Genomic DNA, 144,179 nt, shown 5'->3' with positions numbered 1-144,179 from the left:
TGATGGGGTGATGGAGCAGGCAATGATGGGGTGATGGAGCAGGCAATGATGGGGTGATGGAGCAGACAATGATGGGGCGATGGAGCAGGCAATGATGGGGTGATGGAGCAGGCAATGATGGGGTGATGGAGCAGGCAATGATGGGGTGATGGAGCAGACAATGATGGGGTGATGGAGCAGGCAATGATGGGGTGATGGAGCAGGCAATGAGGGGAGTGATGGGGGTGATGGAGCAGGCAGTGATGGGGTGATGGAGAAGGCAGTGATAGGGTGATGGAGCAGGCAATGATGGGGGTGATGGAGCAGGCAATGATGGGGTGATGGAGCAGGCAGTGATGGAGCAGGCAATGATGGGGGTGATGGAGCAGGCAATGATGGGGTGATGGAGCAGACAATGATGGGGTGATGGAGCAGGCAATGATGGGGTGATGGAGCAGGCAATGATGGGGTGATGGAGCAGACAATGATGGGGTGATGGAGCAGGCAATGATGGGGTGATGGAGCTGGCAATGATGGGGTGATGGAGCAGGCAGTGATGGAGCAGGCAATGATGGGGGTGATGGAGCAGGCAATGATGGGGTGATGGAGCAGGCAATGATGGGGTGATGGAGCAGGCAATGATGGGGTGATGGAGCTGGCAATGATGGGGTGATGGAGCAGGCAGTGATGGAGCAGGCAATGATGGGGGTGATGGAGCAGGCAATGATGGGGTGATGGAGCAGGCAATGAGGGGAGTGATGGGGGTGATGGAGCAGGCAGTGATGGGGTGATGGAGAAGGCAGTGATAGGGTGATGGAGCAGGCAATGATGGGGGTGATGGAGCAGGCAATGATGGGGTGATGGAGCAGGCAGTGATGGAGCAGGCAATGATGGGGGTGATGGAGCAGGCAATGATGGGGTGATGGAGCAGGCAATGATGGGGTGATGGAGCAGGCAATGATGGGGTGATGGAGCAGGCAATGAGGGGAGTGATGGAGCAGACAATGATGGGGTGATGGAGCAGGCAATTATGGGGTGATGGAGCAGACAATGATGGGGGTGATGGAGCAGGCAGTGATGGGGTGATGGAGCAGGCAATGAGGGGAGTGATGGGGGTGATGGAGCAGGCAGTGATGGGGTGATGGAGCAGGCAATGAGGGGAGTGATGGGGGTGATGGAGCAGGCAGTGATGGGGTGATGGAGCAGGCAATGATGGGGTGATGAAGCAGGCAATGAGGGGAGTGATGGGGGTGATGGAGCAGGCAATGATGGGGGTGATGGAGCAGGCAATGATGGGGTGATGGAGCAGGCAATGAGGGGAGTGATGGGGGTGATGGAGCAGGCAATGATGGGGGTGATGGAGCAGACAATTATGGGAGTGATGGAGCAGGCAGTGATGGGGTGATGGAGCAGACAATGATGGGAGTGATGGGGTGATGAAGCAGGCAGTGATGGGGTGATGGAGAAGGCAGTGATGGGGTGATGAAGCAGGCAATGATGGGGTGATGGAGCAGACAATGATGGGAGTGATGGGGTGATGGAGCAGGCAATGATGGGAGTGATGGGGAGAAGGCACAGTGATGGGGTGATGGAGAAGGCAGTGATGGGGAGAAGACAATGATGGGGTGATGGTCGAGAGGGCAATGATGGGGTGGTGGGTGAGAATGCAATGATGGTGGTGGTGGAAAGGGCAATAAATGGGGGTGGTGGAGGAGGAGGAAATGATGGAGGTGGTGGAATGGGCAATGATGGGAGTGGTGGGGGAGAAAGCAAAGATAGTGGTGGAGAAGAAAATGATGGAGGTGGGGGAGAGGACAATAATGGGATGCGAGGGGAGGAGGACAATGAGGGGTGTGGGGGATTGGGATGGGAGGAAGGGGGACTTATAATGGCCTTAGGAACAGGGGGAGGTGGAGGAAGACATTATCGTTTATTATGTCTAACACAGTCCCTTAGTATATAGTGTACTCACTAATTCTGTATAACACCATCCTTAGTTACATAGTTTCCTCTTTTATTATGTATAACACCGCCCCTTATTACCTACCATCCTCTCTAGTTATATATGGTGCCGTCCCTTATTATATAGCTTCCTCTGCTGTTATGTATAGTGCTGTCTCTTACATAGTGTATTTTTGTTATTTTTGTTATTCACAGCGCCCTCTTTTATTACATGGTCCCCTCTCTTGTTAGATATAAAATGACTGCTGATCGAGGAGCCGGTGACCAGACGACCAGTCCATCAGCTCCTCCATTAGAAAGGAAGCTTTCCCATGCTCCATCAGCCATCATTGCATTATACAGCTAACAAGACAGGACGGTATGTAATAAAAAACAGGGCTCTATATAATCCAATATGTAAGGGACAGAACTGTACATAACAAGAGAAGGCACTGTGTATGGGACAGCAATATACATAATAAAGGAGACTATGTAATATATACCTGTATGTGTGTGTGTGGCTATATAATATCAATAATCTATCTATCTATATATATATATACACACACACACGTAGCTTTGACGCCATAAAAGGAGGGGGGCCCGGACACATTTCTTGCACAGGGACCCCAAGCTGTCAGTGTCCGCCCCCTGTCCGCCAAAATAATTTGTACTTTCTGGGTTTTTTTCTGTCACATAATTAAAAATTATTATTAAAAAAAGCCATTAGGTCTTCATCCAGCATCATCAAGCTAATACATACATATATATAGAGAACTGCAAGAAGTTGAAAGTCTAGAAATTTAGAAATAATAGCAGAGTTAGTAGCAGACTAAAAATTAGATCTTTGAGTGTAGTGTGGGCTCTTCGGATGCTTCCGAATTATCAACGACCAAAGGGGCGGCAAATTTTTTGACCGCCCCGGGCGCCACAAACAGTTGCTACGCCACTGAGTGTCTGCAGAAATTCAAAATCTCACTTATCCTCTAGTCACTTTGGTCACAGCTGTGCCATCGAGCCTGTGACATAGCACTCAGATATTCAGTGGGCCTCACACAATCCAAAAGTGTCCAGTGTCCACAAGTGTCTGCAGAAATTCAAAATCTCCCTTATCCTCTAGTCACTTTGGTCACAGCTGTGCCATCGAGCCTGTGACATAGCGCTCAGATATTCAGTGGGCCTCACACAATCCAAAAGTGTCCAGTGTCTGCAGAAATTCAAAATCTCACTTATCCTCTAGTCACTTTGGTCACAGCTGTGCCATCGAGCCTGTGACATAGCGCTCAGATATTCAGTGGGCCTCACACAATCCAAAAGTGGTCCAGTGTCTGCAGAAATTCAAAATCTCACTTATCCTCTAGTCACTTTGGTCACAGCTGTGCCATCAAGCCTGTGACATAGCGCTCAGATATTCAGTGGGCCTCACACAATCCAAAAGTGTCCAGTGTCCACAAGTGTCTGCAGAAATTCAAAATCTCCCTTATCCTCTAGTCACTTTGGTCACAGCTGTGCCATCGAGCCTGTGACATAGCGCTCAGATATTCAGTGGGCCTCACACAATCCAAAAGTGTCCAGTGTCTGCAGAAATTCAAAATCTCACTTATCCTCTAGTCACTTTGGTCACAGCTATGCCATCGAGCCTGTGACATAGCGCTCAGATATTCAGTGGGCCTCACACAATCCAAAAGTGTCCAGTGTCTGCAGAAATTCAAAATCTCACTTATCCTCTAGTCACTTTGGTCACAGCTGTGCCATCGCGCCTGTGACATAGCGCTCAGATATTCAGTGGGCCTCACACAATCCAAAAGTGTCCAGTGTCTGCAGAAATTCAAAATCTCCCTTATCCTCTAGTCACTTTGGTCACAGCTGTGCCATCGAGCCTGTGACATAGCGCTCAGATATTCAGTGGGCCTCACACAATCCAAAAGTGTCCAGTGTCTGCAGAAATTCAAAATCTCCCTTATCCTCTAGTCACTTTGGTCACAGCTGTGCCATCGAGCCTGTGACATAGCGCTCAGATATTCAGTGGGCCTCACACAATCCAAAAGTGTCCAGTGTCTGCAGAAATTCAAAATCTCCCTTATCCTCTAGTCACTTTGGTCACAGCTGTGCCATCGAGCCTGTGACATAGCGCTCAGATATTCAGTGGGCCTCACACAATCCAAAAGTGTCCAGTGTCTGCAGAAATTCAAAATCTCCCTTATCCTCTAGTCACTTTGGTCACAGCTGTGCCATCGAGCCTGTGACATAGCGCTCAGATATTCAGTGGGCCTCACACAATCCAAAAGTGTCCAGTGTCTGCAGAAATTCAAAATCTCCCTTATCCTCTAGTCACTTTGGTCACAGCTGTGCCATCGAGCCTGTGACATAGCGCTCAGATATTCAGTGGGCCTCACACAATCCAAAAGTGTCCAGTGTCTGCAGAAATTCAAAATCTCCCTTATCCTCTAGTCACTTTGGTCACAGCTGTGCCATCGAGCCTGTGACATAGCGCTCAGATATTCAGTGGGCCTCACACAATCCAAAAGTGTCCAGTGTCCACTAGTGTGAGCAGAAATTCAAAATCTCCCCTGTCCTATAGACACCTTGTACCTTGTTTTACATTACTATATAGTTTGTTGGATTTTATCTACATTTCTACCAAAAATGAGGAAGGCTGGTGGAAGAGGCCTTGGAATTGGGCGGGGTTTGGCAGCTGGTAATGATGGTGTTGGTGGTGGATCTGATGGTAGTGGCAAGAGCAAAATAGGACCGAATGCAGGAGGTGTTGAGCCTGTGTCATCGTCTGGCTCCATAAGGCTTCGAAGGCTTAGTTTTCTAGGAGTTGGCAAACCGCTTTTAAAGCCAGAGCATCAGGAAAAAGTTTTGTCTTACATTGCTGACTCAGCCTCCAGCTCTATCGCCTCCTCTTCTTCAGTTGTAAAAAGTAAAAGCACTGAGTCGTCATTGGAGGCTCATGTTCATGAACCACACCTTTCCTTGTGTCCTTCACCCCAACCAAGATTGAAGGATGACGCAGGCCATACTACTGATTACTCCATGGAGCTGTTTTCACATACCATGCCTGGATTATCAAGTGAAATGGTGAATTACCCAGGCCAAGATGAATCTGACATGGAGTGCACTGATGCACAGCCGCTGATGGATGATTCTGCTGGTACATTCACTCAGAGCACTACATTGTCCTCGCAGTGTACAGAGCCAGATTCTGACCCTGATGAGACTCAGGTGCCCCTTCCCGCACACTATACCACCATACACGGTGACACAGAGGAAGGTGCACATGACATTGAAGAGGAGGTGATGGATGACCCAGTTGTTGACCCAGATTGGCATCCATTGGGGGAAGAGGGTGCTGCTTACAATAGCTCAGATGAGGAGCATCCACAGCAGACATCGACATCGCAACAGCTGTTATCTGGCAGGCCCGGAGCACTCCAAAGACAGGTTCCAAAAATCAAAAGAGTTGCTGGACAGCTTGTCCAGAGGGTCAACACATCACAGCGTGCTAGGCCGCAAAATGTCTGCCAAAGTAGGAAGAGTGCAGTGTGGCACATTTTTTGAACAAAATCCTCATGATCAGGCCAAGGTTATCTGTAAGAAGTGCGCAAAGACCTTTAGCCGAGGGAAAAATCTGAAAAATTTGAATACCAGTTGCATGCTTAGACATTTAAACACCATGCACTTGCAAGCGTGGACACAACACCAAACCTCAAGTGCCACATGTGCAACTGATCACAACGAAGGTAGTCAGCAACGCTACATTGTTTCCCCCACTGTAAGCCCACCGGTTAGCACAGCAGCAAATGTTGAGGTGTCGTTGCAAGGCCACAGCAGTCAGGGAATCCCACTGTTATATCAACGAAAGACTGATTCTAGGCCATCAGAAAGAACCCCAACTCCATCACCATCATCAACCCTCTCTCAGTCCGCCCTGTCCACCGCTACTTCCACCATATGCAGCTCTCAAGTCCAGCTCACCCTCCCAGACACTATGAGTAGGTCAAGAAAGTACTCAGTCTCTCATCCGCGTACACTGGGTTTGAACGCCCACATTGCCAAACTAATCTCGTTTGAGATGATGCCCTTTCGGTTGGTGGAAAGCGCAGCTTTCCGCGAACTCATGGCCTATTCAGTACCACGCTATGACCTACCCAGTCGCCACTTCTTCTCTCGCAAAGCCATCCCAGCCCTCCACCATCATGTGAAAGACCGCATTGTCCATGCACTCAAGCAGTCAGTGAGCGGAAAGGTGCACCTCACAACTGATGCATGGTCCAGTCGGCATGGCCAGGGCCGTTACGTGTCCATCACTGCGCACTGGGTTAATGTGGTGGATGCAGGGTCCACAGGGGACAGCGGTGGTGGGACAGTGCTGCCTAGCTCACGGTATAGGAAACAGTTGGCTGTAGGCGTTCGACCCTCCTCCTCCTCCTCCAGAAGCGAAAGCTCGTCCACAGAGCGCAGTCGTACGAGCACTCCATCTGCCACTGCCACTGTTGCACACGAGGTGTCCCCCTATCGAGCAGCTAGTGGAAAGCGTCAGCAGGCTGTGTTGCAGATGATGTGTTTGGGCGACAGACACACCGCCGAGGTGCTGGCCGAGTACTTGAAGCGACAAACTGAGTCATGGCTGGGCAGTGTACATCTTGAGGCAGGCAAGGTAGTTAGTGATAACGGCCATAATTTTGTGGCAGCCATAGCCCTTTCAAAACTCAGCCACATACCTTGCTTGGCTCACACCTTGAACCTGGTGGTGCAGTGCTTCCTCAAAAATTATCCGGAGTTAACAGCCCTGCTCCAGAAGGTGCGAAGACTGTGCGCGCACATCCGCCGGTCGCCTGTACACTCCGTTCGTATGCAGAAGCTGCAGCGATTGCTCCACCTTCCCAACCACCGCCTCATTATCGACATTGCAACAAGGTGGAACTCCACCCTGCACATGGCAGGCCATAATGCATTTGTGGGAGGATACATGGCCAGGCACTTTGAGAGCAGACATGGAGTTGACAGGTGTGCAGTGGTCGAAGCTGAAAGACCTCTGTAAAGTCCTTCAGTGTTTTGAGGAATGCACACGGCTGGTAAGCGCAGACGACGCCATCCTAAGCATGAGCATCCCACTTATGCGTCTGCTCATGCAAACTTTGACGCACCTTAAGGAGCAGGCTTCTGCAGCCAATGTTGATGAGGAGGAAGAGGAGGAGGGAATCCTTGATGACATTCAGCCATTGTCTGCTCAGTGACCTCTCCTGGACGAGGTGGAGGAAGAAGAGGAGGAGGAGGATGATGGGGATGATTACTTAGGGGAGGAGGATGCATCTCGTGGGGCAAGTGAAAATGTTGGCGTGGCAAGGTCTGGTACAGGGTTTGTGCGTGACTGGAGGGATGTGGATTTGCCAGAAAGTGCTCCTCCAACCAGCACTCACAGTGCATCATTGACACCGGGAACATTGGCCCACATGTCAGATTATGCCTTGCTGATCCTAAAAAGGGACCCCCGCATTGCCAAAATGATGAACGATGACGACTACTGGTTGGCCAGCATCCTGGATCCACGCTATAAAGGCAAATTACAAAACATCATTCCACAGGAGAACCTTGACCTAATATTGGCTAATAAACAAGCAACTCTGGTAAATCGGTTGCTTGAGGCATTCCCAGCACACAGCAGCGGTGATGGTTCTCACACGAGCCGTACGGGCCGGGGGCAGCTTGCCAGAGGTGTTCGTGGTGCACACAGCAGAAGTGGCGTTGGAGACAGGGGTTTCATGACAATGTTGTGGACTGATTTTTCAAGTACCGCTCACACAACTGGTAATACTGCATCGATGGAAAGTGACAGGAGACAGCAGTTGTCAACTATGGTTACAAACTACTTTTCCTCCCATATCGATGTTCTCCCACACAGGTCATTCCCCTTTGACTATTGGGCCGCTAAACTGGACACCTGGCCTGAATTGGCACAATATGCCTTACAGGAGCTCGCTTGCCCAGCTGCAAGTGTGCTATCGGAAAGAGTCTTCAGTGCAGCTGGATCAATCCTGACAGAAAAAAGAAACCGTCTGTCAACCCAAAATGTGGATGATCTAACCTTCATTAAAATGAACCACGCATGGGTTTCCAAGGATTTTGTCCCACCTTCCCCTGATGACACATAGGGTGACAGAAAAATGGCTTGCTTTGGTCCACCTCTTCCTGGGACTTGACCTATTTCACCTTTTGCATCAGCTGAATGTCCAACATCAACATATGCCACTTTCTAAAACTCCCTAACTGTGCTGCCTCCCCCCCCATGGCCGGGGTCACCACCTAGCGCACGACACCGTGCAAGTGCCGTTGCCCTGGACAGGTGGGTAGGCCGACTCTTGAGCGTGGGCACTGGCACAGGGTCCCTCATAGTGCAATCAAGTGTCTCTGACGGTGGTGGTGCACACCCGCCATCAGACACACCGCCGTACTATGAGGGGCCCAGTGCCAGTACCGACGCCCACGAGTGGGCCCCCCCAGCATTTGCAATCTTTACCTCTCCCTGCTCCTCCGCTGTGTAGTCTGGGCCGTTAAATCCATACTGTGCCTGACACCGTTTGAGCCTGCCTCCTGATGTATAGACATATATTTTGAATGTGTACGCTATCCATACATGTTATCCGGGGATACGGTACCCTTTCTAACCTTTGTGCAATCACGTGCAATCCATACTGGGCCTAAAACCGTCTGAGCCTGCCTCCTGATGTATAGACATATATTTTGAATGTGTACACTATGCTATCCATACATGTTATCCGGGGATACGGTACCCTTTCTAACCTTTGTGCAATCACGTGCAATCCATACTGGGCCTAACACCGTCTGAGCCTGCCTCCTGATGTATAGACATATATTTTGAATGTGTACGCTATCCATACATGTTATCCGGGGATACGGTACCCTTTCTAACCTTTGTGCAATCACGTGCAATCCATACTGGGCCTAACACCGTCTGAGCCTGCCTCCTGATGTATAGACATATATTTTGAATGTGTACACTATGCTATCCATACATGTTATCCGGGGATACGGTACCCTTTCTAACCTTTGTGCAATCACGTGCAATCCATACTGGGCCTAACACCGTCTTAGCCTGCCTCCTGATGTATAGACATATATTTTGAATGTGTACACTATGCTATCCATACATGTTATCCGGGGATACGGTACCCTTTCTAACCTTTGTGCAATCACGTGCAATCCATACTGGGCCTAACACCGTCTGAGCCTGCCTCCTGATGTATAGACATATATTTTGAATGTGTACGCTATCCATACATGTTATCTGGGGATACGGTACCCTTTCTCACCTTTGTGCAATCACGTGTAATCCATACTGGGCGTGAGAACGGCTGGCGAGCTGTTAAGCAAGCTACAGCACCTGTGGTTTGCACACGTAAGTTTTTCATTTTTTCCGGAATGACGGTTAGGCCTAATTCCGGAACTGCGGTTGACCTGCACTTACTGGGAAATCATTGTTCGCGGGTAATAATTGTAATCAGTGATCCCCATCACTAACGTTGTTCAGCGGGTTATCTGTACCTGTAAGCGACAAACGCTGGCCTTTTCAGTGTAGCGCACATGCAGCCACGGACATGTAAGGGCATGACACACCAGTTATTGGCCAATCTCATGTGCCAGAGCCTCACGTGTCCCTCTAGTAAGCCGGACTCGGACCGCGGGGCATGACGGAGTCTCGTTCGTTAACGGAATTAAGCTTGCAATGTGTGCATCTGTTCTGTAGCTGGCATGTTTGAGGTTTCCCAGGTGGAGTCGAATTTAACGGTAGGCTCCACTCCTGGTGGTGCCCTTCTGGACATTCCTTTAAGGTTCAGCTTTGCAACCATACTGCCCACGTAAAACATCACTTTGCCTTCATGAACGCTGTTTGGAGGGTCATGACTCGTGGGAATAACGCCGCCCAATCAGTTAACCTGCTAGAGAGATCGTTCGTTGCTCCCAAGCATGACATCACACTCCCTAGGAGGAAGGTAATGCCACTGTGGCGACCGTACTCCTGGGGGCGACACAAGTGCACTGATGCCCAGCCACTGCTCGATGAATCTGCTGGTACATTGACCCAGACCACTACATTCCCCTTGCATGCTACACGGCCTGAATCTGACCCTGATGAAACTCAGGTTACCCTTCCCATATACAGTTCCATCTTACACGGTGACAAAGAGGAAGCTGCAGATGAAAGTGCAGGTTCGGCCCACCCACCATCAGACACACCACCGTACTATCAGGGGCCCTGTGCCAGTGCCGTCGCCAACGAGTGGGCCCCCCCCTGCTTGCTCAGGATCACAGCACTTGCAAAGTTGAAATACTGTGCAGTGAGATGGAAGATGGGGACGACGAGGAGTCCAGACAAGTACAGGGATTCCCTAGCGAGGAGACTTATTTGATTGTTTTCAATGTTGGGACAGCAATTTTTGGGGAGCACTATACTCTGGAGAATGATAGATGGGGCCCACCATACACTGGAACATTCCAAAGGTGGACATCAGACACTGGAGCAGCATTTACAGGGCCCATTATACACTAGAGCATTAGAAATGGGGCCCATTATGTTTGGAGCATTATTTGGGCCCATAAGACAGTGGAGCTTCATCCATGGGGACCAACATATACTGTAGCATTATGTGGAGCTCATCATATACTGTTTCAAACATTATATGGGACCAATGATTCTGTATGGAGAAATAGATGGGCCTCGTCATGAGATGTAAAAAGTGAAGTATTTTTCATTGTACTATACCGCTATTTCTCTGCCGTATCGGAGCATGATGAGTTGTGGTATGTGTTAAAGGGGCGCTCTTTCGCCCAGGGCACATGAAAACCTGGAGCCAGCCCTCCCCCCCCACAACTGTAGCCAAATAACCCCCATTTTTCAGTGCGTAACTTGTATTATGAAGTTAATTAAGGTTGACAAGCTTAAGTAAGAAGAATTGATGCTTTTGGCATTCAAATGGGCACTGTAGGTGTGTTTCCTGTCCTCCTCTCACTGCCGACTTTTATTCCCCATTGACTTACATTGGGTTTCGTGTTTCGGGACGACCCCGACTTTTCCCTATAATCGGACGATCTTGCTCGACCCGACTTTTGGAAAAGTCGGGTTTCACGAAACGAAACGCGACCCTAAAAAAACAAAAGTCGCTCAACTCTAGTGGCTGGTCATCTGACCGCAAGAATATGTGATATGCATACATGTGGTCACTGCTGACTAGACGTGCATGGCATCACTCAATATGAGTGAATATAGCAAGGTTGAGTATGTTTAGTTGGATTGTGGCCGGAGATGTGGAAACAACACACATGACTGCCCACTTCCAATGTCGGCACAGAATCATGACAGTGTACGCCGTGATGATTCAGAAGTCTGAAGTCTCATAAGTTTAAACCTCAAGCCGGGACAATCTCTTTGGTGATCAGCATGGTGGTATTATCATAACTGTATACACTGGTAATATTTGGTTATGGTTAGTTGGTATATGCCTGTTATCTTGCTATATTAATATGGGGGCATAGTCTATGGAGCAGCATATGGGAGCAAAATCTATGGAGCAGCAAATGGGGCATAATCTATGGAGCAGCATATGGGGCATAATCCATGGAGCATCTTATAGGGAAGCATATGGGGGCACAATCTATGGAGCAGCATATGGGGCATAAACTATTGAGCATCTTATGGAGCAGCATATGGGTGCATAATCTATGGAGCATCTTATGGGGTCATAAACTATGGAGCATCTTATGGGGGCATAATCTATGGAGCATTTTTTGGGGCAGCATATGGGGGCATAATATATGGAGCAGCATATGGGGCATAAACTATGGAGCATCTTATGGGGCAGCATATGGGGACATAATCTATGGAGCAGCATATAGGGCATAAATTATGGAGCATCTTATGGAGCAGCATATGGGGGAAAAATCTATGTAGCATCTTATGGGAGCATAAACTATGGAGCATCTTATGGGGGCATAATCTATGGAGCATCTTATGGAGCAGCATATGGGGGCATATCCTATGGAGCATCTTATGGGGGTAAAATCTATGGAGCATCTTATGGGGGTAAAATCTATGGAGCATCTTATGGGGTATAATCTATGGAGCATTTTATGGGGCAGCATATGGGGTATAATCTATGCAGCATCTTATGAGGCAGCATATGGGGCATATTATTCTATGGAGCATCTTATGGGGCAATTATTAACCTTTGTGCAGCATTATATGGGGTGTATTTTGTATGGAGCATCTCATCTTATGGGGCCATCATGAACTGTATGGAGCATTATATGAGGCTCTTGATTCAATATGGATATTCAAAAACATTTAACCTACTGTTGTCTCAATTAATTTTACTTTTATTTGTATCTATTTTTATTTTTGAAATTTACCAGTAGCTGCTGCATTTTCCACCCTAGGCTTATATGCGAGTCAATAAGTTTTCCCAGTTTTTTGTGGCAAAATTAGGGGGGTAGGCTTATACACGGGTCAGCTTATACATGAGTATATACAGTATTCAATCTTATATAGCAGTATTATTAGAACTATTGGTCTTGTAGTAAATCTTGATTTCCTTCGGAAAGGGTAACAGTAGTAAGAGAGACCCCCCATCTTTGACTTGGGGGAGGGGACAGTATGGGCCTGTGTGCTTTTAAATGCCAGGGCTGAATTCCAGTTCCAGTCCATCCCTGACCATAAATATTGAGCCTTTGCATAAAGTTGATGGATTTTTTAATAAAAGTATAAAAACTTCTGAAATGCTGATAATTGTATTTCAGTCACCATAGAAACATCCGACTAAAAGATCTGAAAATACTGAATCAGTAAACTTTGCACCCAGCCATGGTCAATGTTTGTTACATTTCAGTTCACGAAAAACCTCTTGTACATTAGCATGAGTAGAGTGGTATATGTTCTATCACAGATTGTCAGGAGGATTTTCCAGCTTTGCAGCTTTGATTGCGACGTGTGTAATTCGTGATGAGTCAGTCATTACTTGTTGAGCAAATTTCACAGTTTGTTCTGGGAATGACAGTACAATGAATAATTTATAGTGACCTTTCAATGACGAAAATCTGGGCTGTCATTAATGCAATTACCACACTTGTGTCCATGTTTAACCCTTTACAAACATTTATTTGATTTTAAGTGGTATTCCCATCCCCAAGATCCTATCCCAATATGTAGTAGGTGTAATAATATTAGCACATATCTCCAATGAGGAATGTAGTATAGTTCTTCAGATTCACTATGTCACTTTCACCATGTGCAGGCATTGCAGGGCCTTAGGTATCCATAGTTGCGACCACTAACTGCTAACCAACTCTGTCACTATATGAGTGGTTCACAGCCATGAATGGCATCGGTTAAGATTTCGGCTCAATAACAATCCAAAATTTCAAACAGCGCATGCACCTCCATCTCCGCCATTTTACTGCAGATCATCAGAGGTCAATCTACACATACGTCAATAAAGGTGCCATTTGCGCAAGCGTAGTCTGTGGCTAGGGTGGTGCTGGTGTAAGGGAGGTCCAGGAAAGTAGTCGTAGCCGATGACATTGGAGCTCTGGTGTCCTGGCCTCTCCTCACAGAAAAATCATGCTCACTAGTCAGCATACCTGTGTCTCCGGATTCAGCTCCTTCAAGGTCCTCCCTATGCAGTCGGAGACCGTCTCCAGGAAAATTCACATCAACTGAGACACGGTCTATCATAACTTCAACAAAGACATCTTTACTTGGTTCATTACACAGCATTGTTGAAACGAATCTGAGGCTTTCCCAGTAACAAACGGCGTAAAACAAGGCTGTGTGCTTGCTCCAACCATGTTCAGTATGCTATTCTCTGCAATGTTAAGTGATGCCTTTAACAACTGTGAAGATGGAATCCAGGTTAGGTACAGGACTGATGGCAAGCTATTCAAACCCAAAACACCTGAAGGCGGTTACGAAGGTGCATGACAGGGCGGTAATAGGGTCAAGGCTTTAAAGACTCATGAGACGTTCTGGATCCACACCCTCCAGACTTTGACACCGTTGGGGCTAAATAGAGAATATGAGGTCCAGTATTAATGTATAATCCATTCTGTTTAAGGTCTATTTTGTGAGCACTATTATTACCACTATTATGTATAATTATGTACAGTTGGTTGATTTTCTATATTAATATGAACAAAGTCTATAAATGGTTCTATTATTATCCTCTCATCTTCCCTCTTATAGATATCGTAATAGACACTACAACAGGTATTTTACTCCAGTCTATACTGATAAACTATTCTCTCACTAACTAAGGGCAGATGTTATGATTGAGTCACCGAGGAGGAAAAAAAAACACAAGCTCAGCCCAGAAAATCAGAGAGGTTGGAAACTAGCGGATTGCAGACCCCTAATCCTATCACACAACTAACAGTAGCCGTGGAGTGTTCCTACGGTAATCCTAGACACCTCGTCACAGCCGGAGAGCTAAATAAGCCTAAAGAGAGAAAAGGGGAAAACTGACTGCCCCAGAGCAGACCCCAAAGCCATAGGCAGCCCCCAACATATAATGATGGTAAAACAAGATGAAAACACTAACACAGATAGAAAGATAGGTTGAGCAAACGATGGGGCCCAAGCTAACTAAAAAGGACAGGACAGAAAAGCTGCTGTCTGCAATCCGAGAAAACCCTGCTAAAAATATTACCAACACAACTGATAAGCAAAAAGGACCCTGAAGTCACTAGACTTCAAACCCTATATCAGCACTCAGAATATTCTGAAAGCAGAGCAAAAGAGAACACTGATCAAGGAATAAGAATCCAGCGCACCCCCAGCCGGGAATGGCTGAACTCAAAAAACAAGGTAAACAAAACCAAAACTACTAAGTTCAATAGCAGAGCAAAAACTTATCTTTGGGAAGCAGGAATCAGACTGGTCTCCAAGAATCCAGCAGAGAAATCACCAGCCAGAAGGGCGTCGGCTGCCTTATATCCAGTCTGAAGTTCCTGATATCCAATCACAATCCACCTGATCAGGTGGTTGGTTTCTTTCATCCAAATCAGCCTCACTACCTTCCTTCACCAGAAGAGGGAGATCCTCGGACACAAAAGGTGAATGAACAGATGAGCTCACAACAGGCAGAGTTCCTTGTTCCACTAACATGTATTCCTAATTACAAATATACAATTAGTTAACTGTCATTTTTTATTTTTTAGCATATTTTTTTTTACATATATGAATAAATCCACTTTATTGGGGCACATCTAACCTATTAACATATATCGGGTTTCATCCTATTAGTTTTTCCTCTATTAACATATTGAGTTTCGCCCCATTAGTTTCTCCTCTTTGGATCTTCTCACGGACTTTGGACAGTCCCGGGTGCAGCGCATGCGCATTATTAATCATGGCTCTTTAACAAGCTCCGATTTTCCTATTTTGGCTATCTCCGGTTATTTCCAGAATGACGCATGTGCAGTTCAATCATTAGGCCCCAAAAGCTCTCCAACAGGGACATGCAGGCACCTTAGCACCAGAAGCGCTCGGCCATCCTGATACAGGAAGCATGCCACAAAGCGCGGTAACAACAACATATAAAAAGGAGACCTAATGGCCCGTTGCTATCACTAGCGGATCCACACACACACACGCTACAGGTAATCTATTTAGAGGGCAGCCCCGGGTACTGGTGTTTGATAGGCATGTTCATTATATAATTGACAACAACTATAAAGTATACTTTGTCTTGTTCTATTACAGGCAGTGTGCCTTTAATGTTCTCATTTTGGACCTACATAAAACCGCTAACAATTCACACAGATGCTAGTGGATACTTGGGGTAAGTGCACACGTAGTTTTTAGGTTGTGGGGATTTTGTTGGAAAATCCGCAGGTCAAAAGTCCTGCGGTTTATCTGCGGATTAGCCTGCGGTTTTGCCCTGCGGTTTCACACCTCATAATGAGAAGGTGTGAAACCGCAGCGGAAACTGCACAAAGAATTGATATGCTGCTGATTGTAACCCGCAGCAAAACCGCGCAGAAAAATCCGCATGTGCACTGCGTTTTTTTTCCATAGGAAATAAAGGTACTGTATAACGCAGCAGAATCTGCTGCGGACCCGCAGAGCCAAAACTGCTGCGGATCCGCAGCAGAATCGGCAGCGTGTGCACATACCCTTGCAGTCTTTTACCTTTTTTCCTCAGGTAATTGCACTTTACATAACTGGACAAATTATGCCATATATACTCAAGTATCAGCCGAGATTTTTCAGCCCATTTTTTGGGGGCTGAAAGTCCCCCTCTCAGCTTATACGCGAGTCAAATACGCCAGGGGGTTGGCAGGGGATTGGAGGGCGGGGGTGTCAGATCATACTTACCCCCCCTGGTACGTCTCTGCAGCCCCCTCGCTTCTCCTGGTCTTAGGCTCCTTCCTTCAGCGGTCATGTAGTGCCGCTCATTAAAGTCATGAATATGCACATATTCATTACTTTAATGAGTGGTACCACGTGTCCGCTGAAGGAAGGAGCCTGAGACTGGGAGAAGAGTGGCTGCAGAGACCGTGCCAGAAGGGGGTAAGTATATGCAATATTCACCTGTCCTCAGTCCATCGCTGTACGCTACTCTGTCCTCCGCATCCTCTGGCTGTGATATTCATGTCATAGGGCATGGTGACATAGTTACTGTGTGCCGCGCCCTCTACCTGCACAGTCACTGACAGAAGACCCGGAAGAGACAGAGTGGCACGCAGCGATGGAGTGGGGACAGGTGAATATCGCAGGTGCGATGAGAGGTGAGCATGTCATTTTTTTTTTTGGAGCAGCAGCAGCGGCAGCATATGGGGCATATTCTAAGGAGCATCTTATGGGGCATAATCTATGGGGCAAAATTTATGGAGCATCTTATGGGGCAGCATATGGGGGCATAATCTATGGAGCATCTTATGGTGCATCATATGGGGGCATAACCTATGGAGCATTTTATGGGGCAGCATATGGGGGCATAATCTATGGAGCAGCATATGGGGCATTTTATGGGGGCATAATCTATGGAACAGCATATGGGACATTTTAAATGTGGGCATAGTCTATGGAGCATCTTATGAAGCATCTTATGGGGCAGCATATGTGGGCATAATCTATAGAGCATCTTATGGGGCATAATCTATGTTGCATCTTATGGGGCATAATCTATGGAGCATTTTATGGAGCATCTAATGGGGGCATAATCTATGGAGCATTTTATGGAGCATCTTATGGGGGCATAATCTATGGAGCATTTTATGGGGCAGCTTATGGGGCATAATCTATGGAACATCTTATGGGGCCATAACCTTTATGGAGCAGCATATGGGGCATATTCTATGGAGCATCTTATGAGGCCATTATTAACCTTTGTGCAGCATTATATGGGGTGTAATTTGTAAGGAGCATCTTATGGAGCCATTATTAACCTTTGTGTAGCATATATGGGGTGTGTTTTGTATGGAGCATCTTATGGGGCCCATCATGAATTTTGTGAAGCACTGGGGCTCCTGATTCAATATGGATATTCAAAAGCATTTAATCTACTGATGTCTCAATTAATTTTACTATTATTGTTATCTATTTTTGTTTTTGAAATTTACCAGTAGCTGCTCCATTTTCCACCCTAGGCTTATACGCGTGTCAATAATTTTTCCCAGTTTTTTTTTGGCAAAATTAGGGGGGTTGCCTTATATACGGGTCAGCTTATACACAATTATATATGGTACATATTTTTTCTCCTGATAATTGATTTTCTATATCTAGATTATAGCATATATCTCCACTCATTTCACATTGACCTAATATTATTTATAAGTAATTCTTTACACATTTTGCATACAATCTTGTTTAGTGGGTTTTCAATATCATAGTGCTATCTTCTCTTGTAGTTCTGCTACTCGAATTAATAATATTTCAAATACCTTTGACTATTAAATGACAACAGACTCCAGCATTATTATTCAATTTTTTATTTTATTTTTGTTATTATTTGTATTTTTATATGACGGCTAGGATTTATGCTTGAAAAAGGCTTTAACAAGCCGAAACGTCGCTTTGAAATTATTTATACTCACCAAGGGTCATATTATGCTTTTTTCTTCTTTTTTGATATATCCTAAAAGGGTTGTGTTTTTTTTGTCTGTTTTTTTATTTTTTGCCTCTGCTCATTATATGAAAATAAAACTTACCATTTGAGTGCCGAAGTTCTCTCTGATTTTTTATACTGTTGTCCGTGAATTATTTGCTGATGACTATGCACTTAACGCTAACACGGAACAGCAGATGCAGGATGAAATGGACTGTCTTTCTCAAGCTTGCGACAATTTTGGTCTCGAGATCAATACTAGAAAAACCGAAGTCATGTATAAGTCTGTTCCAGGAAAACTTTACATGGAGCCACGAATCACGGTGAAGGAGCAAAACCTCAAAGCAGTCGATAACTTCACCTACTTAGGCAGCACACTTTCCCGTGAAATAACCATAGATGCTGTGGTTAATAACAGAATTGCAAAAGACAGTGCTGCCTTCGGGAGACTGCATAAAAACATCTGGGAACGTAGGGGACTCAGCCTTGCCACCAAGCTGAAGGTCTACACATCAGGTGGCAAGACAATGTCCTGGACATGGCTATTATGGAACAAACTGGGCTCTGCAGCATTCTCCTGCTGAAAGTCCAAGCCAGGTGGGCTGGACATGTGATCAGAATGCCTGACAGCCGACTACCAAAACAACTGCTGTACAGAGAACTGTGCCAAGGAAAGCGAGCAGTTGGGGGGCAGAAGGAGCGTTATAAAGACTGCCTTAAGGCGTCTCTCAAAAACCTGGATGTCAATATCAATGAATGGGAAGAGCTTGCTCTAGATCGTCCAGGTTGGCGGGGCAGGATCACCTCAGGAGAACGTGCAGTTGAAGATAGCAAAATCTTGGACTCAAAAAGAAATCGTGCTGTCCGCATCCGCAAGGCACAAGCAGAATCTGGTGTACTGACCACATCTACTTCCTTATGTCAAGTATGTGGGCAAACCTTCAGGGTCCGAATTGGCCTCATCAGCCACCACCGAACCCATAACTATTAATTCTCTTCTAACCCTGAAGCCATGGTCATCTTCGACTATGAAGGACGAACATCACACAGCATTTCCAAAGACTTCACAGTGTTTACAACAGGCTTCACATAACAAGGTGATCTTCATTACATACACACATACCCGTATAACATATATACATACACAGATATAACACATATATATATACATGCACACACATGCACTGATATGTACAAACATACACACACTTTACATAAACTGACACCCACATACAGTATATTCATACATACTGTATATGTTGTTCATTGTTCAGCATGGTAGCTGGGGTACCTTTGTTGCGGGATTGTTGGGGACATTTTAAAGAAGAATTTTGATCTGCCCCACTATGACACCAGCTGCAAGAGTATAAGTAGTCCATGCAGTGTATATGTGTATATAACAGAAAGATTACACACATTACATATATCACCAAAATTACACACATTACATATATATTGCACACATTACATACATATTAAACACACACACATATTACACACATTACATATGATATATCACCAAAATTACACACATTACACATATATTACACACATTACAAACAGTATATTACACACAAGATCTAATCTGTGCAATTGTGCATGATGTCTGCGCTCCCCGAGTGTCGCGTCCTTCCTGTGTGGGCCCCCGCCAGCTCCAAGGGGAGTGGAGAGGTGAGAATACACCCTCCGGAGCTGCCTGTTTCTGGTCCTGGCTGCAGCCACAGTCTCTGTCAATATGGCGGATGCCATCACCTGTGCAGATGCTGCACTGCCTGGGCCCAGCACACAGCGGGTGCACTCCCACAGTGTCAGTGTCATCTGACGCTCTCTCCTCCATCATTGCTTTGAACTGTACCGGCTGACGCCGGTATAGTTCAATGCGGCGGGGGGAGTCGGCTATATACATCCTGAGCATAACTCTACCCCATCTAGAGGACCAACTAGGGTGCTACACTTTCCCTACATAAGGCAATATTACATTATACAGTTAGAGAATCATATATTAATATATGCACATCTCCTATTATATACACAGGGAGGTCTTGTTAACCCCTTACATTCTTCCTCCCTTTAGCAATGGTCGCCCCTGACCATTTACCCAAAAACTTTATTATGTACATACAATACGCCATGCAGGGAGAACAGCACAAGAGTCCTTTTTTTAAGAGGTACTTGGCTCACAGTCATCCAGGTTACACGTACAGCAGTTTGAAATCCAACATATTTACAAAGTATAACCTGTCCGTGAGTAGTTCTTTAGGGGAGGCATCCCCCTTCCTTTATGGCACCATCCTGTGTGCCATGTGCATGCTGCCTGGTCCTAGAATACAGTCTGTTTCTGCAGCCACACCGGTCCATTAGTCCAAGGACCGTTACTTCCATTCAGGAAAAGTTCTGCTATACAGATGAAAGGATGCAACAGGTGCAACAAAAACTCAATATCAACTTCTTCTTGTCACTTCGACCACATTACTCCCAGATCTGTGAGTGCTACCAGGGCTTCTTTGCCCCTTGGGACGTGGAACAGTCCCAAATTATTTTGGTACAACAAGCAGAATGTTCACAGGGACGCGGAACAGTCCCGTATTATTTTCAGTGCAACAAGCACAAGATTAGGTCAGTTGTAGCAGTTTAACGGCACCCGTCCCATGCCGGTCTGTCAACTCTCAGGCTCTGTGCCCGAGTTTGGGCTGACGACTCTTCAGCTGCAGGCGTAGGGGGCTGCAAGTGCATGGTAGGTACAGGGCTTGACCGAGCAGTAGCCAGTGTACAGGAAAGAGACTGGGCCTGTTCCGGCCCACATATAGTTCCACATCCTCCTCTGTCTGCAGACTGATGGCCACAGCATAGAAACCGTGAGGGCCATCCTCCCTGTAAAAGATGACCCAATCTCTCTCCTGTAAAGGTCTTCCAAACTTCACCGAGGCGGCGTTAACATATACCTTTGCATTGGTCTCTGTTTCACATATAAACCCGTAGCTGCGGTCCATGTCATTCTACACCAGCTGCCCGCTGGTGCAGCGGCCAGCCATAGCGCCCTCTCCAGATTGACGCAACTCTGCCCAGACCTCCTCCCGTTTTTTTTTTTGTTGGATCACCCCTTCAATCCAGGTTGCCTGCCTGGGGGTAGGGAAGGGGCCCTCCACTGCCTGGTGGAACCGTGATGCGCCAAGTGATGCGCTGTCACTGGGCGTGGGCCTGGACTCCTGGGTCTGATGAAGTAGGACCATGAAGCACGGGACCGCTATGCACGGGCCCCACTTTCCGGGATGGGAGGCCAAGTGACAGGATGGACCTCTGTAATGGGGGGTCTGGACCAGCCATCCGGGGTCAGAGGCTGAGGTGCACTCACCACCTCCTAACACAGCATCTCAGCCGCGCTTGCCTCATGACTGCCGAATCCCTACGCGGACCCCTCAACACACTCCGACTCTGGTGGATGAAGTTCTGGCTCGTCCTTTGCTTCCGACTTGGGCTCCTCCAGGGCAGGTGCTGTTTCCAGCCCTCTCAGAGACTGAAGCATGGGTTTTGGGTAAAGGGGTTCTGGCTCCCGATGATGGTACCGCTGCACCCGAGGATGACGTTCCAGCTCCGGCAGCTGCCGGCAGCTCTCCTCCACAGGTGCAGGTTGACGGTTCAGCCAAAACTCATCAGCGACTCCTCTCTTTCTCCCAGGTTGGCCCTTCTCCTCCTCCTGCTGCCATTTCCACTCTAGACGGCCCACTCCTCTGCAGTGACAGGTGCAAGAATGTTCCATCACAGATGGTCCCGAATTTCGGAATGCACCGTACAGCCGCACCCACAGCTTTCTTGTGGGCCCTACCCGTTCCAAGGTGGGGCCATCTCGAACCACTCCACCCATTTTGCCATATTCAATAGTGGAGTGCGGGGTCCTCGTTCTTTTAGCGACACCCACCATGGGCAGGCCAGAGATTTTTACAGGTAGATTTTTGCGGTCTTTCTAGGACGACAAGAGTCACAGTTGTCGTTCTCCTCTTTGGCTCAATTCACCGCCGTCTTCATGGCCGCCATTTTAGTCAATGAAGCATTATCAGTCCCACACAAAGTTTTACTTATGTCCATTAAAGTGGTCACAGAATTTCAGTCTCTTCTCTCTTCGCAGTATCTCCGCAATGCAAAGTGTCAATCCACATCAAATTTTTTCAGGGTTTCAATCACTTGTCACTTTTCTCAAATCTCCAGTCTCATCTTTTCTTGTCACATCAGTCTCATCACTCACAGCATTGCCACGCTGCATGATTTTGGCATCCTGACGACTATGCCAAGTGTGAGGGTCGGCCAGTGCGGTAGTCGTGGCTGAGGTATATAGCACAGGCGTGCCTTGGCCTCCCTTCACATACACATCATAATTCTCTGTCAGCATATCTGTTGCACCCTTTTTCTCATTGTCAGGGCTTTCCCTAGGTGGCTGTATACTTTTTTCAGAAATTTTGGTTCAAACGGAGTCACAGTCCAATTCCAACTTTAAACAAGAAACTTTACTCTTATACTTTCTCGGTCCGTTCAGAACGTTCCTGGGTTGTCCCATCCTGGTCAGCATCACAGCATCCTCCTTGTCCAGCTTTGCTACCTTTGGGAGTCCTCTTGTCTGTTTCGCCTCAGACAAAAGGGCATCTATGCCACATGATGCCTTAATAAAGCCTGCCCTGCTGCAAACTCTGTTATTTTGATATCTGCTACTGTATACTGAGCTGTTATTCTCTTTGGCCCTCCGGCCGGAACGGCTGGGCTACTATCTTCAAAATGATATGAGGCTGACTGCCCTGTCAGGGCTCCCCTTGCCTAACTGAATAAAATGCTGGATGCTTCATGGCTTAACCACAGTTAACGCCTCCTACATTTAACTATATACATCCTGAACATAACTCTACCCCATTTAGAAGGCCAACTAGGGTGCTATACTTTCCCTACCATAAGGCAATATAACATTATACATTTATAGAACCATACATCTTCAGATATAATCCTTAACCTCAGACCTCTCCTACTAAAACATAATACAAGCCGGTCACTCTCCTTCACCCACCTACTTTCCCTTTCTCTGCTTCTTCTCACTGCTGGTGACATATACCCCAATCCTGGCCCCCTGCCTCATACATCCCATTAATCCTCACCCCTATCTTTCTCACACTAAGAGAAACTACCACAATCCCTCACACTTAAAACTTGTGCCACTGTTCCTCCTCCTTCTTGACTTGTTCTCTGCCTTCGACACAGCCGACCATTGCCTACTGCTACAGATTCTTTCTTCCCTTGGCATCAAAGACCTTTCCCAGTCCTCGATTGCCTCATACCTTTATAATCGCACATTTAGCGTTTCCCACTTCCACACTACCTCCTCATCCTGCCCTATCTCTGTTGGAGACCCCAAGGCTCTGTCTGGGATATTGATTTAGCACCAATTGAATGACTAGCCCATAGAAATTATCTAGGGAGGATAAACAGTGCCTTACCCTATATAAATATTCCTTCCTAACAGTGGAGGATGGCAACCTGGGAAGCGAAACTGGACCCCAAAAGTTGTTGTACAATTTGCCCTGAGTATGCTGATATATATATATGCAGGTAAACCACTGTTTGGGCGCATGGCAGAGCTCAGAAGGGAAGGAGCGCTGTTTGACTTTTCAATGCAAAATTGACTGGAATTGAGATCGGACACCATGTTGCGTTTGGAGAGCCACAGATGTGCCTAAACAGTGGAAAACCCCCACAAGTGTCACCATTTTGGAATCTAGACCCCCTAAGGAACTTATCTTGATGTGTGGTGAGCACTTTGAACTCCCAAGTGCTTCACAGAAGTTTATAATGTAGAGCCGTAAAAATAAAAAAAATCACTAAAATTGTATTTTCGCCCCCAATTTTTTATTTTCCCAAGGGTAACAGGAGTAATTGGACCCCAAAACTTGTTGTGCAATTTGTCCTGAGTATGCTGATAGCCCATATGTGGGGGTAAACCACTGTTTGGGCAAATGGCAGAGCTCGGAAGGGAAGGAGCACCGTTTGACTTTTTCGACGCAGAATTCACTGGAATTGAGATCAAACGCATGTCGCATTTGGAGAGCCCCTGATGTGCCTAAATAGTGGAAACTCCCCAATTCTAACTCCAACCCTAACCCCAACACACCCCTAACCCTAATCCTAACCCGAAGCATAACCCTAACCACAAACCTAACCCTAACAAATCCCTAACCCTAATCCCAACCCTAACCCTAATCCCAACCCTTACCCTAACTTTAAACCCAACCATAACACTAACCCTAACCCCAACCCTAACCCTAATGGGAAAATGGAAATACATTTTTTTATTTCATTATTTTTCCCTAACTAAAGGGGTGATAAAAGGAGGTTTGATTTACTATTTATAGTGGGTTTTTATAGCGGGTTTTTATGTTTTGCAGCTGTCACACACTAAAAGACACTTTTTATTGCAAAAAATAGTTTTTACGTCACCAAATTTTGAGAGCTATAATTTTTCCTTATTTTGGCCCACAGAGTCATGTGGGGCCTTGTTTTTTGCAGGACGAGTTGACGTTTTTATTGGTACCATTTTTGGGCGCATGACATTTTTGGATCGCTTTTTATTTCCGATTTTGGGGAGGCAGATTGAACAAAAACCAGCAATTTATAAATTACTTTTGGGGGGGGCGTTTATACCATTCCGCGTGTGGTAAAATTGATAAAGCAGTTTTATTCTTCGGGTCAGTGCAATGACAGTGATACCTCATTTATATCCTTTTTTATGCTTTGGCACTTCTATACAATAAAACTATTTTACAGAAAAAATAATTATTTTTGCATAGTTTTATTCTGAGAGCTATAACTTTTTATTTTTCCCCTGATGGAGCTGTATGGTGGCTTGTTTTTTGCGGGACAAGATGATGTTTTCAGCGGTACCACGTTTATTTATATCCATCTTTTTGATCGCATGTTACTCCACTTTTTGTTCGGCGGTATGATGATAAAGCATTGTTAATGGTATTCACTAAAGGGGTTAACTAGTGGGACAGTTTTATAGGTTGGGTCATTACGGACACGGCGATACTAAATATGTGTACTTTTATTGTTTAGTTTTTTTATTCAAATATTGATTTAATGATAGTAATAATAATAAAAAAAATCAATATTTATTCTATTTTTTTAATATCTTTACAACTATTAAACAAAAAAATATTTCATTCTTACTTTTAAACTTTGTCCCACTATGGAACACTCATTTTGTGCAGGCTTATTGTTTATATGGCATGCAGATCTGCATGCCAAATAAGCTGTCAGCGCTGCACTCTGTGCACATGACAGGAAATCTCTGAGCTCTGGTTATGACGACATCGGGTTACCATGGGAGCGATCGGGACCTCGCATCATGCCGCGGAGTCTTCGATCCAAAGGCAGAGGGGCTATCACAGCAGACAGCCCCTCTGCCTGCTCCCGGAATGCTTCGATCATGTTTAATCGCAGTGTTCCGGGGGTTAAAGTGCCGGGAGCGGTCCGTGTCCGCTCCCAGGTGTCAGCTGTGAGAATCAACTGACACCCGGCCACGATCAGCCGTGCTCCTCCCGTGAGCATGGCGGATCGCATATGACGTACTATTCCATCCATGGTCATTAAGGCCCAGGGCACATGGACGGAATAGTACGTCCAATGTCAGGAAGGGGTTAAATTGGTGCTAAATCAATATCCCAGTTTTTTTACAGTGATGACCCAAGTCCACTGGCAACATTAGTATCATACCCTCCTTTACTCCTTTTTTATATATACATAACAATACTTGGTCTATTAATACTTTTAAAATTAATTAATAAAGGTTATTTTTAATGGTTTTTTGTTGCTATGGTGTTTCAAGGGTTACCAACTGTCCAGAAATTACAGGACAGTCGATAAAAATGGTGTGATTTTTTTTCTACCTGTCCATAAAAACTGAAGACGTCCGTGATTTTTTCTGAAGCTGAAGAAACTTATACACATTATTTCGAATGTAATTATCATTTTACAGTTTATAGTGAATGCAGTTGATGTCTTAATATCAGTATTATGGGCTCATAGTGATTTATTATGGTTTTCCAGTGTGTCCATAAAAAATATTGTCTGTCTGTTTCTTAGTAAGCTGTCCAGAAAAAAATAAAAAGTCAAATTGACCAGCCTGGATAGGTCTTTGTTATCTAAGTACTGGATAATCCCTTTAACCCATTAACCGTGGGCCATTTTCCGTTTTTATGTTTTCACGTTTTGCTTCCCTTCTGCCCAGAACCATATTTTTTTTTATTTTCCAGTCAAAATGGCCATGTGGGACAAGTTGTACTTTTCAATAACACGATTGGTTTTAACATATTGTGTACTGGAAAATGGGAAAAAAGTTCCAAGTGCGGTGAAATTGCAAAAAGAAAGTGCAATTCCACACTTGTTTTTCTGTTGGTTTTTTTTTTAACATGTTCACCAAATGCTAAAACTGACTAGCCATTATGTTTTTCCAGGTCATTACAAGTTCATAGACACCAAACATGTCTAGGTTCTTTTTTATTTAAGTGGTGAAAAAAATCCAATCATTGCTACGAAAGAAAAATTGGCGCCATTTTCCGAGACCTGTAGCGTCTCCATTTTTTGTGATTTGGGGCTGGGTGAGGGCTTATTTTTTGCTCACCGAGCTGTCATTTTCATTAATACCATTTTGGTGTATATACAATCTTTTGATTGTCCGTTATGGCATTTAATTGCAATGTAGTGGCGCCAAAAAAACGCAATTCTGGAGTTTTTAATTTTTTTCTTGTTATGTCGTTTAGCGATCGGGTTAATTCTTTTTTTATATTGATAGATCGGGTGATATGAACGCGTTGATAGGTTGTTTTATTTTGAATGGGGCAAAAGGGGAGTGATTTGAACTTTTATATACCGCATTTTTCGGACTATAAGACGCCCCGGACCATAAGACGCACCACAATTTTCAGAAGGAAAATAGGGAAAAAAATAATAATGTGTCAAATGGGGGTCCGTCTTACAGTCCGAATTCAGCTTACCTGGGAAGGGATCCGGCACAGGTGGAGGAGTAGTCACAGGGGTCATTCAGTGGTCCAGGCTCGTGCGGTGGTGGCTCTGTGCTGGGGCAGGTTGGTTGTGCTGGGGCAGCTGCGCTGGGGCTGGGGCAGGTGGGCTGTGTTGGGGCAGCTGTGCTGGGGCAGGGGCAGCTGTGATGGGGCTGGGGAAGCTGGGCTGGGGCAGCTGTACTGGGGCTGGGGCAGCTGTGCTGGGGCAGGGGCAGCTGTGCTGTGCTGGGGCAGCTGTGCTGGGGCAGGTGGCCTGTGCTGAGCTGGGGCAGGTGGGCTCTGCGGGGCGAGGGTGGCGGCGGGCTGTGCTCCGGTGCAGGGGCGGCGGCTCCGCCAGCATTTCCTAGCAGCCTGGAGGCCCCTGCACATCCCTTGCTGGCCGCTGCCATGTTGCGGTGGCCTCCGGGAACATGGACGCCGGAAAGATGGCCGCCGGTCCGGGGACGGCGCATGTGCGGGTTCAGATCTCGTCCCGAGATCTCGGGGGACGAAATCTCGTTGCCAAGATTTGAATCTCGTCCCCCGAGATCTGAACCCGTGCATGCGCCATCCCCGGACCGGCGGCCATCTTTCCGGCGTCCATGTTCCCGGAGGCCACCGCAACATGGCGGCGGTCAGCAAGGGATGTGCGGGGGCCTCTGGGCTGCGAGGAAATGCCGGCAGAGCCCCCACCCCCGCACCGGAGCACAGCCCGCCGCCACCCCCGCACCGCAGAGCCCCGCCCGCTGCCACTACCGCACCGCAGAGCCCCGCCCGCTGCCACCACCGCACCGCAGGTTAGTATATTGCGACCATAAGACGCACCCCCCACTTTCCCCAAAAAATTTTTGGGGAAAAAGTGCGTCTTATGGTCGGAAAAATACGGTAATTTTTAATATTTTTAGAAACTTTTTTTTTAACTTTTTGCATGCTTCAATAGTCTCCATGGGAAACTAGAAGCTGCAGTTCTCCGATTGACTCTGCTACATACAGACGATGATCAGATTGCCTTATGTACCAGAAATGCTCACTTGCAATAGCAATCTGGCTATGACAACCATAGAGGTCTGCTGGAGACCATGTGATGGGGTTACTGATGGGCGGAATTTCCAGCACACTTCCCGGAAGCACTTAAGCATTTAACTAGTTAACAGTCGCGTGTGGATTGCAATTCCACCCGCAGCTGTTAGAAGCACATGTCAGCTTGTGCCAGGAAATATGTGGGCTCAGCGCCGGAGCCCACATCAAAGGGATGGATTCCGACGTGGGGGTACTATTACTCCCAATGTCGAAAATGGGTTAATATTGCAAAATAATACAATTATAAACTTGATTATAAATGATTATAAGGTTGTAAATATTGTAGGTTAACGGTGATGGTCAAAGGCACGAAAGATTTATTACTTAACGTAATCTAGATTTAATCTTATATATGATTCTTATACAGGTCATATCACATAATGAACCACGTAAAGGATAACTTTGTCTGCCCACAGCTTCCACTAGAAGGAGTTAACTGTATAGGGATTTATACTATTAAAGAAAAATAAACTAGATTGCCCCTAGTTGAAGCAGAAGTATTTTCTTTTTCAATTACCTCAAGATTTTTATGCTCCAATAGGGTAAGGAATACTAGAATATCCCCTTGAAGGGGCTGTCTCACAATCAACATCACGCTTGGGGTTCGCGGTTACAATAATTTTATTGTAGTAGACACTTTAAGAGCTTATATGATTATACTTTATATATGCATATATACAATGGAATACAATGTTTAATGCTTTTTATCATTTGTATATAACATTAGCATAAAATATACAATTGAAACTATATATGTTCATCTAAAGCAAACGTTTTCACCCTCTTAATGATATTGGCCTGTAGATACACAACCATATTCTGTTGATACAGTGGAAGTTGATAGGAGGCTCCAATTATATTATATAATGTATATACCAACATTTGTGGTGCGGTCCAGATACCAGGATCATACGCCTATGTAAATATTTGGGAGTTATCATTACGTAAATTCTTCTTGCATGCATTTTTAAGCAATCTCCTCTTATCAGGTTCAGATCTGTAAGAAAAATAGACAAAATATTTCTTCAGGTTATAAATCTTTCAGTTCACTTATACAGTCCTTTTGGAAAAGAATATTTGTTATATGGAGTAGTTTATGATCTTTAACCCTGCTGTACTGTTCGGGTCTAATTTGACCATAAAAAAAGATTGTGAAGCTGCTGATTATTTATTATGAGGATATGCAAATCATGGTTAGATGAGTTTGTTTAGGGATAGGTGTTATTGTGAGTGTTGTTTTTTTTATTTTTTGTATGAAATAATGATTGTTACTTGTACATATGTACTGTTAGGGTATGTTTCCACGGTCAGGAAACGCTGCATGTTTGACGCTGCGGACAGCTGCAGCCAGTGTCGGACTGGGGTACCAAGGGCCCACCAGTAACATTGACTTTGGGGGCCCACTTTTCACCTGCATACAAATATTACACTACCCTGGTTCACAAATTTACCTATATCTCTATATAATAATAAACTGGGTAGTTTGGTTAACCCCTTCCTGACATCCGACGTACTATCCCGTCCATGGGACCCGGGCCCCTATGCCCATGGACGGGATAGTACGTCTACCGCAATCAGCGGCGCCCACGTGGTGAGCGCCGCTGATTGCGGCCGGGTGTCAGCTGATTATCACAGCTGACACCCGGCACAATGTGTCAGGGGCGGTCACAGACCGCCCCCGACACGTTAACCCCTTGCACACCACGATCAAACATGATCGCGGTGTACCGGGGGTTAAAGGGAAGCATCGGCAGGGAGGGGGCTCCCTCCGTGCTTACCTGAGCCAACCACGGCAGCGCAATGTGCAGCGCTGCTGCCGGGGGCTCCTTTCCTGCAGCCCCCGAATCCAAGATGGCGACGGGGGCCTTCGGGGGCCTGCAGGAAGCTGGCTTCCTCAGTGCCTGCAAAGCGCAGGCATGAGGAAGCCTTGTGCACTGCCTGTGACAGATCGCTGATCTTTCACAGTGATCTGTGATGTGACAGATCAGCGATCTGTCACAGAACAGTGATGTCCCACCTGGGACTATTTAATAAAGTAAAAAAAAAATAAAAATAAAGTGTTAAAATAATTTTAAAAAAATCGCCAAATAAATTACAAAAAAAAAAAAATATTCCCCCAAATAAATCCATTTTTTGAAAATAAAAAAAATAAATAAATAAAAGTACACATATTAGGTATCGCCGCATCCGTAACGACCCGCCCTATAAAACTGTCCCATTAGTTAACCCCTTTAGCGAACCCCTTAAAAAATAAAAATAAAAAACAAAGCAAAAAATAATGATTTATTATCATACCGCCAAACATAAAGTGTAATAACACGCGATCAAAAAGACGCATATAAATATCCATTGTACCGCTGAAAACGTCATCTTGTCCCGCAAAAAACGAGCCACCACACAGCATCATCAGCGAAAAAATAAAAAAGTTATAGCTCGCAGAATAAAGCGATGCAAAAATAAATATTTTTTATATAAAATAGTTTTCATTGCATAAAACCGACAAAACATATATTAAGACCTAAATGAGGTATCGCTGTAACCGTACTGACCCGAAGAATAAAACCGCTTTATCAATTTTACCGCACGCGGAACGGTGTAAACGCACCCCCCCGAAAAGAAATTCATGAAACGCTGGTTTTTGTTCATTCTGCGTCCCAAAAATCGGAATAAAAAGCGATTAAAAAATGTCACGTGCCCAAAAATGGTACCAATAAAAACGTCAACTCGTCCCGCAAAAAATAAGACCTCACATGACTCGGTGGGTCAAAATACGGAAAAATTATAGCTCTCAATATGTGGTGATGCAAAAACTATTTTTACAATAAAAAGCGTCTTTTAGCGTGCGACAGCCGCCAAACATAAAAACCGCCATAAATAGTAAATCAAACCCCCCGTTATCACCCCCTTAGTTAGGGAAAAATAATAAAACTAAAAGAAAATGTATTTATTTCCATTTTTCCATTACGGTTAGGGTTAGGGTTAGGGTAGGGTAGGGTAGGGTTAGGGTTAGGGCTAGGGCTAGGGTTAGGGCTAGGGTTAGGGTTAGGGCTAGGTTAGGGCTAGGGTTAGGGCTAGGGCTAGGGTTAGGGCTAGGGTTAGGGTTAGGGCTGAGATTAGGATTAGGGGTGTGTTGGGGTTCGGGTTGGAGTTAGAATTGGGGGTTTCCACTGTTTTGGCATATCAGGGGCTCTCCAAATGCAACATGGCATCTGATTTCAATTCCAGCCAATTCTGAGTTGAAAAAATCAAATGGTGCTCCTTCCCTTCCAAGCTCTGACATGCGCCCAAACAGTGTTTTACCCCCATATGTAGGGCATCAGCCTACTCAGGACAAATTGCAAAACAATTTTTGGGGTCCAATTTCTCCTGTTACCCTTAGGAAAATAAAAAAATTGGGGCAAAAATATCATTTTTGTGGAAAAAAATGATTTTTTCATTTTCATGTCCGAGCGTTATAAAATTCTGTGAAGCACTTGGGAGTTCAAAGTGCTCACCACACATCTAGATAAGTTCCGTGGGGGGTCTAGTGTCCAAAATGGGGTCACTTGTTGGGAGTTTCAATAGTTTAGGTACATCAGGGGCTCTTCAAACGCACATGACACCCGCAGACCATTCCATCAAAGTCTGCATTCCAAAACATCACTACTTCCCTTCCGAGCCCCGACGTGTGTCCATACAGTAGTTTTCTCCCACATATGGGGTGTCAGCGTACTCATGACAAATTGGACAACAACTTTTGGGGTTCAATTTCTCCTGTTACCCTTGGGAAAATAAAAAAATTGGGGACTAATTGATCATGTTTGTGGAAAAAATACGATTTTTTTATTTTCATGCCCGGGTATTATAAACTTCTGTGAAGCCCTTGGGGCTTCAAAGTGCTCACCTCACATCTAGATAAGTTCCTTAGGGGGTCTAGTTTTCAAAATGGGGTCATTTGTGGGGGGTTTCCACTGTTTAGGTACATTAGGGGCTCTCCAAAGGCAACATGACACCCGCAGACCATTCCATCAAAGTCTGCATTCCAAAACGTCACTACTTCCCTTCCGAGCCCCGACGTGTGTCCATACAGTAGTTTTCTCCCACATATGGGGCATCAGCGTACTCAGGACAAATTGGACAACAACTTTTGGGGTTCAATTTCTCCTGTTACCCTTGGGAAAATAAAAAAATTGGGGACTAATTGATCATGTTTGTGGAAAAAATACGATTTTTTTATTTTCATGCCCGGGCATTATAAACTTCTGTGAAGCCCTTGGGGGTTCAAAGTGCTCACCTCACATCTAGATAAGTTCCTTAGGGGGTCTAGTTTTCAAAATGGGGTCATTTGTGGGGGGTTTCCACTGTTTAGGTACATTAGGGGCTCTCCAAAGGCAACATGACACCCGCAGACCATTCCATCAAAGTCTGCATTCCAAAACGTCACTAATTCCCTTCCGAGCCCCGACGTGTGTCCATACAGTAGATTTCTCCCACATATGGGGCGTCAGCGTACTCAGGACAAATTGGACAACAACTTTTGGGGTTCAATTTCTCCTGTTACCCTTGGGAAAATAAAAAAATTGGGGATTAATTGATCATGTTTGTGGAAAAAATACGATTTTTTTATTTTCATGCCCGGGCATTATAAACTTCTGTGAAGCCCTTGGGGGTTCAAAGTGCTCACCACACATCTAGATAAGTTCCTTGGGGGGTCTAGTTTACAAAATGGTGTCATTTGTGGGGGGTTTCCACTGTTTAGGTACATCAGAGGTTTTCCAATCGCAACATGGTATCCGATCTCAATTCCAGCCAAAAACGTCAAATGGCGCTGCTTCCCTTCCGAGCTCTGCCATGCGCCCAAATAGTGGTTTACCCCCACATGTGGGGTATCAGCGTACTCAGGACTAATTGCACAATAACTTTTAGGGTCCTGTTACCCTTGGAAATATAAGAATTGAGGGTGAAACGATCATTTTTGTGGAAAAAATATGATTTTTTAATTGTACGGCTTTATGTTATAAACTTCTGTGAAGCCCTTGGGGGTTCAAAGTTCTCACCACACATCTAGATAAGTTCCTTAGGGGGTCTAGTTTCCAAAATGGTGTCATTTGTGGGGGGTTTCCACTGTTTTGGTACATCAGGGGTTTTCCAATCGCGACATGATGTCCGATCTCAATTCCAGCCAAAAACGTCAAATGGCGCTGCTTCTCTTCCGAGCTCTGCCATGCGCCCAAATAGTGGTTTACCCACACATGTGGGGTATCAGCGTACTCAGGACAAATTGCACAATAAATTTTAGGGTCCTGTTACCCTTGGGAAAATAAAACTTGGGGTGAAAAGATCATTTTTGTGGAAAAAATATGATTTTTTAATTGTACTGCTGTACGTTATAAACTTCTGTAAAGCCCTTGTGGGTTCAAAGTTCTCACCACATATCTAGATAAGTTCCTTGGGGGGTCTAGTTTCCAAAATGGGGTCACTTGTAGGGGGTTTCCACTGTTTAGGTACATCAGGGACTCTCCAAACGTGACATGGCGTCCGATCTGAATTCCAGACAATTTTGCATTGAAAAAGTCAAACAGCGCTCCTTCCATTCTGAGCTCTGCCATGCGCCGAAACAGTCGTTCCCCCCCACATATCAGGTATCAGCGCACCCAGGACAAATTGCACAAAAACTTTTGCAGTCCAATTTCTCCTGTTACCCTTGGTAAAATAAAAAAAATTGAACCTGAAGTATTTTTTTTGTGAAAAAAAGTTAGATGTTCATTTTTTTTTAAATATTCAAAAAAATTCCTGTGACGCACCTAAAGGGTTAATAAACTTCTTGAATGTGGTTTTGAGCACCTTAAGGGGTGCAGTTTTTAGAATGGTGTCACTTTTGGGTATTTTCTATCATATAGACCCCTCAAAGTGGCTTCAAATGTGATGTGGTCCGTAAAAATAAAATGGTGTTGTAAAAATGAGAAATCGCTGGTCAACTTTTAACCCTTATAACTTCCTAACAAAAAAAAATTTTGGTTCCAAAATTGTGCTGATGTAAAGTAAACATGTGGGAAATGTTAGTTTTCAAGTTTTTTGGGTGCCATATCTCTGTGATTTAAGGGCATAAAAATTCAAAGTTGGAAAATTGCGAAATTTTCAAAATTTTCGCCAAATTTCCGTTTTTCTCACAAACGCAAGTTATTTGAATGAAATTTTACCACTAACATGAAGTACAATATGTCACGAGAAAACAATGTCAGAATCACCGGGATCCATGGAAGCGTTCCAGAGTTATGACCTCATAAAGGTACAGTGGTCAGAATTGTAAAAATTGGCCCGGTCATGAACGTGCAAACCACCCTTGGGGGTGAAGGGGTTAATGAATGATGAGATGCAGTTTTTTTCTGATCAGAGTGAATCAAGTGAATTATGAAAAGTACTACCCATACAGTAAGGTTGGGGGCCCTGATTTGCACAGGGGCCCACCAGAGGATTCCCCTGTCCCCCTATGGGCCAGTCCTAGCCTGGCTGCAGTGTCAAACACGCAGCTTCCAGATGTTACAGCATAGTGGATGGGATTTCATGAAATCCTGTCAGATTTGATGTATGTACTAAGCGGACAAAATGTGACATGTGACAACTTTTTTACGTCGCACCAACTGGAGCAGCTGTTGCTTAAAGAAAAACATAAAATGCTGGGCCATGTAAGAAAAAGAAGGTATCATTGGTAAAAGATGTTCAAAGTTTTACTTTACTAATTTGTTATATTCCCCCCAAAAATAAATAAATAAATAAACAGGTCATTCTGATGAGCACAATGCACCATGACAACTATATGATCATGTTGGTCATAGGAAGCTGAGAAAAATGATAACTTGATATCTGTGGTCCAATGTTTTATTTCTGAAAAATTCACCTGTTTTGTTAGAAGTAAATGAGCTGTTACGATCTATGGGCCGAACATAGCTCTCCCTGAGAATGTTTGACTCCAGAGCTTACTTTAAATGAAAGGTGTAGCGCCCGAATCTCTGCCTGCAGTACCTCTCCCCCTGCAGAGAAACCAGCATGCTCACCGCCGAGGCTCCCGTCCTGCTCCTTCTGGGTCTGCTGCTGCCCGGAGTGCGTGTACTCCTAGTAGTTCTACAGGCACTGTGCTTAGAACGCATGCACACTTTCTCTTCCTTAAAGGAGTCATGCGCGTTTCTTTAAAGTGTATCTTTGAGGGACGAAATACAAGTCTCTCACCTCCTGAAATGTGCCCCCTCCCATGGCATTCCTCAAGGTCAGAAAAAAACATGCAGTGTTTATTATTAATTAAAAAGCTAGAAACAAACCCTTTGAAGATCTTGACACAATGGTGTGAAATCTTCTGCAGTTGCAGCCAGCTCTCTTTTGTCTGACTGAAACACATGGAAACCCCATGGTACAACAAGTCACAGCAAGCTCTGAGGTATTGAATGTGGAAAATGACCGCTAAAAACAGAATGCAATATCTCTGAGACAAGCTGAGCACGTAATCCAAGTCAGCGTACCTTTTCCTACGCACCCATATTATTTAGCCACCTGTAGCACTCTGGATAATGGAGTTATAAAGCATAGCTATTAGGAATTACATACGGTAGACATAGTTGGTGTCTATGCGCAGATAAAATCCAGCAGAATCCAGTGGCGGTACAACCAATCCATTCAGAGCTTTGGGCGCAAAGTTATGGGCCAGTCACGTTTCTGAACAGAAAATCTTATTCTCAGACATGGGAGGAGGGAGGCAGCTCAGCCCAGGGGAGGCAGCAGAGCGTGGGAGGGGACAGCCTAGGAGATAAGAGACAGCTGCTCATTTAGAGCTGCGTTTTTCTAATGGCCGGAGGATACGTTAGCTGACGCAGCTAGGAAAGCCTGTAACTAAGATTTGGGCCTGTGATCCATCAGTACCTGCTACACATGGTAATTGCAACCTATCTATACCCTACCTTTGTCCTGCACTCCAGACTGTATACCTGTATATTGTTCTTGTAAATATATACCTGTATATTTCTAGTGCGCCTTTTAGACAATTAAATATAAAATTAATCTTGGGCTACTCTTTTATCCCGATTCACGAATCCCCACGTCCGCACGCTCGGTTGATCAATTGTACGCTACCCGGGTTGGTTTATGACCTGATATAAGCCTGTTGTCAGACGGGGCTTATGTCGAACGAGGAACTGGTGGCAGAATACCGTATTATTTTAGTAAGGAATTATGGCAGTGATGGCCGGGAGGTTTTAATATACAGTATACAGTGCCTTGCGAAAGTATTCGGCCCCCTGGAACTTTTTAACCTTTTCCCACATATCATGCTTCAAACATAAAGATACCAAATGTAATTTTTTTTGAAGGATCAACAAGTGGAACACAATTGTGAAGTTGAACAAAATTTATTGGTTATTTTAAATTTTTGCTGAAATTCAAAAACTGAAAAGTGGGGTGTGCAATATTATTGCGCCACCTTTTGCTGCGATTACAGCTGCAAGTCGCTTGGGGTATGTCTCTATCAGTTTTGTACATCGAGAGACTGAAATTCTTGCCCATTCTTCCTTGGCAAACAGCTCGAGTTCAGTGAGGTTTGATGGAGATCGTTTGTGAACAGCAGTTTTCAGCTCTTTCCACAGATTCTTGATTGGATTCAGGTCTGGACTTTAACTTGGCCATTTTAACACCTGGATATGCTTATTTGTGAATCATTCCATTGTAGATTTTGCTTTATGTTTGGGATTATTGTCTTGTTGGAAGACAAATGCCCGTCCCAGTCTCAAGTCTTTTGCAGACTCCAACAGGTTTTCTTCAAGAATGGTCCTGTATTTGGCTCCATTCATCTTCCCATCAATTTTAACCATCTTCCCTGTCCCTGCTGAAGAAAAGCAGGCCCAAACCATGATGCTGCCACCACCATGTTTGACAGTGGGGATGGTGTGTTCAGAGTGATGAGCTGTGTTGCCTTTACACCAAACATATCGTTTGGCATTGTTGCCAAAAAGTTCAATTTTGGTTTCCCCTTCTTCCACATGTTTGGTGTGTCTCCCAGGTGACTTGTTGCAAACTTTAAACAACAATTTTTATGGCTATCTTTGAGAAATGGCTTTCTTCTTGCCACTCTTTCATAAAGGCCAGATTTGTGCAGTGTACGACTTATTGTTGTCCTATGGACAGACTGTCCCATCTCAGCTGTAGATCTCTGCAGTTCATCCAGAGTGATCATGGGCCTCTTGGCTGCATCTCTGATCAGTTTTTTCCTTGATTGAGATGAAAGTTTAGATGGGCGGCCAGGTCTTGGTAGATTTGCAGTAGTAATTCACAACAATACTCCTTTTATTTCAATATGATCGTTTGCACAGTGCTCCTTGGGATGTTTAAAGTTTTGGAAATAATTTTGTATCCAAATCTGGCTTTAAACGTCTCCACAACAGTATCATGGACCTGCCTGTTGTGTTCCTTGGTCTTCATGATGCTCTCTGTGCTTCAAACAGAACCCTGAGACTATCACAGAGCAGGTGCATTTATACGGAGACTTGATTACACACAGGTGGATTATATTTATCATCATTAGTCATTTAGGACAACATTGGATCATTCAGAGATCCACAATGAACTTCTGGAGTGAGTTTGCTGCACTGAAAGTAAAGGGGCCGAATAATATTGCACGTCCCACTTTTCGGTTTTTGACTTTCCACAAAAATTTAAAATAACAAATAAATTTCGTTCAACTTCACAATTGTGTTCCACTTGTTGTTGATTCTTCACCAAAAATTTACATTTGGTATATTTTTGTTTGAAGCATATGTGGGAAAAGGTTGAAAAGTTCCAGGGGGCCGAATACTTTCGCAAGGCACTGTATCCTCAGCCTGGCTGGTGATATATATCCCTCCTCATTGGGAGCCCCTCACTAACTCGAAAGGGAAGGCTTTTCGGCGACTATTTGCCCTCGGTGCAGTTCCCTGACTGACCTGGAACTGACCTGGAGCACGTGGTGGCGCCAGAGAGCCGATCCATGAGGGCCCTTCTCTCCCCTCCCCCAAGGTGAGTGAAGTCGAGGCCCCCCTTCCCCTGTGAGATCCCTCACAGTACCCCAGCCAAAAGCTGGAGGTAACTTACTATTTAAAGTGCCTCCTCCAACATGGAGGTGACTGTGCATTGCTGTGACTTTGTTCCTAACATGCTTGTCAGTTCTCAGGTCCCATTATGTGTATCCTAGCCTGCTGCACCCACTAGTGCTTTCTCCAATGGCAGCGGAGTCTGCTGCACCCACCAGTGCTCACCTCAATGGCAGCTGAGCCAGCTGCACTCGCCAGTGCTCACCTCAGTGGCAACCGAGCCAGCTGCACCCGCCAGTGTTCATCACAATGGCAGCCGAGCCAGCTGCACCCATCACTGCTCACCTCAACAGCAGCTGAGCCAGCTGCACCCACCAGTGCCTATCTGTATGTCAGACTATCCTGTCTGCACCTGTGGTTCCTGTCATCTTCTCTGCCTGCCTGCATCTGTTGGTCATTCCCCGGGCCATCCAAGCTACCCATTCCTAGGGGTCAGCTGTCATCTACCCAAGGTCAGTCCTGGAGTAGCACCAGGATCACCTCCCTTGTCTCTCCATGGTGTCAATAGCTGCTGGATATCTGTGGTCAGATTGGTTGAGGCTCCTAGTCACGCCCCTCCACATCTTCCTTGGGCTATGGCACAGTGGTTCCACCATCCAGCCAATTATAGTTTGCTCAGGCCATGGAATCCCCTGGCTCCCAGGCATCTTCCATACCAGGATCTATACCAGGAGGTCTCCCACCAGAACGATCTGCAGGACAAGATTCTATCCCATCTACGGTCTGTGAATACCCGTCTTGATACGCTGGCAGTACCAGTCGCTTCCACATCCTCTCATGCGGCAGTTACCACCACGGTGACCCACCAGGCAGCCAGCTATGCACCAGGTTCCTCACGCAGCGCCCCAAGTTAATGATTACTATTGCAGGTTCTGAACCTCGTCTGTTGGCTCCTCCATGCTTTTAGCAGAGATCCCACCGTGTGACGGGGATTCATTAACCAGTGCATGCTGCACTTTGAACTACTGGCTCAGCAATTTGTCTGGGACCCAGCCAAAGTGGCATTCATCATGTCACATCTATCTGGTGAGGCCCTAGCATGGCTCAATTCTCTGTGGGAGGGGATCCGATAGCGTCAAACCTACAGTCCTTCTTGGAAGCCTTTCAAAAGGTCTTCGATGAGCCCAGTCGTATTTCTTCTGCAGCCTCTTCTCTGCTCCTGCTACACCAAGGTAACCTCCCTGTGGGTCAATATGCGGTCCGTTTCCATACCTTGTCTTCAGAACCCGCTTGGAACAAAGAGGCTCTGGTGGCAACCTTCTGGGAAGGTCTCTACAGGTGAATTAAGGATGAACTGGCTGGTGGAGAGATCTGGCTCTGGATGACCTGGTGTCTCTCACAAACTGAATTGACATTAAGTTCCAGGAACAGACCAAAGAGGTGAACCGCAAAAGAACATCGGTATTCCAGGCTTCCACCTTTCAATGATCGATCATTAAGCAAGTTCCTGCTGCGACTTCCTCGCTTGAACCTATGCAGATTGACCAGATGAAGCTAACCAAGCGCCGCCAAGAGGCTCGTCGGGCTGAAGGGACATGCTTCTACTGCGGCAGCTCCAAGCACCTTATTCATTCCTGCCCCGAGAGACCGGGAAACGCCAGTGCCTAGGGTTTGTGGTAGAAGCCCATGGAGCTTCAGGTGGGAATGCTGCATTTGGAGAAGATTTTTCTTCATGTGCTGTCTGGTCTCTCTTATCCTCTACTTCTAGGTCTCCCATGGCTGCAAAAACACAAACCTGTTCTGGACTGGAGGTCTGGAGAAATACTCCATTGGGCTCAGGATGTCACAAAATGTTCTTTGCTCCCATTCATCCTGTCCGGTCTCCTACTTCTCCTGCTAATTTGCCTGGCTTGCCTGCGGCATATTGGATGTATGCGGACGTCTTCGACAAGAAGGAGGCTGAGACCTTGCCACCTCATAGGTCGTATGACTGCCCGATTAACTTCCTGTCGGGTACCTCACCTCCACAAGGCTGAATCTATCCCCTGTCCCAGGCCAAGACTCATGTTATGTTTGAATATATAGAAGAGAACTTCACTAGGGGATTCATCAGGAAATCCTCATCTCTGACTGGAGCTGGGTTTTTCATTGTGAAGGACGGCTCCCTGAGACCCTGCATTGACTACAGGGGCCCTAACCAAATCACGGTAAAAAATAAGCACCCCCTACCCCTGATCTCTGAGCTGTTTGATCGCCTGAAGGGTTCCAGAGTCTTCATAAGGCTTAACCTACGAGGGGCATACAACCTGGTTCGAATTCGCCAGGGAGACGAATGGAAAATGGCAATCAACACCCGCGATGGCCATTACGAGTATCGCGTTATGCCGTTTGGACTTTGTAATGCCCCAGCCATCTTCCAAAAACTGGTGAACGACATCTTCAGTGACCTGCTCTATACATGTGTGGTAGTATACCTGGACGACATCGTGGTATTCTCTCCTGATTTGCCAACACACAGGAGGGACATTTGCCAGGTTCTACTACGGTTAAGAACTAACCGTCTCTATGCCAAATAGGAAAAGTGCGTCTTCGAACAATCCTCTCTTCTGTTTCTGGGATACATCGTTTCTAAGACCGGTCTGAAGATGGATCCCAAGAAGGTATTCGCTGTCATGAAGTGGCGCCGTCCAGACGGTCTTAAGGCTATCCAGCAGTTCCTCGGCTTTGCAAATTATTATCGCCAATTTATTTTGCATTTCTTTTCTCGGACTGCTCCTATTTCTGCTCTAACCCGCAAAGGAACCAATCCTAAGGAATGGACTCCTGAAGCAGAAGACACCTTTGTATCCCTTAAGCAGGCATTCTCCTTGGCTCCGGTGCTGTATCACCCAAACCATAACAAGCAATTCTTACCGGAGGTGGATGCATCTTCCACAGTGTCTGGAGCCATCCTCACTCAGAAGTCTTCATCTGGTCCCATGGTGTCCTGCGGCTTTTTCTCTCAACTCTTCTTAGCACCAGAGCGTAATTACTCTATTGACAATAGAGAACTGCTTGTGATCAAGCTGGCTCTAGAGGAGTGGCGGTACTTGCTGGAAGGAACGTTGCACCCTGTGGTAATTTACACTGACCACAAGAATCTGGCTTATCTGCAGTCTGCTCAGCGGCTTATCCCCTGTCAAGCCAGGTGGTCTTTGCTCTTCACCCGCTTCAACTTCACACTCCACTTTCGGCCAGCAGATAAAAACATTAAGGCAGACGCGCTCTCCAGGTCCTTCCAGGCCTCCGACCAGGAGGAGGAGCCTAAACATATCATCGAGCCCTCCAAAATAATCACAGTCAGTCTGCTGGACTTATCTCGTCTACCCTCCCTCTGGTAAGACTTACGTGGCTGAACCTGACAGGAAGCGGGTTCTTCTCTGGGGACATTCTTCTAAGGTGGTGGGCCATGCTGGACAGAAGACGAATACTCTCCTTATCTCACTATTGGTGGCTGACTCTGCGCAAAGATATTGCGAATTTTGTCTTTACTTGTCCTTCCTGTGTCCGAAATAAGACTCCCAAACAGTTTCCGATGGGTCGATTGCTTTCCATGCCTGTACCCTCTACTGCCTGGTAGCATCTCCCCATGTATTTTATCACAGATCTGCCAGTGTTGGATGGATGTACTGTCATCTGGGTGGAGGTGGATCGTTTATCCAAGATGGCTCATTTCATCCCGTCTTCCATCTGTGCCAGTACTGGCAAAAGAAGTCATTCTTCAGATTTTTCATCTCTACTGCCTGGCAGCATATCCCCACAGATTTTATCATGGATCTGTCAGTGTTGGATGGATGTACTGTCATCTGGGTGGTGGTGGATCGTTTATCCAAGATGGCTCATTTCATCCCATCTTCCATTTGTGCCAGTACTGGCAAAAGAAGTCATTCTTCAGCTTTTTCATCTCCATGGTCTACCGCTTCACATAGTCTCCGATAGATGTATCTAGTTTACCTCTAGTTTCTGGAGGGCCACCTGTAAGCTGCTGGATGTTACTTTGGATTTCTTATCTTCTTACCATCCTCAGTCCCGTGGCCAAGCGGAACGAGTCAATCAGATCCTGTCTAAATTTTCTCCAGCATTTTGTCAATACTCATCACATTGACTGGGCTGAGCCCCTGCTTTAAGCCGAATTTTCTTACAACAACCACGAGAGTGAGACTTCAGCCAAATCTCCTTATTATGTGGTCTACGGTCAACACCCCAAAGTGCCGTTCCCTGTGGCTGTCACCTCTGATATTCCTGCTGCCGATTCCCTCCTCAGGAACTTTTCTGAGATCTGGGAGGACACCAAAGCATCTTTGGTGAAATCCTCCGAACGGATGAAAAGACATACGGATAAGAGACGTCTCGATTCACCTCTGTTTCATCCAGGAGATAAGGTATAGTTATCATCTACAGTAAGTATATCTGCCTCAAGATATCATCCTATACAATGGATTCCTCGCTTCATTGGTACCTTTGAGGCATTGAAACGGATTAATCCAGTAGCCTACAAACTCAAACTCCCGGCCTCCTTGCGAATCCCCAATTCCTTCAGTGTGTCTCTTCTCAAACCTGTTGTCCTCAGTTCTTTCTTCAAGGTTCCTGGTGCCACTCCAACTCCTTTCAGCGTAGACACTTTCGAGGTAGAGAACATTTTGGCCACCAAGAAGAGGAAAGAACTTTTTTTTTTGAGGATTGGAAGGGGTTTGGTCCTGAGGAGAGGTCCTGGGAGTCCAGGGAGAACATCCATGCCCCTCTCTTCTTGGAGAAATTTTTGACAGACATGAAAAAGAGGGGGCAGAAAGGTGGATACTGTAGCTCCTGCATCTCTGCCTGCAGTTTTTCTCTTCCTGCAGAGACACCAGCGTACTCACCGCCGAGGCCCCCATCCTGCTCCTTCCGGGTCTGCTGCTGCCCAGAGTGCGTGCACTCCTAGCAGGTTTCCAGGTACTGTGCTTAGAGTGCGCACACTTCCTCTTCCTTAAAGGAGCCATGTGCTCCTCTAAAGTGTACCCAGCCAAGCATCTCCTCCAACATGGAGGTGCCTGTGCATTGTTGTGAGTTTGTTCCTAACTTGCTTGTCAGTTCTCAGGTCCCAGTATGTGTATCCAAGCCTGCTGCATCCGCTAGTGCTTTCTTCAAGGGCAGCTGAGTCTGCTGCACCCGCAAGTACTTTCCTCAATGGCAGCCGAGCCAGCTGCACCAGCCAGTGCTCACCTCAACGTCAACCGAGCCATCTGCACCTGCCAGTGCTCACCTCAATGACAGCCGAGCCAACTGCACCCACCAGTGCTCACCTCAACGGTAGCTGAGCCAGCTGCATCCGCCACTGCTCACCTCAGCAGCAGCCGAGCCAACTGTACCTGCCAGTGCTCATCTCTCAATCAGACTGTCATGTCTGTGGTTAGTGTCATCTTCTCTGCCTGCCTTAATCTGTTGGACGTTCCCCCGGGCCATGCATGCTTCCCGTTCCTAGGGGTCAGCTGTCATCTACCCAAGGCCATTCCTGGAGTAGCACCTGGATCACCTCCCTTGTCTCTCCACGGACCTCGGTGTCATTAGGTGCTGCTCCGTGGTCAGATTGGTTGAGGCTCCTAGTCACGCCCCTCCAGGTCTTCCTTGGGCTTTGGCACAGTGGTTCCACCACCCAGCCAGTTACAAAAGGAGATGTTACTAGCATCTGAAATGCAATGACTGACAATTTGCTCTTCTGATCTACATGTCTCACACTGGTAATTTCCCCTTTCATTTAAAATAAGCTCTGGAGTCAGATTCTCGGGGAGATCTGTGTCCAGCCATGATAAAATTTCTTCGCTATAATGTGCGTTTATTTATGAAAAAAATGGAAATATGGCAAAAATTTTGAAAATTTTGCGATTTTCAAACTTTGAATTTTTATGCCCTTAAACCAGAGAGTTACGTGACACAAAATAGTTAATAAATAACATTTCCCACATGTCTACTTTACATCAGCATAATTTTGTAAACAAAATTTTTTTTTGTTAGGAAGTTATAAGGGTTAAAAATTGACCAGCGATTTCTCATTTTTACAACAAAATTTACAAAACCATTTTTTAGGGACCACCTCACATTTGAAGTCACTTTGAGGGGTCTATATGGCAGAAAATACCCAAAAGTGACACCATTCTAAAATCTGCACCCCTCAAGCTACTCAAAACTACATTCAAGAAGATTATTAACCATTCAGGCGCTTCACAGGAGCAGAAGCAACATGGACGGAAAAAATTAACATTTAACTTTTTAGTCACAAAAATGATCTGTTAGCAACAATTTTTTTAATTTTCCCAAGGGTAACAGGAGAAATTGGACCCCAAAAGTTGTTGTCCAAATTTGTCCTGAGTACGCTGATACCTTATATGTTGGGGGGGACCACTGTTTGGGCGCACGGCAGGGCTCGAAAGGGAAGCAGTGCCGTTTGACTTTTTCAACCTAAAATTGGCTGGAATTGAGATTGGACACCATGTTGCGTTTGACGAGCCCCCAATGTGCCCAAACATTGGAAACCCCCCACAAGTGACCCCATTTTGGAAACTAGGCCCCCTAAGGAACTTATCTAGATGTGTGGTGAGCACCTTGAACCCCCTAGGGCTTCACAGGAGTTTATAACTCCCGGGCGTGAAAATAAAAAATCATATTTTTTCCACAAACATGATCGTTTAGTCCCCAATTTTTTATTCTCCCAAAGGTAGCAGGAGAAATTGGACCCCAAAAGTTGTTGTCCAATTTGTCCTGAGTACGCTGATACCCTATATGTGGGGGGACCACCATTTGGGCGCACGGCAGGGCTCGGAAGGGAAGCAGCGCCGTTTGACTTTTTCAACCTAAAATTGTCTGGAATTGAGATTGGACACCATGTTGCATTTGACGAGCCCCCAATGTGCCCAAACAGTGGAAACCCCCCACAAGTGACCCCATTTTGGAAACTAGACCCCCTAAGGAACTTATCTACATGTGTGGTGAGCACCTTGAAGCCCCTAGGGCTTCACAGGAGTTTATAACGCCCGGGCGTGAAAATAAAAAATCATATTTTTTCCACAAACATGATCGTTTAGTCCCCAATTTTTTATTCTCCCAGAGGTAGCAGGAGAAATTGGACCCCAAAAGTTGTTGTCCAATTTGTCCTGAGTACGTTGATACCCTATATGTGGGGGGACCACTGTTTGGGCGCACGGCAGGGCTCGGAAGGGAAGCAGCGCCATTTGACTTTTTCAACCTAAAATTTGCTGGAATTGAGATTGGACGCCATGTTGCATTTGACGAGCCCCCATGTGCCCAAACAGCAGAAACCCCCCACAAGTGACCCCATTTTGGAAACTAGACCCCCTAAGGAACTGCGGGCGTCATTTTCCATTTGCAGAGCCCCTGATGTGCCTAAGCAGTAAAAAAAAACCACAAGTGACATTGTTTTGGAAACTAGACCCCCAAGGAACTTATCTAGATGTTCCCCAACTAATCTAATGTTTCTGGTAAGGTAATTTAGTAGTGCATTGTGGTGTGGTACAATCTGAAGCAATCCTTCATACACAGGCCAGGTTTTTCGGGGCAGGTGTCACATTGATAAATGGTGTCCTTGCGTATTCCATTTTTGTAACACACTCGGCATCTTTTTTGTGATTTACCTCTTTTTGTAGTTTGCGGGACCTCCCCCGGGAAATGCTGACCTGGTACAATACGAGCACCTTCAGTTCCGGAAGTTCTGGGGCCCGCTCCTTCCAAAGTGCCAAACATCAGGGCCTTAACCACTACCTCCTGGAACTCAAGATACGATGTATCGGTGTGGTGTGCACATTGTGACAGCAGGATTGCGTTGAGCATTGCCAATTGGACGATGTGCACGGCCAGCTTTTTGTACCACACCTTGGCCTTTCTCAAAGCATTGTACGGTTGGAGGAGTTGATCGGAGCGATCAACGCCCCCCCCATGTTTTTATTGTACCCCAGCACACATTCAGGTTTGCTGACTTGTGCAGAGGTACCCCGTACAGTGCTGAGGGCGCTGCCATCACTGTGTATGGTGGTCAAGAGAAAGACATCCCTCTTGTCCTTGTACTTGACCACCAGCAGGTGGTCACTACATTGGTCCCTGCTCTCACTTTTTCGGAGCATCTGCCCAAGTAGCGTCTTCGGGAGGCCTCTCTGATTTTTGCGGACAGTACTGCATGTTGCAGTACCTCGCGCAGAGAGGGATTTGTAGAGTGGGACACTGGTATAAAAGTTATCAGTGTAGAGGTGATAACCTTTATCCAGCAGTGGGTGCACCAAATCCCACACAATTTTCCCACTCACTCCGAGGTCAGGAGGACACTCAGGAGGTTCAATCCTAGTGTCCTTTCCTTCGAACACTCTAAACCTGTGGGTGTACCCTGAGGTACTCTCACACAGCTTATAGAGTTTGATTCCATACGTGGCCCTCTTATGGGGCAGGTATTGACAGAATCTGAGCCTTCCCTTGAAATGGACCAAGGACTCATCCACACAGATGTTCCTTTGGGGCACGTACACTTCAGCAAACTTTTTGTTGAAGTGTTCGATGACCGGCCGAACTTTGAACAGACGTCAAAGTTGGGGTCATCTCGTGGGGGACACTGTGCATTATCGTTACAATGCACAAACTTGTGGATGGCCTGAAAACGCGTCCGGACCATGACCATTCAGAACACTGGAGTGTTGTATAAAATATCAACACTCCAATATTGCCAAATTTCAGGCTTCATCAGGATACCTATGTGGTGGACCAGGCCCCAAAACTGCGTCATTTCAACTGCGTCCACAGGAGACCAGTTAGTATAGGATGAACGCGGGTTTTGCTCCAAAAATTGCCGAGCGTGCAAATTAGTTTGCTCCACCATGGGGTTAACAAAATCCTCAGAGAAAAAGACTTTGAAAAAGTCAATTTCTGTGAGGCCGGTGGTGTCAAACTTGATTCCTGATTCTGCCACACAATCAGGAATCGGTGGCTCGTAATTTTCGGGGGGCGAGGTCCACACAGGGTCTGCTGAATCAGCTGTGGGCATGGTGGGCGCTGCCTCATCTTCTGTCCTGGAGCGTCTGCATGGTGGTTCCGCAGGACCCAAGGAGGAAGATGAGGAGGGGGAAGAGAAAGAGGATGAAGAATCCGAAAAATGAAAAGTCGGATCGTCATCCTCGCTATCAGTGTCGGAGGCAAGTAAAGCATATGCCTCCTCCATTGAATAGCGCTGTTGGGAGGAACGTGATGGGCGGGACATTTTTTTGTGTAAATATGGTGCTTGGGTGTACTTTATTTATAACTGTGTATGTGGTGGGGGGGGCTAGTGATTGGTGCACACCATCCTGTAAGAAAAAGCTAAAAGGAAATGGGGAGCAAAATACCTGTGAAAAAATGTCTAAAACAGCAGGTCCTAGATATGATAAGTGAACGGCGTCACTTATCAAAATTTAGTGGCTGCTGGATGTGTGTACAGGGGTGGCTCAAAGGGGGGGAGGTGAAAAAGAAAAATGGAAAACAGCCGGCACGAACTTTGATAAGTGAATTGCGTCACTTATCAAAATTCGGCAGCTGCTAAATGTGCACACGGAAACGGCGCAAAGGGGGGTAAAAAGAGGGGGCTGGGGGGATTGGGGTGGATGAATAGAGATCGGGCAGGGATCAACAGTTAGGGTTGTAGTTAGGTGGCACAAAAAGGGGTGAAAAAAATGAAAAGCGGAAGGCACAAACTCTGATAATTGATGTGCGTCACTTATTGCACGGAGGTGGCGCAAAAGTGGGGTGGAGGGGGGTAAAAATAGGGGGAAGGGGGATGGGGGATTGGGATGGATGAAGAGAGATTGGGCAGGGATCAGTTAGGGTTGTAGTTAGGTGGCACAAAGGGGGGTGAAAAAAATGAAAAACGGGATGTGTGTGCGGAGGTGGCACAAAGGGGGCTAAGAAAAAAAGCGAACACGAGTGTTGATCGGTGAACTGCGTCACCGATCAACACTCAGCGGCTGCGCACAGAGGCAACGCAAAAGGGGGGGTGGAGGGTGGTAAAAGGGGGTAAAAGGGGGGGTGGGGGGGGATGAAGATAGATTGGGGGGTGAAGATAGATTGGGCAGGGGATCAGGGATCAATTAACACTTACAGTTGTAGTTTTCTTTCTTCTTTTTTCTGCAGGGATTGTGATGCTACAAGCTGTGGCACCACAATACCCAGCACAGGAGCTCTTGTTGCGTCTGACCTCTCTGCAGGAATCCTCAGCTAGAGTGAGGACCCCTGCAGACAGGTCAGAGGCAGGTCAGGGGCAGGTCACAGAGCGGTCATATCGCTGCTGTGACCTGTCATTGGTGGGATCGAATGATTACATCGATCCCACCAATCCCTGCTCTGCCTGGTGACCATGGTAACTGCCTAGGATCGGAGCTCACAGCTCCGATTCCTAGGCAGGTCATGGCCAGGTCATCAGCAGCTGTGCCCTGTGGCTGACACAATCGCCGATCTAATCGATCGCGCCAACCACTTCCTGCAGGCCCTGCTGGGCCTGTCCTAGGCTCCGGCCTAGGATCGGTGCTATTACAGCACCGATCCAGGCCGGTACCGGCAGGGCACAGCAGCAATATTGCGCCGCTGTGCCTGCGATTGGCGCGATCGATTCGATCGGTGATCGCGCCAATCTGGGGGCTTTTCTCCAGTGCCTGGCATTGCCAGGTCCTAGGATCGAGTACATCGGTACTCGATCCTAGCCTAGGATCCTGTTGTTTCAGCCAAACTGATTGGCTGAAACAAAGAGAAGCACTGTGATTGGCTGTTCTGAATTGAACAGCCAATCACAGCAAACAGAGGGGCGGGCCAGGGCGGAGACTGGCCGGAATGCCGAGGCCATCTATCCTGAGGTAAGATGGCGTCGGCATTTTAATGCGATCACCGTGACTTAAGTCACGATGTCACATTAAAGGGCATGACGTACTATTCCGTCCATGGGACTTAGGTCCCAGGTCACATGGACGGAATAGTATGTCCATTGTAGGAAAGGGGTTAAAGAAGACCTGATGGCTCTTCTGACATGACTCTCCTACCAAATTGCTAAATATATGCAATCAATAAAATATCAACTCTTGAGCATATTTTCTTAGCTTTCTGCATTGTGCCAGTCTTCTGTTATTTGTCCTGGAAATACCCAAATAAATTGAAAACTGGGTCTTACCATTGCTCTTGGTCAATGGCGCATTCCTGCACAGTCTGATACTATTCACTAAATGCTGGCAGTGTCAATTTCCTCCTATTAACTAGTAACATATGAGCAGCATGGTTGTCAATTTGTCTACAAAAGGGAAAAAGGGGCAGCTACACACATACACATCCTTCAAATGAAAAATGGGAGGTATTCCCCCAAAATGTGCTATTTCTGTGCTGTATCACTGTTTCACAGCAAGGAAGGTTATGATAATTTGTAATTCTCTTTATTAGGGAATTTGTCTTCTTTCCTGTAAAACCCAAGCTTTTACTGCAAAATCCCATTTACCTGCATTTCACTGTGATGTAGTAGCATAGCAAACAGTCATCCTTGGCCAAGCAATATGTGTTGCTCCAAAAAATATTCAGAGAAAATCTCCTATGGGTGAATGCATGGGAATGTATCCTAATAAGCAGTGCAGTTCTTGCACAGCCTATAGTAAACCTACCTTCATGTGTAGGCGCACGGTAGACATTAAGCAGGGTTTACGATGTTGCGATTGCAGTGAGGCTGGCAGTGCGGATTCCACCAATGCTCATAAAACTGTTCCTCAGACCTCTGTTCCAGACGCTGTAGGTACAGCATGTACTCCTAAGGGAAACGCAAGGCTTAATGTTATATGCACAGATTTATTAATACCCAAATCAGACTTATAGACTCTTTAAAAGGAATCAGTCATCATTTCCATCTGAGAGCAACATAAAGTATGTCCCTAAGACCGTATTCACACTTGCGAAGAATATGGATGAGTGCTATGCGATGTTTTCTAAAACTTCGCATAGCACTCGGGCTGCTGTTAATCTATGGGGCAGCTCCCATCACCGATTTTTTTTTTAGGCCATATTATACGTGCGAGTGAAATCGCAGCAAGCCGCAATTTGCTGTGTATATCGGCCGAGACTCGCCAATGAAAGTCTATGGGTGCAAGAAAAAAAATCGCATAGCACTCGCACCGTGCTGTCCAATTTTTACGCACCGGTGTCCTTTGAAAAGCCGGCAATTCATGTGCCACGTACAGTAAGATCACACTGACAACTTAGAAAACAATAGATAAAATAGATATATACATATAGAATATATATATATATATATACACGTCAGTGACACACCCACATATATATGTATTTATATTAGATAGAGATCCAAAGAAAATAGGAGCAGCACACCGTCATGAGTGAAAGTTCTATGTATATATATATATATATATATATATATACACACATATATATGTACATATATATATATATATATATATATATATAAAGTGTGTCACTGACATATAAATATATATATATATATATATATATATATATACACAGTGCCTTGCAAAAGTATTCAGCCCCCTGGAACTTTTAAACCTTTTCCCACATATCATGCTTCAGACATAAATATGCCAAATGTAAATTTTTGGTGAAGAATCAACAACAAGTGAAATACAATTGTGAAGTTGAAAGACATTTATTGGTAATTTTAAATTTTTGTGGAAAGTCAAAAACTGAAAAGTGGGGCGTGCAATATTATTCGGACCCTTTAACTTAATACTTTATTGCGCCACTTTTTGCTGCGATTACAGCTGTAAGTCGCTTGGGGTATGTCTCTATCAGTTTTGTACATCGAGAGACTGAAATTCTTGCCCATTCTTCCTTGTCAAACAGCTCCAGCTCAGTGAGGTTTGATGGAGATCGTTTGTGAACAGCAGTTTTCAGCTCTTTCCACAGATTCTCGATTGGATTCAGGCCTGGACTTTGACTTGGCCATTCTAACACCTGGATACGTTTATTTGTGAACCATTCCATTGTAGATTTTGATTTATGTTTGGGATCATTGTCTTGTTGGAAGACAAATCTCCGTCCCAGTCTCCGGTCTTTTGCAGACTCCAAAAGGTTTTCTTCAAGAATGGTCCTGTATTCGACTCCATTCATCTTCCCATCAATTTTAACCATTTTCCCTGTCCCTGCTGAAGAAAAGCAGGCCAAAACCATGATGCTACCACCAGGGCCGTATTTGCTACTAGGCACCCGTGGGCACGTGCCTAGGGCGGAATGATGCGGTGGGGCGGCACCTGGGCAAAGTTGTTTTTTTTATATATAATGGAAGTCCAGGTCAGATCCTCCCCTCCGCTCCCCTCCCCTCTTGAAGACATCCTACTCACCTCCTCGGCTCCAGCGGTGCCTGCGGCTCCGAAGGTCTCCGGCGCCGGCATTCTTCCTGTGTCACAAACTCTGTGTGTGAGCGGTCACGTGATACCGCTCATTACAGTAATGAATATGGACGCCACTCCTCTCTCATAGGCGTGGCGTCCATATTCATGGACCTTAATGAGCAGAATCAAGTGACCGCTCACACACACAGCCTGTGACACAGGAAGAATGCCGGCGCCTGGAGCGGCAAACATGCAGGGACCGTGCAAGGTGAGCCCTCAGCCCAGCCATGCATACAGGGAGCGGGAGATGAGTATGAGCCCGGGGGGGAAAAGGCGAGTATGAGCAGGGGGGATGGGAGATGAGTATGAGCCCAGAGGGGAGGGAGGGGGGAGATGAGTATGAGCCCGGGGGGAAGATGAGTTTGCCCCGGGGGGATGGGAGATGAGTATGAGCCTGGGGGGAGATGAGTATGAGTGGGGAGGGGGGGAGATAGGAATGAGCCCAGCGGGGAGGGAGGGGAGAGATGAGAATGAGCCCAGCGGGGAGGGAGGGGGGAGATGAGAATGAGAACAGTGGGGAGGGAGGGGGGAGATGAGAATGAGTACAGCGGGGAGGGAGGGGGGAGATGAGAATGAGCCCAGCGGGGAGGGAGGAGGAAAAGGCTGCACTGGGGAAATGGGTGCACTGAGGAGATGGCTGCACTGGGGAGATGGGTGCACTGAGGAGATGGGTGCACTTGGGGAGATGGCTGTACTTGGGGAGATGGCTGTACTTGGGGAGATGGCTGTACTTGGGGAGATGGCTGTACTTGGGGAGATGGCTGTACTTGGGGAGATGGCTGTACTTGGGGAGATGGCTGTACTGGGGAGACGGGTGCACTGTGGAGACGGGTGCTGTTATGAATGAGTCACCGTAGGAGGCAAAAACAGAAATACAAGCTAAGTCCAGAAAACCAGAGAAGTTGGCAACTATCAGATTGCAGACCCCTGAACCTATCAACACAACTAGCAGTAGCTGTGGGGGGTTCCTACAATGCCCTAGACCCCTTGATCACAGCCGGAGAATTAAATAGGACTAAAGAAAGAAAGGGGAAATCTAAACTGCCCCAGAGCAGACCCCAAAGCAATAGGCAGCCCCCAACATATAATGACGGTGAAGCAAGATGAAAATACTAACACAGACAGAAAGATAGACTGAGCAAAGAAGGGGCCCCAAAACTACCCAGATAGGAAAGGACAGGAAGGCTGCTGTCTGCAATCTGCCAAAACCCTATCAAAGACATAAGCCAACAAGCTGATATGAAAAAGGCCCTGAAGCAGCTAGGCTTCAAAAACTAAATCAGCACTCAGGTATTTTCAGAAGACAGAGCTAAAGGAATTCAGCACACCCAGCAGGGAATGGCAGAAATCCAGAAAAACAAAGCAAAACAAAGTCAAAGCACAAAGCAAAAGGCCGAGCAGCAAACTTAGCTTTAGAGGAGCAGGAATTCAGACTGGTCTCCAAGGATCCCACAGAGAAATCACCCGCAGGGCAGAAGGGCGTCGGCAGCCTTATATCCAGTCAGTAACTCCACTCAGCCAGTCATCATCATCAGCCTCAGGTGTTTGATAATCAGGCTCACTACCTTTCTTTACCAGAAGAGGGAGTTCCTCGGGCCTCAGTAATGAAGGGGAAAATGAACTCACAACAGTACCTCCCCCTTGAGGAGGGGTCACCGAACCCTCAACTACGCCACCAGGGCGATCAGGGTGAGCCCGATGAAAAGCACGCTCCAATCTTTTGGCATGAATATCAGAGGCAGAGACCCAGGAATTATCCTCCTGACCATAACCCTTCCACTTAACCAAATACTGGAGTCTCCGTCTAGCCAGACGGGAATCCAGTACTTTCTCTACCTCATATTCCATGTTACCTTCAATCAATACAGGGTCTGGGGGTGCCACCCCCGGAACAACAGGTTCAACAAACCTCTTCAACAAAGATTTATGGAACACATTATGGATTTTAAATGTGACAGGAAGAGCCAAACGAAAAGAGACCGGATTAATAATCTCCACAATCTTGTAAGGTCCAATAAATCTAGGCTTAAACTTAGGAGAAGCCACCTTCATGGCAATATTTTTTGATGATAACCACACCATATCACCAACCTTAAACTGGGGACCAATGGTCCTATGTCGGTTGGAAAACCGCTGGGCCTTTTCCTGGGAGAGAGATAACTTATCCACCACTTGGTCCCAGATCTGGTGCATTCTCTCCACCACAGTGTCAACACCTGGGCAGGCAGAAGGCTCCACCTGCCCTGAAGAAAATCGAGGATGAAACCCAAAGTTACAAAAAAAAGGTGACATCAAAGTGGCAGAACTAGCTCTATTATTTAAAGAAAATTCGGCCAAGGGCAAAAATGAAACCCAATCATCCTGATCAGCAGAAATAAAACATCTCAAATATGACTCCAAGGTCTGGTTTGTTCTCTCTGTCTGCCCATTGGTCTGAGGGTGAAAAGCAGAGGAGAAGGACAACTGAATTCCCAGCCTGGAACAGAAAGTTCTCCAAAATCTAGACACAAACTGGACTCCTCTGTCAGATACAATGTTCTCAGGAATCCCGTGCAAACGAACCACCTGTTGTAAAAACAGGGGCACCAACTCAGAGGAAGACGGCAACTTAGGGAGTGGTACAAGATGAACCATCTTAGAGAACCTATCACAAATCACCCAAATAACGGTCATCCTTTGAGAGACAGGCATATCAGAGATGAAATCCATTGAAATATGGGTCCATGGCCTCTTGGGGACAGGCAAAGGCATCAACAACCCACTAGAGCGAGAACACGATTTAGACCGGGAGCACGTCCCACAGGACTGCACAAAAATCCTGACATCACGAGACAAGGAGGGCCACCAAAAAAAACGACTCACCAGATCTCTAGTACCAAAAATACCTGGATGACCAGCCAAAGCAGAGCAATGAACTTCAGACATCACTCTCTTCTTCCACTGGTCAGGAACATACAACTTTCCACTGGGACAGCGCTCAGGTTTGTCCTCCTGGAACTCTTCCAGAGCACGTCTCAAATCGGGCGAGATGGCAGAAAGAACTACCCCTTCGCCTAAGATGGTAGCAGGCTTGGTCACCACAGGAGAATCAGCAAAGAAGCTCCTAGAGAGGGCGTCTGCCTTGACATTCTTCGTTCCAGGAAGAAAAGAAACCACAAAATCAAAACGTGTAAAAAACAAGGCCCACCTAGCCTGTCTAGGGTTCAAGCGCTTAGCCGACTCTAGGTAAATCAAATTCTTGTGGTAAGTGAGGACCACGACTTGATGCTTAGCTCCCTCCAACCAATGTCTCCACTCCTCAAATGCCCATTTCATGGCCAACAGTTCCCTATTCCCCACATCATAGTTACGTTCAGATGGAGAGAACTTTCGGGAAAAGAAAGCACAGGGATTCATTTTAGATGTTACAGGATCCTTTTGGGACAAAACAGCTCATGCACCAATCTCAGAAGCATCCACCTCTACCTGGAATGGAAGTGAGACATCAGGTTGCCGCAAAACCAGGGTGGAGGTGAATCTTCGCTTCAGCTCCTGAAAGGAAGAAACAGCCTCCGGAGACCAATTTAACACATCAGCACCCTTCTTAGTCAAATCAGTCAATGGCTTGGCAATACTAGAAAATTTTGCTATAAATTTCCGATAAAAATTAGCAAAACCCAAAAACTTCTGGAGGGCCTTCAAAGAAGTGGGCTGAACCCAATCGTAAATGGCCTGTACCTTGGCCGGGTCCATTTCAATAGTTGACGGGGACAAAATAAATCCCAAAAAAGAAATCCTCTGTACTCCAAAAAGGCATTTAGATCCTTTGACATACAGGGAATTCTCCCTCAAGATCCGGAACACAGTCCGAATATGTTCCACATGAGAATCCCAATCCTTGGAGAAGATCAAAATATCATCCAGATAGATAATCAAAAATTTATCGACAAAATCTCGGAAAATATCGTTCATGAAGCACTGGAAGACAGAAGGGGCATTAGTGAGCCCAAAAGGCATCACCAGGTACTCAAAATGTCCCTCCGGAGTATTAAACGCCGTCTTCCATTCATCCCCATGCTTAATGCGAATAAGATTATACGCTCCCCTGAGGTCAAGCTTGGTAAACCAGCAAGCACCTTTAACTCTGGAGAATAGATCAGAAATCAGGGGTAACGGATACTGATATTTAACAGTAATTTTGTTGAGGGCACGATAATCAATACAAGGTCTTAATGATCCATCCTTTTTGGCTACAAAAAAAAAACGGCACCTAAGGGTGACGAGGATGGTCTAATATGACCCTTCTCCAACGCCTCCTTAATATAGGATCGCATAGCCTCGTGCTCGGGTACAGATAAATTGAAGAGCCGACCCTTGGGAAATTTACACCCCGGGCTCAGTTCAATTGCACAGTCATAACTCCTATGAGGAGGCAGAGACGCAGACTCATTCTCACTAAATACATCATAAAAGTCCGCCAAATAATCAGGAACATCATGCGACTGAGGAGAGGTGGAAAACACCGGAGCCTCACTAAAGGCACACCGACAACCCCAACTCACCACAGACACAGATTTCCAATCCAAAACTGGATTATGAATTTGTAACCAGGGAAACCCCAGAATAATAGTATCATGCAGATTATGCAACACCAAAAATCTGCAATTTTCTTGATCGTCTGGGGCGACCCGCATTACCACCTGGGTCCAAAACTGAGGTTTATTTTTAGCCAAAGGAGTAGCATCAATCCCCCTCAAAGGGATAGGCGTCTGCAGAGGTGTCATCGGAAATCCACAACGTTTAGCAAAATCCAAGTCCATTAGGTTTAGGGCTGCTCCCTAATCCACAAAAGCCTTGGCGGAAAATGTGGACAGGGAGCAGATCAGAGTAATAGCCAGAAGAAACTTGGGTTGAACACCCCCAACAGAAAACGTGTGTGCAAAGCGTTTCTCTCGTTTAGGACAGACAGAAATAATATGCGAGGCATCTCCACAGAAAAAACACAACTTATTACGCCTTCTGAACTCCTGACGCTGCTCTCTGGAAAAAACTCTATCACATTGCATAGGTTCAGACATTTGTTCAACAGGTGGTAACACCTCTAGTGCAGCTTTGCGTTCGCGCAAACGCCGATCAACCTGAATGGCTAATGACATAGAATCGGCAAGACCAGAGGGAACAGGAAATCCCACCATAGTATCTTTTACGGCTTCTGACAACCCCTTCCGAAAGAGAGCAGCCAAGGCATTATCATTCCAGGTAGTAAGTACTGCCCACTTTCGGAATTTTTGACAGTACAATTCTGCAGAATCACGACCCTGGTTCAATGCCAGCAGGGTCTTTTCAGCCTGATCAATGGCATTAGGTTCGTCATACAACAACCCCAAGGCCTGAAAAAATGCGTTCACATTAGTCAGAATAGGATCATCTGGTTTCAAGAAACCGCCCAATCCTGGGGATCGCCACACAGCAAAGAGATGACAATTTTAACCTGCTGCGCGAAGCTCCCTGACGAGTTAGGCTTCAAGGCAAAAAATAATTTACAATTATTTTTGAAATTCAAAAATTTAGACCGATCCCCAAAAAATACATCAGGTGTAGGAATCTTTGGTCAACAGCATGTGAATGAGCAAGGTAGGCGGAAATTCCCTGCACTTCCGCAGCAAGCTGCTCCACACGATCAGACAATTGCTTTATCTCCATTGAGAGAAAAAAAAAATCCCCCCTACGGCCTCAGAGATATAGAGGAAAAAATATACACACCTTTTTTTTTTTTTTTTTTTACAATTCTTTCCTGCTATTGAGTACCCTAGAATCTGCAGTATGGCGGGTGATTCTGTTATGAATGAGTCACCGTAGGAGGCAAAAACAGAAATACAAGCTAAGTCCAGAAAACCAGAGAAGTTGGCAACTATCAGATTGCAGACCCCTGAACCTATCAACACAACTAGCAGTAGCCGTGGGGGGTTCCTACGATGCCCTAGACCCCTCGATCACAGCCGGAGAATTAAATAGGCCTAAAGAAAGAAAGGGGAAATCTAAACTGCCCCAGAGCAGACCCCAAAGCAATAGGCAGCCCCCAACATATAATGACGGTGAAGCAAGATGAAAACACTAACAGACAGAAAGAAAGACCGAGCAAAGACGGGGCCCAAAACTACCTAGACAGGAAAGGACAGGAAAGCTGCTGTTTGCAATCTGCCAAAACCCTATCAAAGACATAAGCCAACAAGCTGATATGAAAAAGGCCCTGAAGCAGCTAGGCTTCAAAAACTAAATCAGCACTCAGGTATTTTCAGAAGACAGAGCTAAAGGAATTCAGCACACCCCAGCAGGGAATGGCAGAAATCTAGAAAAACAAAGCAAAACGAAGTCAAAGCACCAATGCAAAAGGCCGAGCCGCAAACTTAGCTTTAGAGGAGCAGGAATTCAGACTGGTCTCCAAGGATCCCACAGAGAAATCACCCGCAGGGCAGAAGGGCGTCGGCAGCCCTATATCCAGTCAGTAACTCCACTCAGCCAGTCATCATCATCAGCCTCAGGTGTTTGATAATCAGGCTCACTACCTTTCTTTACCAGAAGAGGGAGTTCCTCGGGCCTCAGTAATGAAGGGGAAAATGAACTCACAACACAAGATGGCATTCATCCTTCCCATGGGACTGTTCGAGTTCAATTGGATGCTGTTTGGGCTGGCCAACACCCCAGGAACTTTTCAGCGGTTGATGGAGCGGTGTCTAGGCGACCTCAACTTTGAAGCCACGTTGATATACCTGGACGATATTATCAACTATTCCGCCACGTTCGAGGACCACCTGAGGCGGTTGGGGCTGGTGCTTGGCCGGCTGCAGAAGTTTGGATTAAAGGTGAAGCCCCAGAAATGCCACCTGTTCCGCACCCAGATCGCATACCTGGGGCATACCGTCTCGGCAGAGGGCATCCGACCATCCCTGGAAAAGGTCGCTGCCATCCAGGGGTGGCCTACCCCTGAGACGGCAGAGGACATGCGGGCCTTCTTGGGGTTGGCCGGCTACTACCATCAGTTCGTGAAGAATTTTGTACGCCAAGCTCAAGCCCTGCAGGACCTGCTGAAGGGGGCTCCCGCCGGGGTGAATGGCCAGAAGATCCAGTGGCAGCAACCGCAAGAGGATGCGTTTCAAGATCTCAAAGCTGCTCTCTCGGACACCCCGGTATTGGCGTATGTGGATTTTTCGCAACCGTTCATCCTGCATACCGACGGGAGCCTCCAGGGACTAGAAGCTATGTTGTCACAGGTGCAGGACGGCCGGGAGAAAGTGATCGCCTACGGTAGCCGGTCGCTGCACAACTCAGAACACAACCCAGACAATTACAGCTCCTTTAAGCTCGAGCTTCTCGTGGTAGTGTGGGCAATGACGGAGCGAATCGCAGAGTACCTGGCGGGCTCTGAAGTAGTAGTGCGGACCGATAACAACCCGTTAGCCCATTTGGAGAATGCCAAACTGGGGGCCCTAGAGCAGCGGTGGGTGGCTTGGATGGCCAAATTCAATTGTAAGATCATCTGCAAACGGGGAGCTGAAAACGTGCACGCCGACGTGCTCTCCAGAATCCGACACACCATCCCAGGAAGAAGTCGAGACGACGAATTAGAAGCCGATTAGACACCGTTCGCCCTTACCACCGCCACGCCTACAGTCAACACGCAAGAAGCGCCTCATCCAGAACTCCTAGGAGGGATGCTGGAACAGCCCCGCGACAAATGGATTCAGCAGCAACAGGAAGATACAGAGATTGGGCTCTTGCGCCGATGGGTGGCCACCGGTAAATTGCCCAAGGGCTCACAGAAACAGACTTTGACCCAAGATATGTTGCTGATGTTGCGCCAGTGGGAAAAACTGGTCATCAAAAAGGGACTTCTATATCGAAAAGCCATGTCAAGAACCACGTCAGCGACGATATGGCAGGTAATCGTGCCCGGAGCCCATCTCAACCAACTGGCCTGGGAAGCCCAAGAGAAGGGGGGCTCATTTTGGTGCTCAAAAGACTTTACAATGGTTGCAGCAGATAGTGTACCATCCACGCTTACACGCTGCGGTAGAAGAAGTTTGTCGAACCTGCCGCCCGTGCGAGCTCGCTAAACCCCCCCGCGCAACGAGCCCCGGTGCAAACTATTGTAACATCAGCCCCTCTGGAGCTTCTTACGGTGGACTATCTGACCATAGGTCCGACCTATCAGGGGTATGAACATTGTCTCGTTATGGTGGACCATTTCACCAAGTTCGCCGTAGTCACCTCCACCCGAGACCAAACTGCAGAGTCGGCTGCCTATGCGATTTGCAAGAACCTTATTCACGTGTACAGCTGTCTGCAATGAATACATTTGGACCAAGGAGCGTGCTTCCTAGGAAAAGTCATGGAAGAGCTACATCATCTTTACGGTATCGATAAATCGCGGACTACGCCGTACCACCAGCAAGGAAATGGAGCCTGTGAACGATTCAATCGTACGCTAATCCAAATGCTGCGCACCCTGGAGAGCGACCGCAGGGCCCGCTGGCCTGAAAATGTCCCCGAGCTGGTGTGGGTATATAACAATCGGGTGCATCGAGTGACTGGTTACACCCCCTACTCATTGCTGTTCGGACGGGAAGGCAAAGGAATTACGGAGGTGGAATTGAACCCAGAGGAACCCCAACCCTGGACCGGGGTATCCTCGTGGGTCCGAAACCACCGGCACCGGCTGCAGACCCTCCACCGTATCGTCCATACGAAGCTCCAGGATCTAGAACACCAAGGGGGAACACTACTCCAACCCATTGACTTTCAGACTGGGGATCGGGTACTCGTACGTGATCAACATCCTCAAAACAAGTTAGAACCACGGTGTGAGCTGAGCCCGTACCGAGTGCTGCGCCGAATAAGCCCTGACGGGCCTGTGTACGAAATACAATCTGAAGGAAACAACGCACCTCTCACTCGGGTTGTGCACCGTAACATGTTACGGCCTTGTACGTCTACCGATCCCCCGCGGCTCGACCCGACCCTCCAGGTCCCCGGCCCCTCTCCCACGGTCTGGGACCTGGATGACGAAGAGGACTTCCCCATCGCATCTGCGAGTCGCCCCAGTAGTGGCCCTACAGTAGACCAGAACCAACTATTCGACCACCCTTTACCACCCCAGAATATGTTAGCGCTATATAAAAAAAAATGAAGATTAAAGACAGCTGCGAATTATATTAATTTTTAGGGACACTACTCTCAGAGACACAGCTGCACAGTATAATAGTTTTTAGTCACACTTCTTACATACACACAGCTGCAGAGTATAATTATTTTTTAGGCACACTATTCATACATGTAGAGATGCAGAGTATACATATTCTTTAGGCGCGAACACATGACTCGCAGGTCCTGTGTTCTTTCACTGCTGACTCTCTTGTTTGTGCATGCGCGACACATGACCTGCAGGTCCTATGCCTATACTTCCATATTTTACAGGCGAGGACATGTGACCCGCAGGTCCTTTGCTTAAATTCAGGCGAGGACATGTGACCCGCAGGTCCTTTGCTTAAATTGTGTTACTGCGCAGGCGCTGATATATGATTCACAGGTCCTATGCCTGCCTACTATTTTCATTTATGGCGGTTTTGCCATGTGTTTTCTACATGAGGCTTTGACCTCCATATGCCAGGAAATGACTATTACTGAAGTGCACCTTTGTGCTGGTTGTTTTTCCTTGAAGCTCCCTTATCAGCACCTGATTCATAGGTAATTAATTTCTATATGCATTATATAAGCTTAGTACTTACCTTTCACCTTTCACTCTACATTTTTCCCCTGAGGAAGCTACGCTTAGTGGCGATACACACGGGGCTTCTCCCTCCACATATCATGCTGTGAACGGGCGTCTGCATTACCTTATCCATTAGCAGTTCTTATGCTGCTGTTCAATTTTTCCCTGGTGGTTTTTATCATGTGCTATATCCCTTATTTATAAGATGTTGCTTGATTTTTTTCATATCTTTATCCAGGGTTGAGTATCCCCATTTTCCATTGGGGTCTTTGTGCAGCTTGTTCTATAGAATTTGTTTTGTATATCATGCTTTTTCTAGATCATTACCTTATTTTGGTTATACATTGTATCCATTGGTCAGTTCTTATTGACCTAGGTCTGTGTATTGGTTCGTATTCTTTATTTCCGGTGCACACAGCGGAGGAGTCTGGATGGTCCCTACTGGGTCTCCCTGGTGTTACTTTAGCCATTATTGGCTTTTGAATTGTTTTTAAATGGGTGTCTTTTTCTTTATTTACTTGTTATATTAATGGTGATGCTGTCCATTTGTTGTAGACACTTCCTTTTCTTTGTTTGCCTCACTTGAGTATAGATATTCTTTAGGCTCACTATTCGCGCACACACAACTGCAGAGAATAATTATTTTTTAGCTCTACTACTCAGACAGAGACAGATGCAGAGTATAATTATTTTTTAGGCACACTATTCGCACATACACAGCTGCAGAGTATACTTCCTTTTTTAACACACTACTCACAGAGAGATAGCTCCAGAGTATAATTATTTTGAGGCCCACTCCTCGCACAGACACAGCAGCAGAGTATAATTATTTTTTAGGCACACTTCTCACACACACTGCGGCAGAGTATAATTTTTTTAGGCGAATTGCTTGCACATACATGGTTACAGAGTATAATTATATTTTTCCATCATACATGACGGCACCACGAGAGAGGGGATCTGCCCAACAAGGACAGGAAACCTTCAAGATAAAAGGTGGCGGCTCCTCTCTCTGCATCAATTGGTTTCCTGTCCTTGATGGGGAACCATCAAGATGAAGACTCTGAAGATTCTTGAAGAAAGAAGAGGATGCCTGGGCCTGGGTCGGATGATTACTGGCAGGCACCGGTCTGCTACATCCATCACCAGGTACCGGTAGTTACCTCGGGGGCAATGTATTCCCATGACCCACCGAGCGAGTGCATGGCCACAGCCTGTGAGGCAAATGCCCGGGTGAAGTTAGAGCCTCGGAGGCCACATTGGGTGTACCCTCCCTGATGCCGACACACCCCATAGAAGTACACGGAGGCCACATCGGTGCCCAGGCAGAGGTAAAACTCCTAGGAGGCCTCGGATGGGTGCCCTCCCTGTTGAGGCCAGACTCCAGTGGACGTGAGCCCTAGAAAGAAGTTTGATACCTGTTTCAATGGTGGCCAGGGTGATGTCCATGTTCCTCCGGTGAGACCGGGTCCGGTGAAGATCGCTGGTATGAGGGGGGCAGCAGGTGTCATGGCGTTGGTGGCGTGGGAACGCCAGAAATGGAGTGGGCACGCGCACCGGAAGTAGAATCCAGGAGCGCACAGGCAGCGCGTACACCCGGGGAAGGGATGCGCCGACTAGGCAGCAGCATACCTCAGGCAGCAGCTTGCACTGGAAATGCCCCAGCGCGCACCGGAAGTGGTTGCCGGGTTCGTGCACACATGTGATCCTTTGCCGGGTGTGCGCAGAGAGCGTATACACCCAGGTAATAGACTGGGGGACGCGGACACTAGTTAAAGTAGCGCGGACCGGATGTCCAAATCCAATACCCGTTCTGTGAAGCATCCGAGTGGCGAGTGAGCTCCGAGAAAGTCCAGCACGCTAATGTCTGTTCTCTTTCTCTCTCTCTTGTCTCCTCTCTCCCCTCTTTTTACATACATTGGTGGGGTGGAGTATAGGAGGTCCCTAAAAAGACTAGATCAAAATCTAAGAATAAGAAATGTCCCTTATGCAATAGTTCCTTAGAAGCATCCTGGAATAAAAAATTGAGCCAGGATTGTATTAATAAGACAGTAGCGGAAGAGACACCCTCTTTCGCTGATAATCTGAGATCCCTGATTCAGTCTGAGGTCTTTAAATCAGTGAGGGCTTTACAATCAACGGATACGGATGGCAAAGCAAGAGATAGATCCAGCCCCTCAGTAGTCTCGCAGGAGAACTCCACAGGATCAGAGGAGGACTCAGATAGCAGTTCTGATGAGGAAGATGCATTCCCAGTGGAAGCTACAGATAAGCTTATAAAAGCAATCTGATCTACTATGGGGCTGGTAGATGAGCGAGCAAAAAAGACGGCTCAGGAACTCATGTTTTGGAGTTTGCAAAAGAAGAAACGTAGAGCCTTCCCTATTAACGAACAGCTGGAAGGGCTCATAAAAAGAGAATGGGAAAAACCAGAGAAGAAGTCCCAGATAATCAATTCCCTGAAAAGGAGGTACCCCTTTGATGAATAGGCATTCTCATCCTGGGATAGAGCTCCAAAGATTGATGTAGCGATCTCAAAATTCGCCAGAAAATCCTCCCTACCCTTTGAGGATCTAGGTTCCCTGAAGGAGCCTCTGGACAGAAAGACAGATAATTGTCTTAAAACAGCCTGGGAGGCCTCGGCTGGGGCACTAAGACTGGCCATCGTGGCCACTTGTGTGGCTAGATTCCTAAAAATATGAGTTGATAACCTGGAGGATCAGCTAGATCAAGGAGTTCCCAGGGAGTCTATCTTAGAGGCAATACCGGCCATCAGAGCAGAGGCAGTCTTTCTAGCTAAGGCTTCAGCGGATTCAGCCAGGCTAGCAGCAAAATCAGCAGCTTTAACTAATGTACGATGCCGTGCAGTATGGCTCAAATGCTGGCCGGGGGACACACAGGCAAAGATGAAACTCTGCTCTCTGCCGTGTGAGGGAAATTTCCTGTTTGGACCGGCATTGGATGACGTGTTGGAGAAAGCAGACGACAAAAAGAAGAATTTCCCAAAACAGCCATTTCAGGCCTTCGGCGCTCCTTTCAGAAGGGCCGAAAATTCAGAAGACAGCAGTACAGGGATCGAGACAGAAATAACTCTGACAAGCGATCCAGAGGAGGGAGAGGTTTCTACTTCGGCAAGCCCTTCAAAGACACCTATAAGCCCTCCCAGTGACAGTCCTTCTCAGGTGGGGGGGGAAGACTCTCTCACTTCCTCCCAGCCTAGGATAGGATCTCATCCAGCACCTGGATCCGACAAATTGTGGGGTCAGGTCTGGAGTTAAGGCTCCACCACTGGCCGCCACAAAGATACTGTATATGCAGACTCCAGTACAGTCCTCTCAAGAAAATCAAGAGAGTCTGGAGGGGGAAGTAATCTCACTGCTAGACAAACATGTCCTGGAAGAAGTTCCAGTAGAGGAAAGAAAGGAAGGTTTTTACTCCCCCTATTTCTTATAAAAAAAACAGACAATTCCTGGAGGACAATTATAAATCTGAAAGCCCTCAACAAATATCTGATAGTCCCATTATTCAAAATGGAAACAATAAGATCAGCAGTGAAGCTCCTCTTCCCTCAGTGCTATATGGCAGTCCTGGACCTCAAGGACGCTTATTATCATGTCCCGATCTGACAACGAGATCGCAAATATCTCAGGGTGGCGGTCCAGATGAGATCTCAGTGGCATCACTTTCAGTACAGGGCTCTGCCCTTTGTGGTAGCAATAGCCCCCTGAGTTTTCACAAAATTAATTGCAGAGGTCACAGCACACCTCAGGGAAAAAGATACTCTGGTGATACTATATCTGGACGACATCTTGATAGTGGGAAGTAATCTCTCTCACTGTCAAGAACAAGTCAAAATAGTGATGGAGACACTACAGATGCTGGGATGACAGCTGAACCTCAAAAAATCCTAACTGGAACCAGCAATGATCCAGAATTTCTTAGCGTTAACAGTAGACTCAGTGGAGCAGGCATGTCGCCTCTCAGAGGAGAAAGAAGAAAAGATCAAAAAATTAATCATAAAAACAATAAAAAAAACAGAAATGACTCTGACAAGGGCCATGTTAGTGTTGGGGTCCCTAACCTCCTGCATATCGGCGGTGAAATGGGCCCAGTTTCACACAAGGGAACTACAATGGTGTGTGCTACAAAACGACCTAAGACTTCAGGGACAGTTAGAGCATAAGCTCACCCTCCCGGACCCTGTGCTCCAGTCACTCAGGTGGTGGTTACAGATAGAGTCATCTCCAAGAGGAGTACCCTGGACATACACAGCCTCCAAGGTGGTCACAATGGACGCCAGTCCTTGGGGGTGGGGAGCCCACCTAGACACTCTGTGGCGCCCCCAGGAGTATGGTCGCCACAGTGGCATTACCTTCCTCCTAGGGAGTGTGATGTCATGCCTGGAAGCAATGAAGGGTCTCTCTAGCAGTTAGCCATGTCATGCAACACAGTACCCACTCCAGGCCAGCACAGGGAGCTCTGAACCAGAATTGGGGGAGGAGTGCGCTCTGAGGGCCAGGAAGGGAAATTAGTTAGTTAGTGCGAGGAGGGCAATGAGTGTAGACGTGTGGAGAGAAGCTGGAGGTTGAGCTGAGGATAGAGAGCTCCCTCCCAGTGATAGCGCATGATCTGGAGCCTGGTCTCCACGGATGTATGGATACTGAAGGTCCTTCAACAGAAACCAGAGGAATAGGAAGCTGTAAATGCTCTATTCCCACCTAAGACTTGGAGGCACAACAGCGACGGGTGAGCAAAGAGAAATAGAGGGCTACAGCTGTCTGCCATACGAGGTAGATCTGAAAGGGAAGAAGGAGGAACTTCAGTGTAACACAGTACTGCATGTACCTCAAGTAAGCGCTAGAGAGGAGACTACACAACCCATCTCTGTGCCAAACACTGCACCCTCTTCCTCAACACCTATGCTCTTCATCTACTCTGCCCTGGGACTACAGCCCTGCCTGTGGAGGGCTATAACATCACTGCATAATACCCTGTATTTGTTGTCATCTTTTTATCAGCACTTGCTGACTACTATTATATGTCTTACTGCAAGGTATTTTTGCACATTTTTCATTCTGTGCTTTGTTTGTGTTTCAATCAGTGTCAGTGAGTGGTGTGAACATTGTCCTACAGACTTGTTCACATTTGTGCATTTCACATGTGTTTTTAATCCAGTTTTTTTCGTGCTTGTGCATAATTTGAGAGACCCCACCCCTCTCTTGTGTGACATGCACAAAAGGAGCTGTCTCACACCATGAGCCCATACAGGTAAGCGCCTGTCTTAATCCTGCTCATTTAGACACTGTTCACATGTTCAGGTTTTAAATATATTAGATAGGGACTGCTTCGATAGGGGTTACATTGACGTGGTGGAGCAGCTTGGCATACATTTTTTTGCAAAAACGTATCGACTAAATACCCTGTATTTGTTGTCATCTTTTTATGAGCACTTGCTGACTACTATTATATGTCTTACTGCAAGGTATTTTTGCACATTTTTCATTCTGTGCTTTGTTTGTGTTTCAATCAGTGGGTGGTGTGAACATTGTCCTACAGACATGTTCACATTTGTGCATTTCACATGTGTTTTTAATTTTGGCTGAGAGTGATGTCAGTGATGGACCCATGGGTGCTCCCAGAGGACCACAACCTTCTAACACAGGTTCCCTTCAATCACCCTCAGAAGTCCGGGCTGCATTTGACAGCCTGGAATTTGAAAGGTCACTACTAGAGAAAAAGGGATTCTCAGCGGAGTTAACATCCACCTTACTCAGTAGCAGAAACCCAGTGACTACAAAAATTTATGGAAGGATATGGAAAAAATTCTTGTCTACCTCAGGCCCAAAACGGGAAGGGGAAGTCCCAATAGTGGCAATACTGGAGTTTCTGCAGAAAGGTTTAGATTTGGGGTTAGCTATCAGTACCGTCAAAGTACACGTCTCAGCCCTGGCAGCCTTATTCAACTGCGACCTGGCAAACAATGAGTGGGTGGCCAGGTTTATCCGGGCCTGTAATACAGCTGACTCTGTCCCATCCCCTACTCCTCCTCCTTGGGACCTAAATTTAGTCCTATCATCTCTGACAGAGAACCCGTTTGAACCACTAAACACAACATCAGATAAAGTTCTAACATTAAAAACAGCCCTATTAGTGGCACTCACATCGGCCCGTAGGGTTGAGAATTTACACGCACTATCAGCAGACCCTCCCTACAATCAGGTCATGGACGATAGAGTTGTGTTAAAACTAGATCCAGCATACCTTCCCAAGGTGGTATCAAAATATAGGGCTCAGGAGATAGTCTTACCATCCATTTGTCCTAACCCTAGTAACCAGATGGAGGAGAGGCTTCATTGCCTAGACGTTAGAAGATGTATCCTGCAGTATTTAGAGGTAGCGAGACCTTGGAGAAAACGGAGCGCCTTATTTGTCTCATACCTGGGGGCAAGAAAGGGCCTTATAGCCTCTAAACAGACTATAGCTAGATGGGTAAGAGAGGCCATTATGCTAGCATATAGTAGTGCGGGCAGGGCTGTTCCAGAGGGTTTAAAAGCCCACTCCACGAGGGCCAAGGCGAGATCCTGGGTGTAGAGAGCAGACGCCTCCATCGACCAAATCTGTAAGGCGGCCACTTGGTCCTCTCCATCTACCTTTTTCAAACATTATAGGATAGACCTATCTGGTACCTCTGATCTCACATTCGGGAGAAGAGTGTTACAAGCAGTGATCCCTCCCTAAGAGAATACAAATCTCTGTAACTCTCTCGTGGTGCCATCATGTATGATGGAAAAACACGGGTATTACATACCTGGTAATGTGTTTTTTCATGAGACATGACAGCACCCTTATATTCCCTCCCTATTGATCACATCATTAGTTGGGTGCATTATTAGCATTATACACTCCCTTGGGTGTTGGAAGTTTAGTAGTGTAAAGGATGTATTATTTATATGTACACTAACCTGCGGAGTTCCTCTCATGCTCTGTAAAACAACTGATGCGGAGAGAGGTTTCCTGTCCTTGTTGGGTGGATCCCCTCTCTCATGATGCCGCCATGTCTCATGAAAAAACACATTAGCAGATATGTAATACCGGTGTTTTATACCCACTACTCGCACACACACAGCTACAGAGTATAATTATTTTTTTCGCACACGAATTGCACAGACAGCTGCAGAGATAATTATTTTTTGGGCCCACTACTGGCACAGAGATGGCTGCAGAGTAGAATTATATTTTAGGCCCACTACTTGCACAGTCACAATTGTGGAGTTTAATCAATTTTTATGCCCACTACTTGCACATAAACAGCTGCAGAGTATAATTATTTTTTGTGCACACTACTCGCACATACACAGCTGCAGAGTATAATTAGTATTTTTGACACATTACTTGCACAGATACAGCAGCAGAGTATAACAATTTTTAGGCACACTACTCCCAAAGAGATGGCTGCCAAGTATTATTATTTTTTATGCTCACTTCTTGCACAGACTACTGCAGAGTAAAATTATTTTTTAGGTACACTACTTGCACATATACAGCTGCAGAGTATAGTTATTCTTTAGTCACACTACTCACAGACACAGGTGCACAGTATAATAATTTTTAATCACACTACTCACATACACACAGCTGCAGTGTATAAGGGTATGTTCCCACGGGCAGAAACCGGCAGTGGTTTGGACGCAGCACATGTCCGCTCCGTCTAAAGCGCTGCTGGCTTTTGAACGCAGGTGATTCCGCATGTGTTCATTGAACCGTGCGGAATCACCATGTCCCATTAAATTGCAGGGTAACTCTATCTTGTGGAGACTGAGCGTCTCCGCAAGATAAAAAGACATGCTCCGGTCGGTAAAGACACACGGCATGTCCCAGCCACTATGCTGTAAAATCTGGTCGCTGCGAGTTGGACGCAGCATTTACTGACCGTGGGAACATACCCTAATTATTTTTTAGCCCCACTACTAACACAGAGACGGATGCATAGTATAATTATTTTTTAGGCCCACTACTCACATAAATACAGCGGCGAAGTATAATTATAATTTATGGCACATTATTCGCACATACACGGCTACAGACTATAATTATTTTTTAGGCACACTACTTGCACACACTGCAGAAGAGTATAATTTTTTTTAATGCACATGACTTGTACAGAGACAGCTGCAGAGTAGAATGATATTTTAGGCCCACTACTTGCACAGTCACACCTGCAGAGTATAATTCTTTTCTGTGCACACTACTCGCACAGATGGGTGTAGACTATAATAATTTTTTAGTCACACTGCTTGTACACACACTGCTGCAGAGTATAATTATTTTTTAGGAACACTACTCGTACATACACAGCTGTAAAGTATAATTATTTTTTAGAAGCACAACTGGCACACAACTTGCACAGAGATGGCTACAGAGAATAATCTTTTTATGCCCACGACTCACACAGATTGCTGCAAGCACATAATTATTTTTTAGACCCATTACTCACCTAGACAAAGCTGCAGCGTATATTCATTTTTCAGGCCCACTACTCGCACAGACACATTGGCATGGTATAGCTATTTTTTCAGCACACCACCCTTACAGACACCGCTGCAGGGTATAATTATTGTTTAGGTCCAATGCTCGCGCACACAGAGCTACAGAGTATGATTCTTTTTAGACACACTATTCGCAAAGCAATGGGTACGTTGTATAACAATTTTTTATGCACACTGCCCACAGAGATGGCTGTAAAGTATAATTAGTTTGTAGGCAGACTACTTGCACATACACAGCCACAAACACAGCAGCAGAGTATAAATATTTTTAGGCTCACTTCTTGCACAGAGGCTGCTGCAGAGTATAATTATTTTTTAGGCACACTACTCGTACATATACAACTGCAGAATATAATTATTTTTTAGGCACACTACTCATACAGACACAACTGCAGAATATACAGAGGCTTTTTGACACAGTACTCCCACAGACACAGATGCAGAGTACACAGAAACTTTTTTTCATAGTGCTCAAACAGACACATGTGCAGAGTACATACTGAGACTTAAAGGCACAATATTCCCACAGACACAGGTGCAGGATACACAGAGGATGTTTGGCACAGTACTCCTAGATAGTATAATAATTTTTGTAAGTATAACTATTTATTAACCACACTACTCGTACAGACAAGGCTGCAGAGAATAATTATTTTTTATGTCTATTATTTGCAGACACAGTAGTAGAGTAAAATTATTTTTTAGAAAACCAAATAGGAAAGACGCAAAAAATAAATATAATAAAAATTATATAAACAAATAATAATAAATACCCTAAAATTCAATATAATTATAATACAATAAAAAATATATACAGGAGGTTATATACAAAAATGTACGACCAACCAAAAGTAAAAAGGAAGTGGATGCCACTCAGAAGTTAGTAAACCTAAAAACTGGGAGACGATTTATAGAAACCAGGAAAAAAATATATATATCTGTTTATAAATAAATTAATAGATGAATATCAAGACAAGCAGTTGCCACTATAGTGTAGTGGTAATGTACTGTGTATAGGATTATAAGGGGTTGTGAGTTCAAATCCTAGCAGTGGAACTTAATTTTTAGTTTCACATGTAGCATAGTGGACTAATGCCATGAGTTTTCAAACAGAGGCTGGACAGACATCTGACTGGGATGATTTAGCGAATCCTGCTTTGAGCAGGGGGTTGGACCAGATGGCCCAGGAGGTCCCTTCCAACTCTATGATTCTATGACAGACGCCGCACCTTCCCGGGACCACCATTTATCTTGGGTAATCTTTTTCATGCTGCATATGTTCAATTCATTCTGATACTTTTACTGATGTTGGCCATTCTTAACCTTATGCTATAAAGGGAATCTGTCACCCCTTTTTTCGAATATGAGCTGCCGGCATCGACATCAGGGGCATTCTGTAATGCTGTAAATAAGCCCCCGATGTAACCTGAAAGATAAGAAAAAACAGAGATTATACTCACCGGGGGGGCGGTCCGGTCCGATGGGTGTCGCGGTCCAGTCCGGCTCCTCCCATCTTCATACAATGCCAATGTGTTATTCATAAATTTCAAAAGCCATTACGCTATTCACACTTCTTATATTTCACATTGATATGCCTTAACGCAATTGAGTGCAACCATTTCCTCATTTTGATATGTAAGCTGTTTTTAGGTATGCACCTATTCAGACTAGTTCTTGATGTGCCATCAGTTTTCTGTAATTTGTATGCTAACTTTCTGACTGAGCACTCCGCCCTTCACCATGCTGTGATTTTAAATCCATCCAATCACATTTGGTTCTGACCTTCCTATAAATACAGGCTTTACCAAGTTATTAGCCATAGGTAAGTGTTCACACTGGGCAGGTCAGGGACACATTTAATGAGCCCATTCAGTGAGATCACCTTCACGTTGGTGAATGGGCTCACATATTTTGGCCAAATTTTGTGCAAAGTATCTCATGTGTTATTCCTAGATTTCAAAAGCCATTACACTATTCACACTTCTTGTATTTCACATTGATATGCCTTAACGCAATTGAGTGCAACCATTTCCTCATTTTGATATAATTATTTTTCAGGCACCCTATTCACACAAACATGGCTGCAGAGCATAATTATATTTTAGGCCGACTTATCACACATACATAGCTGCAAAGTATAAATATTTTTTTGGCATACTACTTGCACAGAACATTTGCAAAGTATAATTATCTTTTAAAGCCACTACTTGCACAGACCCAGAAGCAGCATTTATTTTTTAGGCACCCTGCTTGTACAGACACAGGAGCATAGTACCAAGAGCTTTTTGTTACAGTACTCTCACAGACACGGGGCAGAGTACACACAGAGGCTTAAAGGCACAGTACTCCCACAGACACAGGTGCAGAGTACACAAAGGCTTTTTGGCACAGTACTTCCACAAACATGGGTGCAGAATACACACAGAGGCATAAAGACACAGTACTCCCACAGACATGGGTGCAGAATACACACAGAGGAATAAAGTCACAGTACTCCCACAGATATGGGTGCAGAGTACACACAGAGGCTTTTTGGCACATTAATCTCACTGAGACACGTGCAGAATACACAACTAAAGGCTTTTTTGCAGAGTGCATGCACACAAAGTCTAATACTGTCCCTCAGTCTAGCTGTGTCCTGTCCTTACACTAATCAGAGCGGAATGGCAGTGGCACCCATGATCCGTCATTCATACAGGCTGGGTCACGTGGTGTGCCGGCTACTCACAGCCATGTCAATACTTGGCATGGCTGTGATTGCTCCGGAAGTGCTCACAGCCTAAAAGTTTGTTAATTGGCAGTGCTGTATCCTTTTAACAAGCTTTTTGAGGAATCCAAACCTGAACAGTAAACCAGGCTTCCGGTAAAAAGACTGTGCTCAGGGTTCGGGTAACAGACACTAGGTGTCCAGTACGAACTGTGAACTTGACAGTTGAGGTTCGTTCATCTCTACTAAGAAGACCTTTATGGGATAATGTCTATAACGATCTGTGAACTATACTTGTGTATTTTGAAAATGAAATCATGGACATTGATTTATACAAATTGGCATCCACACTATGACTCACAGATTTATAGATTCACAGCATATGATTGACATCAGATATCACTTTTACGTATGTTGCCATTTAAAGTACATTTTGCATGTTTTGCAGTAACAACCTACTGTAGGTGCTAATGGCACCAACACGCATGTAGAGAGACAGCTGTGGCACACAGTAATAGCTCAGTGAGAAAATGATTGCATTACACATACCCAACAGTCACATTGTATTAGGCTCAACTTTTACATTACTCATCGCTGTTGTAATAGCTAATCTCACATGCATCATCTCATGTATAAATGGAACATAATCCAATTTAGTGTTTTGATGCTGGTGTCTATCCATGACATAGTGTTGAAACAAATGTGGCAATGTGCGTCTTTAAAAGAAAATTAGGGAAATGTCAAGTTGCACATTAGGTTCAATTAATATCTTATTTCAGTGACTCCGTATTTCCTAGCCCAGTTAAGTCACACACTATTTGGGTTTAGTTCTTTATTTTCAGCATATTTGGACTTTATTTGGAAAATGGAAAAGAGATTCTGGAGTGCCAAGTAGGATAAACTTAGTACTATTAAATTATCGAATTTGCCGTAACTATAGTGGTTGTCAATGTTACTGGCACCTTGGATATTGAATACACCATGTAAAATATGCCCTAAAATAAGGGGTTTTGTGAAGACATTTTCATCTATATAAAGTTCATGCTTCTTATATATACTATTTGGCATAATTTTTTTTAAATAAATAATGAAACTATGTAATTTGTCATAAATTGTTCATCAGATTCTAAGGTTTTATTGACCTACTTTTAAGACCTTCTAAGGAGAAGCTGTTCCTTGTTAAGTCCTGATACACAAAATCATAGAATACAGATAAAGTGTACTTAATTTTTCTTATGGTTGATGTAACCTAAAAAAATGTGGAATCACGGGGTATAAATACTTTTTCAAGATACTGTGCATATATATATATTTATATATACACACTGTGACAAAGTCACTGGTAAAGTGCTGGAGAGGTGTCAGGAAAAGGGGTTGTTGACCTTTGGCCGCACACGCACAGGGCTTATCTTAGTTATCCCACCACTGCCTCAATGTAATGAAAATCAGCAAGCTAGTCTTGACCTAACAATTTACCGCAGGGGCTTATTTTAGTTATCCCACTGCTGCCACAAAGTGTTACAAACTGCCGGGATTTATGTATATCCTCCTTTCCAGTTCCACTTTGGAACTTGCAGCTCTCCGGCGCCCGTCTTACCCTCAGGTCAGTCAGGGAACTGCATCTAGGAAAATTAGTCGCCGGACGGGCTACTTGTTGTGCACTGGCTATTAGGCCAGTTGCAGAAAGGGAATTATAAAGGCTCTGGCCGCAGCCAATAAGGTTATAAACCCTTTCCGTCATTGCCAGCTAGCCCACCTAGCCCAGAGCACACTTTGCTGCCACCAGCTTCCGATTTCTCTATCAATATTTAAATTAATAAAGGGGTATGAAGCCAACTTAAATTAGTAGCGTAATCACTTCAGGCACATAAAAGTTTGGTATAGAACATGGAGATGGAACTAATAATGTTATATTTTACTCCCAAAAGATAGGCAGTGTGTTATGAATGGGTCACCAAGGAGAAAAAAACTAAACAAGCTAAGTCACAGAAAACCAGAGAGGTTGGTAACTATGCAGATTGCAGATCCCTGATCCTAACCACACAACTAGCAGCAGCCGTGGAGCGTACCTACGTTGAATCTAGACGCTTCGTCACAGCCGGAGGACTAAATAAGCCTAAAGCAAGAAAAGGGGAAAACTAACTGCCCCAGAGCAGACCCCAAAGGAAAGGCAGCCCCCACACATGTATTGACAGTGAAACAAGATGAAAGCACAAACACAGGCAGGAAAATAGGCTGAGCAAACGATGGGCCCCAAACTAACTAGAAAGAATAGGAAAGGAAAGACACTGTCTGCAATCTGCCAAAAACCCTACAAAAATAATGTCCAACACATCCAACAAAATCAAATGTGAACATTAGCAGAAAAAACTTAGCTTGAGATGACTGGAACAGAGCTGAAAACCAAGACCTGAAAAGCCAGAAGGAATCACCAGCACCAGAATAGGACATTGGCTGTCTTAAATCCAGTCTGAGATTCCTGAGGTCCAATCGTCATCCTCATTATCAGGTGGCAGATCTCTTCTAATTAAATCAGCCTCACTACCTCCTGTCACCACCAGAGGGAGCCTGGAAGGAGAACTCACAACTGGTCGACCAGAAAATGAACTCACAACAGCAGTGTTTACAGAAGGTATAAAAAGATTTTACAATATGAGACAATTAAAATATGTACAAAGCGAATACAAATAAAAGGGGATTAAGAGAAGAAATAAACTCACGTATTGCTTAGATCATCTTAGGCCAAACCATGCTGGTGGGAGGAGCCAGACATCACAATGCATTGAGGTCTGGTTGCAGCAGCTTCCCAGGCTAGAATGAATGCTGTCCTGAGTGACAGTACCTTATACCCCTGGGCTTGTGACATCACTAAAGGGGCTGGTTTGTGGCAGTCCTCCCCCTGCTTTCAGAGTTACAATCTGGCTAAGAAAACTATAATAATCACATCTCGCAGAGGGTACCTCGTATAGAAACGCACATAGTGTCATCTTATTCAGCTAGTCGCTGGCGGTCATTCAAAACCAAACACGAAGCATCGGACTGCCCCGGCTGCGCAGGAATCCACTTCTTGGATTCCGCTGAAGCTAGAATTTGGAAAAACATAGGCTAAATAGTCCCATCGAAGAACGTCCCGGATATGTAGTTTTCGTATTTCTAACATAAATTCATGTCGCTTTATGAACAGATGATTAGATTCCAATTATAGTCTATGAAAAGTCAGAGCACATGTGAAGACAAAGAAGCTCCCTGCTGGGAGGAGGGAAATCAATCACTGGTATCTCAGGTTACAAGGAGTGTGTGTGGAGGCTGAGGGGGGAGAAAGGGGGATGGACAGTGTCACAGGCTGTAGTGAGCAGAAATTTGCAGGCATGACAGGCAAGGGAAAAGAACAAGGGGGTCAAACCCTCACCACTGGCATAGCAGAGTTCAGTATGTGAATAGAAGATTTGGGAATGTTCCAAAAGGTGTGATAACAGGGACAAATACATGATACTTTACATTATCGTGACAAGGGAAGGTATGTTTACTACACCTAATGGCGTCTGTCACCACGAGAAGTGCTGAGTTCTACTTCAATGTAAGTCTTCAAACAGAGGCTGGACAGACATCTGTCTGGGATGATTTAGCGAATCCTGCTTTGAGCAGGGGGTTGGACCAGATGGCCCAGGAGGTCCCTTCCAACTCTATGATTCTATGATTCTATGATTCAGTGATATAAAACCCAAAGTTTTTCTTTCCAGCACACTAAGTGTTGTGAGAGTTAAGCTAAGTTGCTTTTATATGGACATCTACAGAGTGAGTGAGAGGATGTCCACCTTATCTCCACCTGTACCGCCGTGTGCTGACAGGACCTGTGTGGTGTCACATTCATGTGATCAGTCACATGGGGGGAGGAATCCCATGGTCCTGAGCTTAAGTAGCTGGCCTCCAAAGGCAGCAGGTGTCAGTGTCTGGAGAGGAAGCACTCTAGGAAAGTGTTTGTGGAGGTATTAAAGGACTTGAACCATGGACATTGCTGACTTTGAGCAGGCTGATCCCCTCTAGGAGAAGGACTGTGTTTTGTTTTGCTGTTTTGCCCAGAGGGCCATGTTTATTTTCCCAGCTTGGTTTATGTTGCCAAGCACGTTCTTAAAGACACAGTGTTCCGTTTTTACCTCTGTGTCCAACTGAGAGAACTGCTTTACCACAATACACACATATACAGTATACATATATAATCTTCAAAAAGTATTCATTACCGCAAAATCGTTTCTACACTTTTTCAATGTACCACCTGAAAGTCTTTGGAAAACTGAAATCTGCTAATGGGAAAAGGAATCTGTAAACAATCAAGATCCCGAGAGAACTTTAGTGCAAGAAACTACCAGCAGACAAGTGCAAAAAGTCCACAGAGGGCTACTTATCCTTTGTAGGCTGTCATTGTGGCCAAAGGTTGTGCAGCCAAATATTAGAGAAAGGTGTGTTTAATCCTGTCTATAATGTGTTTCTACTGTATTTCTTTTTTATTTTTAAATGACTGAGTGTATGATGACAACCAGGTCAAATTTGCACATGCTATTAAAATATTCCAATGACACACAATTGGTACATTATCCAATTTTTTCTGAAGATGTTGGCTATATTTATAACTAGCTGAAGAGCCCGGCGCTGCCCGGGCATAGTAACTAACTGTGGTTAGTTATAGGAAATTATAATTATCCTCCATCCCATAGTCCTGTGCCCATATACCCATCATACATATCCACAATCCCATAGGCCCGTGCCCATATACCCACCATACATATCCTCCATCCCATAGTCGAGTGCCCATATACCCATCACACATCCTCCATCCCATAGTCCCATGCCCATATACCCATCACACATCTTCCATCCCATAGCCCCATGCGAATATACCCATCATACATATCCGCGATCCCATAGTCCAGTGCCCATATACCCATCACACATCCTCCATTCCATAGTACCATGCCCATATACCCATCATACATATTCTCCATCCCATAGTCCCATGTCCATATACCCATCATACATATTCTCCATCCCATAGTCCCATGCCCATATACCCATCATACATATTCGCCATCCCATAGTCGAGTGCCCATATACCCATCACATATCCTTCATCTCATAGTCCCATGCCCATATGCCCATCATACATATCCTCCATCCCATAGTCCCGTGCCCATATACCCATCATACATATCCGCCATCTCATAGTCCCGTGCCCATATACCTGTCTACATATTCTCCATTCCATAGTCCAGTGCCCATATACCCATCACACATCCTCCATCCCATAGTCCCGTGCCCATATACATATCCGCCATCTCATATTCCCGTGCCCATATACCCGTCAAACATATCCTCCATCCCATAGTCAAGTGCCCATATACCCATCACACATCCTCCATCCCATAGTCCCGTGCCCATATACATATCCGCCATCCCATATTCCCATGCCCATATACCCGTCATACATATCCTCCATCCCATAGTCCCGTGCCCATATACCCATCATACATATCCACCATCCCATAGTCCCATGCCCACATACCCATCATACATATTCTTCATCCCATAGTCCCGTGCCCATATACCCATCATACATATTCTCCATCCCATAGTCCCATGCCCATATACTCATCATACATATTCGCCATCCCATAGTCGAGTGCCCATATACCCATCACATATCCTCCATCCCATAGTCCCGTGCCCATATACCCCTCACACATCCTTCATCTCATAGTCCCATGCCCATATACCCATCATACATATCCTGCATCCCATAGTCCCGTGCCCATATACTCATCATACATATCCGCCATCCCATAGTCCCGTGCCCATATACCCGCCATGCATATCCTTCATCCCATAGTCCCGTGCCCATATACCCGTCATAGATATCCGCCATCCCATAGTCCTGTGCCCATATACCCGTCATACATATCCTCCATCCCATAGTCCAGTGCCCATATACCCATCACACATCCTCCATCCCATAGTCAACCATTATGACATCATAATGAGCGGCGGCAGGGCTTGCAACCTATGATGACATCAGCATCGCCATGGCAACCATTGTGACATCATAATGAGGGGCGGGGCTTGATACGCACACACTGTTTCCCCATTATGCAAATAGGGGCATTATGACATCACAATGAGGGGTAGGGCTTGACACGCACACACTTTTTCCCCAGTATGTAGATAGGGGCAAAATTGTTTGGTGAATTGGAACGCGCGGGGTTAAAATTTCGCCACAAAACATATCTTAGGACGCTCTCTGGGTCCAGACGTGTGACTGTGCCAAATTTTGTGGCTGTAGCTGCGACGGTGCGGATGCCAACCCCGGACATACACACATACATACATACAGTACATACACACTTTGAGCTTTATATATTAGATAAGCAATGGACCAATAATAGAATAATGATGACAACAACTGTATAAATTCAATGTTAAGATTTTAATGTGAACCTGTCAGTTTGTTTTTATGTTTGGAAGTACTGGTAGGTGTTTATTCCCCTATAAAATAGACACCTTTTTTGTAGAGATCTAATGTGTAAATCGGACTGGAAGTGCACCGGGGCGTGCCAGTGTAATTGGAAGAAGCTGTCTGAGTGCACTGACATGCCCCAATGCACTTCCAGGCTGACTTGCATTCAGCTTCTAGATATTCCAAGTCTGGCACATCAGATCTCTACAAAAATTATATAATTTATAATGGTGGTCCAGCATCTACCGGTATATAGCCATACAACTACTTCCATACCTACAAATGGGCAGACATATTAATAAATAATAATAATAATAATAAATTTTATTTTTATAGCGCCAACATATTCCGCAGCACTTTACATTTCAGAGGGGATTTGTACAGACAATAGACATTACATCATAACAATAATCACATAGATTATAACAAATACCAAGAGGAAAGAGGGCCCTGCTCGCAAGCTTACAGTCTATGAGGAAAGAGGGAGACACGAAAGGTGGGTGGTAACAGTTGCCCTGATTGTATGGACCAGCCATAATGTTAAGTGTGTAACAGTACAGACACAGAGGGCTAATGGATGCATAAAACATATTCCCTTTAATCTTTAGAACAGTTATTATAAAATATTTTCCATCTGCATGCAGTTATAAATTCATTCAGTAAAGTGTTTCAATATTTTCCTATATATAATAATAGTAATTTTTATATCTATAGGGGCAACATATTCCGCAGCACCTTACATCACAGTGGGGACTTGTACAGACAAGAAAAGACCTTACAGAGCAACACATACCAAGAGGAGTGAGGGTCCTGCTTACAATCTATGAATATATTATGGCTCCATCTAGTGTTCAAAGTGTATAGCAAAGAGAAGGTCCAGTCTCACATACTTGTTCATTCTTCCCACAGCCAGCTCTCTGTATAGTAACTGCTCAAGGCAGCTACAAGAAATAGCTGTGTACAATGCTTATTTTTTATATTGGATCCATTGTTGTGAACAGACAAATGACTGAACAAGTGTGACCAGCAGCACTTATAATGGACCTGCATGCTACTATACATGTTGTCCACCAGGTGGCACCATACCATGTAATAAAATGTCATATCTGGACCATGTTTTATCTGCATATAAATTGCATATAGCGTACACGCCATGGTGCCACCAGGCGCTCAAAGGGAATAGCACTGTGCAGGTCCAGTGATCCGCGATCTCCGGCAGTCCCATAGATGATGAAAGTCACTACTCCCTGACTTTTAAGGTTTAGATCATCAAGGGCATGATCTTGCAAACATTTCTTTACTAATCAAGCCCTATAAGCATTCCATATAGCTGTCTACAAATGTCTAAAGGGCTGTCACATTGTAGAAGGATCATCATTATTCTCATTTGCACAAGGAAAGACTAGAAGCAATGGGATGAAACTGAATGGGAGGAGACACAGATTAGATATTAGAAAAAACTTTTTGACAGTTAGAGTGATCAATGAGTGGAACAGGCTGCCACGAGAAGTGGTGAGTTCTCCTTCAATGGAAGTCTTCAAACAGAGGCTGGACAGACATCTGACTGGGATGATTTAGCGAATCCTGCTTTGAGCAGGGGGTTGGACCAGATGGCCCAGGAGGTCCCTTCCAACTCTACGATTCTATGATTCTATGATTCAGTCACAAGACGATTAGACCATGCCATTGCTTCTCATGCAAAGTGTGTTTCCTTCTTTTATGAGCACACACAGTATTATTGTAACACGTGAATTTATTACAATGCACTGCCATCTAGTGGACACTGATGATATGGCAGCATTGTGTCATTTGTCATTGTTCGTAAGCGTACAAGACCATTCTAAGCTTACACTAAGCCACATTTGATCGATTAGTCCAGAAGTACTTGATTAAAGATCTAGAAGTATGTTGTTTTGGTAACTTTGATACTGTCCCTGTGTGAACATAAGCCATTTTTAATTTATTGGTTTGTATTGGAATTTATGAGTATCATATTAACAGAATCATGTACCTGGCTTAAAACTCATAAAAAAGTGTTACATTCTTTAGCACTGACCTACTTTGGGCTGTTAGGATGAGACTTTATTTTCTATTGTTTTATCATTGCATTCCAAGAGCTATTTTTCATTGTTTCATAGATGTACAGTAGTTGTATGAGCAGTTGGTTGGCTTTTGCGGTATGAGTTGTATTTGTCATTGGCACCATTTTGGGGTAAATATAACTTAATACCTAACTTTTATTAACTGTTGGTGGGAAGGAATTTGACATCATTCCCTAAGCTGCACAGAAGCGTGCTATCTTTATTCTGTGGGTCAGTACAATTATAATCATGCTAAAATGTCAATTTGATTACCTTAGTACAATAAATACAGTTTGGGAAAAAAAATCATATATACTGGGAGCCATCATTTCTACATGTTTCTATCAATGGACGTAGTAGAGACATGAGAGTCGGTAGGTACTCTAGTCCTCTGGCCTAGGTGTCTTTAGAATGACCACATAGGCCAGGGCTCATCCCATTGAATGCCCGTACTTCATCATGGGCAGAACACTACTCAGACAACACAGGGTGAGGGTATCGCCCTTCTGTAAAATTTTATTGCAGGTGTGCACAACCCCATTAGGTGAGTGGCCATTTGGCCCGTTTGATTGTCCACTAAATCACCAGGTTTTACACATTTTGTGCTCCTTGTTTTTGCTCTCATTGCATATAAGGGAATTTGAACATGCAACTTTTTGATTGCTTCCGATTTTAATACACTTCACTACCCATATGGTGCAGTGTATTGTGCCATCTTGTCATTGGTATGCTGACAGGCAGCCTCTTAGATCCTGCTTCTAGCATGGTTTTAGAAGGTAGGATTTATCTAAAAGGAAAAATATCATAGACCAAATAAAAGTTATCCACTACACTTTACTGAATACAGCAGTAAGGACAATGGTCCACAATTTATTCTGTGACATTAAAAGGCACAAAATGTGCAATGTAATGTCAGTAGGACATAATAAATACTACATCAGACCTCTGTTGCCCACAGAGAAGCTGCACTCCTATGTCTCTCAGAGATTCTACACTAAGAGCATAGCTCCCAACCATCCCGGATTCAGCTGGACTGTCCCAATTTCTGGGGCCAGTCCCGCTGTCCCGACAGGTCAGAGCTGTGTCCCGACTTCCTCTCTCTCTCCTCTGTGTGATGTCTGAAAAGCTCCTCCTCAGGGGAGGGGTCAGCATCTCTCTGCGCACACACATTAATAAACAATTTATTTCTTGTAATTTGGTTTCCCCGGGAATCTAAGAGAAGCTACACTCCTATGCCTCTCAGAGATTCTACACTAAGAGCATAGCTCCCAACCATCCCGGATTCAGCTGGACTGTCCCAATTTCTGGGGCCAGTCCCGCTGTCCCGACAGGTCAGAGCTGTGTCCCGACTTCCTCTCTCTCTCCTCTGTGTGATGTCTGAAAAGCTCCTCCTCAGGGGAGGGGTCAGCATCTCTCTGCGCACACACATTAATAAACAATTTATTTCTTGTAATTTGGTTTCCCCGGGAATCTAACCCACAACTTCTGAACCACAGACTATACTAACAAGGGAGGATTTTGTATACTTGAAGCTGAAGTGCAGTCACTAAACTCACAGGCAGATTATAATGGCACATTGAGATACATCTGTACATAGCAGTGTATTTCTATGTACTTGTATGCTACGGGGGAAATAAGGATTTTTTTCTTCCTATAGAATAATGAAAAACAAGTGCAATATCTATTTTAATGCACTTTTTGAAAAAATAACTACCATCATAAATCAGCAAATAACAGACATATTTGGTGTCCCTGTAATTGTAACAGCTAGAGATGAGCGAATGTGTTTGGATTTTGTCCCCGAATCTGATTTTGACATATTCGGACCGTATTCGTACCATATTTGGCCTGAATATGTGTCTTATAATCGGTTCCGAACATATTTGTTAATTTATACTCCCATCGACGCTAATGACGTTCGGCTGTGTTCAACAAATATTGAAAAGACAATATTTGATTTCGATTGTATTCAGAACCGAATCCGAACAAATTCGCCCATCTCTAGCAACAACCCACACAATACATCAGTCAAATTATTTACAGTGATCGGTAAATGGAGTAAAAAGATGTTATATTTTTTCAATATTAAACCCATAAAAAAGATGTAATAAAAATGTAATGCCGAGGCCACACTGCAAAACACAATAACAAGCTTCTCTGAATATTCCATGGTTACTGTGTTTCTTTTCTGTGTTTTCACCCCTCATTTGATGCATTTTAGGTGGAGATTTAAAGCAACATTTTTAACGCTTTTTTAATACTATAGAAAAGATGTGATTCTACACTTAAAGATGCAACAACTTTTTTTTAACATGCGTTTTTTTCAGACTTCACATAATAGCTTGTAGAGAAAAAAAGCACCAAAAGCACATATCACAAAAACGTCTTTTGATACACCGAGGGAAAGAGTTTTCATGAAATTACATCCACTTTGCTTAGATATTTAGCCCGAGTTCACATGTAGCATAAATGCTGTGTTTTTTTTCTGCTGCTTTTTTGCACAGAAATTCTGTTGTCTTTAACTGTGCAAACAAAGTGGATGTGATTTCATGAGTATGTGCGTCTAAAGACACTGCTGAACTTTGTGGTTTTGGTGCTTTTTTCCCTCTGGAGGCTTTTATGAAGAGCCTAAAAAACGCATGTAAAAAACTGCAGTTACTTTTTCAAGTGCAGAATCAAAGGTTTTCTGTACTATAAAACACACAATAAAAACATTGCGTCACATCTGCACCAAGACTGGTACAAATAAGAGGAAAAAGGGCATAAAATGAAGCAAAATTGAAATAAAGTAGATTGTTATTGTGCAGTTTGGAGCGGACATCTGTAGAAAACAAAAAAACACAGTATTTGTGCAACGTGTGAACACAATTTTACAGATACAAAAAAGGCACATATTCTATAGTGAAGCTTGCATAAAGATGAGAAAATTCTAAATTTCTGTCTGAATGAATGAATGAATGAGTGAACAAAAAATAAATCCACAGGTCCCAACTGGAGATGATCAGGACTCACAAATGACATTGCCCAAGTCCTTGCTGATCAAAATATGCTTATGCTAGGGGGCGTGGCTTAGGCACGACAGGGAGAGGACGTATGGTGGCTGAGCTCCCGGACCTTGGCCATAAAGATCCGCTAATTTAGCCGTGAATTAACCATGCAAACATCTCAACAGCGTCTGGAGGAACTCTAAGGCCGGAGTCACACTACAGCGAGATACGGCCGAGTCTCGCAGGTTAAAACCAAGCTCTGGTACCGGCACTCCAGAGCGGAGTGTGCAGCTCCATGTATTGCTATGCGGCTGCACACTCCGCTCCTGAGTGCCGGTGCAAGAGCTTGGTTTTAACCTGCGAGACTCGGCCGTATCTCGCTGTGTGTGATCCCGGCCTAAGAGACGCTCACACTGAAGCGGGACCCAGAGAGGCTCTTTTACCTGGTACCTGGACAGCTGCAGCGAATGAGGCCTAGGGCGGGAGGATAGGCAGTGCAGGCCGTGAAGCAGACACGCTTGCTGAGGCCTGTCTAGACGGGAGGCAGCGAACAGGAGGGACTTTCCCCTCTGGTGCAAAGATACAGAAGAGCGGTGGAACGGCAGAGCCTGCAGCCGGCGGGAACTCCCTGGAAGCAGAGGTAGAGGAGACTGCCGCGACAAGATCCATCTGACAGCGGGAGGGCCTGGTGTGTCCGGGCATCCTTGGCGGTCCCTGCGCTGGGCGAGGCGGTGGCTTGAAGAGATCTGTGGGTGGCCTTCTGGAGTCCCAGGAGAGGGGGAAGACACAGTCCGGTGCCGAAGCGATCTGCGGCAGCTGGAGTGGTCACTAGTGACCTGGAGAACCGACGGGACATACCCTCTCATTTACTGGTGCGGTGAGTCCTCTGCCCTTATCTGGGGTGACGGCCGCTGTCCCCCCCCTCTACTTACTGTGAATAAGAAATCGGGAGTTCCTGGCCCGGACACAGTGAGCGGGGGAAGAGAGTTTGGAGACCCCCCACGTAATTAGCCCCAGGAGCGACTCTCATTGCCACACAGGAATATGATTTCTAATACTGGGACCCATTTTAAACTCCCACAAATATACAGTATATTTTTTTTTCTCAGCCGCTATTCATACAATTGACACCCAGGTGGGGGTGATAGTTCCTTCCGACTATTAAGACTATCAAGACTGTGCTGGCGCCCTTATCCCTAATTGTTTAAACTGCATAGACGCCATTTTCTTTTTGCCACGTGCAATTCAAGGCTGATATACAGCGAGACTGCTCCATCTAGTGGCGAAACAACGCAACTGCGTTTTATTTTTCTATTTCTCCCTTTTACCATTTTCCTTGTATTATTTGGTTATTCCTCCATTGCCACTGGCCTCTCTCTTGACAGCACTACTCAATAATAAGGAATGAATTAACCACCTCCTTAACAAAAATGATCATACCAAAACCGAAAATGTTTCAGTAAACTTTTTTTCTAGTTCCAGTGGTGATTTTATGTAACTCACGCTCATAATCAGCCATGGTTAAAGCGAATAAGGAGCGTGTTAAAGCACTTCCTGATAGTGGCAAAGCCAATGCACAAGGGGAGCTTGATAAATACTTAAAGAAAAAACCTTCTATTCCACAATCAACACTGAAAAAAAATTTAAACCAAGCGATGGAGCAGCCACGCTCCGAGTCCTCAGACTCAGATGAAGACAGCTCTGGTTGCGAGTCTCGACCTTCAGACAGCGCCCCCATCTCCAGATCCTTCCTAAAGAAATCACTGACCCAAGCTATGAGGCCGCTGCTGCAGGAGATATCTGGAATCTGATCCGATCTAAAACATATAGGGGGAAGAGTGGAAACGCTTGAATCCGCCCAAACTGAGCAGATAGAGTTCTCGGAAACATTGCGTGAGCAAGTCTCCTACCACCAAAAGCAACTGAACACTACCCTTCTGGCAATTGAAGACCAGGAAAACAGAAGCAGAAGGAAGAATCTGAGAATAAAAGGAATCTCTGAGAGTTTTGTCAATGAAGCTCTTGAAAAAGTCACAAAAGAAATCTTTATGTTTCTGGTAGGCCAAGACAGGGCGAACAAGATAGTCATAGAAAGAGTACACAGAGCGCTAAAACCAAAACCACAAGTTCCACCAAGGGACATTATCTGTGGGCTTCTCAGCTTCATAGACAGAAATGCTATACTGACTAAGGCTAGAGAGATGGCCCCTCTAATGTACAACAATTCCCCTTTCCAGATATTTCAAGACATAGCCCCTTCGACGCTGGCTAAAAGAAGGCTGATGAAACCTCTTCTGGACACTTTGAGATCGCATAAGCTCCCCTACAGATGGTTGTTCCCATTTGGAATTGCAATTATAAAAGATGGGAGACAGATAGCTATCCGTTCACCCGAAGATCTTCATAAGGCCTGGGACCTGCTGCAGATCTCTCCAGTGGAGGTCCCCTCCTGGATGCCCCTGGAGGCGAATTATACTTTCCCACAACTACAGAAGACAGGGACGTGGTCCACGCAGAAGAAACTGGGCTCTCCCAAAACCAAGAAACAAGGACAGAGACGTCCTCCAGATTGATGTTTTCTTTTCTTTGATACCTCTGGAGCCTTGAGCCCCAGTATCTGGAGGGGGTCGATAGGCTCATTCCCCCCACTCTGGTCTTGAGTAGCATTGGTTTTCTCTCTAGGTCAAGCGGGCCCTCTCCTTCTACTAACCTTTTCTTTCCTTAGGTTCACTACGAATCTCTCACTGTTAAGTAGTTTTTGCCCCTAACTCTTTTGTTATTTAGGTAATCACCACTGGACGCTATTTCTATTTCCTGATGGACTGTCTTATCTGAATTCGATTTGAAGCTGGGATCCCCCCCTGCTGCAGATAGGATTTATTTTGTTGATAACAGTTTACATGTTGTTCATTTGTCGTTCGTATTGTCTTTTGATGTCCCTACATAGGTGCACTCTTAGCCGTCTACCCCCATTTTCACGTTTACGCTCACCTTATGGCTAATAATTATCCTTCAGGTGGGCTGACAATAGCCTCTTTCAATGTGAAGGGCATAAATTCCCCATCCAAGAGAAGCCAAATTATTTCATTACTTAAGAAAAATAACACAAAAATTGCCTTCCTTCAGGAGACCCACTTTAAAATAGGTCGCTCCCCAGACACTTCTCGTTCTCCCTTCCCGACATGGTTTAACAGCAATAGCTCTTCTGCTTTTAAGGGGGTTAGTATTGCCCTATCCAAGAACCTTCCTTTCCAATGGAAAGACTCACTCTCAGATCCAGAAGGCAGGTACATAATGGTAAAAGGCTTATTGGCTAACACAATGGTGACCCTTTGCAACCTTTATGCCCCCAACAAACACCAAGATCTTTGGCTGTCTAAAACTTTGGATATTTTGGCATTATTTAAAGAAGGAGTCCGTGTGGTGGGGGGAGACCTGAACATCGCCTTAAATCCCTTTCTAGACTCATCATCGAGCTCTAAAAATGTTTCTCAAAGAGCGATCAGAAAGATAATTACCTCTTTAAACTCCCTAAACCTCATAGACCCTTGGAGAACCAATAACCCTGAGACAAAAGACTACACCTTTTTCTCCCCTCCTCACAATTCATACCAAAGATTGGACTACCTGTTTATCCAACATCACACACTCCCCTTGGTAAATAAAACCCACATAGGCCCCATTACAATCTCTGACCACGCTTCAATATATCTAGACATTACCATCACCTCGCTTCCCAAACCCATGGGGGCGTGGAGACTGAATGAGACCCTCCTAGATAATAATAAAAACCTTGAAAGAATTAAAAGTAAAATCTGGACTTATTTTTTAAAGAAAACATACACCCGGATACACCTCAGCCCATACTATGGGAAGCTCATAAGGCGGTGGTTAGGGGAGAGTTCATTGCTCTTGGTTCTTACATAAAAAGAAGCAGAGACAAAGAAATATTATCCCTGATCCATCAAATAAATACTCTTGAAACTATACATAAGAAATCCCTTGTGGCCCAGGTCCAAGATTCTTTGAAAGACTTAAGGAACAAACTAAAAGACATTCTAAACATTCGTGCTGCCAACACCTACTTGAGATGCAAGCAGAAATGTTATATCCACGGCAACAAAGGTAGCAAGCTCACTTCCTCACTTTTAAAAAAACATATAGACCAAACATTTATACGAAAAATCAAAACTGGAAACTCTCAAACAGTCTCTAATACTACAGACATAGCACAAGCTTTCCAAAGGTTTTATGAAAACCTCTACAATTTACCAAGACCTCCTTCTATGCTAGACCCTTTGGTGGCAGAAAATAAAATTTTAGCTCTCCTTTCCTCACTTAATCTACCAAAACTTAAACCTATAGACAAGGAATCGCTACTAGCCCCAATCACTTCACAAGAGATTCTTGACACCCTTAAATCGATTCCTAACGGCAAATCTCCAGGGCCCGACGGAATTCCGATTATATATTGCAAAAAGTTCTCGGAGATTTTATCCCCACACTTAGCTAATTTATTTAATGAGCTATTAAATGGTACTCCACTACCCAAACAAACGTTGGAAGCTTTCATTACCATCATACCGAAAGAGGGTAAGGACCCTGAACTGTGTGGTAGTTACCGCCCCATATCCCTACTAAACACGGATGTCAAGATCTGGGCAAAAATCCTAGCTGCTAGAATGAGCCACTTTCTGCCTGATCTAATTCATCCTGACCAGGCAGGTTTTGTTAAAGGGAGGGAGGGAAAGGATAACACAGCTAGGGTTCTTCATTCTATTAACTACACCCTAAAGACCAAATCTTCACTGGCCCTCCTTTCAACTGACGCCGAAAAGGCATTCGATCGCGTTAACTGGCACTACATGGAAAAGACGCTTGAAAAATTTGAGTTCCCCAACAATTTTGTTAGAGGAATATTCTCTTTATACTCGGCCCCCTCTGCAAAGATAAAACTCAACAGAATTTACTCTCAATCTTTTGATGTTCGAAATGGTATGCGGCAAGGCTGCCCCCTCTCACCCACCCTTTTCATTTTAGTAATAGAAACATTAATCCAGGCTATCCGGCAAAACCCAGATATCAAGGGATTAAAAATCAAACATTCCGAGCAAAAATGCGCAGCATTTGCAGACGATTTGCTGATCCTCCTCACTGAACCCAAGGCAGCAACACATAATCTCATTGCATTGTTAAACAAATTTAGTGAGTTATCAGACTTTAAAATCAATTGGGATAAATCAGAATCTCTGAACATATCAGCCCCAGCTGATGAAATAGCTTTCTTAAAGGAGACCACCCCTTTCAAATGGCCCATGAATCGTGTAAAATATTTAGGGATCTTTCTTACCAAAAACCCTTCACATCTTTATAGGGAAAATCTCGTCAATTTAATTAAAATAATTGAGAGGCAGTTAAAGTCCTATGATCACCCTTATCTTTCCTGGATGGGAAGAGTGAATGTCGTCAAAACTTATATTTCCCCTAAAGTATTGTATACTATGACGATGGTGCCTATTGCACTTCCTAAAGTTTTCTTCGCAATTATCAAGAGACTCATCTTGCAGTATGTCTGGAGATTCAAAAAACCTAGCCTATCTCATAAGCTATTATCTCTACCGAAACTTTCGGAGGGTTTAAACTTTCTGGATTTTGAGGCCTACCATAAGGCCATCCACATGGCTAGATGGTTAAAGCTTGCTTTAAATCTACAATCCCTTTCCCATGCCAACTTGGAACTTATCCTCTTTGAGAGAAATATGCTCCAATATATCTGGAACGACTTGGTACCCCCCGTTCACTTGAAACTGGACCCAATTACGCTAACTACTCTAAAAAAGAGATTAGCAAAAATCTTTATACCACAGATAAACCTTCTGCGATAACGCCTACCAGTATCATTCCCTATCTCCTTAATCCTCACTATACTGATGTCTTTAATATATGGCACCACTTGCCCTACCAAGCAATCTCCCAACTAAACTTGGGTAGCATCTCTATGTCAGAAATTTGGTCTACAGAAACCCTTATTCACCCAGAAACCTTTATACAAAAAGCACATATTATTGAAATCCTGAAACAATTTAATATTAAATTTACAGGGACAAGAAAATGGTCACGGATCGAATTGTTGACTAAGCTCCCTTCGCCTACTCCTAAACTACTTTCCAGAATCTACAAAAACATAATTTCCCCCTCCAGCATGGTGAAACCGGTTTTCTTGCTCTCGTGGGAAAAAAAATTGGGTATATCACTAAATGATTTAGATACTCACAAAATTCTAGCAAACTCGGAGGGCTTTTCTAGATGCACCTTATTACAAGAAAATACATATAAAATTCTTACGAGATGGTACAGAACACCGGAGTTTCTTCACCACCTCGGATTAATAGAGTCAAAATTGTGTTGGAGATGCAATTCGGAAGTGGGAAATATGTCACATATATTTTGGACCTGCCCTCTTCTGAAAGACTTTTGGGCAGGGGTTAATAAAACTTTAATAGATCTGGAGCTGATGGCTAGGAATCTTGCCCCTAAAGAAGTATTACTCTTCTGCCCTGCTCCTGACTGTTATCTTACGAGACCACGGCCCCCTGGCCTTGATGCTGAGTGCTGCTAAACATTTAATATCTACCCATTGGAGGGTTCAGCTTCCACCATCCATCTCTGAATGGATTGAAAAAATTAAACTTATTTATAGACTAGAAGAACTCTCAAGCTGGGTAGCCCACTCACATCCTCTGTTTCTTGAAAACTGGGCTACATGGAGGAAAAAATTGAATTATACTTAAGTCCCCAACACTGTTTTGTCTTCTCTACCTTCTCTCCTTCAATTTTGTGGTGGCTTACGGGTCCTTGCTTCTGGACCATTGACCATTAGCATATTTGTCTATGGGGTTCACGTATATCCCTTCTGATTTGCACCTTGAACCACCCAATCGAGGCTATGGCCTCTCGACGGCCTAAGCAGTATGGTGTTGAATTTACCTAGAAATCTTTCATTGTTGTACCAATGTGTAGTTTTGTTGTTTGGTTATCAATATTCCTGCAGTTTTGACATCACTTGTTATTCGAGTGATGTCCACATGTTCAATGTTCTATGTCTTACAGCTTGCTAACCATCTAACTGCTCATTATTAAAGTCATTCACAACTGTATTATTCTTTTTGTTCATTCTTCAATAAAGAAATATATTACAAAAAAAAATATGCCTATGCTAAAAAATTACATGTGCGTTTACTTACACATTACACATGCATATGCAAAGTACAAACATGCACACAACAATATGTAAAATATAAACATACAGATGTGTGAAAAAGTGTTTGTCCCTTTCACTTTTTCACACAATGCGTATATTCAATGACATTTTTATGATGCACATTTTCAAACAACCAGGCAATTATTTTTGTTCATTCATTCATAAATGTAGCAGCTATATCTTTTAATTTTTAATGAAGCTTCACTGTATGAGTTCTAATTTTTTTGCCAAATGAGCTGCCACTTTCTTAAATGCCATTTCGCCAAACACTTTTTTTTTATGCCATTTAACAATAATTGTTATTAAACTGTTCACTGTATTCTATGTTTTTTTCCGATTACAGGAATATCAAATATGTCCATATTATTTACTGGTTTGTGACATTTATTTTCGAAAAATCTATTAAAAATGTGATTTTTGTAATAGATTTTCATAACTCTTTAGCAATTTTGCAGGAAAAAAACTCTTAACTTTTATTTTACCTCTAATATACATGGAGAAATACAAGTATATAGAAAAGTACTGGTATATAAAGATGCACCTTTATATACCAGTACATAGTGCCTGTAAATAAAAAGAATATCATTTAGCTCTTGAGGCCGAGAAAATCATCTTATAAACAGCAGGGCAGCCTTTGGTTCGATGGTAAACCTCCTGCCTAAGATACTGGAGGTCTGAATTCTGGGACAGGCTATTTCAACACGTTTCCACTATCTGTGGACGAGGAGTACTCACTTGGTCTATTTTTGAGGCATACATTGGGAAACTCAGGGTTAAAGCAAAAGTCTATTCAGTTTATTAAAACACAGTATAAACCGAAACTCAGGTACTTGGTAACGTGCAGCACCCCGTGCACTGTCTGGCAGCCGTTCGGCTCTACAGCACATACGGTCCTCGCTGAGCCTTGGTGTGCCTAACACGGGTTTGTGTCCGTTAACTGTACGTGACGACCCCACGGGTTTCCAGATACCTCTTATCATCAGAGACATCATCTCCAGAGGTATACCACAGGCCTCCTCTCTCTGGCTCAGCCTAGCCAGCACTGCTGCCCGTGCACAAACACACACACTCCATTTTTGGTGTTCAGACACACCCCCTTTGGGTGGGGTATGTAGGTGACTGGATCGCCAATCTCTCCAAGTCACCTGGAGCCTCCTCAATGTATAACAAAATCCTCAGCAGTAGATCTGCTGAGCAAAACAAACTCAGGCTTCCATCACAGGGCCAGCCACCTCTGTGATACATACTGCCCATTAACCATATAACCTGTCCCCATACCACATTGTTATGAATGAGTCACCGAAGGAGGAAAAAATAAAATTACAAGCTAAGTCCAGAAAACCGGAGAGGTTGGTAGCTATCGGATTGCAGACCCCTGATCCTATTCACCACAACTAACAGTAGCCGTGGGGGGTTCCTACGGTGCCCTAGACCCCTCGTTCACAGCCGGAGAAATAAATAAGCCTAAAGAAAGAAAGGGGAAATCTAAACTGCCCCAGAGCAGACCCCAAAGCAATAGACAGCCCCCAACATGTATTGACGGTGAAAAGCAGATGAAAACACAAACACAGACAGAAAGACAGGTTGAGCAAACGATGGGGCCCAACTAACTAAATAGGAAAGGACAGAAAAGATGCTGGCTGCAATCCGCAAAAAACCCTACCAAAAATGTCCCAACCGTCTGATAGGGGAAAAGGCCCTGAAGTCGCTAGACTTCAAAATCACTATATCAGAACTCAGGTATATTCTGAAAACAGAGCAAAGAGATAAACTGATCAGAGACAAAAATGGAGCTCAGCCCGTCCCAACAAAGGCAGGCTGAACACAAAACACGAAGCGAACAGACAAAATCTCATGGAAAAATGAGAGAGCAAAAACTTAGCTTTCAGTAGACAGGACTAACTGGTTGCAAGAGCTCAGAGCAGAAAGGCTCACCAGCACCCCTGTAGGGCGTCGGCTGCCTTATATCCACTCAGTAATTCCGGGTGTCCAATCAGGCTCCACCTGTTCAGATTACCGGTTCTTCTCAACCCCATCAATTTCACTACCTCTCTTCACCAGCAGAGGGAGTTCATCAGACATCAACGGTGAAGGGGAAAATGAACTCACAACACCACATATTGCCCCCCCTCTGCCTAAAGTCACGGGGCTTGGCACTTACTGTTTTCCAACCAGAGACTCTTCTTGGTCGCCTTTGAGGGTCAAACTGTCTGTCAACATCGGGCCCTGTCACTGAACTCTTTTGCAACCAGTCGCCTTCCGACTCCATCACCTCCTCTGATAGGGTTGCCCCTTTGTCAGACCACCCCCATCCCCGATGGTCAGTACGGTGTTGCAATTCCCTGGCACCCATGCCTTCTGTCTGGTCTGACTCCTTGTCACCACATCCGCTACCGGGTCTCCAGCCTAGGCCACTCAGCACTGAGCAGAAAAGTCACCACCTCTATCTCTTCCTTCAGGTCACCTTCAGTTGTCTTTCTGTTGGCACTTTCTCCTATTGTTTTTATTCCCCAGAGAGCAGTCATTCCATTTATCTTCGGGTTGAGCACTTCCACCCTTTAGAGAACCCCTTTGTCTCTCCATACCTCGAGTTGAAAGTTGCCACCATCTTCCTTCTTCGCATTTCCTGCAACTGTTTATTAATTTGCAGTCTCTCAAGTCTTAGCTGCTCGACCTCTCTTCTTAGGTACCCCATGCGATATTCCAGGAATATTCGGATATTCTTAAGGCTCTCCATTGATCCGACAATGAAGAATGGACCATTCCATCTTCACCAGCTACCTTGGCTTTGTCATCAGCTGGAATCCTCACTCTCGCCACACTGGACTTATCTACGATTTCCTGCATGACTCTTCCAAGTCTCCCAATAACCTTTCTCACCAGATTCCTGGGCACTTGAACAATGTCTTCCATCAATTCCAAATGGCTTTGAGCTTTCTTTGCACGCTCCAGATGTCAAGCAGCTTCCTTATACCTCAACAGTATCATCCGTTTGGTGCAAAGACAGTGTAGGTACATGTCACTCAGGATAGCCATCCGCTCACTGTGACTTCCCTAGTTGACAGTATAATCAACTGTTTCATCTCTGGTGCCCAGTTCACACTACACCCTTCCACCGCCTTCCTAAAATCTTCATGCACCGCCTCACTGGCACAATCTTCTCGCACATCCTTCGATACCTCGACTATGCACTTGAAGAGCGAAGTCTCAGTCTCTTCATGGACGGACAGCTTCTGCTTTGCCTTGGACATTTCCATCAAGTCATCTGCCACAAAAGGGTGATTGTCTTGTTCAGCTCTTAGCGCAAACTCTCCCTGAGGTTTACACTTTTCAAGACCCCTCGCCAAGATGGGCATTTGCAGCTCCTCCTCCTTACCCCTCTGGCACTTCCGCTGTAAGTCTGCAACCACCATCTCCTTCTCTAATAGAAGTTCTCTTAATGCTTCTCTGAGCACCTCCTTATCTTCCAAAATGGCCTGGCTCACGGTTTGACACGTTGACAGGTGACCTCTGAGCTCAGAGATTTCCTTCTCCAGCTCATCCACTCTGTACTCAGCTGCTTGTCTCAGGAACTTTTCTCGCTTGACATGGTTTCTTACTGTCTCTTTAAGCTCCAGTTCATCCACTCTGTAGTCAGCCGCTTGTCTCAGGACCTTTTCTCGCTCGACATGGTCTCTTACTGTCTCTTTAAGCATCTCCACAAATAAATTCTTTCATTAACTTTTCAGATGGGGCAGCTTGCCCACCCACTCTCTGCCACTTAGGAGTTCTACCTATTCCTTCTTCAGGAGGTTCAGTTTTCACTTGGGTCTTCCATCCATTACCTTCAACCGCCTCTAGGGTCTCTGCTGAGCATCTCTGAAGAGTCAATGTTCTCGCTCCCAGACTCCACCTCTTCAGCCTTGGGTTCTCTGGAGTTCTCACCCCCTACTGTCCTGGTGTCACACACCCCAGTACAGTTCTCTTCCCCTTCTAGAGTTTTGACACAGTTTTAATTTTCTGCCACCTAAGAGGCAAATGAACCACCAGTCTGTTCTCCAGGACCTTTGTGGGTTTTCACTCCACCTGCCCTCTCTGGGATTTTGCCTACTACCGCGACCTCTGCTGATGGGTCTCCACTAGTGTTGAGCATTCCGATACCGCAAGTATCGGGTATCGGCCGATACTTGCTGTATCGGAATTCCGATACCGACTTCCGATATTTTTTCAATATCGGAATTCGGCATCGGAATCGGAAGTTCAGTTGATTGACGGCCTGACGTCATCATGATGCGCGGTGTGTGCGCATCATGATGCGCCGTCATTTCGGGCCTTCCGGGGGTCTCTGCCGGCCTGCCGGGGGGCTGTGCCGGCCTGCCGGGGGGCTGTGTGGACTGCCCGGGGTCTCTGCCGGCCTGCCGGGGGGCTGTGCCGGCCTGCCGGTGGTCTGTGCACCCTGTGGGGGTCTGTACCGGCCTGCCGGGGGGCTGTGCCGGCCTGCCGGGGGGCTGTGCTGATGTCCGGGGGTCTGTGCAAGCATCGTCTGATGGGACTACAAGTCCCATCGGGCGATGCCTGCTACCATGACAGTGATTGACACATTAGCCAATGATGGGACAGTAGTAGTCCCATCATCCGGCTAATGTGTTAAATGTTAAAAAAAAAAAAAAAAATACTACATACATACTACATGCATGCTACATACATACTACATGCTACATACATACTACATATATACTACATGCATGCTACATACATACTACATGCTACATACATACTACATATATACTACATACATACTACATACATGCTACATACATACTACATGCATGCTACATACATACTACATGCTACATACATACTACATGCATGCTACATACTACATATCTACATATATACTACATACATACTACATACATGCTACATACATACTGCATGCTACATACATACTACATACATACTACATACATACTACATGCATGCTACATACATACTACATGCTACATACATACTACATACATACTACATACATACTACATGCATGCTACATACATACTACATATATACTACATGCATGCTACATACATACTACATACATACTACATGCTACATACATACTACATACATACTACATACATACTACATACATACAATACATACATAGACATACAGTACATATAACATAGAGTAACATACTTACCAATACTTGTCACATTGTTCCCCGAAGCCATTGTCTTTCCGGAATAAATATTAACATAACAAACCACAAAAATACTCACCCACGATCCGAAGCAGTCCACGAGTGTGTCCCACGACGATCTTGGGTAGAGAACTGCAGCATCAGATGATGCTGCCATTCTCTACGGGCTGCAGGAATCCAATGACGGAAGGTAGGTATCCTTCCGCACTGTATTCCTCCGCCACTTAAAAAAAAAAAAAGTCCCTAGTCTCACTTTATGCCATTGCTGCGTGGGAATTTCCCACACAGCAATGGCATAAAGTGAGACTAGGGACTTTTTTTTTTTTAAGTGGCGGAGGAATACAGTGCGGAAGGATACCTACCTTCCGTCATTGGATTCCTGCAGCCAGTAGAGAACGGCAGCAACAGCTGATGCTGCAGTTCTCTACCCAAGATCGTCGTGGGACACACTCGTGGACTGCTTCGGATCGTGGGTGAGTATTTTTGTGGTTTGTTATGTTAATATTTATTCCGGAAAGACAATGGCTTCGGGGAACAATGTGACAAGTATTGGTAAGTATGTTACTCTATGTTATATGTACTGTATGTCTATGTATGTATTGTATGAATGTATTGTATGTATGTAGTATATATGTGGTATGTATGTAGCATGCATGTAGTATATATGTAGTATGTATGTAGCATGCATGTAGTATATATGTAGTATGTATGTAGCATGTAGTATGTATGTAGCATGCATGTAGTATATATGTAGTATGTATGTAGCATGTAGTATGTATGTAGCATGCATGTAGTATATATGTAGCATGCATGTAGTATGTATGTAGCATGCATGTAGTATGTATATGGTATGTATGTAGCATGTAGTATGTATGTAGCATGCATGTAGTATATATGTGTTATGTATGTGGTATGTATGTAGCATGCATGTAGTATGTATGTAGCATGCATGTAGTATGTATGTAGTATATATGTAGTATGTATGTAGCATGTAGTATGTATGTAGTATGTATGTAGCATGCATGTAGCATGCAGTATGTATGTAGCATGCATGTAGTATATATGTAGTATGTATGTAGCATGTAGTATGTAGCATGCATGTAGTATATATGTAGTATGTAGCATGTAGTATGTATGTAGCATGCATGTAGTATATATGTGTTATGTATGATGCATGTAGCATGCATGTAGTATGTATGTAGTATATATGTAGTATGTATGTAGCATGCAGTATGTATGTAGCATGCATGTAGTATATATGTAGTATGTATGTTGCATGTAGTATGAATGTAGCATGTATGTAGTATGCATGTTGTATGTATGTAGCATGTAATTTTTTTTTTTTTTTTTTTTTTTACATTTAACACATTAGCCGGATGATGGGACTACTACTGTCCCATCATTGGCTAATGTGTCAATCACTGTCATGGTAGCAGGCATCGCCCGATGGGACTTGTAGTCCCATCGGACGATGCCTGCACAGACCCCCGGAGCCTGCACAGACCACCGGCAGGCCGGCACAGCCCCCCGGCAGGCCGGCACAGCCCCCCGGAGCCTGCACAGACCACCGGCAGGCCGGCACAGACCACCGGAGCCTGCACAGACCCCCTGGCAGGCCGGCACAGCCCCCCGAAAGGCCCGTACAGACCCCAGAGAGGCTGTACAAGGGCAGGAAAGGGTTTTTCTTATTCCGATACCGGAAGTCCCATAGACTTGAATGGGACTTCCGGTATCGGAATCGGCGATACCGATACTTTTTTTAAAGATCGGCCGATACCATCCGATACGATACTTTGAAGTATCGGACGGTATCGCTCAACTCTAGTCTCCACTGTCACAATGTGTCAGTTTTATTTTCAGCACATCAGCGGATACCTCTGTGCTGGGGTGTGTTGGTGGCAATGTGACCTTCTTATCTAGGACATTAAGTTTGCTTGCATCTGATCCCATCTCTTCTTCAGAGGGTTCAGCCTGGCCTGCCTTTTTGCGTCCGCCGTGTCCTCGGCGACAAGGGGAACCCTTGCCATTTTAACTCAGGTCTATCTTACCGCACTCTCTTTCCCTTGCGTTAGCGTCGCAGTCCGAGTTGGAGTCACCACTACTCACCCTGTCACCCTGGAAAAAAAAGTCCCCACTTAAACTGATGTTGGACTCCTTTCCTGGAGCTACCCCATTTTTAATAGTCACACTGTTGGTCACCTTTGCCAAGTCCCAGAGTTGGTCAGACAGACACTTTTCCCCAGTCACCTCTAACATCGACCTTACCTCCTCTTCCCACAAGTCCCAAAACCATTTAAAGTCCCGGCCTATTACAATAGGGAATGACAAGTCCAGGACTACAGGGACGTCATGGATGGTAATAATCTTGGGTGTCTCAATGATTACCCTGTACACCAGATAATCCCTAGGGACTCCATGGATGCAGTGGACCTCCTTTTTCCTTCTGGGAATCATACAGACATGGAGTATGGCGCTCACCAGGGTCACCGGGCTCCCTGAGTTTAGAAGAGCAGTCAAACTCTCTCCATTGTCTTCCACAGTACACCTTTGTGACCACTTGTCACATGGATAGTCAGTGCATAATCCCAGACCTGCGCTGTTCGAGCGTTGTTCCTGGCAACAGTCCTTTGATGCATTCGTGACCGCCCCTTTTTGGGCCACCACCCCTATTTGTGTCACCGCCCCCTTTTGGGAATCCACCTCTTTCTACACAACCATCCCTGTTTGGGTTACTGCCCCTTTTGGGACTCCACCCCTTTTGGGCAACCATCCCTGTTTGGGTCACCGCCCCCTTTTGGGAATCCACCTCTTTCTACACAACCATCCCTGTTTGGGTTACTGCCCCTTTTGGGACTCCACCCCTTTTGGGCAACCATCCCTGTTTGGGTCACCGCTCCCTTTTGAGACCCTACCTCCTTTTGGGCAACCATGACTCCTTGGGGTGCACACCATGTACTCCCCATGCCCTATCAGGCCCCTCACCGCCTGTGCACAGCAGTCTATCTGCCCCAACAGTTCCTCACAGCGAGGCTCCGCACCGATCTGCCAGGCACTGTCTGGCTCCGCAAAGATCTACACAGCAGGCTCTACACTGCTCTGCAAGGCTCTGCACCTCTCTGCACAGCTCCTCACCACTTTGCACGGCTCTGCATCTCTCTGCACAGCTACGCATCGCCCTGCAGATTTCGTGGACTTGCTGATCCACAGCAGACCGCCCGGAGTTCGGGGACCCGCTGATCCACAGCAAGTCACGAGCCCCTGTGCAGTTGAACCAGATACACATGTGGGATATCAACCCCTTTGTGTGGATATCTAGGATTTTATGCATTGTTACTTTGGTTTGCATCTAATGTAATGGTTTAGCACAGAATACTTATAGAATAAAGCTACCGTAATTTTTACCAGAATTACGTCTTACCATCTTACATATTGATTTTCCCATTTCATTTTACCGCTATACTCCATTTTTAGGTGGGTGTGCTATATACTTTACATATACACCTGTAGGAGCACCTACTGTAAATAGTTTGCTGACATTTATTTACGTTCAGATTTTTTATATACCATTGGCTTTCTGTGGTTGTACTGATTAATAAAAATAATACGTTTTTGCGATACTTTCTGTCTTGCACTTTTTGCTGGCAATAGAATATGTTAGTAATTAAAATCACACTTTGTGAAGATTTTGGGAGCAGCAGAAGCCATGGCAATATTGTCATGCCCTGCATTCTGTGCCATTGCAGGTATAATTGATAAATTTAACCTTGATGGGTTCTATTAGTCTTATAGTGGGTTTTTACATGTTTCTGGCGTGCTTGAAGGCAGTAATAGCTCCGCAGACTACACAATTTTTTCCATAGAAGAATAGATAGAAATTAATGCTGATGTGAAAAGGAACTGAACTATATTTCTCCTTTTTGTAAGCTATTGCTTCATACTTTCCCACATTTCTAAGAACATGCTTCATGTTAGATAAATATTAAAATATGATAAAAGAAATATATATGTACCCTCATTGGTTCATCGGTATATCCTGGCTTCATTGATCGTTCAGATCGCTTAGTCCGTAAAACCTGTTTGGCCTGTTTTTCCGTAAGGATTGGTGATGCATCTGCAATCAATGACAGAACAGTTACAGTATTTAGACTTCTGTCAACAAAATAAACCTTTTTTATTTATTAATTCCATTTAATCAAGGTAAGAAATGACAAAATGCTGCCCAGTTAAGAATTTGTTAAAAAAAATTACCGTAATAAAAACCAGCATATTTAGCTATACTTACTTGAGCATTGTTTTCACCTCCTGATTTTAGCTATATGACATTAAAATTTCATAAAAAGGTGAATTTATGTATTAAAAAATTGCTTTGTAACTGCAAAAAGTTTGGGTCTGACCTTACAGAAAAAAATGCCTTGTTAACTGTATTAATCAATCAAGGTTACATTATTTTTTATTAAAAATGAAAGCTTATTTGTTCTAAGTGGCAATGGCCAGCAAGCCCTGTTTTGATAAATAATGCATATTTCCACCATGTTTATCTAAGTTTCTACTGATTAATTACATTTTTCTCAGCAACAGTGTGTGCCACTGATTGGGGCTCTGTAAAAACAAATCCACGGTCAGGTAGACCAACAAACATTTCATCGACAACTGCCAGGAAAATTGTTCGGGATGCAAAGAAAAACCCACAATAACATCAGCTGAAATACTGGACTCTCTGAAAACTAGAGATGTGGCTGTTTCAAGATGCACAATAAGGAGGCACTTGAAGAAAAATGGGCTGCATGGTCGAGTCACCAGAAGAAAGCCATTACTGCGCAAATGCCACAAAGTATCTCAACTGCAATACACAAAACACCACAGAGACAAGCCTCAAAAACTTCTGGAACAAGGTAGTTTGGAGTGATGAGATCAAAATTGAACTTGTTGGCCACAACCATAAATGTTACAAATTGGAGAGAGGTCAACAAGGCCTACGATGAAAGGAACACCATTTCTATTGTAAAGCACTGAGGTGGATCACTGATGTTTTTGGGATGTGTGAGCTACAAAAGCACAAGAAACTTGGTCAAAGTTGAAGGAAAGATGAACACAGCACGTTATCAGCAAATACTGGAGGCAAATTTGCAATCATTAGCCTAGAAGCTGCACATGGGACATACTTAGAGGTTACAACATGACAACGATCCAAAACACAAAGCCAAGTCGACCTGTCATTGGCTACAGCAGAACAAACTGAAGGTTCTGGAGTGACCATCTCCGTCTCCTGACCTCAATATCATTGAGACACTCTGGGGAGATCTCAAGCAGTTCATGCTAGACAGACAAGGAGTTTACAGGAACTGGAGGCTTTTTTGCCAAGAGAAGTGGGGAGCTTTACCATCTGAGAAAATAAAGAACCTCATCCACAACTACCACAAAAGACTTCAAGCTGTCATTGATGTTAGAGGTTGCAATACACGGTATTAAGAAATGGGGTATGTGAACTTTTGATTTGGGTTTTCATTATGATTTAAAAAGAGAAAATACAGTAGTTTGACAATAAATGGCCTCACTCAACCATTAACCATGAGAGGAGAAACTTTACTGTGTTTTTCCCTTGTGTTTTAGGAGGAACTCATGCTCCATTTTCAATAAAGGATAGTTCCTGGACAAACTGTCTGGTCGTGTTCTTTATCCACAGTCTGCTGTATATTGGGAGATCACCTAGGTACACGATCTACAATACCCTATGGAGGGAGAGTGGGTAAGTGCTGGTTACATTCACCTGGTGAAATAGTGACAACTCCTATGTAGGCATATAGAAAAACAGCTGCTGCCTCGTGGCTGGTGGATATATCCACCAGGAAATATTGGATCCAGTTGGGTGAAGCTCATTAGGTGGAATGAGCGGCTGTAATAAATTAATTCACCAACAATGATGATAATAAGGTTTTTTATTGACAATGTATTTCAACATCTCATCAGCATCTTCATCAATTAAAAAAAATAAACAAATGTGAAGAAAACAAAATTGTGTTTTTTTTTACTTGATCAAGACATTGGTATAACGTTGAAACACTTTTTGAATACAAAACCTTACTGTCTTCATTGCTGAAGAATGGATTTACTCCAGCAACGCAGTCCACCTAACGTGCTTCATTCACCTGGACCCACATTAGCTTTTTGCCACCTCAGTGTTGGGGCTTCTTGAAGTCTTGAATAATGGAATTTGGGTGGAATCCCCAACAGGGCCTTTACCTTTACCTTTAATGAAGACAGCGTAACTTTGTGCTCTGCCTGACCTCTGTTTCGACAGTGGTCGACTGTACTTTTGTGTCAGAAAGATGAACATTGCCAAAATGGAGGCCAGACAGAGTATAAGGTGACATTGGGTGCCTCATTAAAGTCAATGGTCCTGTCTGAGGTTCCTGCCATTTTTTCAGGGCTTCAGACAGAAGCTCCTGGGGAGCCAACATGTGGCAAAAGCGCAATGTGAAAATACCCTAAGTCGTATATTGAAAGTTGAACTCTCCATAGGTAGAAAATATTTGTATTTTTGTCTGATTGCCACAATTTAGAAAAAAAAAAAGCTCTGTGCTACTTAGAGTTTCTTAAACCTTTGCGAAACGTTCCTGTGTATAGCTGAGCAGAACAGTTTGTTTTTACAGTGACGACGCTGAAATAAATGGACAAAAGTCTTCTTTCAGAGAAGCATCTTCCTCCTGGGAAATCAGATTGCAAAGGACATGAGTGGAATTTCTTCCAGACTATTTTAACAGGTTGCTGCTATTCACAAACTTTCTTGGGGACAGACTGTTATATCACAGAGCGCATTGTTGCGTTCTTTCTCAGGGTCTTGAAAGTAATCATCTAGTGATTCTGATTGCATTTTTAAGAAAGGTTTCATAATACATATTACAAATTATGATGAATTTTATGTTACACATAGGATTGTGTTATCGTATATGATACTTGATAGCAACCAAGGACAGCAGCAGATATTACCATCTCCCCTAAAAAGAACCCATTGCAGCATAAAGTACTTGAAGGGGTTGTCCCTTTTCAGAGAATACTCGTCCCTGGACGCAGTTTGGTATAAAAATACAAACCACACCTTACTCATCATCCCCAGGTCCACCGCTGAGTTTCCGATACTGATCCCGGTGTCAGATATTGGCTGCAACGCTGATATCACGTCGTCAGCTAATCACTGTGGGGTGTTCTGGCTACATGACCAGAGGAGATGAATGGTGCAGCAGGTCTATGACATTGATGAAGAAAGCCGAGTGCACCTATCTTCGAGCTATCTCAACATATTCTGTTGACTAGTGGCAGTCTCAGCAGTGTGATCTTATAGTGATTACTTACCCACTAGTGATATACCCATTTTTGGTGGGATTTTGAGTTACTGTATATTTTTTTCTCACACCATAACAAAATGGAAGACTGGAATAACAGAAGTGAAGGACTACTATGACTAGTAGATACATTTATAAGCTTTCAATACAAATGCCATGAAAAAATCAAACCGTAATCTACTGACCCGTCATTCAAATAAAAGTACCGGAATGAAATGCTCAAGAGATGACACCATGAGGAGGCACATTGACATATGTTAAGACAGTATTTATTAGGATCCTATAGTATTATTTTAATGGCAGTTGAGGTAGACATGTATGTAATATATCTGGCCATGACTTTAGAAGGACAATTTCAGTTGTCCGATCAAACGTAATTCCCAAACCAGTCAAATAAAAATGTCCATTTCATGAAACACGAAGAACAGCATTGATTGCGCTAATCAATAATCTTAATGAAAAATTCTAATAAATCATGTAAAAGGGCAATACAGTTGGCAAGACAAATGAATAGTATAACTTGTCTCATGGCTATCATTCTTTATTCTGCTCACGTGAAGCATTAGTTATGCACGTATATAGAGGTAACAGAGAGGCGAGCTTTCAATTCTGAACAGGAAGCTTTTGAGCATAGCAGACACAATGCATGCTGGGAAGCAACAAAAGAAAATTCCAGAACCTATAGTGCTCACAGCCTGCTGATCAATAAGAACTGCCCACTCCAAAAGGGTAGATGGCAATTTCCTCTAAGGATATGTTGAAGCTACAAACAGAAAAGGCCAAATCTGCCTTTGCTATTTGTACATCATGCTAATTTTATCCCAAGACGTTATTATGGCATCACTGCTGATTACATAATGTAGAGTTAAACTATAAATGCAAACACTTATCAATGCAATTGTAGTAGCCCAGTCCCATTTTTAATTGCATGAATTCTTACAAAAAAGGGATAGGGATCCTACAATAAAATACACCTTCAATAAAGCTTTATCTTTTTTTTTTGGCATGGGAAAGTGATAATCTATTACAGAAAACACCCTATCATGGGGAAAGGGAACCTGCTACAGAAAAACAGAGCGCACCATGAACAGCAAATTAAATAGTTTAAGTGCAATTTGTTAAATGAGTTTTCCCATTTCATAAAGTGATGGAATATCATTATGATATGCTATTACTATATAATTAATGATCTAACATTGAAAAAAATTTGGCCCTGCTATTTATTGAAGAAAGTATGCAAAATCAGGATACAACAGGGAAGGCTTGTTTCTACAGTGTGTTGACTTAAGACTGTCAAAAAAAAATGAATGGACAAAAGTCTTCTTTCAGAGAAGTGTTTCTCTCCCGAGAAATCAGGTTCCACATGACATGAATAGAATTTTCTATCTGATCAGTGATTGAGACGATTGAGCAGCTCATAGTTTGTATTGGAGAAGCAACAGAACAAGATGGGCTACAGAATGGGCCAAGCTGGCTTTCATTTGTGTTTGATGTGTTTAAGAATAAAAGAGAGACGTCTCTGACTTTTGTAACATAACATTATATGAGTCAATTTGTGATCTGATATATTGGATCGAGAACACGTCTCAAAAAGGATATGCCACCAACCAGTGTAGGATTGAGGTGCCTAGGGTCCACCAGTAACCAGCTCCTGGGCCCCACTTTTCAGCTACATGTAAATTTGATATTATCCTCAATCACAAATTTACATAACAATGAACTGGGTAGATTGTTACATGAATAAGACGCTGTCTTTGTCTACATACTGTAGTGAATCAACTGTATTATGTCAAGTACTGCTCATATAAGAACGGTGACCCACTCTTGCACAGGGGCCCACCGGAGGTTTCTCCTATTCTCCCGTGGGCCAGTCTGAGCCTGGCGCCAATGTCTAATGGGATAGAGTCAGTGACCTTCACTGTTTGCTAAAACAAAGTGACAACAGAGACAGGAAAAGCTGAGAAGCAATAAAAAGACATTATATCCTCACGATATCTGACTCTCTGCTTGCAGGTGTTTATCTGACCACTTGCTTAGAAACAGTAAGGCTATGTGCCCACGTAGCGATTCTCATGCAGAATAAACCTGAGCAGAATCGCACAACCTGCTCCCGGGAAAACGCATGCGGTTTTTGACGTGCTTTTCTAAGCATTTGTCAAGCATTTTTGCATGCGTTTTCCTAAGCGTTTTTGCCCATATAATTGATGGTATGCGGAATCGCGGGCGATTCTGCAAAATTAATGAACATGCTGCGTTTTTTACTGCTAAGCGATTCCGCAGCGGTAAAAAACGCACCATTGGCACAACATGTGCGTTTTCTATTAGGATTGCATGGAATGCTTTTCTTTAAGCATTTCCGCGGCAGAATCGCGCGTTTAAAATCGCCGCGGAAACGCTTAAAAGACGATACGTGGGCACACAGCCTGTTTCCCTGTATATTGTAAAACAGAAAAATTATAAAGATGTTTAAATGTAATATTATAATACTATATGATGCTTACACAAATGTAATACTTTAAAGTATAAATACTAAAAAAAACATACATGGAGTTAAATTAAAAAAAAAATTGGTCAAATTAATGGACATTTAGATCTCTTCTGCATTAGAATTTGCTTACCTGCAAAAATTGCCAGCAGAACCACAAAAGTGATCACTACAACAAAAAGCTTCATTTTGGTTCTTCCCTCTCCCCTGGACACTGATTTAGAAATGAATATATCTTATGAAGAATTAGACCTCTTAAAGCCTTAACGTCAGCTAAAATCCCACCTCCCTTTCCTGGCTGGAGCTTTTTCTCTTATACTCAGGAGTTTGGGAATATGTGCAAAGATTCTAGGAATTTGTTCAGGATGTGTAACGTTTCCAGTCAGTCGCAAATTATTTGCCACCTAAATAAGTTTGGAGTGTAGTTTATGCTTACTTCTTTTAAGTAATTGTATACAATCCATTTTTACTAATCTAAGAAATGTACAAAAGTCTTTATACGTTCTGTGATATATCCTGTAACATATGATGAAAATACAACTTGTAGAGTTGTACATAAAGATCCACTAAAAAGTAAAGGGCTTCTGTAATATGTACTCAGTAAGAATAGAGACATACTGTCATGGGCGAAAGTGATGACAATATTAAAATCTCTAAGCCCCTAGTGAAAGGGGCACTCCCCTCCCCCCATTCTTCACCTCTCAAGCAGATTTCCAGTGAGGAAGAAAACAGCTGACAGTTTGAATCTCCTACAGTCATGGCCAAAAGTTTTGAGAATGACACAAATATTATATTTTCACATGATCTGCTGGCCTCTGGTTTTTATGTGTGTTTGTCAGATGTTTTTATCACATACAGAAATATAATTGCAATCATATTATGAGTAGCAAAAGGTTATATTGACAGTTAGAATGAGTTAATGCAGCAAGTCAATATTTGCAGTGTTGACCCTTCTTCTTCAGGACCTCAGCAATTCTCCCTGGCATGCTCTCAATCAACTTCTGGATCAAATCCTGACTGATAGCAGTCCATTCTTGTAAAATCAATGCTTTTATTTTGTCTGAATTTGAAGGTTTTTGTTTGTCCACCCGTCTCTTGATGATTGACCACAAGTTCTCAATGGGATTAAGATCTGGGGAGTTTCCAGGCCATGGTCCCAAAATCTCTATGCTTTGTTCCCTGAGCCATTTAGTTATCACCTTTGCTTTATGGCAAGGTGCTCCATCATGTTGAAAAAGGCATTGTTGATCGCCAAACTGCTCTTGGACGGTTGGGAGAAGTTGCTCTTGGAGGACATTCTGGTACCATTCTTTATTCATGGCTGTGTTTTAGGCAAGACTGAGAGAGAGCCCATTCCCTTGGCTGAGAAGCAACCGCACACATGAATGGTTTCAGGATGCTTGACAGTTGGCATGAGACAAGACTGGTGGTAGCGCTCACCTGGTCTTCTCCGAATAAGCCGTTTTCCAGATGTCCCAAACAATCGAAAAGGGGATTCATCAGAGAAAATGACTTTACCCCAGTCCTCAGCAGTCCACTCCCTGTACCTCTTGCAGAATATCAGTCTGTCCATGATGTTTTTCCTGGAGAGAAGTGGCTTCTTTGCTGCCCTCCTTGAGACCCGGCCTTGCTCCAAGAGTCTCCGCCTCACAGTGCGTGCAGATGCACTCACACCTGCCTGCTGCCATTCCTGAGCAAGCTCTGCACTGCTGGTAGCCCGATCCCGCAGCTGAAACACTTTTAAGAGACGGTCCTGGCACTTGCTGGTCTTTCTTGGGTGCCCTGGAGCCTTTTTGGCAACAAGGGAACCTCTCTCCTTGAAGTTCTTGATGATGCGATAGTTTGTTGACTGAGGTGCAATCTTTCTAGCTGCGATACTCTTCCCTGTTAGGCCATTTTTGTGCAGTGCAATGATGACTGCACGTGTTTCTTTAGAGATAACCATGGTTAACAGAAGAGAAACAATGATGCCAAGCACCAGCCTCCTTAACCCCTTCACGACCTTTGACGCCACGTAGGCGTCATGAAAAGTCGTGCCAGAACGACCCATGACGCCTATGTGGCGTCATGACTTTAAAGCCCCCCTGCGGGTCGGGTGACCTAGGTCACTGAAAGGTCACCCGACCCGCAGATACAGGGGGCTTTGTTCTTCGCCACAGGGGGCGTGGCTTCGCCCCCACGTGGCTACGATCGCTCTGATTGGCTGTTAAAAGTGAAACAGCCAATCAGAGCGATAGTAATATTTCATCAATGAAAATTGATGAAATATTACAATCCAGCCATGGCCGATGCTGCTGTAGCATCGGACATGGCTGGAGACACCGATTCCACCCCCCCCACCGGCGATCGCCCCCCCTGCAACTGAATGACAGCGGCGATCTGCCGCCGCTGTCATCATCTGCCCCCCTCCCATTCCCTCTGCTCCCCGCCAGATTCCGATAACCCCCTCACCCCCTCTCACCTCCCCCGGCACCTTCTAAGTCCCCCTGTCGCTCCCGGTGTCCGGCGGGTCCAGTTCATGGGCGCCGCCATCTTAGAAAATGGCGGGCGCATGCGCAGTGCGCCCGCCCGAATCTGCCGGCTGCAGATTCCATTCTTTCATTTTGATCACTCTCACAGTGATCAAAATGAAAGAAAAAGTAAATAAACCCCCCGATTATCACCCCCATAGGTAGGCACAACTAATAAAATAAAGAAAATATTTTTATTTTTATTTTTCCATTAGGGTTAGGGTTAGGGTTGAAAAGAGGGTTACGGTTAGGGTTGAAAAGAGGGTTAGGGTTAGGGTTGAAAAGAGGGTTAGGGTTAGGGTTGGAAAGAGGGTTAGGGTTGGAAAGAGGGTTAGGGTTAGGGTTGGAAAGAGGGTTAGGGTTGGAAAGAGGGTTAGGGTTAGGGTTGGAAAGAGGGTTAGGGTTGGAAAGAGGGTTAGGGTTAGGATTGGAAAGAGGGTTAGGGTTGGAAAGAGGGTTAGGGTTAGAGTTGGAATTAGGGTTAGGGTTGGAATTAGGGTTAGAATTAGGGTTAGGGTTGGAATTAGGGTTAGCGTTGGAATTAGGGTTAGGCTTGTGGTTAGGGATGTGTTAGGGTTAGGGCTGTGGTTAGGGGTGTGTTGGGGTTAGGGTTGGAGTTAGAATTGAGGGGTTTCCACTGTTTAGGCACATCAGGGGGTCGCCAAACGCGACATGGTGCAACCATTGATTCCAGCCAATTTTGCGTTCAAAAAGTCAAACGGTGCTCCCTCCCTTCCAAGCCCTGACGTGTGCCCAAACAGTGGTTTACCCCAACATATGAGGTATCAGCGTACTCAGGAAAAATTGCACAACAACTTTTGGGGACTAATTTCTCGTGTTACCCTTGGGAAAATAAAAAATTGGGGGCTAAAAAATTATTTTTGTGGAAAAAAATGATTTTTTCATTTTCACGTCTCTGCATTATAAACTTCTGTGAAGCACTTGGGGGTTCAAAGTGCTCACAACACATCTTACATACGTTCCTTGGAATTTCTAGTTTCCAAAATGGGGTCACTTGTGGGGGGTTTCCACTGTTTAGGCACATCAGGGGCTCTGCAAACGTAATGACGACCGCAGACTATTCCATCAAAGTCTGCATTTCAAAACGTCACTACTTCCATTCCGAGCCTTGACGTGTTCCCAAACAATGGTTCCCCCCCACATATGGGGTACCAGCGTACTCAGGACAAACTGGACAACAACTTTTGGGGTTCAATTTCTCCTGTTACCCTTGTGAAAATAAAAAATTGCGGGCTAAAAAATCATTTTTTGAGAAAAAAAAGATTTTTTATTTTCACGGTTCTGCGTTATAAACTTCTGTGAAGCACTTGGGGGTTCAAAGTGCTGCTCACCACACATCTAGATAAGTTCCTTGGTGGTCTAGTTTCCAAAATGGGGTCACTTGTGGGGGGTTTCCACTGTTTAGGCACATCAGAGGCTCTGCAAACGTAACATGATGCCCGCATACCATTCGATCAAGTCGGTATTTCAAAACGTCACTACTTCCCTTCCAAGCCCCTACGTGTGCCCAAACAATGGTCCCTCCCCACATATGGGGTATCAGCGTACTCAGGACAAACTGGACAACAACTTTTGGGGTCCAATTTCTCCTGTTACGCTTGTGAAAATAAAAAATTGCGAGCTAAAAATTCATTTTTTGAGGAAAAAAAAGATTTTTTATTTTCATGGCTCTGCGTTACAATCTTCTGTGAAGCACTTCGGGGTTCAAGGTGCTCACTACACATCTAGATAAGTTCCTTGGGGGGTCTAGTTTCCAAAATGGGGTCACTTGTGGGGGGTTTCCACAGTTTAGGTACATCAAGGGCTCTGCAAATGTAACATGATGCCCGCAGACCATTCCATCAAAGTCTGCATACCAAAACGTCACTACTTCCCTTCCGAGCCCTGACGTGTGCCCATACAGTGGTCATCCCCCACATATGGGGTATCAGCGTACTCAGGACAAACTGGACAACAACTTTTGGGGTCCAATTTCTCCTGTTACCCTTGTGAAAAAAAAATTGCGTGCTAAAATTCATTTTTTTTAGGGAAAAAAAATGATTTTTTATTTTCACGGCACTGCATTATAAACTTCTGTGAAGCACTTGGGGGTTCAAGGTGCTCACCACACATCTAGATAAGTTCCTTGGGGGGTCTAGTTTCCAAAATGGGGTCACTTGTGGGGGGTTTCTACTGTTTAGGCACACAGGGGCTCAGCAAATGTAACATGACGCCCGCAGACCATTCCATCAAAGTCAGCATTTCAAAATGTCACTACTTCCCTGCTGAGCCCCAACGTGTGCCCAAACAGTGGTTCCCCCCCCACATATGGGGTACCAGCGTACTCAGGACAAACTGGACAACAACTTTTGGGTTCCAATTTATCCTAGTACCCTTGTGAAAATAAAAAATTGCCAACTAAAAAAATTTTTTTTAGGAAAAAAAAAGATTTTTTATTTTCACTGCTCTGCATTATAAACTTCTGTGAATCACCTGGGGGTTCAAAGTGCTCACTATGCATCTAGATAAGTTTCTTAGGGGGTCTAGTTTCCAAAATGGGGTCATTTGTGGGGGAGCTCCAAAGTTTAGGCACACAGGGGCTCTCCAAACACGACATGGTGTCCGCTAACGATTGGAGCTAATTTTCATTTCAAAAAGTCAAATGGCGCTCATTCCCTTCTGCGCCCTACCGTGCACCCAAACAGTGCCCCCCCCACATCTGGGGTACCAGCATACTCAGGACAATCTGGACAACAACTTTTTTGGTTCAATTTCTCCTGTTACCCTTGTGAAAATAAAAAATAGCGTGCTAAAAAATCATTTTTGAGGAAAAAAAATGATTTTTTATTTTCACTGCTCTATGTTATAAACTTTTGTGAAGCACTTGGGGGTTCAAAGTGCTCACTACACATCTAGATAAGTTCCTTAAGGGGTCTAGTATCCAAAATGGTGTCACTTGTGGGGGAGCTCCAATGTTTAGGCACACAGGGGATCTCCAAACGCGACATGGTGTCCGATAACGATTGGAGCTAATTTTCCATTCAAAAAGTCAAATGGCGCTCCTTCCCTTCTGGGCCCTGCCGTGCACCCAAACAGTGGTTTATGACCACATATGAGGTATCGGTGTACTCAGGAGAAATTGCCCAACAAATTTTAGGATCCATTTTATCCTGTTGCCCATGTGAAAATGAAAAAAACTGAGGCTAAATGATAATTTATGTGAAAAAAAGTACTTTTTTTTTTTTACGGATCAATTTGAGAAGCACCTGGGGGTTCAAAGTGATCACTATGCATCTAGATAAGTTCCTTGGGGGGTCTAGTTTCCAAAATGGGGTCACTTGTGGGGGAGCTCCAGTGTTTAGGCACACAGCGACTCTCCAAACGCGACATGGCAAGCGTTAAATATTCCAGCATATTTTACATTCAAAAAGTCAAATTGCACTCCTTCCTTCTGAGCCCTGCCGTGCGCCCAAACAGTGGTTTTTGACCACATATGAGGTATCGGTGTACTCAGGGGAAATTGCCCAACAAATTTTAGGATCCATTTTTGTTGGAAAAATTAAAATGTCCATTTTTTCTTTCCATGTTGCTTTAGTTCCTGTGAAACACCTAAAGGGTTAATAATCTTCTTGAATGTAGTTTTGAGTAGCTTGAGGGGTGCAGTTTTTAGAATGGTGTCACTTTTGGGTATTTTCTGCCATATAGACCCCTCAAAGTGACTTCAAATGTGAGGTGGTCCCTAAAAAAAATGGTTTTGTAAATTTTGTTGTAAAAATGAGAAATCACTGGTCAACTTTTAACCCTTATAACTTCCTAACAAAAAAATATTTTGCTTCCAAAATTGTGCTGATGTAAAGTAGACATGTGGGAAATGTTATTTAGTAACTATTTTGTGTCACATAACTCTCTAGTTTAACAGAATAAAAATTCAAAATTTGAAAATTGCGAAATTTTCAAAATTTTCGCCAAATTTCTGATTTTTTCACAAATAAACGCAAAAATTATCGATCTAAATTTACCACTAACATGAAGCCCAATATGTCACGAAAAAACAATCTCAGAATCGCTAGGATGCGTTGAAGCGTTCCAGAGTTATTACCTCATAAAGGGACACTGGTCAGAATTGCAAAAAATGGCCAGGTCATTAAGGTCAAAATAGGCTGGGTCATGAAGGGGTTAAAGTGTTCAGTGGTGTCATTCTTAGTTAATCATGACAGATTGATCTCCAGCCCTGTCCTCATCAACACCCACACCTGTGTTAATGGAGCAATCACTGAAACGATGTTAGCTGGTCCTTTTAAGGCAGGGCTGCAATGATGTTGAAATGTGTTTTGGGGGATAAAGTTCATTTTCTAGGCAAATATTGACTTTTCAAGTAATTGCTGTTAAGCTGATCACTCTTTATAACATTCTGGAGTGTATGCAAATTGCCATTAGAAAAAATGAAGCAGTAGACTTTGTAAAAATTAATATTTGTGTCATTCTCAAAACTTTTGGCCATGACTGTAGACTCAAATTAGTATAATGGACATAACAGAGCAGGAAATATTAATTATAACATGCAGGAGCTCCTGTTAGGACAAAAGACCACAGTAGTATGTGCATATGTAAGCCCTGGCCCGCCCTGGTCTTCCCTCACATAGACATGACAGTTCTCTGTCAGCATACCTGTTGCTCCATTCTTCTCACCTTCAGGGCCTTCCCCAATGTGGCTGCGCTTTTTTTCCAACTCTTTTGGCAAAAACGAAGACACAGATCAATTCCAACTTTAAACAAGAAACTTTACTCTTTTGTATTGTCTGTCCGTTCTCTTCAGTTACAGCATTGACATCAGGTAACACAATTTGCCTTCTTCACTTTCCCTAGTTTCTCACTGTCACACCTTCCAGAACGTGCCCGGGTCGTCCCGTCCCGGTCTGCATCACAGCATCCTCCCTGTCCAGATTCACCATCTTTGGGAGTTCCCCTGTCTGTTTCACCCCAGACAAAAGGGCATCTGCCCACGTCGCAAGCTGCCTCATGATGAGCGATCTGCGCTGCCGTACTGCTGCCAACTGTCTCACTACCATCTGCAGTGTAGTGCTCAGTACTGCAATGTTCTGCACTGCTGTCATCTGTGGCCCTCAGGCCCTGAACGGCTGGGCTTGTGTCCTTAAACGTTACAGGGCTAACTGCCCTGTCAGGGCTACCTAGCCCAACTGACTAAAATGCCAGATGCCAGTAGCCACTCCTACATTAACTATTTACATTCTGAGCATAACTATATCCCCCTCTAATGGGCCTACTAGGGAACTATGCTTGCCTTACATAAATGCAATAATAGCAAAGCATACAGAGAATTATACGATGGACATTAATCAACATTAAATATACATAACATAAAAGGCACATATATCATGGCTTTAGATATCCCTTACACATAGATAAAGAGTTATAGTTTGGACAGGTAATTGAGACAGGAGACCTCTTTTCAGAGAGCTGGAAAACAATAGGGTACCTGTGTTTACATATAAATAGCAATGTTAAAGTGTCTTTGTTCCCAGGAAATGCATTTTGAAATTCAAATGACTTTGGTTTCCTGCAAGGGAAATGCTACAATAGCCAGCCCCAACTTTATGTCTCCAAAAAAAATTATGAATATTGGAGTTTGATCTCTGAGTAACAGTAAAATCCTAATAAAAAATATGGTGGTGATGTCGAACTGCTGACAGAAGTTATCACATAAGTTGAGAATTTCATACAATTCTGTGGTACCGAGTACGACCCACAACCGAGTCCATGTGAGGTCATCAAGGGCGGGTGTGTGGGTGTAACTCAGATGCTTATAAAGGGTCAAGCCGAATTATGATCTTGGTTCCTGTAGAGATATACACTTCTATGTATGCATGATTCCCGTCTGATGGATGTTCTTCAAACAAAGTGCTCTCCTACGCTAGGCTAAATCATTTCTTTGATCGGTGTAGTAAGTTTCTTTTATTTTATCCATTTTACTTTATGTAACTGTATATGCTGTTTTGTTTTGTCCCCTTTGTAAAAGCTTTTGTATGTTTTTATAAACACTACCTATCGTTTTAGATTAAATAAAAAATGTAATAGTTCTGTTCCTTTTGTTCTGTAAACAATGTAGGTAGGGTAACCAACTGGGGGGTGGTCCGTTACTGGCTGCAGACAGACTCGAGACAGAGACAGGATCGTGTCCAACAGCTCTTCTTTATTGATCGTACTTTCCACGACCCACAGCACCACACAACAGCTGTGCGACAAACTCCGCATCCCTACACAGTAGCTGCTCGACTCCACACACAAGCCCGGGTACCTTTACTTTCTTCCTTTGGCAACTGGACGTCCCTCGTGGTTCTTTCACTGTTGCTGCCCTAGGCCTACCACCACAGCGTTTCACCAGTCCAAGTCCATTCGTTTTGTGGTACCCCAGGCTGTCTCTGTCTGTGGCCCCTCCTGTCGGGGGCACCCCCCGTGACCTGTCTCATCTGTCGGTCCCCTCTCCGGAGCTTCTTTTCTGTCCTCTCTCCTCAGCAGGCCTTTTCTGTCTCCTGCGCTCCTCTCACTGACTGACCGCTTCCAGAACCTTCTCTCAACCTTTTATATCCTTGCCCGCTCTGGTAAGCCCGCCCCCCATGACTTGACAGTTTCTTTAGCCAATGGCTGCTGTTTAGTCCTATCCTCACAAATCTCCACTGCCCTCTTGTGGTCAAAGGCCAACATTACACTATTTCTCTTTATCTACCGCTGTTTCCCATCTTTCACTATAACAGTCCACCTACAATACACTACACCTTTGGCTTCCTACTGCAGACAGGTCCGTACAGCAGTCCACCTTCCCTACACTCGCACTCCTGAAAGCCATACGAAACCAGAACCAAGCATCCAGTCAGCCTGTATAAATGACTGGTTATGGCAGAAAGTACTCTGGCTTTATCGTGTTCACAGTAACTGTATTGGGTGTTAAGCTGGCGGAATGCACCAAATAATAAAGGTGTTAATGAGGTGTGTTCGCAGCCTGGGGTCCACTGTGCAGAGATGGAAACTGCCGCTAGATAATGACGGATACAATATAACAGGTGGAAGCTGGACACCGGCGGGTAACCACTGACCCGGTGCTTGCAAGAGCGGATTCAGTTACCACACTAACCGGCATATAACCGTGCCCTGTTAAGCTTCACAGGACATGACAGAGTAGTACACCGCACAGAGCGGATGCTACACTTAGCCTGGCAGTTGCCACTAACCAGCGTGAGAACGGTGCTGGAAAGCGCTAGTAACTGCGCACGGCGCCGCACAGATAGTCGCTGCGGTAACTGTGGAGTTGTGGTGTCTGCACTGCCTGACGCCCACTGGCGCTAATGGAACCAGAGCCAACTGCACTGCGGCGCTAAGCAGTACTAGTGCTAGGTGCTGAGACTAACTCTAAGACCCTAACTCATACACAACCGAGGAAGGGGGATATTAATGAGTCAGTCACCAGAATCATACATCCATCATCAGACACACCACTAGAGCAAAAGACTCAATGTCTATCATAGCGCATGGCGGTGCGGCCATGCGAACCTTTTATAGCGGCGTCCATTCGAGACCTTCCTGATGGTCCAATCCGAGCTGAAGGACCTGAACATGTGAGCTCTGATCTCCAATAAGAGATCGTCCCATGGGCATGCTCAGTTGACCAAAAGGAGGACTTAGTCCCTGGAGTAGTTCGCTGCAGGCTATAGCTGGACCAGAGGTGGCAGCAGCAACTAAACCTAAAATGCTGGTGTGAGCAGAGCGCTGGGATCGACAAGTCTGCTGAGAAGGCTCCACTGCGGCTGGAGAGGAATGGGAGACCACCGAAGGCAAAGCTCGGGATTCCTGCTGTGCAGCGACAGGAACCCGACGCCTAACATTGGGGATATCTGCATATATTCCATGCGGTGGAATCAGAGGTGTATATACCATACGCTCATTGTTAGCTTCCCGATTACCGGCCTACTAGTGGAAACAAACTGCAGCCTCCTCCGTTGATAATCAGTCCATCACAAAGTTGTCCAGATGATAGGGGGCAGCAGAGAGCTGTTTGCTCCTAAGACACAGTGGGTGGATCTGAGATACAAACACCCTTTGCTGCGAAATTTGGCAAGTGGTGGGATATTACAGAACATCAGTGATCTGGTTTGAGAAACCAATCTTGTACAGTTCTTTAGAGAATTCAGAGTTTTGCGGAATCAGACTCAGTGTTTTATTTATTTATTTTTTTTATCTGGGACAATACTGTACATGATGCAGTTGCATCCCAGCTTCCCTTTCTCTTGTTTTTCTGCCCTATCTTTTGTTTGGCAATGATGGCTACACCAGCAGTCCAAGAATACTCTTATTGCCCTGAGATGGACTGACTCCATGGCAAGACCAAGCCTCAAATGATTGCTGAACTGTCGTAATGTGATGCACAGCCTGTCCGTCACTTGAGCCCTGATGAGGGGGAGGCCAGAAAAGGTCCCACGTGTGAATGCCAGCCATGCCTGCAATTAGGGTAGTGTGGACCCCCACCTGCAGATGGCCTTGGAGCAACTGGAAACAGACAATCATGAGGGACCTCTGAACCTGATTCAGCAGTACAGAGAGGCTGAGAAAGACGAGCAATAGTGACGGCAGGGGCGGACACAGACTGTAATGGGCCCCTGTGCAAGAAATTTTTGGGCCCCCCCTTCATAGGGCAACAAAGTTATTTGTTATTTGTTGTTATCTAATATTGAGGCTATGCAGGGCTGGATATAATATCTGTATAGAATATAATGTAACCCCCCCATAGAATATAATGCAGTCCCCCCCCCATATAGTATAATGCAGCCCCTCCATAGAATATATGGCAACCCCCTCATAGGATATAATGCAGCCCCTTATATAGTATAATGTAGCCCCTCCATAGAATACAATGTAGCCCTCCTCATATAGTATAGTGCAGCCCTCATAGAATATAATAAATATAATACAGCCCCCCTATAGAATATAATGTAGCCCCAAATAGAATATAATACAGCCCACCTTCCCATAGAATATAATGTAGCCCCTCATATTATATAACACAGCCTCCCCCTATAGAATATAATGTAAAATGTACCCCCATGGTATATAACACATCCGCATAGTATATAGCCCAGCACCTCATGGTATATAGCCCAGCCCACCATGGTATACAGCACAGCATGGTATATAGCCCACCATGGTATAATACAGCCCACCATGGTATACAGGCTGTATACCATGGTGGGCTGTATAATTGTCAGGACTCTAATGTCAGGGACCGGTCAGCGTCGGCAAACTGCCATGCAGAGCAGGGTGACTTACCCACACTATGGGAGAGCGCGGGGTCCAACGCTGTAGTGATGGTTCAAGCAGACAGGACCTGCGGCACTGAAAGTAGTAAGGAGTCCCAAGACCTACGATCATGTGACTGCAGGGGGCAGGGCTTAGTGTCCTACTGCCACAGATGATGTAATGCACCTACTGTAGGGAAACTGTAGTAGAGGAAAACGCAGGTCAGACAAGCGAGGGTTCGTACATGGAGAGGGCTGTGCGGTACCAGAGGGACGAGCAGAAAATAGTCAAGTCACAGGCAGAGGGTCATGCACAGAGAGGAAGCGCAGTACAAGAGGGACAGGCAGAACTCGTAACAGGGACAGAACCGGATCAAAACCAAACAAGCAACAAGTTATCAGGAACAAGGCACACGTACGCACGAGGTCAACTAACTCAGCCGAGGGCAGGAGTATAACTGACACCAGACCTAGGTCAAGTGAGCATTAAATAGCCGCCCTCTGCCAGAGAGAAGCAGAAACAATTAACCCCTGTCTTACCAGGACGGGCCAAAGACAAACCCCATCCTTCCTGGATTATGACAATAATACAGCCAAGCATGGTATAATACAGCCCCCCCCAGAATGGTATAATACAGCCCAGCATGGTATATAGCCCCCCAAAAGGGTATAATACAGCCCAGCACGGTATATCCCCCCTAGAATGGTATAATACAGCCCAGCATGGTATAATACAGCCCAGCATGGTATATAGCCCCCCAGAATGGTATAATACAGCGCAGCATAGTATATAGCCCCCCAGCATGGTATAATACAGCCCAGCATGGTATATAGCCCCCCAGAATGGTGTAATACAGCCCAGCATGGTATATAGTTCCCCCAGCATGGTGTAATACAGCCCAGCATGGTATATAGTCCCCCCAGCATGGTATAATACAGCCCAGCATGGTATATAGCCCCCCCAGCATGGTGTAATACAGCCCAGCATGGTATATAGCCCCCCACAGCATGGTATAATACAGCCCAGCATGGTATATAGCCCCCTCAGCATGGTATAATACAGCCCAGCATGGTATATAGCCCCCCCAGCATGGTATAATACAGCCCAGCATGAAATAAAGCCCCCCAGCATGGTGTAATACAGCCCAGCATGGTATATAGCCCCATAGCATGGTATAATACAGCCCAGCATGGTATATAGCCCCCCCAGCATGGTATAATACAGCCCAGCATGGTATATAGCCCCCCCAGCATGGTATATAGCCTCCCCAGCATGGTATAATACAGCCCAGCATGGTATATAGCCCCCCCAGCATGGTATAATACAGCCCAGCATGGTATATAGCCCCCCCAGCATGGTATAATACAGTCCAGCATGATATAAAGCCCCCCAGCATGGTGTAATACAGCCCAGCATGGTATATAGCCCCACAGCATGGTATAATACAGCCCAGCATGGTATATAGCCCCCCAGCATGGTATAATACAGCCCAGCATGGTATATAGCCCCCCTAGCATGGTATAATACAGCTAAGTATGGTATATAGCCCCCCAGCATGGTGTAATACAGCCCAGCATGGTATATAGCCCCACAGCATGGTATAATACAGCCCAGCATGGTATATAGCCCCCCCCAGCATGGTATAATACAGCCCAGCATGGTATATAGCCCCTCCAGCATGGTATAATACAGCCCAGCATGGTATATAGCCCCCCCAGCATGGTATATAGTCTCCCCAGCATGGTATAATACAGCCCAGCATGGTATATAGCCCCCCCAGCATGGTATAATACAGCCCAGCAAGGTATATAGCCCCCCCAGCATGGTATAATACAGCCCAGCATGGTATAATACAGCCCAGCATGGTATATAGCCCCCCCAGCATGGTATAATACAGCCCAGCATGATATAAAGCCCCCCAGCATGGTGTAATACAGCCCAGCATGGTATATAGCCCCATAGCATGGTATAATACAGCCCAGCATGGTATATAGCCCCCCCAGCATGGTATAATACAGCCCAGCATGGTATATAGCCCCCCCAGCATGGTATATAGCCTCCCCAGCATGGTATAATACAGCCCAGCATGGTATATAGCCCCCCCAGCATGGTATAATACAGCCCAGCATGGTATATAGCCCCCCCAGCATGGTATAATACAGTCCAGCATGATATAAAGCCCCCCAGCATGGTGTAATACAGCCCAGCATGGTATATAGCCCCACAGCATGGTATAATACAGCCCAGCATGGTATATAGCCCCCCAGCATGGTATAATACAGCCCAGCATGGTATATAGCCCCCCTAGCATGGTATAATACAGCTAAGTATGGTATATAGCCCCCCAGCATGGTGTAATACAGCCCAGCATGGTATATAGCCCCACAGCATGGTATAATACAGCCCAGCATGGTATATAGCCCCCCCCAGCATGGTATAATACAGCCCAGCATGGTATATAGCCCCTCCAGCATGGTATAATACAGCCCAGCATGGTATATAGCCCCCCCAGCATGGTATATAGTCTCCCCAGCATGGTATAATACAGCCCAGCATGGTATATAGCCCCCCCAGCATGGTATAATACAGCCCAGCAAGGTATATAGCCCCCCCAGCATGGTATAATACAGCCCAGCATGGTATAATACAGCCCAGCATGGTATATAGGCCCCCAGCATGGTATATAGCCCCCTCCAGCATGGTATATAGCCCCCCCAGCATGCTATATGGCCCCCCCAGCATGATATATAGCTCCCACAGCATGGTATGGCCCTACAGTCCAGTACTCACACTGATTTAAAAAAAAAAAAACACACTTCTCACCTTCTCGTGCCTGCATTGCTCCCAGCTCCTGTCTCCTCTCCTGCACTGCCTGGTACACAGTGAGAGCACGATGACGTCATCGCGCCCCCACTGTGTCAGAGGCAGAGCGGGGAATGATGGGAGAGGGAGCGTCAGCTGACGCTCTCGCCTCCATCACTGCCTCCTTCAATGGGGGGTGGGGTGGAGTCGGCGCTGAGGGCAGGCGGTCCCACCTGCCTCACAGGGGCCCCATAGCAGCTGTGTGATGTGCCGCTGGCTGAAGGCCCCTGGGGGAGTGGGGGCCCTAGGCAGCTGCCTGCCCCTAACGCTGGCCTTGCTCAGGAGTAGTCAGACCCGCTCCCACCGCTTCCCGCAGTGCTGCTCTCCTCCTTGCGCTACACATGGCTAATTTGAATTTTGAAACAATTAGCCATGTAGTGCTGTAGGGGAGGGGCTCCCTCTCCCCGAGGGCCCCCATTCAATGAACGGGCTGCACGGGCAGTAGGTCCGCCCCTGAGTGACAGGTCCAAGCCGAATGTCAGTACCAGCTGAAGCCAGCTCAAATCCAGGTGCAGAGATCCACCCCATCGCACAGTGAGTCCAGCAATGCCAAACGCTTTAGACCCCGTTCTGAGCATTTTCCTGTGATGGACAAGGATGGAGGCTTGGAAATATTTTTGCATTGTATTTTTTTTTAAAAAGTCTGCAGGTAGTAGCAGCTGCTTGAGGACCAGTGGGCCCAATATTTAACCCCAGGTGTTGTGAGTTCATTTTCCCCTTCACCGTTGATGTCTGATGAACTCCCTCTTCTGGTGAAGGAAGGTAGTGAGGCTGATTACCAAACACCTGATCTGGTAGATGATGACTGGGTAACAGGAACTTCTGACTGGATATAAGGCAGCCGACGCCCTTCTGAGTCGCTGGTGATTTCTCTGCTGGATTCTTGGAGACCAGTCTGATTCCTGCTTCCAAAGATAAGTTTTTGCTCTGCTATTGAACTTATTAGTTTTGTTTTGTTGGGGGTGTGCTGAGTTCCATTTTTGTCTCTGATCAGTTTGTCTCTTTGCTCTGTCTTCAGAATTTACCTGAGTGCTGATATAGTCTTTTTGAAGTCCTAGCGACTTCAGGGCCTGTTTTTCCTATCAGACGGTTGGGACATTTTTTGGTAGGGTTTTTTACGGATTGCAGACAGCAGCTTTTCTATCCTGTCCTTTTTAGTTAGCTTGGGCCCCATCATTTGCTCAACCTATCTTTCTATCTGTGTTAGTGTTTTCATCTTGCTTCACCGTCATTATATGTTGGGGGCTGCCTATTGATTTGGGGTCTGCTCTGGGGCAGTTTAGATTTCCCCTTTCTTTCTTTAGGCCTATTTAGTTCTCCGGCTGTGATCGAGGGGTCTAGGGCATCATAGGAACCCCCCACGGCCACTGTTAGTTGTTGTGGATAGGATCAGGGGTCTGCAATCCGATAGCCACCAATCTCTCCGGTTTTCTGGACTTAGCTTGTATTTTTGTTTTTCTTCCTTCGGTGACTCATTCATAACAGAATCACCAGCCATACCACAAATCCTAGGGTACTCAATAGCAGGAAAGAATTGTAAAAAAAAAAAAAAAGAGTTTGTCGGAATTTTTTTTTTGTGTGTATATTTTTTCCTCTATGTCTCTGAGGCCGTAGGGGGAATTTTTTTTTTCTTGCTCCATGGAGATGAAGCAATTGTCTGATCGTGTGGAGCAGCTCACTGCTGAAGTGCGGGGAATTTCCGCCTATCTTGCTCATTCACATGCTGCTGAACCAAAGATCCCTACTCCTGATGTGTTTTTTGGGGATCGGTCTAAATTTTTGAATTTTAAGAATAATTGTAAATTATTTTTTGCCTTGAAGCCTTACTCGTCGGGGAGCTCCGCACAGCAGGTTAAAATTGTCATCTCTTTGTTGCGTGGCGATCCCCAGGATTGGGCGCTTTCTTTGAAACCTGATGATCCTATTCTTACTAATGTGAACGCATTTTTTCAAGCCTTGGGTTTGTTGTATGATGAACCTAATGCTATTGATCAGGCTGAAAAGGCCCTGTTGGCATTGAGCCAGGGTCGGGATTCTGCAGAGTTGTACTGTCAAAAATTCTGAAAGTGGGCGGTCCTTACTACCTGGAATGATGGTGCCTTGACAGCTCTCTTTCGGAAGGGTTTGTCAGAAACCGTAAAAGATACTATGGTGGGATTTCCTGTTCCCTCTGGTCTTGACGATTCTATGTCATTAGCCATTCAGGTTGATCGGCGTTTGCGTGAACGCAAAACCGCACGAGAGGTGTTGCCACCTGTTGAACAAATGTCTGAACCCATGCAATGTGATAGAGTTTTGTCTAGGGCGCAACGTCAGGAGTTCAGAAGGCGTAATAAGCTGTGTTTCTTCTGTGGTGATGCCTCGAATATTATTTCTGTCTGCCCTAAACGAGAGAAACGTTTTGCACACAGATTTGCTGTGGGTGGTCTTCAACCTAAGTTTCTTCTGGCAATTACTCTGATCTGCTCCCTGTCCACATTTTCCGCTAAGGCTTTTGTGGATTTGGGAGCAGCTCTGAACCTGATGGACTTGGATTTTGCTAAACATTGTGGATTTCCTATGACACCTCTGCGGACGCCTATCCCTTTGAGGGGTATTGATGCTACTCCTTTGGCGAAGAATAAACCTCAGTTTTGGACCCAGGTGGTAATGCGGGTCGCCCCAGACCATCAAGAGAATTGCAGATTTTTGGTGTTGCATAATTTGCATGATACCATTGTTCTGGGGTTTCCCTGGTTGCAAATCCATAATCCAGTTTTGGATTGGAAATCTGTGTCTGTGGTGACTTGGGGTTGTCGGTGTGCCCTTAGTGATGCTCCTGTTTTCTCCACCTCTCCCCAGTCGCATGATGTTCCTGACTGTTTGGCTGATTTTTATGATGTATTTAGTGAGAATGAGTCTGCGTCTTTGCCTCCTCATAGTAGTTATGACTGTGCAATTGAGCTGAGCCCTGGGTGTAAATTTCCCAAGGGTCGACTTTTCAATTTATCTGTACCCGAGCACGAGGCTATGCGATCCTATATTAAGGAGTCGTTGGAGAAGGGTCATATTAGACCATCCTCTTCACCCTTAGGTGCTGGGTTTTTTTTCGTGGCTAAGAAAGATGGGTCATTAAGGCCTTGTATTGACTATCGTTCCCTCAACAAAATTACTGTTAAATATCAGTATCCGTTACCCCTGATTTCTGATCTATTCTCCAGAGTTAAAGGTGCTTGCTGGTTTACCAAGCTTGACCTCAGGGGGGCGTATAATCTTATTCGCATTAAGCATGGGAATGAATGGAAGACAGCGTTTAATACTCCGAAGGGACATTTTGAGTACCTGGTGATGCCTTTTGGGTTCACTAATGCCCCTTCTGTCTTCCAGTGCTTCATGAATTATATTTTCCGAGACTTGGTGGATACATTTTTGATCATCTATCTGGATGATATTTTGATCTTTTCCAAGGATTGGGACTCTCATGTGGAACATGTTCGGATTGTGTTCTGGATTTTGAGGGAGAATTCCCTGTATGTCAAGGGATCGAAATGCCTTTTTGGTGTACAGAGGATTTAATTTTTGGGATTTATTTTGTCTCCGTCAACTATTGAAATGGACCCGGCCAAGGTACAGGCCATTTATGATTGGGTTCAGCCCACTTCTTTGAAGGCCCTCCAGAAGTTTTTGGGTTTTGCTAATTTTTATCGGAAATTTATAGCTAATTTTTCTGGTATTGCCAAACCATTGACTGATTTGACTAACAAGGGTGCTGATGTGCTGAATTGGTCTCTGGAGGCTGTTTCTTCCTTTCAGGAGCTGAAGCGAAGGTTCACTTCTGCTCCGGTTTTGCGGCAACCTGATGTCTCACTCCCGTTTCAGGTAGAGGTGGACGCTTCTGAGATTGGTGCAGGAGCTGTTTTGTCCCAAAAAGATCCTGTAACATCTAAAATGAATCCCTGTGCTTTCTTTTCCCTAAAGTTCTTCCCATCCGAACGTAACTGTGATGTGGGGAATTGGGAACTGTTAGCCATGAAATGGGCATTTGAGGAGTGGAGACATTGGTTGGAGGGAGCTAAACATCAAGTCGTGGTCCTTACTGACCACAAGAATTTGATTTACCTGGAGTCGGCCAAACGCTTGAATCCTAGACAGGCTAGGTGGGCCTTGTTTTTCACACGTTTTGATTTTGTGGTCTCTTTTCTTCCGGGCACTAAGAATGTCAAGGCAGACGCCCTCTCAAGGAGTTTCTTTGCTGATTCTCCTGTTGTGACCAAGCCTGCTACCATCTTAGGTGAGGGGGTAGTTCTTTCTGCTATCTCGCCCGATTTGAGACGTGCTCTGGAAGAGTTTCAGGAGGACAAACCTGAGCGTTGTCCCATTGGAAAATTGTATGTTCCTGACCAGTGGAGGAAGAGAGTGATGTCTGAAGTTCATTGCTCTGCATTGGCTGGTCATCCAGGTATTTTTGGTACTAGAGATTTGGTGAGTCGGTCTTTTTGGTGGCCCGCCTTGTCTCGTGATGTCAGGAATTTTGTGCAGTCCTGTGGGACTTGCTCTCGGTCTAAACCTTGTCCTCGCTCTAGTGGGTTGTTGATGCCTTTGCCGGTGCCCAGGAGGCCATGGACCCATATTTCAATGGATTTTATCTCTGATATGCCTGTCTCTCAGAGAATGACTGTTATTTGGGTGATTTGTGATAGATTCTCTAAGATGGTCCATCTTGTACCACTCCCTAAGTTGCCATCTTCCTCAGAGTTGGTGCCCTTGTTTTTGCAACAGGTGGTTCGCTTGCACAGGATTCCTGAGAACATTGTATCTGACAGAGGAGTTCAGTTTGTGTCTAGATTTTGGAGGACTTTCTGTTCCAAGCTTCGAATTCAGTTGTCCTTCTCCTCTGCGTTTCACCCTCAGACCAATGGGCAGACGGAGAGAACAAACCAGACTTTGAAGTCGTATTTGAGATGTTTTATTTCTGCTGATCAGGATGATTGGGTTTCATTTTTGCCCTTGGCCGAATTTGCTTTAAATAATAGAGCTAGTTCTGCCACTTTGATGTCACCTTTTTTTTGTAACTTTGGGTTTCATCCTCGATTCTCTTCAGGGCAGGTGGAGCCTTCTGCCTGCCCAGGCGTTGACACTGTGGTGGAGAGAATGCACCAGATCTGGGACCAAGTGGTGTATAAGTTGTCTCTCTCCCAGGAAAAGGCCCAGCGGTTTTCCAACTGGCAAAGGACCATTGGTCCCCAGTTTAAGGTGGGTGATATGGTTTGGTTGTCATTAAAGAATATCGCTATGAAGGTGGCTTCTCCAAAGTTTAAACTTAAATTTATTGGACCTTACAAGATTTTGGAGATTCTTAATCCAGTCTCTTTTCGATTGGCTCTTCCTGTTACATTTAAGATCCATAACGTGTTTCATAAGTCTCTGTTAAAGAGGTTTGTTGAGCCAGTAGTTCCTGTGGTGGCACCTCCTGACCCGGTAATGGTTGAAGGTAATGTGGAATATGAGGTTGAGAAGATACTGGATTCTCGCCTGGCTAGACGGAGACTCCAGTATTTGTTTAAATGGAAGGGTTATTGCCAGGAGGATAATTCTTGGGTCCCTGCATCCGATATTCATGCCGAAAGATTGGTTCGTGCCTTTCATCGAGCCCATCCTGATCGCCCTGGTGGCGTGGATGAGGGTTCGGTGACCCCTCCTCAAGGGGGAGGTACTGTTGTGAGTTCATTTTCCCCTTCCCTGTCGATGTCTGATGTCTATTGAACTTATTAGTTTTGTTTACCTTGTTTTTTGGAGTTCAGCCATCCCCGGTTGGGGGTGTGCTGAGTTCCATTTTTTGTCTCTGATTAGTTTGTCTCTTTGCTCTGTCTTCAGAATTTACCTGAGTGCTGATATAGTCTTTTTGAAGTCCTAGCGACTTCAGGGCCTGTTTTTCCTATCAGACAGTTGGGACATTTTTTGGTAGGGTTTTTTACGGATTGCAGACAGCAGCTTTTCTATCCTGTCCTTTTTAGTTAGCTTGGGCCCCATCGTTTGCTCAACCTATCTTTCTATCCGTGTTAGTGTTTTCATCTTGCTTCACCGTCATTATATGTTGGAGGCTGCCTATTGCTTTGGGGTCTGCTCTGGGGCAGTTTAGATTTCCCCTTTCTTTCTTTAGGCCTATCTAGTTCTCCGGCTGTGATGGAGGGGTCTAGGGCATCATAGGAACCCCCCACGGCCACTGTTAGTTGTTGTGGATAGGATCAGGGGTCTGCAATCCGATAGCTACCAACCTCTCCGGTTTTCTGGACTTAGCTTGTATTTTTGTTTTTTCCTCCTTCGGTGACTCATTCATAACACCCAGGGCTCCAAGGAAAAGCTCTGGAGGTGTTTGCTTCCCTCCCTCAAGACCAAGATGGAAACTAAAAGGCCATCAAGCAGGCCCTGATAAAAAAAGTAGCAGCTAACACCAGAGGTGTAACGCAAAACGTTCCGGGCCCTCCTGCGTGGACCACATGACAGCTATAGTGATGTGATGTACAGGCTCAAAACCAACTTTGAACAGTGGGTCCATGGACTGCCAGTCACCACCTTCAAGAACTTGAAGGACCTGTTGGTAAAGGACCAGGTTCTTCAGCTTTGCCCTCTGGCGGTGCAATAGTTTGTGCTGGATCGGGAGCCAAAGGAGTTCGCTAATACAGCACAGATTGACGTGTATAAGTCCAACCACAAACCCGAGGTGTGGAAGTCATCCGTCGCCAGCTGGAAAGGGGGTAAGCCAACGACCACCCTCCAGCAAGCCCTAAGGGGTTCCTGTCCCATCTTCCAGCACCCGGCCTGCATCTGACTCCCTGCAGTGCTATACCTGCTATCGAACTAGTCACATCAGCCTCAACAGCCTGGAAATGCAGAAGATGAACCCCACACCTGAGGCCCAGTGGCCTATTGCAGCTATTTGTTTTGTGGGTGGGGCGGTTGGGAGGGTCCGTGAAAATTTATAACTGGTTACAGTGGGCAACACTGTTACTGTTGCACTCAAGGACATGGATGCAGAAGGTACCCTCATCCACTCCGAGTTTGTGTTACTGGAAGAACTCATACTTGGGAAGACCCTATCACCGAGTTTGGAGGTGTTCGCAGTCCCTTACCAATGGCCTGGGTTTTCCAGGATTGGGGAGTGGGGAGGGGGATAAGGGAAGTGGGGGTATTAAAGAATCTCTGAACAAATGTGGTATTGGGAACTGATCAGGGATGGTTAGTTGCTCAATACATCACTGACATCCCTCCCAGATCCGATTTGCCATGTAATGCAACTGTTAATATTGTCAATGTTATGCATAATGATAAGGTGTTTTGTGGTAAAGAAGAACTCAGTCATGTCACACTACTGAAGATCCCCTAGAAGGAACCAGCATAAATGCTAAGGGCGATGGGGACAGGTACACTGATAACTAATCGTGTGGTCCCATCCAGCTGGCCACCAGTGTCACAACAGATGATGACATGGCTGGTAGCAGCTGCCCCAAAATTAGCATGGCTCCTGAGGTAACAGGAGAGGATGGGGAGAAGCACGGGGATCATAAGCAAGGTGGTTGCGTGCAGCTGACAAGTGTCAATGTCAGGGTCCTGTCAGCGCCAGCGCGCAGCTTCCGCTGAGCAGGGACTCACCCGCACTGTAGGGGGGCCCGGGGTCAGGTACGGCCGGAAAATACAAACAGGACCTGGGGACGCTGAAGTTTAGCAAGCAGTGAAGGACCTACGGTCATGTGACTGCAAGGGGCGGGGCTTAGCGTCCTGCTTCCAGAGATGGAAGGACACTAAACAGAAATACTCAGAGTCAGGCAAAACGGAGGTCATACACAGAGATAGCAGTAACGTACCAGGGCTGAGACAGAACAGATAGTCGGGGCAAAGCAGGGGTCAAAACCAAACAGATATAGAAGGTACCAAGCAGAATCCAACAAGCAATATCCAGAGAACAGACCGAGTCGTACACAGAGTATCAAGCAACCAGAACACAGCACAAACACACTCAGGGGTCACCACACTATGCCAAGGGTGAAAGTATAACTGACAGGGATTGGAGCTTCCCAGGGGTTTAAGAAGCTCTACCAGATCCAAAAAGAGGCCACAATCACTAACCCCAGGTGTGCAGGTCAAAACCTGCACTGAGCTCCAGACATTAACCCCTGCCGTGCAGCTCAAAAACCTGCACTGGGATCATGGCAGTCGCGACAGACAGTGACATGGCCAGTGGTAGCTGCCTCATTATTAGCACAGCTCCTAAGGTAACAAGGGGTCTGGGAAGGTCTTATTCCCAGCCGGTCTTGGGGGTGGGAAGGTATGTCTCGCAATGAGGGAGAGGTAAAAAGATGTCCCACCCTTGGCCAGGATGGTGGAAAAGATGTACCCATGGCCTGTCAGGGGGATGGGAAAATTATACCCCGAGTCAGTAAGGGTGATGGGAAGGCATGTCCCACAAATGGTCAGGGTGATCGAAAAGCTGGATTCCTAGTCAGTCAGGGTGGTTGGTAGATGTATCCCACAGCCTGTCAGAGTGGCAAAAACCTAGTATTCACAGTTGGTCAGGTTGGGGGCAAATAGGAAAATGTTAACAAACAAATAAAGTTGCACTCTGTAGAGCTAAAGCATGTAGATATGAAATATAAATAGCATGACTGCTCTAAATAATAAGAAAAAAATGGAGATGCTTGGTACATAATTTGTACAATTCATGTATGCCCAGCAGCCAACAACAAGGTGATATCCAGTTTGCTGGGAAACTGTCTAATGTGAATCATTGTCAAAATTATTCATATTTCATATACTTCATATTTCCATGCTGTAGCACTATAGAGTGCAACTTTATTTGTTTGTTATGTATAGAGATGGCTACTCTTAGTTCACACCTGTTCACACCAGTTTTCTGATTTGGAATTGCCATCGAGTCTTTTGTTATTAATTAAATAGGAAAATGTTATCCCCTGGGGAGATAGCCTACCTAAAAGCTATCACCTGTGAATGAAAGCTCAGAACGCAGGTAAAGCAGTGCTTTCTGGACCCTCACCATCCAGAGGGATAACAGGGCCAGTGACTGACCCAGTACAGGTCCCGGAGGTTTCCTGTGAAGTTTTGGCCTTAGCGTCACTTCTGGCTACCCCTAGCCAGGAATCTCAGATCTGTCCGGTGGCGCTGAGTAACCCCCAGGATAAGTCAATCACTGAATCCCTGACAGAAAGGGGATTGTGGAGATGGAAGGAAGGGCTGTATGGTATGCTTGTGGGTCGATCTGTAAATCAGCCCCCCAGGCTACCATAAAAAGGGGGAGGTGTCATAGAAAATATTAAAATCTCTAAGCCCCAAGTGAAGGGGGCACTCACCCCCCTCCCTCCTTCCCTTTCAAGCAGATTACCAGTGAGGAAGAAAACAGCTGACATTTTGAATCTCCTAGACTCACATTAGTACAATGAACAAAAAGGAGCAGAAAATCTAAATTAACATGCAGAAGCTCCTGTTAGGACAAAAGACCACGGCAGTACCAATGAGGATGTCTTTTGAGTGTAGACAAAGAGTTTTAGTTTGAAGAAGTAATTGAGACAGGAGAACTCTTTTCAGAGGGCTGGACAACAATAATGTACCTGTTTTTACACATAAATAGCATAGTGTCTTTGTCCCCAGGAAATAAATTTTGAGTTCAAATGACACTGATTTAATGCAAGAGAAATGCTACCATAGCCAGCCCAGACTTTATGTCTCTGAAAGAAAATTATGAAAATTGGAGTTAGTATATATGTGATAGTGATGGGGCATACATTTTCAGCTACAGAAGGAATCGGGGAAGAACATGCATGTTTATTCATAGTTAGGTCCATATATATTTGGACAGAGACAACATTTTTCTAATTTTGGTTCTAGACATTGCCACATTGAATTTTAAACAAAATAATTCAGATGCAGTTGAAGTTCAGACTTTCAGCTTTCATTTGAGGGTATCCACATTAAAATTGGATGAAGGGTTTAGGAGCTTCAGCTCCTTAACATGTGCCACCCTGTTTTAAAAGGACCAAAAGCAATTGGACAGATTAAATAATTGTAAATAAAATGTTCATTTCTAGTACTTGGTTGAAAACCCTTTGTTGGCAATGACTGCCTGAAGTCTTGAACTCATGGACATCACCAGATGCTGTGTTTCCTCCTTTTTGATGCTCTGCCAGGCCTTCACTGCTGTGGTTTTCAGTTGCTGTTTGTTTGTGGACCTTTCTGTCTGAAGTTTAGTCTTTAACAAGTGAAATGCATGCTCAATTTGGTTGAGATCAGGTGACTGACTTGGCCATTCAAGAATATTCCACTTCTTTGCTTTAATAAACTCCTGGGTTGCTTTGGCTTTATGTTTTGGGTCATTGTCTATCTGTAGTATGAAACAATGACCAATCAGTTTGGCTGCATTTGGCTGGATCTGAGCACACAGTATGGCTCTGAATACCTCAGAATTCATTCGGCTGCTTCTGTCCTGTGTCACATCAATAAACACTAGTGACCCAGTGCCACTGGCAGCCATGCATGCCCAAGCCATCACACTGCCACCGCCGTGTTTTACAGATGATGTGGTATGCTTTGGATCATCAGATGTACCACGCCTTCACCATACTTTTCTCTTTCCATCATTCTGGTAGAGGTTGATCCTGGTTTGATCTGTCCAAAGAATGTTCTTCCAGTACTGTGCTGGCTATTTTAGATGTTTTTTAGCAAAGTCCAGTCTAGCCTTTTGATTCTTGATGCTTATGAGTGGCTTGCACTGTGCAGTGAACCCTCTGTATTTACTTTCATGCAGTCTTCTGTTTATGGTAGATTTGGATATTGATACGCCTACCTACTGGAGAGTGTTGTTCACTTGGTTGGCTGTTGTGAAGGGGTTTCTCTTCACCATGGAGATTATTCTGCGATCATCCACCACTGTTGTCTTCCGTGGGCGCCCAGGTCTTTTTGCATTGAAGAGTTCACCAGTGCTTTCTTTCTTTCTCAGGATGTACCAAACTGTAGATTTTGCCACTCCTAATGTTGTAGCAATTTCTCGGATGTTTTTTTCTGTTTTTGCAGCTTACGGATGGATTGTTTCACCTGCATGGAGAGCTCCTTTGACCGCATGTTTCATTCACAGCAAAACCTTCCAAATGCAAGCACCACACCTCAAATCAACTCCAAGCCTTTTATCTGCTTAATTGAGAATAACATAACGAAGGCATTGCCCAAACCTGTCCATGAAATAGCCTTGGAGTCAATTGTCCAATTACTTTTGGCCCCTTTAACCCCTTAACCCCCAAGGGTGGATTGCACGTTCATGACCAGGACAATTTTTACAATTCTGACCACTGTCCCTTTATGAGGTAATAACTCTGAAACGCTTCCATGGATCCTGGTGATTCTGACATTGTTTTCTCGTGACATATTGTACTTCATGTTAGTGGTAAAATTTCATTCAAATAACTTGCGTTTATTTGTGAAAAAAATGGAAATTTGGCAAAAAATTTAAAAATTTCGCAATTTTCCAACTTTCAATTTTTATGCCCTTAAATCACAGAGATATGGCACACAAAAAACTTAATAAGTAACATTTACCACATGTTTACTTTACATCAGCACAATTTTGGAACCAACATTTTTTTGTTAGGAAGTTATAAGGGTTAAAAGTTGACCAGCAATTTCTCATTTTTGCAACACCATTTTATTTTTACGGACCACATCACATTTGAAGCAACTTTGAGGGGTCTATATGATAGAAAATACCCAAAAGTGACACCATTCTAAAAACTGCACCCCTTAAGGTGTTCAAAACCACATTTAAGAAGTTTATTATCCCTTCAGGTGCGTCACAGGAATTTTTTTAATATTTAAAAAGAAATGAACATTTAACTTTTTTTCACAAAAAATACTTCAGATTCATTTTTTTTCATTTTACCAAGGATAACAGGAGAAATTGGACTGCAAAAGTTATTGTACAGTTTGTCTTGAGTACGCTGATACCTGATATGTGGGGGGGAACCACTGTTTCGGCGCATGGCAGAGCTCAGAAGGGAAGGAGCGCCATTTGACTTTTTCAATGCAAAATTGGCTAGAATTCAGATCGGACGCCATGTCACGTTTGGAGAGCCTCTGATGTACCTAAACAGTGGAAACCCCCAACAAGTGACCCCATATTGGAAACTAGACCCCCCAAGGAACTTGTCTAGATATGTGGTGAGAACTTTGAACCCACAAGGGCTTCACAGAAGTTTATAACGTACAGCGGTACAATTAAAAAATCATATTTTTTCCACAAAAATTATCTTTTCACCCTCAAGTCTTATTTTTCCAAGGGTAACAGGACCCTAAAAGTTATTGTGCAATTTTTCCTGAGTATGCTGATACCCCACATGTGGGGGTAAACCACTATTTGGGCGCATGGCAGAGCTCAGAAGGGAAGCAGCGCCATTTGATGTTTTTGGCTGGAATTGAGATCGGACACCATGTCGTGATTGGAAAACCCCTGATGTACCAAAACAGTGGAAACCCCCCACAAATGACACCATTTTGGACACTAGACCCCCAAAGGAACTTATCTAGATGTGTGGTGAGAACTTTGAACCCCCCCCCATGCTTCACAGAAGTTTATAACGACCAGGCGTGAAAATAAAAAAAAAATCGTTTTTTTCAACAAACATGATCTTTTAGTCCCCAATTTTTTATTTTCCCAAGGGTAACAGGAGAAATTGGACCCCAAAAGTTGCTGTCCAATTTGTCCTGAGTAAGCTGAAACCCCATATGTGGGAGAAAACTACTGTATGGGCACACGTCTGGGCTCGGAAGGGAAGTAGTGACGTTTGGAATGCAGACTTTGATGGAATAGTCTGCGGGTGTCATGTGCGTTTGGAGAGCCCCTGATGTACCTAAACAGTGGAAACCCCCCACAAGTTACCCCATTTTGGAAACTAGACCCCCTAAGGAGCTTATTTAGATGTGTGGTGAGCACTTTGAACCCCCTAGTGCTTCACAGAAGTTTATAACGACCAGGCGTGAAAATAAAAAAAAAATCGTTTTTTTTCAACAAACATGATCTTTTAGTCCCCAATTTTTTATTTTCCCAAGGGTAACAGGAGAAATTGGACCCCAAAAGTTGCTGTCCAATTTGTCCTGAATACGCTGAAACCCCATATGTGGGAGAAAACTACTGTATGGGCACACGTCGGGGTTCGGAAGGGAAGTAGTGACGTTTGGAATGCAGACTTTGATGGAATGGTCTGCGGGTGTCATGTGCGTTTGGAGAGCCCCTGATGTACCTAAACTACTGAAACTCCCCACAAGTGACCCCATTTTGGAAACTAGACCCCCCACGGAACTTATCTAGATGTGTGGTGAGCACTTTGAACCCCAAAGTGCTTCATAGAAGTTTATAACGCCCGGGCGTGAAAATAAAAAAATCATTTTTGTCCACCAAAATGATATTTTTGCCCCCAATTTTTTATTTTCCTAAGGGTAACAGGAGAAATTAGACCCCAAAAGTTGTTTTGCAATTTGTCCTGAGTAGACTGATACCCCATATGTGGGGGTAAAACACTGTTTGGGCGCATGGCAGAGCTTGGAAGGGAAGGAGCGCCGTTTGACTTTTTCAACGCAGAATTGGCTGGAATTGAGATCAGATGCCATGTTGCGTTTGGAGAACACCTGATGTGCCTAAACAGTGGAAACCCCCCAATTATAACGCCAACCCTAACCCCAACACACCCCTAACCCTAATATCAGCCCTAACTCTAGCCCTAACCCTAGCCCTAACCCTAACCCTAATGGGAAATGGAAATAAATACCGTATATACTCGAGTATAAGCCGACCCGAGTATAAGCCGACCCCCCTAATTTTGCCACAAAAAACTGGGAAAACTTATTGACTCGAGTATAAGCCTAGGGTGGGAAATGCTCCATCGATTATTCCCCCATATAGTGTCCCCAGAAGAAGCTCCATAGATTATTCCCCCATATGCTGCCCCCATAAGAAGCTCCATAGATTGTTCCCCCATATGCTGACCCCATAAGAAGCTCCATAGATTGTTCCCTCATCTGCTGACCCCATAAGAAGCTCCAGATTATTCCCCCATATGCTGACCCCATAAGAAGCTCCATAGATTGTTCCCCCATATGCTGACCCCAGAAGAAGCTCCAGATTATTCCCCCATACGCTGACTCCAGAAGAAGCTCCAGATTATTCCCCCATATACTGCCCCCATAAGAAGCTCCATAGATTGTTCCCCCATATGCTGACCCCAGAAGAAGCTCCATAGACTTTTCCCCCATATGCTGCCCCCATGCTGCTGCTGCATGTAAAAATAAAAAAAATGACATACTCACCTCTCCGTCGCTGGGTGTCAGGTGCCGGTGTCACTGCTGGCACCTGAGATACTCACGTGTCCTGTGTCCATGGCTGCTCACCGCTATCTGCCGCGTCATCAGTCAGTGACGTTCAGACTGCAGGGGACGCGGCACGCACTAACCACGTCACCGCGCCCTCTGCTGTCTGAAGTCACTGACCGATGACAGACAGCAGCAAGCCGCCATGGATGCAGGACAGGTGAGTATCGCTATACTTACCCGTCCTGACGCTGTGTCTTGAGCCCCCAGCTTCTCCCCGTGCTCTATCTTCCTGCCTTTAGCGGTCATGTGGTACCGCTCATTAAAACTCATGAATATGCGCATATTCATGAGTTTTAATGAGCGGCACCACGTTACCGCTGAAGGCAGGAAGGGAGAGCACGGGGAGAAGCTGGGGGCTCAAGACACAGCGTCAGGACGGGTAAGTATGACCTGACACCCCCGCCCCCCCTCCCCCTCCGACCCCCTTTGAATATGACTCGAATATAAGACGAGAGGGGGACTTTTTTTGGGCTGAAAATCTCGGCTTATATTCGAGTATATACGGTACATTTTTTTTTATTTTATTATTTTTCCCTAACTAAGGGGGTGATAACGGGGGGTTTGATTTACTATTTATAGCGGGTTTTTATTTTTGGCAGCTGTCACACGCTAAAAGACGCTTTTTATTGAAAAAATAATTTTGCATCATCACATATTGAGAGCTATAATTTTTCCATATTTTGACCCACCAAGTCATGTGCAGTCTTATTTTTTGCGGGACGAGTTGATGTTTTTATTCGTATCATGTTCAGGCACGTGACATCTTTTGATCGCTTTTTATTCCGATTTTTGGGCAGAATGAACAAAAACCAGCGTTTCATGAATTTCTTTTGGGGGGTGCGTTTTTTGGGGGTTCTTCAGGTCAGTATGGTTACAGTGATACCTCATTTAGGTCTTTTTTTATGTTTTGGCGCCTTTATGCAATGAAAACAATTCTATATAAAAAATAATTATTTTTGCATCGCTTTATTCTGCGAGCTATAACTTTTTTATTTTTTTGCTGATGATGCTGTATTCCAGCTTTTTTTGTGGGACAAGATGACGTTTTCAGCGGTACCATGGATATTTATATGCGTCTTTTTGATCGCGCGTTATTGCACTTTTTGTTTGGCGGTATGATAATAAATCATTATTTTTTGCTTCGTTTTTTATTTTTATTTTTTAAGGGGTTCGCTAAAGGGGTTAACTAGTGGGACAGTTTTATAGGGCGGGTCGTTACGGACGCGGTGATACCAAATATGTGTACTTTTATTGTTTTTTTTTTTATTTCCAAAAAATGAATTTATTAGGGGATATTTTTTTTTATTATTTATTTAGCTATTTTTTTAAATTATTTTTAACCCTTTCTTTTTTTTTACCTTTATTACATTGTCCCAGGGGGGACATACCTGTCATGTGACAGATCGCTGATCTGTCACATCACAGGTGCTGTACAGGCTTTTCTCATGCCTGCGCTTTGCAGGCACTGAGGAAGCCAGCTCCCTGCAGGCCCCCGAAAGTCCCCGTGCCATCTTGCATTTGGGGACCTGCAGGGATGGAGCCCCGCGCAGCAGCGCTGCACATTGCGCTGCTGTGGGGGGCTCAGGGAAGCACGGAAGGAGCCCCCTCCCTGTCTATGCTTCCCTTTAACCCCCGGTACACCGCGATCGTGTTTGATCGTGGTATGCAAGGGGTTAACGTGTCGGGGGCGGTCCGTGACCGCCCCTGACACATTGTGCCGGGTGTCAGCTGTGATAATCAGCTGACACCCGGCCGCGATCAGCGGCGCTCACCATGTGGGCGCCGCTGATCGCTGTGACGTACTATCCCGTCCCTGGGGATTAAGTCCCAGGGCACATGGACGGGATAGTACGTCACATGACAGAAAAGGGTTAAAAACAGGGTGGCACATGTTAAGGAGCTGAAACTAATAAACCCTTCTTCCAATTTTAATGTGGATACCCTCAAATGAAGGCTGAAAGTCTGAACCTCAACTGCATCTGAATTTTGTTTAAAATTCTTTGTGGTAATGTCTAGAACCAAAATTAGAAAAATGTTGTCTCTGTCCAAATATATATGGACCTAACTGTAGCTGTGACACCTGCCTATAAGCCCCAATTCAATAATGGCCATATAACTGGTCATGCAATGTTTGATCTCTGGGTAATGCCAATAAAATTATAGCTGCGATCTCAAACTTCTGCGATCATCCGGAGAGAAGTTTTCGCATAAGTTGAGAATTTCATAAAATTTTGAGTGGCTGAGAACAATCCACAATTCGGTCCACGTGAGGTAATGAAGGGGGGAGGTTGTAACTCAGTTGTTGATAAAAGGTCATGCCGAATTATGATCTTGGTTCCTGTAGAGAGATACACTTCTGTGTATGCAGGATTTCCATCCGATGGACATCCGATGTCCCAAAATCAGGTGAGTACATTAAAATGTTGCTGAGGTATACAACCAAAAATTTGCCCAAAAGATGACAGAAGATATCATTGATAAAATGTTGAAAAATGGCAGAAGGATTAGTCAAATCAAATGGCATGGCAAAGTTTTCGAAAAGCCCTTCAGGGGTGTTAAATGCCATTTCCCACTCATCCCTTTCCCTGATTCTAATCAGATTATAGGCCACCCTGAAGGTCTAAAGGTACTGTCACACTTAGCGATGTACCAGCGATCCCGACCAGCGATATGACACGGTCAGGATCGCTGGTACATCGCTAAGTGGTCGCTAGTGAGCTGCCACACAGGCAGATCTCACCAGCGACATCGCAGGGGTCGGGAGTCGCTACTTACCTGTCAGACGAGGTGATCCTGACGTCCTCCCGCTCGCGTCCACGCTCATCTCTCGTCTCTCCACAGGAAGCCCAGCAGGAAGCTGACGACGAGAAACAGCCCTGGAGGCTCTCGCGCGATCAGCGATAACCAGCGGGGGATCGGTCGGAGGTAAGTATCAGACACAGCGATATCGCTAGCAATATCGCTATAACGTCACAAAAACCAGTGACGTTATAGCGATATTGCTAGCGATATCGCTTAGTGTGACAGGCCCTTAACTTGGAGAACCATTTTGCCTCAACAGTCTGATTAAACAAATCTGGAATGAGCAGAAGGGGATAAGGATCTCAGCTGGTAATCTGATTTAACTCACGAAAATCCAGACAAGGACACAAACTTCCTGTTTTGTTTTTTTTTCCAAAAAAGAAACCTGCAGCAACGAGAGAAGAGGAAATTCTGATGTGTCCCTTGGCAAGACTTTCTGCAGTATACTCCTTCATGGCCTGTCTTTCGGTTCATGGAACAGTCATAAGTCCGATGAGGAGGCAATTCCTGGCACCCCTCTTCAGAGAACACCTCCTCAAAACGGGACAGAAAAGAGGACAGGTTTTTGGTGGAAACGGCAGGGAAAGTTATTCAGTTATTGGTACAGAAATCACTCCATTTTGCCATCACCCCAGACTACCAAACTACAACGGGGTTATGCATAACTAACCACGGGAGATGTAGTACAATAGGAGTAGGAAGACCTTCAAGCAAATAGCATGAAATGTTTTCTTTATGAAGGACCCCAATGTGAAGGCCTAAATTATGCACCATCTGTGTGAAACACCCCTAAACAAGAGGTATAGAATCAATAAAAAGTATGGGGATGGGTTTTGCCAGAACACAAGAGAAGCCATGAGTCCAGCCAAACTGCACATCCACCATATTGGCCACTGCCCCACAATCAAAAAAAATAGACACTCAGTTTCAATTTTCTTACTAACAATCTCTACAGGTAGGACACACTGAGAGGTGCACATGGAGGAAATGAATACGCTCAGGTTGTAATCCACACACCAACCTGGGGTCAGAAGTTTTCCACTGGTTTCTTTCATTTACAGTTGTGGCCAAAAGTATTGACACCCCTGCAATTCTGTGAGATAATGCTCAGTTTCTTCCTGAAAATGATTGCAAACACAAATTCTTTGGTATTATTATCTTCATTTAATTTGTCTTAGATGAAAAATACAAAAAGAATTGTTCTAAAGCCAAATTGGATATAATTCCACACCAAACATAAAAAAGAGGGTGGACAAAAGTATTGGCAGTGTTCGAAAAATCATGTGATGCTTCTCTAATTTGTGTAATTAACAGCACCTGTAACTTACCTGTGGCACCTAACAGGTGTTGGCAATAACTAAATCACACTTGCAGCCAGTTGACATGGATTAAAGTTGACTCAACCTCTGTCCTGTGTCCTTGTGTATACCACATTGAGCATGGAGAAAAGAAAGAAGATCAAAGAACTGTCTGAGGACTTGAGAAACCAAATTGTGAGGAAGCATGAGAAATCTCAAGGCTACAAGTCCATCTCCAAAGACCTGAATGTTCCTGTGTCTACCGTGCGCAGTGTCATCAAGAAGTTTAAAGCCCATGGCACTGTGGCTAACCTCCCTAGATGTGGATGGAAAAAAAAAATTGACAAGAGATTTCAACGCAAGATTGTGCGGATGTTGGAAAAAGAACCTCGACTAACATCCAAACAAGTTCAAGCTGCCCTGCAGTCCGAAGTGTCAACCCGTACTATCCGTCGGCGTCTGAATGAAAAGGGACTGTATGGTAGGAGACCCAGGAAGACCCCACTTCTTACCCCGAGACATAAAAAAGCCAGGCTGGATTTTACCAAAACTTACCTGAAAAAGCCTAAAACGTTTTGGAAGAATGTTCTCTGGTCAGATGAGACAAAAGTAGAGCTTTTTGGGCAAAGGCATCAACATAGAGTTTACAGGAGAAAAAAAGAGGCATTCAAAGAAAAGAACACGGTTCCCTGATGTTTTGAGGTTGCTTTGCTGCCTCTGGCACTGGACTGCTTGACCGTGTGCATGGCATTATGAAGTCTGAAGACTACCAACACATTTTGCAGCATAATGTAGGGCCCAGTGTGAGAAATCTGGGTCTTCCTCAGAGGTCATGGGTCTTCCAGCAGGACAATGACCCAAAACACACTTCAAAAAGCACTAGAAAATGGTTTGAGAGAAAGCACTGGAGACTTCTAAGGTGGCCAGCAATGAGTCCAGACCTGAATCCCATAGAACACCTGTGGAGAGATCTAAAAATGGCAGTTTGGAGAAGGCACCCTTCATATATCAGGGACCTGGAGCAGTTTGCCAAAGAAGAATGGTCTAAAATTCCAGCAGAGCATTGTAAGAAACTCATTGATGGTTACCGGAAGCGGTTGGTCGCAGTTATTTTGGCTAAAGGTTGTGCAACCAAGTGTTAGGCTGAGAGTGCCAATACCTTTGTCTGGCCCATTTTTGGAGTTTTGTGTGAAATGATCAATGTTTTGCTTTTTGCTTCATTCTCTTTTGTGTTTTTTCATTTAAGACAAATTAAATGAAGATAATAATACCAAAGCATTTGTGTTTGCAATCATTTTCTGGAAGAAACGGAGTATTATCTGACAGAATTGCAGGGGTGTCAATAATTTTGGCCACAACTGTAAGTGCGGAGGGACAGATCCTAATGAAGCGACCCATCTGACCACAGAAGAAACAAACTCCTGTTCTGTGGCAAAACGCAGGAGGTTGGGACCTATTTGAGGTCCTACCTACCTGCATAAAGTTTATCAGCACACATGAGAGAGCTCTCCCCTCTAGGGAGCATAGTTGAGGAAGGGGTTATCATGGGTCTATGTCTGAGGAATCTGTCAATCCAGATGACTAAGGCAACAGCTGCATCCAAGGACTCAGGAGTTTCATACTGGTCAAACAAGTCCTTTAACCTTTCAGACAGACCTTGACAAAACTTGCTTCTGAGGGTCAGGTCGTTCCATGTGGTGTCAGTGGCTCATCTCCGGAACGCAGAACAAAACTCCTCTGCTGACTTGTGTTGAGCGATACCGTCCGATACTTAAAAGTATCGGATCGGAATGGATCGGCCGATCTAAAAAAAATATCGGGTATCGCCGATTCCGATACCGGAAGCCCCATTCAAGTCTATGGGACTTCCGGTATCGGAATAAGAAAAACCCTATTTTTGCCTTGTACAGCCTCTCTGGGGTCTGTACGGGCCTTTCGGGGGGCTGTGCGGCCTGCCGGGGGGCTGTGCCAGCCTGCCGGTGATCTGTGCAGGCTCCGGGGGTCTGTGCCGACTGCCCGGGGGTCTGTGCGGCCTGCCAGGGGGCTGTGCCAGCCTGCCGGTGGTCTGTGCAGGCTCCGGGGGTCTGTGCGGCCTGCCGGGGGGGTCTGTGCCGACTGCCCGGGGGGCTGTGCCGACTGCCCGGGGGGCTATGCAGGTATCGTCCGATGGGACTACAAGTCCCATCGGGCGATGCCTGCTACCATGACAGTGATTGACACATTAGCCAATGATGGGACAGTAGTAGTCCCATCATCCGGCTAATGTGTTGAATGTAAAAAAAAAAAAAATACATGCTACATACTACATACATGCTACATACATACTAAATACATAATACATATATACTACATGCATGCAACATGCATACTACATATACACTCACTGGCCACTTTATTAGGTACACCTGTCCAACTGTGTGTTAAGACTTAATTTCTAATCAGCCAATCACATGGCGGCAACTCAGTGCATTTAGGCATGTAGACATGGTCAAGACAATCTCCTGCAGTTCAAACCGAGCATCAGTATGGGGAAGAAAGGTGATTTGAGTGCCTTTGAACGTGGCATGATTGTTGGTGCCAGAAGGGCTGGTCTGAGAATTTCAGAAACTGCTGATCTACTGGGATTTTCACGCACAACCATCTCTAGGGTTTACAGAGAATGGTCCGAAAAAGAAAAAAAATCCAGTGAGCGGCAGTTCTGTGGCCGGAAATGCCATGTTGATGCCAGAGGTCAGAGGAGAATGGGCAGACTGGTTCGAGCTGATAGAAAGGCAACAGTGACTCAAATTGCCACCCGTTACAACCAAGGTAGGCAGAAGAGCATCTCTGAACGCACAGTGCGTCGAACTTTGAGGCAGATGGGCTACAGCAGCAGAAGACCACACTGGGTACCACTCCTCTCAGCTAAGAACAGGAAACTGAGGCTACAATTTGCACAAGCTCATCGAAATTGGACAGTAGAAGATTGGAAAAACGTTGCCTGGTCTGATGAGTCTCGATTTCTGCTGCGACATTCGGATGGTAGGGTCAGAATTTGGCGTAAACAACATGAAAGCATGGATCCATCCTGCCTTGTATCATCGGTTCAGGCTGGTGGTGGTGGTGTCATGGTGTGGGGAATTTTTTCTGGGCACTCTTTGGGCCCCTTGGTACCAATTGAGCATCGTTGCAACGCCACAGCCTACCTGAGTATTGTTGCTGACCATGTCCATCCCTTTATGACCACAATGTACCCAACATCTGATGGCTACTTTCAGCAGGATAATGCGCCATGTCATAAAGCTCGAATCATCTCAGATTGGTTTCTTGAACATGACAATGAGTTTACTGTACTCAAATGGCCTCCTCAGTCACCAGATCTCAATCCAATAGAGCATCTTTGGGATGTGGTGGAACGGGAGATTCGCATCAGGGATGTGCAGCCGACAAATCTGCGCCAACTGTGTGATGCCATCATGTCAATATGGTCCAAAATCTCTGAGGAATGCTTCCAGCACCTTGTTGAATCTCTGCCACGAAGAATTGAGGCAGTTCTGAAGGCAAAAGGGGGTCCAACCCCTTACTAGCATGGTGTACCTAATAAAGTGGCCAGTGAGTGTATACTACATATATACTACATGTAACATACATACTACATATATACTACATGCAACATACATGCTACATACTACATACATGCTACATACATACTACATGCTACATACTACATACATAATACATATACTACATACTACATACATAATACATATACTACATGCATGCAACATATATACAACATATATACTACATGCATGCAACATGCATACTACATATATACTACATATATACTACATGTAACATACATACTACATATATACTACATGCAACATACATGCTACATACTACATACATGCTACATACATAATACATATACTACATGCATGCAACATAAATACAACACATATACTACATGCATGCAACATACATACTACATATATACTACATATATACTACATGTAACATACATACTACATATATACTACATGCTACATACATGCAACATACATACTACATACATGCTACAGACTACATGCATACTACATACATACTACATACATGGTACATAATACATGCATGCAACATACATATATACTACATACAATAAATACATATAGACATACAGTACATATAACATAGAGTACATACTCACCGTCACTTGTCACTTTGATCCCCGAAGCCATTGTCGCCTGAGGAATAAATATCAAAATAAAAAAACACCAATATACTTACCCCGATCCGCAGAAGTCCACGAGGGTCCCACGTCGATCTTGCGTGGAGAACAGCAGCATCAGCTGATGCTACCGTTCTCTACCAGCTCCAGGAATACAATGACAGAAGGTAGGTATCCTTCCGCACTGTATTCCTCCACCACTGTAAAAAAAAGTCCCTAGTCTCACTTTATGCCATTGCTGCGTGAGAAAGTTCCCACGCAGCTTTTGCCATAAAGTGAGACTAGGGACTTTTTTTTTTTTTACACTGGCGGAGGAATACAGGGCGGAA

At 44.9% G+C, this 144,179-nt stretch overlaps 1 protein-coding gene across 1 annotated transcript; it reads right to left on the bottom strand.

Moving 5' to 3' along the window:
- Window positions 1-28,762: 28,762 nt before the first annotated feature.
- Window positions 28,763-106,726, bottom strand: CUNH17orf67 (chromosome unknown C17orf67 homolog). The gene is made up of 4 exons (XM_073588102.1): window positions 106,596-106,726; window positions 100,648-100,748; window positions 49,869-50,011; window positions 28,763-29,156 (listed from the first exon to the last, which is right to left on the bottom strand). The coding sequence occupies exons 1-3, from the start codon at window positions 106,648-106,650 to the stop codon at window positions 49,895-49,897; spliced, it is 273 nt and encodes a 90-aa protein (XP_073444203.1). The 5' UTR covers window positions 106,651-106,726; the 3' UTR covers window positions 28,763-29,156; window positions 49,869-49,894.
- Window positions 106,727-144,179: the final 37,453 nt, after the last annotated feature.

This window comes from Dendrobates tinctorius, unplaced genomic scaffold (assembly GCF_039654945.1).
Source record: "Dendrobates tinctorius isolate UK_male_01 unplaced genomic scaffold, ASM3965494v1 ptg000103l, whole genome shotgun sequence".
Classification (NCBI taxonomy): Eukaryota; Metazoa; Chordata; class Amphibia; order Anura; family Dendrobatidae; genus Dendrobates; species Dendrobates tinctorius.
The sequence above is the reverse complement of the archived record's forward strand: the minus strand, read 5'-3'. Positions and strand labels throughout refer to the sequence as shown.

What these genes read in the sequence shown, in the direction of transcription:
- CUNH17orf67 (XM_073588102.1), bottom strand. Translation starts at nt 106,650, where the DNA reads ATGAAGCTTTTTGTTGTAGTGATCACTTTTGTGGTTCTGCTGGCAATT. An exon ending in TCTGCTGGCAATTTTTGCAG is followed by an intron (nt 100,749 to 106,595) that starts GTAAGCAAATTC and finishes CATTGATTGCAG; the next exon opens with ATGCATCACCAATCCTTACG. An exon ending in ATACCGATGAACCAATGAGG is followed by an intron (nt 50,012 to 100,647) that starts GTACATATATAT and finishes CGTTTCCCTTAG; the next exon opens with GAGTACATGCTGTACCTACA.